This window comes from Sardina pilchardus, chromosome 12 (assembly GCF_963854185.1).
Source record: "Sardina pilchardus chromosome 12, fSarPil1.1, whole genome shotgun sequence".
In the NCBI taxonomy this organism is placed as follows: domain Eukaryota; kingdom Metazoa; phylum Chordata; class Actinopteri; order Clupeiformes; family Clupeidae; genus Sardina; species Sardina pilchardus.
In genome coordinates this window covers 21447816-21591526 of record NC_085005.1, presented here as the reverse complement: position 1 = coordinate 21591526, position 143711 = coordinate 21447816, and the positions used below count along the sequence as shown (strand labels likewise).

The window sequence follows — 143711 nt, the reverse complement described above, 5'->3', positions numbered from 1 at the left end:
TGTGTAGGCATGGTGTGTGTGTGTGTGTAGGGGGGAAGTGAAATGTGGATGGGGAAGGGAGGACCCAGCGGCTCCTTAGACGACTACTTCACCCACCTGAATAAATCATCACCTGGGAAAGCACCACAGTTCAGCCTGACGCCCGACTCAGAGCAGGGACACCAGACTCCCCAAGTCCACACACTCACACACACACACACACACACACACACACACACACACACACACACACACACACACACGTACACACACACACACACACAAGCACACACAAGCACACACAAGCACACACGCAAACCACACCTGGTAGAGTGTGTTCACGTGAATGAAGGAGTTGTGTGTGTGTGTGTGTGTGTGTGTGTGTGTGTACATGTTCAACAGCATTTCAGCATCTGTGAGTGTATGTATGAATGTGTGAGTTTATGCATGTGTGTGTGTGTGTGTGTGTGTTTGTGTGTCCATTTTACACTCTTCCATAATTAAGCATATCAGCATCTGGTTGTTGTTGTGTGTCCCCTCTGGAGGCTGAATCTGTGGTACTCAGTTCTCTGCAGTGCAGAATCTCACATCACACACACACACACACACACACTCTCTCTCTCTCTCTCTCTCTCTCTCTCTCTTTCACACACACACACACACACACACACACACACTCTCTCTCTCTCTCTCTCTCTCTCTCTCTCTCTCTCTCTCTCTCTCACACACACACACACACACACACACACGTACAAACAGCTTTCTGAAATGCAGAATCTCACATTCCTCTCCTGAGTTTAGTCCGTGGACAATTTCCTCTGTGCTCACACAATTACTGTGTACCGTGTTACTGCTGCTGGTACAGGCACACACACTTACACACACTCAAGGCCACAGCCAGCCATGTTTAACGGCATTCATCAGAGTGGGTGAATTAGTGGTCCATACAATAGTTTGAGTCACAAATATTAAGAAGCGCACCATACTATGTTATGATATTTATGGCCACATAGCACACACACACACACACACCTGACCATGCAGCGACTAGGTTGTGTCTCTGCTGTGTCACCTACAGCCCACCCCAAATGCTGCCACAATCTGGTGGAAATGTCCTTTTTCCAGGTGTAAACGAAACACACACACACACACACACACACATTCACCACAAACACACAACAGCCCCCCCCCCCCCCAACATGAAATTGAAAATGTGAAAGCACCCGCCATGATAATTGGCATCTCAAGCCTCACTGAACCCAAATCTGTAGGAACTAAGCCAACATCAAATTGAAAATTTCTGGCAGTAAGGGAAGTGTGTGTGTGTGTGTGTGTGTCTGTGTGTGCGCTAACACTCCCTTGACGAGTAGCGAACAAACCCATCTAGCATGGGCCGTCTGCACGTGAGGTTGCAACTCCCCCAGCGCTTCTCCTTAGTACTATCTCATAGCATCTCATTCTCACAGCTGACACACTCACACATACACACACACACACACACACACACACACACACACACACCCGTACATCTCCTCAGCTCTATCTATCTATCATCTTCACACAGCTGAATACAGCAGCCTGATATACACACCTCAAGACACACACAAACACACACACACACACACACACACACACACACACAGACACACACACACGCACATGTCCTCAGTGCGATCTATCATATCATATTTACACAGCCGATTAGAGCAGTATGATGCACACATATTCATATACACATGCACACGTACACATACTGTATTCCTGATAGGGATCAGGATCTGCTATGGTAACTGATTCCAAGCAGCTCGGGTCTGAAATGATGTGGGAGCAAAGTTCTACTGCCATGTTGTAGAAGGTGAAAATACAGTTTACAAGAAAGCGTGTGTGCCAGTGAGTGAGTAAGTGTATGACACTTTAGCTAATGTTAGTGTTACAAATTCTATAGACCCCTTTACATGTTTACAAACTCTGCAGCATGAGCGATAATCACATTATGGTATGGCACTCACATATTTTGTCATATCGACATGATCTATTAGATGTATATTGTACATGACAGACTCTAAAATGCAGCTATAAAGTGTTTCTCTAGTGCCTGTCCTCCCATCCTGCTGTAGGTGGATCTCACCCTATAAGTCTCTCTTAAAGAACTGCAAACATTTCAGCCTCGCAAATGTGACTCCCTGACCCAGGATTTCAACACAAACATCAGGCCTCCCAGTGTGTACACTGTCCGAGTCCATATGCTGACTTTGAGACAGAGATACGAAGGCTAGACTTTAGGTAAACCCAGCCCGCTCTGCCGGCGATTTGATATTGGCCTACAGCTCAGGCTGGAAATCCTGCTTCCGTTACAAATCTATGGGGACCAATCACAAACTGGCTTATCCACCTGGCACGCCCAAATCGTGGGTGTGATTGGTTGAAGGACTATCGGTAGTAGTAACAGGTTGCTGCCCTGCGTACATTTATTTGAACTGCTGCAGTTGAACACGTTTCTTGCTTCTTGTAGTAGAAATTACAGAGCAGACTCCCCATAATGTTAAGTCCTAATAGATTAAGCTTGGTCTGGTGATAGCTAGGCTAGGTTACGTCTACATTATTTCAGATTCATAGCCTACTGGATTCCGTTATTGAATGTCCCCAGTGAGACAAAATCAAAACATGTGTCCGCACTACACCATCGATTCAGAAATCACACAACCAGCTATGTCTTCCCTTTCTCAAGTCCTACATTCATGTCATCATTGCTAGGTCAGATTTAGTCAGATACACTTTAACACTATGTTAGCATTAAAACTCATAATTCTGATTATCAAAAATCATACATGTACAGTCAACAACTATGGGTACAGTGATAGAAAACATTACATTGTGCTTCTCAAGATGGATTTATTTGTTACATACACAGTTATAATAGTTCATTACCTCCGCCACGGAGGTTATGTTTTCATCTGGGTTTGTTTGTTTGTCTGTCTGTCTGTCTGTCTGTCTGTCTGTCTGTCTGTCTGTCTGTTTGTTTGTTTGTTTGTTTGTTTGTTTGTTCGCAAGATAACTCAAAAAGTTATGGATGGATTTCAGGGAAGGTCTGAAATGACCCGAGGAAGAAAGGATTACATTTTGGGAATGATGGAATAAGGTGGATGTGATGTTGAAAAAGTCTTTCTGATTCAAAGGAATCTGCAGTAATGTAGCCGTAGCCAGTGAGAGAGGGAGAAGTCACAGGAGTTTAAAAAAGAGACAGAGTATTCTATCACAAACATTCCAGAGAGTTGCAGTGTGAAAGCTTTTCAGAGCCAAGCCATAAACTCCCATGTTTGACCACATGCAGTCAAATAGCTGTCTTTATAAATAGATTTCAGTGAGACCAATGATGGAGACTGTTCATCAAGTTTCTGACCAGCACTAACCCACAAAGCAAGGAAGAAATTAACAATACTGTAGATTAACAAATAAATACTAAATACTACACAAATGTATAGAAATTAGCAAACAATAACATCTGGGATGTCCCAATTATAGAAAATAAAGGAGGTATAGGCACAAAGGATGACTACACAAATATATTGAATGTAGAGAGAAGAAACATAACTGTCTTTTTATGCCATTAAAAAAATCTATTCAAGGACAAACCCCTATTGAGCTTTGGGTTAGAATTAGACTTTAATTCTTTAAATCTGCAGTGCCGTATATGGCCCATGACTCATACGAATTTCCATATTTCTAAGGCCTGCATACAGAACTCTGCTAAAGCATTCTGAAGCACAGAAATGGCCAATGCATGCAAGCAGTGCTGAAATAGTATCCTGAAGTTAAAGGGGACTGGTATGCAGCTGACGATTTTATCCTAAGTGACACAGACTCACAACAGAGGGACGAGAGTAAGACCCGGGCTGTCCACCACGCCTGCATCCTCCAGTTCTAAACAATCAAAAGAGCTGTAAAATGTTGGAAAGACGTCGACCACAAGTGACCACAGTTCACCTCGTCAGAAAGCTCTCAAAATCTAGAGCTCTTCAAAAATACAGAGACTGCTCAGACAACTCTTACAACAACTCAGCAATGTCACCCCCACCAATTTCACTGAAACCAAATAATAATAATATAAACAGTATTTTGCCCTTTTTCATTTATTGTCACACTGCACAGTATAATATCAGGTAGGTCTACCTCCTTGGTGCTAATTGGGTACCCCACTCAGTGAAAATTGACGCATTGTGTTCCTCCAATTGAATTGGAAACCCTACGCGAAATTGCATGCAAGACTATATTCTATATATGTATATAAGACGTCATGCTTTGTTTGTTTGTTTTTGTGCTGCTTCCACCTGTATTTCCCCGCTTCATTTGTTCTCTATCATCAAATAGTACACTGCACAGTCCTGCCAGTAGAGCATAGCCTAATTGACTGAAATTGAAGTGGATTGAGATACAAGGGGGAGGGAAGCAGACCGACAGGGAGAAAGAACTGGGAACACTTCATAGGATGGACAGAGTTGAAAAGCAGAGTTGAAAGAGTGCACGAGGCGAGAACTCGGAGAGAAACAGAAAGAACAGGAAAGAAAGGAGGAGAGAGAGAAGAGAGGAAGGAGAAAGATAAGGTCCATTAGAGGAAGTAGGTTTGAGTGTGTTATCTCTGTTTTAACCTTAGCGTTGGGACGCAGGCAAGCAGACAGGGTGATGGAGTACGTTGACTGTATATATGTATGTGTGTGTGTGTGTGTGTGTGTGTGTGTGTGTGTGTGTGTGTGTGTATGTATGCTGTGAATACAGATGAACTCCTTTCTTCCTTATCGAAAGGCTAGACTAATCACCCTGTTTGGAATACAATGCAGTTGTTGGGAAAGAAGACATTCTACCTCTCTCTCTTTCTCTTTATCTCTTGCTCTCTCTCTCTCACTCTCTCTATTTTACTGCGGCAGGGAGGCAGTACATCTTCATCAGGTGTAATTGGTGAATCTGTTTCTAATCATATTTTAGGGGGAAGGTCACCTATCAGCAGAAACAGTGACAGAATCTCGGGAGAGTTCTCAGGCACTGTCTGTATAAATCACACAGCAATATCTCTTACTGTCAAAATCCATACTGCAAGCTGAGCTGGGCTTACAGTAAATCTGGTCTGGAAGAAACGGCCATAACCCAGAAGACTAGAGGAGCAGGGAAACATGTGCTGTGTTGATGGAGGGTCTTGCGCGAATGTTTCTGGCGTCAGGTCGTCCATCAACTGACCAGACAGAAGAGAGGAGACACTCACCGGCTTCACACTCTATTTGCAGAAGGTCAGGCTGCTTCCGACGCAAAACCACATTAAGAGTGTGAAGGAACGGAGAGCCCTCGCTCTCTCTCTCTCTCTCTCTCTCGCTCTCTCTCTCTCTCTCTTTCTCTCTCTGGCTCTCTCTTTCTCTCGCTCGCTCTCTCTTTCTCTCCCTCCGTTCACCCCTCTCTGTGCTCTAAGCAGAGGGTCAGGGGCCAGCTGCACACAGACACTAAATAGAATGTGCAGGACTTCATTCCTTCTGTTGCTTGCCCTCTAGTTCTTTCGCTTGCCGTCTGTCTCCCTCGCTTACACTCTCTCCACCCTCTCTTCTTCCCTCCATTTCTCTCTGCCTCTCCATTTCTCTCTCTCTCCTTCCTTCGCTCCCTCTCTATCGCTCAGTCTTCCCAGGTCCGCTGCCATTGATGGATTAGGCTATCAGTTAGAAATAATTAAGGATGTGCTCAAGGCTTGTCTTACTGAATACAGCATTAGCACAGTGGCAGAGGTTGACTTCATAGCTCCCCCCTCCTTTGCTCTCCTCTCCCCTCCTCCTCTCCTCTCCCTTCTCCTACTGGCTTCTCCTCTGCCCTCCTCTATTCACCTCTTCTTTGTTCTCCTCTCCTCCCATTTCCTCACCTCTCCCCTCTTCTCCTCTGCCCTCGTTTATTCACCTCTCCTTTGCTGTCTCCTCTTCTCTCCTCTGCCCTCCTCTCCTCTCTTCTTCTCTCCTCATATCAGCTCAGCTATACTTTTCAGATTCCTAGCACACAGACAAGACCAAGGGGGGTAGTGTCTTAGTTGATTCTGGTATAAGTTATGATTTTCTTTCTTTTTTTTCCTGTGCTCTATTTTCATCTTCCCCAGATCTGCCTTAGTTTCCACACACAGAGAGGAACGAGACGAACATCTTGGTTGATTCTGGTGTGAGCTTTGCACCGTGCCTGTGGGTTCATCTCCTGCCAACCCTCTCCTCTCTTCTCTCCAACACATTCTGATCCACACACACACACACTGCTTTACCAGTTCCCTCTGTAGAAGAATGAGATGACGGCTTCTTGGTTGATTCTGGTGTGATCTACAGTATGTTATAGTTTTTTAATGGGTTCATCTCTTCCCCTCTCCTTCATCTCTTTTCAGCCCTGTCCCCTCCCATCCTCGTCTCCTCTCTTCAGTTCTAGCCACGTTAACATGGACACTTTTAATCCGATTAAAAAAATGGAATAAATCGGAATAAATATTCTCTTATTAACACCTCAATCGGAATAAAAATGGCTTATCTGATCAGAATTTTAATCGGAATGGAAGAGGTGGAGAGTTACTCTCCTATTCCGATTGAGCAACCATGTATACTGTCAATCAGATTGCCTGCTGTATCCTCTCAAAGAAAAGTAGGCAACAGCGGCTACTCTGATCAAAGATGCTATAGCGCTTGAGAGCACCGGATTGGAATAGAACACAGACTGCCCCATGTAAACGGACAGGACACATTTTTTCAATTGGAATAGTTTAATCGGAATGACAAAAAAGCTGTCCATGTAAACGTGGCTACTGGCTACTTGCTCTAAAGCAAAAGCAGGTTTCTCTGTCTAGAAGAGTGAAAGGAACGTGTCTTGGTTTGTTGCAGTATGAGCTCTCATTTGATCCTTTTGATTAAAGAGACCCTATGCAACTTTCTGCAGGAGACGATCGCTCCTTGTTTACATCTAGAAGTCTGAGATGAAGAACCACGCTTGCAATTTATATATTTAAATATAGCCTATACATGTATAAATATACACGCTAAAGCTGTCGGGGAAGCTCTGCAGAGAAAATGCAAGCATAAAACGAGCGAAAACGAAAAACGAAACCGAAACCAGAGATGAAATCGCCAATTCTGCATAGTTTCTCTTTAAGAGTAATGGAAGGAGAGCTGAGGAAACTGAGGTGCGTTTTTTGGAAAACAGTGGCGGACATTCGTGGTGAACATTCAGTTTTCTTTTGAACAGTTAAATTCGTTGGTGTTAACATTCTGTTGTAACAATAATCACATTGTACCTTCATCAAGCTCATGTCCAGTTTGTGTTCGTGGAGAGTTACCTCAGACAGAAAGTTCACCGAAACTCAAGGCAAATAGACAACTATTTGCCTACATTCGCATACTATATATGTTTGTGAATTTGAATGCACACCTGAGGGGGTGAGAGGAAGATTGTATAGTAGTATACTAGTATAGTAGTATATACTGTATACTCTTTTGATCACATGAGGGAAATTCGGTCTATGCATGTATCCCAATCCGTGAATTAATGAACACACACAGCACACAGTGAACACACAGTGCTGTAGAGCTGCCTGCTCCACAGTGACGCTCGGGGAGCAGTGAGGGGTAGTGCCCTTGAGCAAGCCCTGGAGTGAGGGGTAGTGCCCTTGAGCAAGCCCTGGATGTGGGCGTGGGTGCCCTAACCAGTAGGCCCATTGGTAAGACAGAGGAGGCGCAACAAACAAAATGGAGACAGATGGACAAAGCTGGAGAAATAGATAGATGGATGGACATTGGACAGACAATGAGCTATATAGAGGACAGGAGGAAGGGAAAGACAGACAGTGACACAGTTCATGTGTGTCTCCCCTGATTATTATATATATTTTTTATTTTGGCAGCATTGTGCTCTTTTGTTCTTGGGAGGGATATACTGTACAGTATCTATTCATATGTCAATACAACTTCATTATCGGCAAGAACAAGGCTACTAAATCGTATGATCTTTAAAGCCTATATGTCAACCATGAAAACTGGGAGGAGAGGAAAGGTGAGGAGAAGAGAGGAGGGGATATATGAGAGAGGAAGGGGGAGGAGAGGAGCAAGAAGCAGAGAAAGTAAACAGCAGGCACCTGAGTGCAAGAGGAGAGAGGAGGACATGAGATGGATCAGTAGTTATTATATTACCCCCCCCCCCCCACACACACACACACACACACACACAAACACACACACACACACACAGAGACACACACATACATAATTGATTATGCATTCATAACCCCCAGCCCTCATCCATCCTTGGGGTAGTAGTAGCAGGCAAGTCGAGGGCCACATTTCTCTCCCAGTGTGCCCAGGTTTCCCTGGTTTGGACTATCAAGTACAATCAAATAATCAAAGCAAAACCACAAACACTGGTTTGCCGTCCTCCTGAAATCCCAGAAGCCACCGGGAGGGTGCACAGATTGTTTTCCCAGAATGCCCTTGGGAGGGTGAAGATAACAGCTTCTCCGGACAGGAGGCTTATTAAAGCTGATGCTGAGGAAAAACCTTGCTGGGAGTGTGACCTCTCCTTTCCCTGCTCCGGCTATCGGTAAACCTGAAAACCATCCTGTATAAGCAATCTGTTTTCACCTTCCTCCTCTTCTCTGGTTTAGTCTCCCCAGTCCCCACACAGAAGAATGAGAGGAGAGCATCTTGGTCGATTGTGGAGTTTGGTAGGATTTCTGGTTTATTTATTTATTCATTTTATTTTCTGAAGGATTATTCCTGTTAATAGCATTTTGAACCCTTACACTCTCGCAAACTTGATCACTTATCGACAGATGTCAGTTAAGTCTTTGAGGGTTCAGAGCTTAGACCTTATAGGGATGAGATTGGGATTCAGTCGCTGAGTCCCAAACTGCTCCTGATGTGCAGTTAGTTAGCCCCTTGCATGACAGCCTCCGCCATAAGTGTATGAGTGTGTGTGTGTGTGTGTGTGTGTGTGTGAATAGGTGAATGTGAGGCACGAAATTGTAAAAAGCTTTTAGTGCTCAGAGGAATAGAAAAACACTAAATGCAGTCCGTTTACCATTTACCATGGTCATAGAAGACAAGTCCTGAGTAGAAATTCTTTCCCAGCACACCCCTGTTAAGAGTTGCTGAGACACATGCTTGTCTTCTGGGTAAACCCGAGACTCTTTTGACGGAGGCTTCCGGTAGGAATAGGATGCATTTCAGAGCTGGCTCTGCAATCCCTCCGTTTCTTCAGTGCCTCACCAGGTGGTGAAGGCTAGTTACACAGCACGGTGTTGAGAAAGGGCCACTTCAGAGGAGCACGGCATGCAGCAGCTCCACACTAGCGATGGTTCACACTTTAAAAACTCAGCACTGGCGCCAATGACTGAAGGAAACATGGATGTGGATTCACAACCCCCGTAGCCTTTCGGTCACATTGGAAGCATTTCTAGTACTGTTTTTTTTTTTTTTTGTACTATTATGGCCTGTGGTGATTCTTTGCCACACCTGTCTAACACTCAAAAAACACAAAAGACTGTAACTAAAACAAAAAGTGAAAACCAGCCTGTGATGTCAGGGTGTGCCTTGTCTGTGGTGGAGTGCCATCTCTATGTCTCAGCTTTGGTGTGTGCTGGGGGGAACGCTGTCTGGGTTGAGGGAGCATCATATCAGTAACAGTGGGGAACGACGTGTCAGTGCTTGGGAGCGCCATGTCTGTTATGGGGGAGCGCCGTGTCAGTGCTGCCGAGGAGCGCACTGTGTCAGTGCTGGGAGAATGCCCTGTCTGTACTGCGCTGAGGAGAGCGACGTGTCAGTGCTTGAGAGCGCCATGTCTGTTTTGGGGGAGCGCCATGTCAGTGCTGCCGAGGAGCGCACTGTGTCAGTGCTGGGAGAATGCCCTGTCTGTACTGCGCTGAGGGGAGCATGTCTGTACTGTGCTGCCCTGTCTGTACTGCGCTGAGGGGAGCATGTCTGTACTGTACTGCCCTGTGGGGAGCATGTCTGTACTGCTGCTACGACCCAGAATCAGTCCATTTCACTGAAACCTGATCAGCACAGATCACAGCTGACACTGCCAATTAACGGAGCAAGACGGCATCCTCGGCTGGAGCTCGCCAATGTCACGGAAACACCTCGCCGGCTCAGGTATACTCCAAGTAAATCAGAGAAGGATGATCACGGGTACAGACACACAGGCACACACATGAATTCTGTGATCTCGGTGAGGTGGTATCAGATTTTTTTTTTTTTAAAGGCATTCAAAACATGTTTGATGATGGTGGAGGGTATTGTCTAAAGTTTATATCAATAGCAGTGGTATTAAATGGTTCCTATAGTGTTGATGAGTGCATATATTGTGAGAAGTTGTTAGAAATTAGACGTCTGTTGTGAGAAGTTAAACAGCCCTTTCTTTATAAGAGAAGACCTGTGACAGTGCATATCTACATATTTGATACGAGACAACATTCATTTCAAATATAATTACCTGCATCTTACGCCTGGGGACTGTGACATTTACAGAAAACGCTTCATGTTGAAATGTTCCAGGGCTTCTTCTGTATTAGGTGTTATTTCAATGACATAAGAAATGACCAGAAAATGGTGTACACATGCTGCCCCCATGTGGCAATTTGTGTCACTGCATTAACTTTTGTTATTTCAGGTTGTGAGTTCATTTTAGCATGCTGTAATAAATCTGACCATCATCCAAGGCCAAGATTTTCAAATCAAAAGGACATGTCATTTAAACTTCACAAGCCCATTACTAAGTGAGAGCAGCTGTTGCATCATCCTATGATCAATTCCTATGGAAGTCATACTCGGACATTCAGTTCAAAAGAAATAGCTGAAAAACTGAATGAAATCTGAAGACATTCCATCAAGATGCAGTACCTAAAAAAATGCATACTATTTTAATTTCTATACAATTTTTAAAGAGAACATGCCAGTTAAGTTTGAGGGCCATTTTTGAACCCTGTCCTGATCATCATTCTTCCCAAATCTTCGTCCCAATTTGAGGGAGACACACATCAGGTCAGCGTTTATAGATGGATTGTACTTGCTTATGAAAGTTAAAAAAAAGGGAAAGATCAAACTCATAGGGTCCACAAATGGAATACCTAATGGCTTATATGGCTGCCAAGTCTCCAAGCAGATGGATTGATGGATCTAAGTGATGTTCTTTAGTGAGCTGGTTACATAAACTGTTAACACAAAGAAAATGAAAAGAACTGCCCTAAGCAATAGAAGCATGATTTCACTCTTTGTAACTCTTTAGCATAATGGTTTTACATTAATCAGAGAAAGCTCAACTACAAATTATATAATATGCCATTCAAACTGGTGTCAAGTGAGATATACAAGTGTTTAACCATGTCTGGAGCAGAGGAAATAGCATTGCAACAGCCCTTAATCACAGTAAAGGAGAATTCTGAGAACACTGGGGGCCCCCTAGGCTGGGTGAACTCTGCCTGACCTGTCGGCGTATTTGGATTTTGTCCGGCAGCTCAGGCTGGAAACCTGCACATCTATCTCCCCTGCTTCAACTCCACAACCTTTGGGTTCAATCACAAACTAGCTTATCCAAAAGGCACACCGGATTGTTGGTCTGATTGGTTGAAGGATTATCCAAGCGTACAGAGTCATTTGAACGATGCCTATTGAGTCGCCTGTTGTGCAGTAGAAATAAAGCGCAGACTCCCCATACTAATGTTCAATCTTAAAAGATTGTGCTTAGTATGTATGGTGATAGCCAGACTAGGGGCCCGCTATGTTCATGTCCCCCGAGTGTAGCACTGTAGCTGCTTGCTGCATCAATTCGAGCTAAGTACAACCGATTGTGTTGTACCAACAGTACTCGTGACCTTGAGAAACACAGATCAATGTCAATAATGGCTGGAATTCTCCTTTAAAAGGTAAACTATGCAACGTTGTTTTTTTAGTTAAAAAAATTGTTCCATACTGTTATGATTAAATGAGTCATTACCAATCGAACAATGTTTTTTTCCGGCCGCCCTAGTGGTCTGTAACGGTAGAACCACGTTTGCAATTTCAGGAGGCCTCGGGCACGCACCCATGCTCTACTCCAGGAAGTGTCATGAAAAGCCACGGCAGACTAACCGCTTGAGGAGTTTTGTAAAATATACACGCTAAAGCTGTAGGGGAAGCTCTGCTGAGAAATATGCAAGCATAAAACGAGCGAAAAACGGGGTTGATCTTTAAGATGTAAAACACCGAGAGGACTTTAGAATTAGAAAAAAATACTTTTAATTTAACAAGACAAACATATCTCCAGATATGTCTTACAATAGCATTTTTTAATAACAAGTCAAAACTGATCTAGTCATATTACAAGAGTAATAACAACATTTTCTTTGTAGTCTGTCAAGTCCTCCCGTAGCTCGGTCAATACGGTCATTGTGCTCTTCTCACTACAGTTCAGAATCTTCTGGAAGAACTTGTGCCAGACAGAATGGAGTGACTCTCCACTGCAAACAGATATCACAACACACACACACACACACACACACACACACACACACACACACACACACACACACACACACACACACAATCAGAGATTTTAGATACCCCATAATATGATCAATACATGTGAGATGTGAGGCTCATAACAGTCAGAAACACATTTGGTAAGTGCAGATTTATCCATATGCTCACTCAAACTCCAATTACCAGCATAGAGAAATACTACACCTTTGTGTAGGGCAGGGCAATAGGTCTCAAGCTAAATACAGGTAAAGCTCATATACGGAAAGTCATATATCGAGAATGTACTCGATGCATCTCAAAATTGGGTCTTGATGCGACTGATTTTGTCCTGAGGGGTCACATATAGTTTTCATAGTGTTGAAGAGTAAAAATAATCTTCCATATTACCCAGCCATAACAACAAACAGACTACAATCTATAAATTGTAATTGTTAACCCCTTCCCTTATTTTGTGTCTCAATACCAGTGGAGAAGAGGCTAAAGGTAGAGATAAGAAGAGGGCTACGGAGGTAGACCCCACCAACCTGGTCTCAGCCAACTCTGCCAGGCTCCACCCTGCCTCTGTCTTGACCACATCCAGGGGCCTCTTAAACAGCATCTGGTGAACGGTCTCCGCTACACCCAGCAGGTCCAGCTAAAGTGCAGAGATGAACAGAGGGATTAGGATGGGTAGAGGGGTGTAGGTGAAGGGATGGGTGGGATTGTAGGTGTGTGGGTTTGGGGTGGGACATGTGTGTAAACAATGATAAGTGTGTGTGTGTGTGTGTGTGTGTGTGTGTGTGTGTGTGTGTGTGTGTGTTGGAGTTTGGATCTGGGACATGTGTATATGTGTGTACTAGGTGGGGGGAGTGTGTGTGTGTGTGTGTGTGTGTGTGTGTGTGTGTGTGTGTGTACCTGGTAGGGGGAGGAGGTGGGGGACAGAAGCCCTTTACTGATGTACTCAGCAGCGTTGCCAAGGGAACCAACTGTCTGTGTGTCCATCTGGAGCTGCAGATCCAATGAGCTGGAGAAATCTATCGCCATGACGACAGCATGGTCAAAATCGGATGGGGTGGGGCTGAGGGTATAAAGCAGAGACAGTTAACACACAGCCTCTAACAAAAACATCACGACTTAACTGCAGTCATGACTGATTTTGTGAATTATTTATACACAGGCTCAAAGAACACAGTTATACACATTGTTAAAAAGTTCTATCAAAACATAAAACAAAAATAAATTTGAAAAGGTCTGTGGTGAAAAAATAATGAATAGTGAACAGTAACAGAGTTATTTGCACATGATAGAAATCCATAGAGTCAGACAAACTAACTAATAATAGATGTGTTTGTGTCTTCCCCCCCCCCATGTCATCACAGTCTGACTCTGATCTACCTCAGAATCGGGTCAATCACAACGACTGTGTGCGTGTGTGTGTGTGTCTGTGTGTGTGTGTCTTCATGACACGTGTACCTGGGATAGTAGATGAGCGAGTGTGGACTGAGGGCTCCGTGCACCAGGTGACAGGTGTGCATGCGTATGACCATCTCCACCAGTCGAAGGGCCAGGTAGGCTACCAACTGCTTGTTATCTCTGTCAGCCGTCCACTCCTGCAACAAGTTCAGATTAAACGGCAAGGATTACTGTGTGTATGTTTTATAGACTTTACTTTAGGTAAAGCAACCTTAGGGGCTCTGAAAGGCACCATGAAGGTGTGGTTATTACTACTCCTACTACAAGTATTACTATTACAACTACATTATTAAAAAAAAGAACTTGAAGACCATGTGCCCTTGTCATTTAATGTAATTAAATAGCTTGCTGTAATATATGGGCTTGATAATCACAGGATATTAATAAATACAACAATATATCATAATTGCTGCTCTGCTCTGCTGTGACCCCTGCTGCTCACAGCCAATGTGGTGTCTCTGGGGACCCTCCAGATTGTGACACAGCCATCCTCAAACAGGAAACAGCTGCTCCGGTTCAGGAAATGCTCCTCGGTGTCCGCTGGGAGACGGGCCTTAAGCTGAGAGCAGATGTAGAAATCCCAAGGCACCGGGCTTCGGTCCACCTGCGTGGGAGGCACGACCAACGACAATCAGTCTTTACATCGGATGCCTAGATTTACATCAGGGTAATATTACACCCTGGGTGCTCTGAAATTATCCTATCAACTATACACAGGGGAAATATTTGTGCCTGAAGTTCAGATATTGTCAACGTTAGTTTTTTTTTAATATACAGTATATATATAAATAATTAAAGTAGCCTAGCACGTCATTCAAGATACCGGACAAGTGGTTTATTCAATCACATACAAGGATTATTTTACAAGGCCCCACCCTCTGAAATACATTTCCTACTGAGACGTCCCAGACCCCCCCCCCCCTTTTCTCCAATCCTGCTCCTACATTACTTTTTGCAAAAAAATCTCTTTCAAATCCAGCCCATCCCTTTGCTTTACAGTGCTTTACAATACATTTGTTTTCAGTGCATTCAAAACATTTCATTTTTCAAGTAAATTACATTTCTTCGCCCAAATTCAATGTAATTTACTGTAAGTGTAGTTTAGAAAATGGATGATGTTTCCAAAACCACTGAGTACCGGTAATCATTCATAAACATGAATTCAATAAGGGCCAAAATACAATTATTCTGATTTTGCAACAATCGAGCAGGCCTACAGCTTATAAAATAACAGATTCAATCAAGCACTAGCTCAGTGGTCTATGTGCTGTAGTGTCCTACCTTAAGCACAACAAAGTCTTTCTCTGGCGGAAGGACGTAGTGGCTCTCGAGGTCAGGCATCTTCATCAGATAAGACAGCACTTCATCACCTTCAAACACAATACATTCAGGATATACTATATGTACGGGATCATCGGTAGATGGCATCACAACGAGATGAACTGGTTAGCAAATCTGAATTTGCTACGTAGGTCTGTCTGGAACGGATCCCATTGAGACCTGTGTGTGTGTGTGTGTGTGTGTGTGTGTGTGTGTGTGTGTGTGTTTTACCCAGACGCAGGCCTAGGATAGAGCTAGGGAGGGGACCAGGCTCTGGGTGTAGGTCAGGGAGTGTGTGGAAGCCTATCTTGTGCAGCAGTTGTCTTCTCACTTCCAAACTGAATGGATCAGAAGGTTGGTCTTCTGCACACAAGAAAAAGGTTGAGGGAAAAAAATTAAGAGGCAGGGGGGATGGGTTAAAGTGAATTTGCATTTGACCAATTGAAATAAGTCTCTTCATGGAGATGACAAAATACGATACATTGTGATATAAATAAAAACAAACACACACACACACACACACAAAAATGAGAGTACAAAGGAGCCGAGAGGGAACGGTGTAAAGGTGTCCTCAGTGGCTGATCAGACACTGCTGGATTAGATTAAAAGAGAGGAGGAAGGCTCACCACCAGAGGGAGCCATCATCTCCTGGTCCATGTCCTCCTCTCCCTCGTCTGGGACAGGCGGCAAGACGACGGAGGCTGAGCCAGCAGAATGATGAGTGTGACGAGCCACGACCGACACTGAACGCCACTCTTGACTCACCTCCAGGATAGGGCTACAGGTGAGACACACACACACACACACAAGAATGTTAAAAATAGCTTGTTTGCTCAACCATATGAGCAAAATAGGGTTCACAATAGGATGCACAATCAATTTATTTAGGGACCATTTCACAATAGGGCTGCATAATCAATTTATCTTTAATTGAATTTTAAACTAACGCAATTATATAATCGCAAAGGCTACAATTAATTATGCAGCTCTGTTCCAATGGTTAATCTAATCACATTTGTGTGTGTGTGTGTGTGTGTGTGTCAAATCAAACGCAAAATCTGTCAGAAAAAAATTCTCCAAATCCTACAGCCCCACTTTAGATCAATCTACAACAGAAATCGAAGTCAATACAAATACGTAGATGCACTTTGCACTTGAAAGTCCCCCCAGGTCGAGGCTCGTGTGGCACCTGAGTTTGTTGGCTTGCGTGGGCTCAGCTGGTGTTTGCGGCGTGGTGTCAGGGCAGGACTCTGCAGGGGTCCCGTGCGGCACCTCGGTCGCGGCCCCGTCGCCCGTCACACCGCCGCTCTGACCTCGGACCCCGCCGAAGGGAGTGGACGCCAGCATGGCGGCGCGGGCGAAGTCGCAAGTGTCGTCGGGGCTGATGCTCAGGGTTTTGTTGCGGTGGCTGTTGATGATCGCCTCCTCGGCCTGCGACAGGGACCTGTCTGTGCAGTCCTGTAGAGATGACTCAGGTCATTTAGGTGTGTAGACATGTATTGTGATTGTGTCTCAACTAAAAAAATATCATACCTGTAGTTTACTTGATGGGTAAGACACTGTTTATGTACTTATACTTGTTCATTTGGCTGACGCTTTTATCCAAAGTGAATTTCATATGTCAATTACTGCAAGGACCTTACTCAAGGGCAAAATGGGGGCAGGTGGTAATCAATCCTACAACTTTTCTTGCTACTGGATGCTAGCCTAGCTCTTTAGCACTGCACTAACAACACACCATAGATATGAATGAATTCGCACATAGTCCAAAGGATATTTACTTCCTATTCCCGTATCAGCCATGGTATCACAACAACACTGGGAAAAATAATGGTTGTATAGTGTGGCCTTTAAGTTATATTAGTTTGCTATGAACCCGCTAGGTTCCTGTCCCACTCCACCACCGGAATGGGTGTGCCGACACATTCTGTCCTTTACTCACGCACACCGGTACAGAGCTGACAAGCATTCAGTTAACAATGGATTTTACTGGTGTGTGGGGACATATGGAAAACAACGGAATCGAATCGAATGTGTGTGTGTGTGTGCAGCATGTACCTTCTCTGTGGGCGGGTACGATGGGGAGCCTCGGGTCCTCAGGATGGGCACGGGCAGCTTCAGAGAATTGTGCTTGGATGGAGCACTTAAGCTGCGTCAGAGACAGAGGCATATACAGGGTCATTCAGGATCTTCAGTCTGCAGTGACTGACCATATTCCTACAACTTGACATCTTTGACATGTTTATAGTTTACACACACAGCCCTTATGTCCACACTAGAGATGCGCGGATGGACTATTATTCTATCCGCAACCGCATCATACAACTCATCATTAGTCCGCCATCCATCAGCACTTACGTTTTTTATGTTTTTTTCAGAACCGCACCCGCCCGCCATCCGCTTTTTGTTTAAAGCAAAGATCTCTGTTTAAAGGTCTATGGGTGATCCAAGACGCTGATGCGACGAGATAAAGCTCTTGTTCTAGAAAGATGCAGCTATTTAGTCTAATTAATGGCAATTACACTTTATTCTTTATACAAAAAGAAAGAAAGTCCGAATAGAATAACAACAAGCCATTCGCATTACAGGCCAATTAACTCTGCAGCTTGTCAGGGTGACGAGTAGGACGAGCCTGTTCTGAAGACTCCCGTTAATTTTGATTGCACGAGTGCACGTCTTTTCCAGGCAGACAGTGCAATCCATATCAGCAGGCCTTACATACAAGTTATAAACTTCTTCTTTCTTATTGCACATTGCAGACGAAAACATAGGCTACATAGGCAACTTAATTTAAACTTGTTGTTACCTTTGAGTTTGTCACGCACATTCACTGGCGGCGTTGCCATCTCTGATAGTAAACAAAGCAGCATGCATTGCATAGACACAACTAGATCAAATTACTGCCTGATGAGAAAAGTGTGCATGTTTTTATCGGATGTAAGTAACAGTATTTAACAATGTAGCCTAGCTTATATATTTTTTTTTCATTTGATCGGTTCAACCGCCACCCGCCCGAATCTAATTAAAATATTATTTTTTGTAAGGTCATCCGCCCGATCCGCGGTTTAACCGCGGAGTCCGCAGCTGTAACCGCCATCCGCGCATCTCTAGTCCACACACATTTGAAAGCAACAACAGCCCATATTTGTAAATACAAGACAACAATATTCATTCCCCATATGGGGATCAACTGAGACAAGTAATTCAATTTGGATAACAATATAAAACCTGTTGGCTGTTCCCCATCTGAAGGAACAGGACAGGTTATAGCGATGGACAGCTCTAAGAAACAAGAGAAAGGCAGATGAGGAGGAGACCTACGTTTCGTGAGGCAGGCCTCTTGCAGCGTTCTCATTGAACACGGCGAAGGGTTTGGGCCGGACGACTGCAGCGGACGGCGCACTCGGAGACTTCTCATCACCGGTTCGTTCTGCCGGTAGGAACACCTCATCTGAGAATAACAAAGTCAACACTCAGCAGGGAGCAGTGGCAGCAGCTTCCATACCTTTGGGCCCAAGAGCCCACGACAACACACGTTCCAATTCGCTCTCTCTCTCTCTCTCTCTCTCTCTCTCTCTCTCTCTCTCAACACTCTGGACCATTTTCCTGCACATAGATAATGCCTACTACTCCTGGACTAAAAGAAAAAGCAATATAGAAAAGAACTTCAGTAGAGATCCCTCTGCTCCATGTGTAGGAAACGGGCTGTCAGTGAAGACAGGACAAACAAATATCGACCGGTCTGAAAAGTACCCTGTACTGACCTCTATCAGTTTCAGTATTTCCACTAGGAGGTCTACCCCTGAAAGAGACAGCAAGAGGATAAGAAATAACACTTTGAGATGCAGACAGTAAAGGGTACTGAAAAACAATTAAGAATACACCACGAGACTGAACAAATGAAAAGAAGTAAGTAAAAGGGAAAACAAAGAAAAATATATCTTTGTAGTTTACTCACTCTGTGGAAGGATTTGGCGATTCATTGTAAACCTCAAACGGTTTGTATTTGTCTTGACAATTTTCCTGTAAGACAAACACATCATGAGCAGTTAGCAGAAAGTAAGTGTTTGTGTGTGTCTCCGTCCCATATCCTTACACCAAAATCTGTTTCTGGGCATAAATTATTTAGGGTTTCATGTCTAGCAGGGTGTAGGTTTCCCTCCCATACCTGAGATGGAGTGGACTTGCCCTGCATCTTCTGCTCGATCTGCTGCCTTAGTCTCTCCTTCTCTTTGCTCAAGTGCATCTGCTTCTCTGCACAGGTGAGTAACAGTGAGCACATTTAAACACAGGTGTGTATGGGCAAACACACCAAGCCATCGGCAAATACAGGTGATTATAGTCAGATAAAGCAGATGTAAACACACTTAGTTAGTGGTAAACACCAGTGTTAGTAATACATGCAGGTGAATTAATTTAAACAGTGTTTTGAGGAGTAAAAAGATGGCCAGTGATGAATCCTGATGAGTGCATATAGTCAGCAGTGTATACAGGTAAACACAGGGAGCCATAAGTATGTATGTGTATGTGTGAACTGCAGTTTACTCAGTAAGAAAGCAGTGATGAACACGGCTGAACATTGGACAGGTTAACACACAGGTGTCACCAGGGGCGTCACTAGGTGTACCATAGATCCGGGGCTGTAGCCCGACTTTTTGTTTTGTTTTGTTTTTTCCCTTCTTACGGGGGTCTGGGGGTTTTTCCCCCGGGAAATTTTGAAAATTGGGCCGTTAAAGATGCCGTTTCAACGTAGTTTGAGAAGGAAAGGAAGGACATTCGTTGGGGTTCTCCTCATCATATTTTAATAACAAATAAAGCTAATTTCCCTCAAGGCTAGCCTAGGCTACTGGTATTAGTTCTAACAGAGACCTCACACCCAAACATTTTTTTTCTGCCCGTGACATGATGAATGAATGAATCATTTCCAGGTGCCACTCTAATCGCTGTAAATGGATTAATCCAACACATCTCCTCGTCCAATTTTCAGTTTGCATGGAAATCATTGGTATAATTGCCTAGGAGATCTACGTGCGGCCAGCCTGGCTCTTCCACTCGTTTTGTGGTAACTAGCAGTGTTTACTACTGTTTTTGTAGGCTACTACGTGTTTACTACTGTTGACAACTGTAGCCTACTAGTAGACTTAATGGAACAAGTTCATGGAAAACGAATGCTTGTGCAGAACGTTTCGTTAATCTATCCTACAGAGCCGTTAGGTAACGTAGGTGAGTAAGTTTATCTCTTTGTTATCCAAATGAACGGTCTTAAAGTTAGCGAGTTACAGAGGCTGGCAGTCAGCCCGACAGAGGGGGGAAGCATGGAACACTGATGTCGCATTTGCAACAATCTATTCCGACTCCATGGAACGTCAGCGAACAAGAGTAACAATATTGGAGTTGTGCCTGTGTTTCTGGCTCTCAGGCTAAGTTGTGACTGCTAAGAAATAGCCTAGAAATCTAGACGCCACTAGCGGCAATCACGTCAGGCTAGGGGCTGCTGACCGTGGCATTCAATTTGAACCTTATAAAAAAAACTCTGTGGCGATTTTCATCATTTTGTAAGGCACGGAGATCTGGGGCTATCCCCAATACATCCGGGGCTATAGCCCCGAATGCCCAGGTCTAACGACGCCTCTGGGTGTCACAACATTTGGCGTGTTGAATGTCAAACACTACTCACAAAAAGTTAGGGATATCTGGATTTCGGGTGCATTTTAATGTTTCAGTGCAGAAAGCATTGAAACATTGAACTGTTGGACATGCACACTCAAACATTTAGAGAAGGTTCACCTGTAAAGGTTATAATGGATTGTAGGTTCATCCTGAAATGTCACCCGAAAGCCAAATAATATCCCTGACTTATTGTGAGTAGTGCATGTATTTGAGGAAGGGTGGAGACACTGGGTCACAGATGAGGGGATGGGGATGGTAGAAAATATAGGACCTGGGCCAAGTGTCAAACAGCAGGCTGTACCTTGTAGCTTTTGGCGCATGCTTATGAAGTAGCGCTCAGCCCTGAGTTCCTCAAAGCAGAATTCTGTCGGTCCCCTCATCAGCTGCTCCTTGCAGTACATGACCTGGACCCCTGGCTGATCCCCGCTCTGATTGGCCAACGGGACCTGCTCTGCGGCCAATGGGGCACTAGGACTGAGAGAGGAGGAGAGGATTGGCCTAGGTGAGTTCACTGACAAAATGATTATATATATATATATATATATATATAAAAAAAAAAACACAATAAATTAAAAAAAAAAAAAAAACCTCAACTGTCCATCTCATCTGGAGAACTCAAAAAGGAATTAGAACCACATTAGAAGGCTAATATTCACTTTTCTAGTAAAACTAACACACCACACCATCACTATACAGTCACGCTATAAATACACCACCTCATCCCAGACCCATACTGCCACTCACTCATGTGAGACTTGAGGGGGTTCCACCAGGTTCTGAGTATGGATACTTTCTGGCTCACTCAAAGGGTTCAAATTGCCAGAAGCGCACACCTGCAATGTCAAGGATAAAGGAAGTGACAAACACACAAATACACCATGTGAAAAAAACAGTGATCGTGGAAATAACAAACACAAAAAAATATATACACTGAGCGAACAACCCAGTGGACATGGAAATAACATACACAACATACACCGTGTGAAAAACCCACGGGGACATGGAAATAACAAACACACAAATATACACTGAGTGAAAAAAAGCAGCGGTCATGGAAATAACAAACACACAAATATACACCAAGAGAAAAATCCAGACCTTGTATACAAATTTGGGTGGCAGGTGGGATTAAAGAGGACATTCGGTATACAACAACCTAGGGTCTAATTTTTTGGATGATTGATGATCAGGTTACTTTTGTCGTGTTTCTCCAAGGCAAGCACAGAGTTGCAAAACTGTCTTTTTGTCTGTTTAAATGTATACAGATCCTTTAAAAACATCATCCTAAAAAGAACTTCTGTAAAGATAAAAACAAGTGTGTGTAGTGAGTTGATAAGTGTGGTCAGATTACAAACCCTCTTGTCTGTTCTTTGTGACACAAACTGGTTCTCTTCAGCCTCAACCACAGCGTGCTCGACAGACCTGGCTTGGCTCTCGTCAAAGACAGACAAGCTTTGTTCAAAGCCTGAAGTGGGCGGCTGGTAAACTATTGTGCTCGAATTTCCTGTAAAGAAAACATGTCGGCACTTTTTGAATTAAGTTTTAATGTGAAACACATTTTAATTGAGAGTACACTGAGAAGGCCAGCTTTAAAAATGCAAGAGCACATATGGAAAGTATGGAAGGGAGGGGAGAGAGGGAGAGAGAGAGAGAGAGAGAGAGAGAGAGAGAGAGAGAGAGAGAGCGAGCGCACATACCAGCTACGGATCCTTCCTCTCCATTCACGGACGCAAGCACCCTGCGGTTCCGTCGGGTCCTCCGGCCCACTGAAGATGGCAGCTGAGGCTCAAAGTCCAGCCTCTCCTGGGTCACATCTGCCCCATGCCCGACGACCTGGTCCGACAGACGACTCTGGAAAGCTCTGAGGTCAACATGAAGATACACTAATAAAACAACAACAACCGCACACACACACTTCAAAATTTGACATCTGAGGGCTATTACTATAAAGCAAGGCTATGAGCCAAACAAAGCAAATTCAGGTGCAATTGGTGATCTCAAAAGATTTTTCGAAACTATCTTAGCACAAAAAAACATTTTACAGAGTGTCTCCTGGGTAACATAGGTGCACATGGCACATGGGATTTTTTTGAGACGCAAGTGCGTGCCCTCTGGTTGAACTGACATGGAATGACCCCCACCCCACGTGGAAAGACAGCGGCTGCACACATAGTTTCATAGTTTCTGAGTGTTTTGAGATGTCTACCGGTAGTGTCTCTGTAGTTCATCCAGCGGTCTGGCTCCACACTTCAGGCCCTCCAAGAAGATGATGTCTGCCTGCTGTTGGTCCCCCTGCTTTTCCAGTGCATCTGACCAGGCTATGTACAAGGCTGCCTGTTGCACCCCAATGCCTTCTGTCTGCATGTAGCTGAACATATTCAAGGGCTGGGTACTATTTTGGGCCTAAAGCAAAACAAAAAATTAAAATCTTTACACACTCATGTTATGCATTTTGAATGCATGCAAAATATTCGCACGGGATTAGTATTACCTGTGGACCTTTGGTGATTTGTGATAATTGCGGAGAATGCCTGAGATCTTAGTCCCGTGCGAATGTGCCATGTCTGTAATTTGTAAAGTGAAAATTCCGCCGCAAATTACCTACTGTATTTCGCCAAACACAGACGTCCGGTGATAATACTAATCCCGTGCGAATCTGCATCTCAGTGATTGCCATTGCAATTGCATATCTTTTCTACTTTCTGCGTTGTTTTCGGACGTTAGCATACGACATATCCGGGTGTAATGTCAGTGAAAATAGAGTTATTTACAGACTTTGCTTATCCCGTGCGAATGTGCTGCAAGTAACACAGAGGTGGGGTGATAATTTGAAAATGACCAGAGGTCCACAGGTAATACTAATCCCGTGCGAATAGGGCTTTTAACTGGAGACTGACCAACAAAACAACATCCTACAATGCAGACTTAACAGCTTTTTTGATAATTCACGTCTTGATTCGAGTGCAACGAGTCACTTACCAACTTGATCCACATATCCACATACCGTGGATCATCATAAAACGTTTTGTCATCCACGAACTTTTGTACTACCCTCTCGAGAACTGCACAAAGGTTACTCCCCTTGTCACTCTTTCCATACGAGTGTTCAATCCATTTGATATATCTGCAATAGTCAAGGAAAGGTGAACGGTAACGTTAGGTCGAGAAGATAAACGTTGAGTGATACATTAGCGATGTTGTGTAATGGATTGTCACCTATCCCAAACATCAAGAGGATCGTCGCCGTCGTACATGCGTATTTCCAACTCGTAAGCTCTGCCGAGAAAGAAAGATTTACAACATGTTCGCTAACCAGTACTGCTAATTTAGCTGTAGCCTAAGTAAGTTATTACACCATAAACCGAACTCACTGTTTTTCTTGTTCTGTCAAGTGAACGAGGGAAACTGGGTTTGGATCTCCTGCCATGTTCTTAACGTTACTGCAGGGGAGAAACATTAATCAATGTATCGGCCCAAACATCAATCATTCAGCGAACCCTAACATTAGGCCTACAGCTACCAAACGTCTAATATTTACCAATGAAGTTAGAAAGTGATAGGTGACAAACACCAAGTCAGTTATTAGTTAGCTATTACGGCTACAAGCTAAACTCACGTTTTCACTGAACGAATCGAGAAGGCGAAATTAAGCAACGTCAGACAGATACCTTCAGTCTCCTTGTTGTTGTAGTTGTTATTGCGTAGTTCAATTTAAACATACAAAATGAGTAATATTACTTACATGGCGTTCTCGTGCTAGATGGAAATTCAACCAGCTGGTTAGGTATTCAACATCCCTCTACTTTTTGAACGAAAACTCGTCACCATCAATAAGTGTATGCGATTGGAGCAGCTTCTGAAGTAGGCGGGGCCAGAAGCCTTTGCACCAGACAGTCACTTCCGTACCACGTGTCATAATAAGTAGGCTATTTTACTATGGGCACTTTGCGTTGTATTTTTGTAAGAGTAAAGTATTCAGAGATCTGTCATTTGCATATTTGCACAGAAACAAAAGGCAGTGATATCAGACATGGGCTGCTGTAAAAGGTTGTCATGCAAAAATAAAATTGATTGAAAACTTTATTTTCATTCTCGGAAAGTACATTGAGGGAAGTCCTCTTTTACGATGCAGCCGAGATATACAAATAAAATAAATAAATAAAATAAAAATACTAACCACATAATTCCAATACCAATACCAATGCATAAAATACACACACACATACATAAGATAACAAACAAACATGTATATTAAAATAATAACAGTGTTAATATCCATACATAAAATAATAATAATGTTAATATCCATAATTAAAATATCAAGGGAAACAATTACAGAGTGGGGTAGGGAGATTTGCAATCAGAGTCTTGAATTGATCATACGAAATGAGAGATTCTAGCTTGAGGGTGCGTTGGACTTAGGGTGACCACCTCCAGTCAGACAAAATGTGGGACAAGTAGCATGGTAAAGAGGGACAATGTGGGACAGACGTAATAACTTTAAACTTAAGATATATTGCCAGATCTAATTTACTAAGCAACATTTTTTTTAATCTACCGACATAAGATTAAGATACCTAGGCTAAAAGACAAAACATTAATTTCGCAACATCTCATCTTTATTGGGACTATCAAAATTGTCAGCTGTCCATTCAAATTCTTAAAACACACAAAAAAAATATTAGACCCACCTAGCCTAAGTTCAACCAACTATAAGGCCTAGTCTATAGTTGAGGCTTGCATAGAAAGTTGAACTATTTCAGTGCAAATAGGTAAACCAGAATCTTTTATGATTTGCATGTTTCTTTGATGTGTTTTTTATTAGGCTATCTGCCAAGGAGGTTATTTTCATCGGGGCTTGTTTGTCTGTCTGTTGGTTCGCAAGATAACTCAAAAAGTTAAGGATGGGATTTTCAGGAAAGGTCTGAAATGACCCACGGAACAAACGATTAAATGGGAGTTATCCAGGAGGCGGTTGTGTTTTCGCTTGGCCTACGTCTGCGCTCTCGGAGTGTTTTTTTTAGTTTTGTAGGACTCACTTGCACCATGTCGCTTCACATCGTATTCTTCACCATGCCCCAGAGAAAAACAAATGCAAAATGCCCTCTCTGCTTCGCCGTCTATAGATCTTTGCCAAGAGTATATGTTGCGGTCCATTCGCTGAAAGTGCATCTTCTCTTTCTCGTGGCCACACTGGCCATGGCTGCTTAACCTGACCGAGGAGCGCGCTCTCCAATTTGAGATCTTTGACAACGTTGCGGAGGCGTTCGTGCACCAGGCAACAGTTTGATTGACGTACGACTCAGCCTATCGACTACCGATTTTATTGCTCTCCTTTGAACTATTGGACATAAGTTAACACTACGCCTGTGGGCGTATCTTTATTTTCAATTGGCCAGGGTCGAACGAAAAAGCGGGACAGATGCTCAATTTGCGTGAGGCGGGACAAAGGGTAAAATTGCTGTACAGTACAACGTAAAGCGGGACAGGTGGTCACCCTAGTTGGACTAGATTCCAGGATGTGGGGGCATCAAAACAGAAAGCTAGCTTCCCCAGCTCTGTACGAACAATAGGAACTGTAAGTTGAGGGTAACTGTTGGAGCGAGTGTGATAGAGACCTGATTGCCAGTTTAACAGAGAGGATAAGTATGATGGGAGTTTACCTGTGATGGCTTTATAGATAAACAGAACCCAGTGTCTGAAGCGCCTCTCAGAGAGAGATGTCCACCCAATTTTGTCATACAGGACGCAATGGTGGGTGTCATAGGCCGCACCAGTTGCAAACCTGATGGCAGAATGGTATACTGTGTCAAGACTTTTAAGAGCAGAGATGGGGGCATTCTTATACAGTATATCACCGTAATCTAACACAGGCATAAAAACAGCTTCAACTATTCTTTTCCTGCAGGAAATGGGGAGGGAAGATTTGTGTCTGTAAAGAAATCCAATCTTAATTCTCAGCTGTTTTACAAGACATTCAATATGAAAAGAAAAAAGAAAAGTTTTTCATCCAACCAGATGCCGAGATATTTATATACTGACACCTGCTCAATGCTAACACCATTCAGAGTGCGTAAACTAATCTAGGATAGCCTACCCAGGATCACAACCTGGGTGGACAACCCAGTCAATAAGCTGCTGTTTGTGTGTGATCACCCTCTTTATGCCCCATTATAAGTCTATGGACGAATATATTATGGGGTGAATAGGGTAAAAAAATGTTTAACAAATAGGCTACATATTCCCACAAAAAATCCTTAGATGATTACTGGAGGTAAGACTCAGTAACATCAAAGTAAGGAAGTAGCCTACATTAAAGAGACCCTATGCAACTTTTTCATAGTCATAAAATCGCTCAGAAATCGTTGTTTTGCTTGACTGACCAGTTTAATCGAAAACAGTAATATTTCCTCCCGCCCCCAGTGTCCCTATCCGCTATTGCAACCTTGCAGTTTCTGCAGTAGACGATCGCTCCTTGTTTACATCTAAAAGTCAGAGACGCGTAAGGAACAAGAAGAACCACGCTTGCAATTTATATATTTATAGCCTATGTATAAAATACACGCTAAAGCTGTCGGGGAAGCTCTGCAGAGAAATATGCAAGCATAAAACGCGCGAAAACTTAAAACGAAACCGAAACCAGAGACGAAATCAACCAATCCTGCATAGTTCCTCTTTAAATGGACAATTACACTGTACCCCATAGGTTTCTCTATACTGTCAGGATCTTGCTAGATACATTCCAGGTGATACTGGTGAACATCAGACGAAAGGTTATCCCCTGAAAAGGTAGGGCTGCATGAACATTCTGCTCAACCCCACCAACAGTGAGGGTGAAGGAGAGCACTAAGATCATCTAGAAGTTTATATTTCATCTTGTATTTTTGTTTGATGTTTTCCCCTCAGAAACACTGGTGTTTAGAACATGGAAATCATCTCTGATTAACAATGCTTTTAGGTGCTACAGTATAGTCTTCAATCCATCCATACACTGTACATTATTTTTGTTTGTTTTTATTTTTCAACACGACTGGCTTTTTGTTTGATGCTCTTTATGTGTTGTTTTTTTCTCTCACTATGTGTTTCATCAGCATTTGGAGTTTTGGATTAGCAGAGACTTTTAGGTGCTCTTGATGTCCTGTTTGTTTGATATTCCATGTACATTTATTTTCCATTCCTAGTGCATGTCTCTGCCTGTTATGATGGTGTGCACTTTATTAGTGGCTCTGGTATTACAAATGCAGACCTGTTCTTTTGGGTGGGGATCAAGGGTAAAATGGAAATTATCTCTGATTACCAATGCTTTTAGGTGATATTGTCTTCTATCCATACTATGTAAATTTGTTGTTTTCATTTATTTTTATTTTTCATCATGAATGTTTCTTTTGGTTTTATCCTCTGTTAAAATTTACTTAACTTTATAGTCTAATTTATTTCAGTTTTCTCTCATTGTTTGTTTGATCAACATTAGGAGTTTAGATAATGGATTGGCAAGGACATTTAGGTGCTCTTCTGATGTTTAATGTTTTATTGTGTTGATGTTCGCTGTACCTTTACAGCCAATGAAACGCAGTATGTGCAATGCTTCATAAATGATGGTCTTTATTGATACATGTGTTCATCACATTGCATGAGTTGTCAATACAAAATAACAGTGGTCACCAAGGGAAATGATGGTAACTTAAAACAATATGAAAGATGTTGTTTAGCTGTCATAAATACAAGGAGGTTATCATCCCTCTAGAATGTTAAAGTGTCCATATTTTCTCCTACGGAGAATTATTGTAGCTTTGGTTTCTGCTTGCACAGCATCTTACTGGTGGAGAGCAAATGGAAGCTCAACCTCCAGCTTTCCATCGCTTACTCTCAGGTAAACATTTTCCACACCGTGGGGCAGGATGGCAGCGACACGGGTGAGGATCTGATCCACCACAGACCTGACGAACTCCAGAGCGTGCTTGATGGTGTTGTTAACCTCCTGCACATTCAGCAGGGAGTCGACATGCTCTGTCACGGTCTTCAGCACAGCAAGATAGTTGTGGTAGAGGATGTTGAAGTTCACAGAGACGATGTCCAGGATGTCAGAGTGCAAGCTGTCAACAAAGCCCTGGGCCTTCTCAACAACTTCTTGGAGGGTCTGTCCCACCTTCTCCAGGATATGGTCAAGGCTCTCCAGATTCTTCACCATCTCCACAACCTTTGTCAAGACGGCCTTCACCTGGTCCAGAATCTGGCTTCCAGTCAGGACCTCACCAGAGGGCATGGTCACCTGGATTGCGCTGATGGTGTCAACAACTGGTGTGAGGTAGGCATACAGGTTATCAGTGATCACCTGCAGAAGCTGCTCAAGTACTGTGCCAACGTTGATTGTGATCTTATGCACAATCTCAGGGAGAGTTGCCTTCTCCATTCCTGGAAGCTCGATCTGGGTCTCCCTCAGGAACTTGATGGCGGCATCAAGCAGGATCTGAACGGTCTTCTGGTACTGAACAACGACATCCCTGAAGAGGACAGACAGCTGGCTCATCTCGGGGGCGTGGCTCTTGGCAGTGTTGTAGGCCTCAGTGACTACGGTCACCAGTGTGTTCTTCACGCTCTCAAGAGTGCTGACGATGCCGTACTTCTCCAAGAAGCTGATCAGGGTTGAGGTGATGGCAGGAACTCTTTCCTCCAGACCAGAAATGATGTCCTTGGGGGCTTCCAGGTTGTAGGCAGCCTGCAGGTGCAGCTTGTCTCCATCCTTGGCAGCAGCTCTGATGGTCAGAATCTCCACATCACTCTCAGGGGCAGACTGTGTGACAAAAAGAAACAAGGTAAAGGTCAGGAGTGTGACTTTGTTTAAAACAAAATTTATAGAAAAAGAGTGTGTGTGTGTGTGTGTGTGTGTGTGTGACACAGTAATGTATATTGTTTGTGAACCAGCTATTCCTTACAAAAATGGAAATGTCAACAATGATACTTACAGCATAGCGACTGTACAGTCTAGCATACAGCTGGGATGGGACCCTGCCTTGGAGCTGAAGTCCGAGGAAGCCAGTGGATGGAGTAGAAATGGAAGCACTGGCACCATCCTTGCGGACTGAATAGCGGAAGTTCACATCAGTGAAGGTGGGGCTGATGATGTCCGCATTGATGGAGTGGCGGAAGGCACTGAAAAATTAACAAAGAATTAGAATTTTTTTAAAATTGATTTATACTAAGTCTGAAGTATATACTATAAACAACTGTTTTGGATTTTTTCCATTCTTACCCATCATCAGACATGGCTGCGGTAAGAGTATTCTGAATGTCAACAGTCAGGTCAGCATGTGTGAGGACAGCTTTGCCAGTCAGACTCAGAGCAGAGCTCTCCACAGCAGATGCAATGGAGCCTTTATTAAAGAAGAGACATGGGGTTATAAATCACATGGGTCTTACAAAGTGGCTCATAATTTAAAAGTCCTTTTAGTGATATGACCATAGAAAAAATAGGGGATTTAATACTCACTATCGAGGTCGTAGACCAGGAACTCAACTGGGGATGTTGCAGAGATTTTGAAGGCTCCCTTGGCATTAGGGATTTCAGCCTCTACTTCAGCCGCAGCAGTGGTGGTGTACACAGGGGTGACAATCTTGGCATTGATGGCAGCCTTCTGTTTTCCAGCGGTCAGTTCAAGAACAGTCTTGTCATAGATGCTGAGTTCACCCAGGGTGCTTGGCTGAGCAAGATCAACTTCCACATCAGCAGCCAGAGAGCTCAGGGGAGAGAGGTCAATGGTGGCCTTGGCAGAGTGCTTTCCCTTGGTGTTCAGGGCAGCCACATTGATTTCGTTGTTGGAGTCAATTTTCACAGTGGAATACACGCGGCTCAGGCCTGCTTCAAGAGCAATGTCTTCATCCAAATCAAGCTCAACCTTCAGGTCTCCATGGCTGATGTGTGCATTGCCATTGCTCTTCAGAGTTGAGCGAAGACCATTCTCGTTCAGGTAGGCATTAGCGGTGTTGTCCAGGGCTCCCTTTACAAGACCAGTATCCAGGATGGTTCCATCAATGTGCCCCTTTGTGGATGATTCCACAGACAGGAAGTAGAGACCAGCCTCAAGTTTCAGGCTGTTCTCAGCATCTCCAGAACCAACAGCCTTGATGACTGGGATGTCCAAGGTATACTTGATCTTGAGAGTAGAGGCTGCTTGGGGATGTTCCTTTGTGTCAGCTGTCAGGAGGTGGTTGGCCTCAGCAGTGAGGATGGGCAGATTCACCTTTGCATCAGTTGTAGCAGAAAGGGAAGCTTCCAGCTCTTCAGTGTTCAGGTTCAGAGTACTGTCATGGGTAGCCTGAACGTGAGCATTCTCCAGGGAAAGGGTTGTGGCCAGTTTCACACCTCTCTTGGTGGTAAGGCTGCTGGTACCGTCAATCTTGGCCTTCAGACCCTCAAAGACAGATGCAGAGATGGCACCGATGCGGATAACAACGTCATCCTCAGCAGACACCTCAGCATTGACATTCAGGTTGACGATGGAGGACTTGATAGAGGCTTCAGAGACCAGGCTTCTTGGCTTCTTGTACACAATCTTGGCATCCACATCAACTGTCTGCTCGGTGGAAGTCAGCAGGTGCTTCAGACCAGTGTGCTCATACAGATTGATCTCATTGATGGCTGGAGTCTTGAATTCAATGATTGGGACAGCAAGCTCAGGAATGCTAATAGGCACAGTCAAGAAGTCAAGGTTAGCTTCAGCATCAACAGAAGCATAGACTCCAGTTTCTGCCTGGTTGTTTTCAACAGTTACGTTGTAACCAATCTTGTACTGGTTAAGCTTGACAAGGGCCAGGGTGTTAATGTGCTGATGATCATAATTCAGGGTGACAGAGTAGTCATTCTGGAGATCAAGTTTAGCTGATAGTGTCTCGGCCAGGCTGGCCTTGGCATTACCCTTGTTCTGGAAGTCAAGCACAACCTGAAGGGGCATAACCAAAGCATGGATGGAGTTGGACAGGGTTCCACTGAGAGCACCAGCAAGTTCTGTGTCATGATTGGCCTTGATTTCAACCTTCAAGTCACCCAGGTTAGCCTTTCCAGAGGCGGTGAGCAGGCTGTTCTTGATGATTGGAGACTCGGCTTCAACACGGGCATCAAAGTTCAGGTAGCTGAGGACAACAGCATCAGCATTCAACACCTGCTTCATCTTGAGAGTGGCACTATTGATGTCACCAGTGTATGTCAACTTGGCAGTGCTGAGGTCCATGGTATAGTGCAGGTCACTCTTGAGTGTTCCCTCATCAGAGTAGTCAGGCAGGCCAAACTTGGTAGTTCCCTCATGTCCAATGGTCAGGGTGATGGTCTGACCTTCCAGACGAGCAGCTGCCTTTTGAGACAGATGGCTTTCACTGGTGTATGAGACCAGGGCAATGTTGATCTGGTGGTGGTAGGTTGTGTCGAGAGCCAAAGACAAACCATCAATAACTGCATTGTTGACCAACTCAGCTGTGATGGGAGATGTGGTTATCTTCACCGTGGTCTTTGCAGTGCCCTGGGGTGGGAGGCTCACTGTTGCCTCATGGTCAACAGCAAGGATTGAAGAAGTGAACTTCAGGGTTTCTGCGACAACGATCTGGTTCATATCTGGGAAGCTCACTCTAGCACTGGAATCCAGGTTGCAATCCAGTCCGCCAATAACGGAGGAAGATCCGTGGGCAGTCAGAGAGGCTGTGTACTGGCTTTCTTCAGCAGTTTGGAAATCAGCAGCAGATTGGAGGCTGTAGATGGGAGTGTTCACTTTGATTTCACCATAGAGCTTTCCAAAAGCTGGCACCATCAGCTCAGTGGGAATGTGAGGGAGCTTAATCTCAGGGATGGTCAAAGAAATGTCAATCAGATCCTCGGGATTGACCTTGGGGAAGGCAGGGAAAGAGATCTGTGGAAGGCTGATCTCTGGCAGTGAAATAGCAGACAGATCAGGCAGGTAGTTCATGGAGAGCTCTCCAAAGAAAGCATCCACATCCACGAAGGTGATTTCATAGTTGACAATGAAGTCAATGAGCTGTATAACCTTCTGCTTGATATCATCATAAGTGATGGTCATGGCTGGCACAGTATGGAAGCCCAGAATGGTGAACTCGGGCAGATCAATCTGTGTTGGGAGAATGTCTTGAAGGTGAGCCAGGCTGGCCTTCAGTCCAGTTGCGACTCCTTCAACGACCTGCTTAAGTTGGCCAATAATGGCCTGATCAGCAGCCAATGTCTGGATTGCATCAACAACTCCACCGAAGGTTTCAATGACAATGTCCATGACCTTGGTGTACACACTGCTCACTACTTGCAGGTAATGCTCAATTTCAGCTCTGAGGTCAACCTCTGGGAGTTTGGCCACCAGTGCCCTGATGTCATTCAGAGCCACGGTATCAATGATGTCCTTTACAGATTTGACTACATCAGCTGCCTTGATGCCTCTGAGTTCTTCCAGGAGGCCACTCAATGTGGACAGAGCATAGTTGACAAATTCCCTGGCTGCCTCAACCTTCTGTGGAATCTCAAGAGAAGCAATGAGTGTGTTCAGCTCGCCAGTGTAAGCAGCAATTTTCTCATTTGCATGATCTACAAAGGCATTGTAGTCAAATGACTTAACACTTTGCACAAAAGCATCAAGGTATTCATTCAAGTGCTCAATAGCCTGCTTGATCTCTGTGGCCTTCAGGTAGTTGATAGCATCTTCCAGTGCAACAGGGATGTGGATGGCCTTCAAAGTGTCAGCAACAACCTGTATGGTCTCATCGATTTTGAATTTCTGGATGAGCTCAACAACCTTCTCCAGGATGGCTTCAATTCTCTTGTCAAGTTCATATTTAACAAGTGCAGTTTTCACATTAGCATAGACTGCATTCAGCTTACCAATGATGTCCAATTCTGTCACCAGAGATTTCACTGTGTCTACAATCTTGTTAATTTGTTCTGTTGGAATTTGAGCCACAAGCTGATTGGTCAGACCTTCAATGTCAATGGAGAGAACCAGGCTTTTCAGATCCTCAGCAAACTGAGCCAAGCTGAAGCTGGAAATCATTTGTTTCAGTTCACTCACTCTTTCCTCAAGTTTGGCTTTGATGGCATATTGGGAATCCAGGTCGTGCAAGAGAGCAATGCTGCTGTCCTTCAGTTTCATCAAATCAATCTGCTTAATCAGATCTTCAACAAGCTCAATAACTGCAACAAGCATGGCATTGAAGTCATATTCCTCATTCAGTGCATTGAGCTGCTCAGTCAGCCTCTTGACAACAGCTTCAGACAGTGCTCCACTGGTAATCAGCTCTTTGGTCACTCTCACGGTATCGTTGATACGGGCAGCCAGATCAGTCAGAAGCTTCTCAAGTGCAGCCCTCAGGTTCATCAAAGTAGCCTCCAGGTCTTCAAGGGTGATGGCATACTCTCTGGAAAGGGACAGCAGGTCCTGTTTGAGCTGGATTGCTCTTCCCTCCACATTCAGTTCCTTCACAAAGTCGCTGATGTGCTGGGGAATACTCTCCAACTTGTTAACAAGGTCCTCTCTGGTGATGATAGTCTGCAGGGCCTCTGCAATGCTCACAATGGTAATTTTCAGATCTTCAAGGAGAGCTGGTACACTCTCAACAAAAGGCAGGTGGATGACGTGGCTAGAAGTGCTCTTGTCGTACTTCAGGAATCCAGAAACAGCAAACTCTTGGTTCTCACTGTCAGCTGTGTTGAGCAGACTGGTCAGGATGGCTCCTGACACTTCCAGTCCAAGCCTCTCTGGGTTGTTGTAAACACTGACCTCCTCATTGACAGCATGGTTGTTGAATTTGGTCTTCAGTGTCACATGAGCCTTCTGGTCGGAGGGAGTCAGGAGGGTTTCAATCTTGTTGTCAAGCACAGTCTCAATGGAAACACCATTGTCAAGGTTTTGAGAGGTAGAGACTCTGCATTCATGAGAGTGTGCGAATGCCAGTGGCTCTGCCTTCATGAGGAACTTGGTGTAAACTTGAGCAGTGTGCTTTCCATGCATGGTCAGGTCAGCGTCAGCATTGGCAATAGCATCAAGGTTGAAGCTGAAGGGGACAGCTGTGGCACGGGTGGTGGTATCAAAACGGAGAACTGGAGAGTTCAAGCGGGCATCATTGGTGATTTTAATAGCAAGTCCAGGAACAAATACCTCGGTGTTCTGGCTGAGGTGAGAGCCCAGAAGCATACCAGTTGTGCTGCACTTGGCATTGGCAGTCAGGTCAGCATACTTGACTTCATAAGTGTGCTTGAGCTCCTGTTCACCATAGGCTGCCTTCAGGCTTCCGGTCAGGTCAGCCTTGTAGGCCTCTGCCTTAAGCTCAGCATGATTCTCCAGGTTGGCATGCAGGACCTTCAGGTCATTGTTGATGTTCAAAGATGCAGTGTAGTCGTGCACATCCAGGACAATGGAATGGGTGTAAGAGGTTCCCTCAATGACAAATGCTTCCGCATTGGTTTTGAAAGCAATAGAAGCAGGGGTTCCAGTCAGAGACATGGCATTTGCAACCTTCATGTCAGCAAATTCACCCTTGATGTCAATGTTGAGGTCAACCTTGGATGCATCCACGGTACCGCTGAAGGTGTTCTCCAGCTTCAGAGGGCTCTGCAGAGATGTGGCTCCATTGGTGTTCAGGCCATCCTTGTTCAGTGTCAAAGATGCTTTGTGAGTGGCAGTGTTGTCGGCAAGCTTAACATCAGCATCACTGTTCACAGCCAGTCCGTTGACATCCAGGACGGCAGTCACAAGGGAATGGATGCGGTCTTCTGCGTGGTCAGCACTTGTTTCCATCTTGATGTTAACAACTCCAGCACCTGCAGAGGCTTCAGCCACATTCTGAATCTTCAGGCCGAGGGCATCTGCCTTGGTATCAGACTTCACAGCCAGTGTGGAATCCTTGATGGTCACTTCAGCATGGTGCAGCAGGGTGTCATCAAATGCAGCTGTGTTGGATGTGGCAGACAGCTCACCATTGGCAAAGACAGCAACAAATGTGTTCTGGGCCTTGGCAAGGGTGGAATCGATCTTCAGTGAGGAATCAATCTTGGCCTCTGGCTTGAATGGGAAGAATTCGATCGTCTGGGAGATGGAGGCATCACCATAAACAGGGCCAGCCCTGAGAGATGCTGCCAGGTTTCCATTTCCAGAGATCTCTTCTGTGTTCAGACCAGCATCACCGTGATACTCCAGAGACACCTGGACACCAAGAGGGCTGGTTGCTTCAATCTTGCTGTTGGATTTCAGGTTGAACTTGTCAGCAATAGTTGCTACCTCCACAACACTAACGCTGGCATCAATGAGCTTGTGGTGCACATGTGTCTTCACTTCAGCCTTGAGGGAATCATCAGGTGTGCCAGCAAGCAGCGCAGATGCTATATTAAGAGAATATAATGCAATTTTATTTATTTTCAACAAATATATGGGAATGTGTTTAAAATGTAATTTCAGAATGGCATGCAGTTATTAATAAACATGAAGCTTAGTGTAAGTACTCAATCAGTATTCACCTTCAGCCTTGAAGCAGAAGATATCTACAGGGCAGCTACCAGTAACCGCCACATTAGCAGAATAGCTGGGGTGGTCAACTGGATCTCTACCAGCAGAAACATCGGCCTCCAGGTTGTACAAGTTGCTGTGAACCTTGGCGGACACTTCAGCCTTTCCGAGGACAGGTACAGACACTGACACGTGCTCTGGAACGAAGACCTCGGGGAGAGGAATGTCAATGGAGGCAACCTCCAGACCCAGCTGTGGCACAGTCAGGTGAGGAGTGGTGAGAGCAGCAGGGAAGTTCAGGTCTCCAGAGGATTTTCCTCCAAGAGGCAGAGGAATGGCAATGGTGTAGTAGTGCTTGCCAAAGTGGTATTTGGCATCAGCCTCACTGCAATTGAAGAGCATTGATTGAATGAAATATAAATAAGCATGTTTAATGTTAAATATTTGTCATTTTTTATCACCTATGAACATGTGTGAAATAAACACATTTAATAAAACAGCATACTAATGACTTGCAAAGTTACGACGAAAACAAGAATGTTTTCTATAGTAATAGCTATTTGAAGCCTTTGTTCAAAGCGACATTTTCTAGCTATAATTTATCCAGTATGCAGTATTTTCATTGCTTCTGAAAATATAGATTAAAGGAACTGAATATTCATGTTTTAGCTGTCTTTACATTTAGAGAAACAGACGAGTAGCTTGTCATTATCAAGATGTACAATAGTTGCAATTAGGGATGCAACGGTTTTCAATAATTTATTGAACCGTTCGGTTTGGCCTGTTCGGTTCAATAGACTCACCTAAACCGCAATATTTCGGTATACGCGACATTAAACTTTTTATTAAATACAAGGTTATTGCGCGCGCGTAGCCTGGGAGCGATAGCAAGGAGTGCTTAGGACCCGGGGGATGCGTTTTCTCTGACTGTTCAGCTTGCCTCTCGTCAACCTTGCAACAACCAATCAGAATTTTACTGAATTTCCCAAGAGCCAATAAGCGCGTTGAAATGCAAATGAAGGAGTCATGTGAGAAGAAACAAACTTCACCGGCGGCTGTATGATCATGGCGACATTTGAAGTAGCCCACGAACAAGGCAAAAAGACCGTCAGTAAACAAAGCACAGTGTGCATTGCAAGCACTGCTTCACAACGATCACCTAATAAAGGTAACACATCCAACATGTCGGCCCACTTGCGCCTTCATCACCCGGCTGTAACCTTAAGTGGAGCAGCACGGAGAGTTAGTTTGCCACCGAAAACCCAACCATCCATTGCTGCAGCCTTTCGACAACAATATTCCTATAATTCCCAAAGACATAACGAATACGACGGCGTATTAGGGCCACGTATATATACTTTGTAAAGACGCAAATTTGCCACTTTAGAAGGTCGAAAATTTGCCACATTATAAAGTCTGTGTGTAACATTGTAACCGTGGTTCTGCCCTGCGTTGATTGCTCGCTAGCGTAGCCTAAGAAAGCGTGACGCCGACACAGCTGAGTGTATTCTCTTTTTGATAGTTTACTGGAAAATATTGTAGGGATGGGAGGTTATAGGAGATGGGGAGGCTGACATGTCATTCCAAACTCGGGTCATTTATTTTCCTGACGTTGTACATGCTAGGCTACGGGCAGCGGGAGGTGTCCACTCGAAAAACAATACCCAGACAGCACGTTCAGTCTTGCCGACGTCGGCAATTGGAGGGCACCAGCGGCAAAGGATCGGCAGGGTTTTTTCCCCATGCACATCAAATAAAACTTGTCAGTTTAGGTGGGCAAATCATCGGCGTGACGAGTCTACCCGACAGCGCACATTGGAGATCGGCGGAGGAACCGTGAAGAACCATTTAGCCGATCCCGCTTCTTTTTTTTTTAAATGCTGCCTGCTGCCGACGAGTATGAGAAGTCCGTTCGTTGGTCCACATCAAGCTGGCTGTGTAAGCACGAAGGTACGTTGAGCTTGTGTAAAATCCGTATGTCGCAAATGATATGATGATTTAATATATGATATGATATGATAGCAGCTATGATTTATCATATTTGGTAAAATGCTTAATACGGTGTAGATTAACCTTTTGAAGATAATAACGTTAGCAGCTAACGGTTACACAAGACGTTTCTCAAACTATCTGGTTAGCTGCTAACTGCTAACTTACATGTATATATATGGCTAACTTAGGATAACACATAAGTAAACTCATTGTAGAAGTGTTTTAAATCAGATATTGTATCCTATGACGTCTGTTGTGGCTATAAAATGCTTTAACGGGATGTGTTTTTAGCAAACGTCAGGTAGGTAGCTAGCGCTAGCGTTAGCGCAAGCATAATTATCTTGCCACTTTGCTGGCCGTACACAGCGAAATAAGCGGAAGTAGAGCGGACGCCGCCTGCAGAGATGGAAAACTCCAGCTTCAGAAAGTAAAAATCCAGCCATGTATTGGTTCCACCTGTGCACTTATCACAGGTGATCTCATTAATTAGCTGCTGTAGCTGAAGACTTGTGGTAATTAGAATCAGCTGGTTTAAGTGAATGGTTGGCATAGATATGATATGTGGTAGGACTTTTATTTTCTGAAGCTGGACTTTTTCACCTCTGCATGTCTGTGAGTGCTTGACTAATAAGTAAACGTGTAAGTTTCTTTATATGTGATGCATTGGGTTAGCTCTGGATGATGATGTGCTTTGTGTAAAGGCTCTTTTTCTGTATTTCCTAGTGCCACAAGATGATTGGCAGCAAGAGTCAACCAGTGATGAAGGGATGCGCTCAACTGAATACAAGGTAATTAACAAAATTGTCACACAGACACTCAGTGCGGTTACATGACCAGTCCAGTCTAGTCATCTAGTCTATTCTGCAATCTGACTAGTTGTCTTAGTCTAAAACTATACAGTCAAGTTAGTTTGACCTGAGAGCATGGTGGCTAGTTAGCAGGTCTCTTTAGATTAAAGACAATATTTCTACAATTAATTAATACTATAATATGTATTCTGCCTGTTTCGGTTTTAATATGGGTTGGAAGAAAAGTCTCTCTCTCTCTCTCCTTTGATGTAGGCTAGGCTGTGCAGAGTGCAAAAAGGCTGCCCTCATTCATACGGTCATTCTGACTGAATCTGATATGATCTGATACTGATTACCTGAAAATCATTTATCTTTGTTTTAACCGTTTTAATCTTTGTGTTTCAAGTGTCTGTGAACACAAACATGCAGCAGAGTCGTGAAACCCCTCAATCCCGTCCAGGCCTTCCAAACAGGACTCCTCTAAGTAAGACATATTTTAGTGTATGATGTGTTTTAAGTGTCTATACTTTGTTCACACCAAGAACAATAATGATAACGATAAAAGCGTCCACACAGGCCAACGATAAGAAAAGTCACTCATGTTAATGAATGTGATGGCTAGAATATTATGGGTTCTGATTGGCTGTTAGTTTTCTATCGTTCTCAAAATCGCTCTGAAAGTGATCAACAACGATATCGTTCTTGATGTCGTTATCGTTATAGTTTATGTGTGAACGTTGTCATTCATATTAACGAGAGCGATATTTATTTATAGTTATCGTTCTTGGTGTGAATGGGCCTTTAGTCTGTGTTATGGTAGGCTAGAGGCTGACACAGATGGGACTTGGTAGTCACTAGAGTAGCTAGCAGCCTGTTTTGTTTTTAATTTGGGTAGGAAGAAAAGTGTGTGTGTCTGTCTCTCTCTCTCTCTGCCGGTTCTTTGATGTAGGCTAGGCTGAGCAAAAAGTGCAAAAAGGCTGCCCTCATTCATACAGTCATTCTGACTGAATCTGATATGATCTAATACTAATTACCTGAAAGAATCAATCTTTGTTTTAATCGTTTTAATCTTTGTGTTTCAAGTGTCTGTGAACACACACGCAGCATGGTTGTGAAACCCTTCAATCCCATCCAGGCCTTCCACACAGGACCCCTCTAAGTAAGACATATTTTAGTATATGATGTGTTTTTATGTGTCTATACTGTGTTATGGTAGGCTAGAGGCTGAGACGGAGATTGCACTTGGTAGTCACTTTTGGTCACACACACACACACACACACACACACACACACACACACACACACAGTTCTATTAAAAAAACAAGACATTTCATACTATGTATTTTTGTTAACCTCTATGGTCAAAGATCAGAAAGTGCTAGATCAGTTCCTGCTGGTTGCACAGGTATTTTTGGCAGGTTCTCTCTGCTGTTGTCAGTAAACTACTGTATTATGCGCATTGCTTGTTAATTATGTGTTGTCTAATTTTGTGTATTTTCTTCCTGTACTTTCCCCAGCTGTTGAAAGGCTGAGCAGGTTGGACTCCAGCTGAAAATGGACTATGTAAAACAACTCCAAAAAACAATGCACAATACACCTTCATTTTGACAATAGGCCTATTTCATATTTCATAGCTGATTCTGGTTATTTTCCAATAATCTTCTTTACACTAGATTTAAATGTAATGTAAATTAATGACATATCTAGCTTCTGTTTAATACAAACATAACAGCTGCATGTACACTATACTGGCCATCCCCAAACTTCCCACAAAGTTGGGAGCATGGAATTGTCCATAGTCACATCTGCAGTCGTCTACATTAAGTCGAATCCACCTATTGATTGACTGACTGACTGACTGGCTGTTTTATTTTAAACTGACAGACTATTTGAAGGGATTTGTTATTTTTGTTGTATTTGTCAATGTGATTAGGTGAGTGTTGAAATAAATGTGAATTAAATAAATGAGTTGAGTATTGAAATAAATGTTTTGATATTTTGCAAAGACCAAGTAGGCCTAAAATAAATGTCCAAGTTCATCTCCAGATGCCCTCCTATTTTGTTATTTCTCTCATTCAACCATCAAACTTGAGATCACTCATCCATTCTTGTTTTCTGTTAGACTGGCATTCCCAGGTTGCCAGTAGCCTAAACGGGCTTTGCTTACTTCTCAACTAGCTCCCGTCAAATTGTTAAGGAAGCCGTGTCACGTTATTAGTGGAATATCACATAACTGTTGTTGATAGGCTACACAATAGGAAACGTGTGAACACGATCTGAAAGCAGCTAGCCTAAGCAAATCAATAAGACCTAATATAACGGTGGGATCCTAGTAGAGTGGCGGAAAGCATTCAAACGTCTCGCTCCTTTTGACTTAACTTTGGAAGGGCTGATTTTCGAGAGACGTAGCCGAAGATCAGCTGTTCCAGTGTTAAGTCAATGGGAGAGCGGCGTCCGAATGCTTTCCGCCACTCTAGTGGGACCGCGCCGCATAGGTCATGATAATATCGGGTTTAGGTGGGCTCACGGTCGGCAATCATTCTAATGCCGACATCTTCCCGACATCTTGCCGATTAGCAACCGATCTGCATAGGACATCGCGCCGAGGCATTTTATGTCGGCGCAGGCACACCGCCCCGACGTCGGCAAGAGCTAAATTGCTGTCTGGGTAAACTCACTGCTAAATCAGTCAATCGCTCGTCCACTCGTCAATCACACAACTCTCTCGCACACACACGCACACACACACACACACACACACACACGACAGGAGACACAGGGGAAACAGACACTTTTCGAAGTGGCAAATTTGCCACTTTCTTCTCGGAATATTGCCCCCCCCTGACAACATCAGGTTGCAATAATGTTCATTTCATTGTTCTAATATTTTTAATGCTGCACTGCACTTTTGTCTATGTTTACATTTTTTACGTTCATAAAAGAGGACAGGGCAGGCACTCCCAAATCAAATATCCATTTGAAACTACACATAATACTACCTCACCAATTATTTTGAGAAGATTTTCAGAATTGTTCACTACTTTTTTGAGGGTGTATAACAGTTAAGTATTTTCTTTAAATGTGTGAAGAACAGTGAGTTTATTAAATAAATAACTACACATTACGTTATGCTGCACTGCACTATGGATAACATTGCCTGTTTATGACAGAAGGCAATGATGGTGTTTTTTTCTTTTAATACATTTTTGTGATTCTGCTTCATCTGTGTCAGGCTATGCATTTAATATTTTCTCTGCAAGTGTAAGTAGAAGCACATTGTTGATTTGAAATAGAAAAGGCAAATATAGCCTCCTGTATGCTAGAGCCAAGATAATATTGATATATTGAAACCGAACCGTTACCGTGGCCCAAAAACCGTGATACAAACCGAACCGTGGCAAAACTGTACCGTTGCATCCCTAGTTGCAATCTGAAATTACTTACGCATTCAGGTACAGCCTCTCGGGCAGAGAAAGCTCAGGAAGAGAGGGAAGCCTCACGTTCTGCACATAAGGAAGCTCAGCCTCCAGCTTCTCCAGATAGGCATTGGTAGTCTGATGGAAACAAATTAGGCCAAAATGAATATATTACCTACTGTGTATTACTCTGAACAACAACTTTTAGGCCCTCATATTATCTTGAGTATTATCAGAGTGATTTAATCATGACTCCTTTCGTACCTCAACAGATTTAGCGAGGACATCGCCGAAGGTCATGCCAGACTGACCAATCTGGGCTGCAAGAAGACCATTCACAGAGGCCTTGACTTCATCAATGTGGGGGATGATGTTCTGGATCTCAGAGCTCACATCAGACTTAATCTCAGCTTCCAGTTTGTCAGCATCTGCGGCACAAGGTGAAACCAAGACATGGTATCAAATTAATCATGTAGACATGAAAAATACGCAAGACAGGCACAGGATATTAATGAAAGCAGATTATCACTTACCGTATTTCAGAACAATCTTCTGGGCAGAGGAAGTCTCTGGCAGCTTAACATCAGTTTCCAGTTCCAGGGTCAGGCCCTCAGCACGGTGGAGGTGTGCAGAGACCTTGGCATCAGCCTTCAGTACAGGCACAAGGAGCTGAAGGTCCAAAGTGGCGTCCTTCATTCCCTCAATTCTGTAAGAGACCGCCATAATGGTTAGGACTTGCACAGGTCATAGGTCCTGGAATTTTTTTTTAAAAACAAAATATTATTTGTCGTTATCAACAACAGATATTATTTTTCGTACTTGGCCAGGGCAACCAGAGAGGCCTGAGGAATGTTCTTGTTGACGAGGTCAATTTGGACAGAGTGTGTGGCCTTGCCCTTGGTGTTGGGGTCAACAGAGCCAAGCCTGAGTCCAACCTCCAAGTCATAATCAGGGATCTGCAGATCAGCCTCAACGGTGTACTGCTGCCTGTTGAACTTCACAGTTGCTGTGGCCTCAGCTGCTGCTCCTGTGATAGAAGTAGACAGTTATGCCAGCGCTCTCATTTAATCTGTTATCATTGTCATTTGATAAGTGTTCAGTAATACACTATATTGATATTTTAGGTGAATGTATCTGTTAGTGTTTAGCATTTTAAGACACTGTATTTACCTTCAGCCTTCAGAGTCAAAGTCACTTTGTCAGTCTTGTCCTCATAGGAATGGTCAATGTTGGCAACATATTCTGAGACTTCACCAGTAGGATGCAGCTCAATGGCAAGCCTAAAATAAAAGGTACATGTTTCATTCTTTTCAGAATTTCTGACAGCAACTGACGGTATAAGAACTATTTTAAGTACTTCTATGAAATTTCAGTTTCTCCTTGATTTGCTTACTTGCTGGCTCCAGTGAAGGGGAAATAGGGAGACTCATCGGTGTTCATGGCATCAGAGTATTGCAGAGCTGTGCAGTATTTCACGCCAGCGAAGACTGGTGTGCACTCTGTCACATCAACTCTCTCTCCTGTGGTTGGGATGGTCTTGATCTCAGCACCATGCACAGACACCAGGGAATTGCTATTGTAAGAGAGACAAAAGATCATGTTAATTAGGTTTCAGTTATGTGTCTTGCCTTCCTTAAGATTTATTCTTCAAAATGATGATGCAAAGATTCAAACATACGTGAGGCTGACGAGCTTGGCTGGGCCCTGAGGGGCAGGGATGGTCAGCTTGATGTTGTTGTTGGACACAGAGACCTTAGCTTTCAGGCCACTTTCGTGGTAGATGTTGGTGTGCATCTCCAGACCAGACTGAACAAAGTCAGGGAAGTGGGCTCCAACCTCAGTCACAAACTCAATGCCAGCGGATGGCATGAAGGCTACCTCACTCTGTGGATGAAGGGGAAGGGAATGGAGAATTTAACATTTGTTGTTGTAGCATACTTGTGTAGAACTATTTGATAGTATGCAGTTAGCTGTCTTACCATGTCAGAAGAAAGGTGCACTCCTCCCTTGATTCCAGGGGTGAAGGTACCAGACAGGGCAACCCTCAGAGGAACACCAGGGCCGGTTGGCAGGTAGAACTCATTGTCCATGAAGATGTAGTGGGCAAACAGCTCATTGTCAGCACTGGTCAGCAGTCCCTTGATGAACTATAAAGCATTGATATGAATAAATAAACAACCAAAGATTGTGCCTATCTTCCTGATATGCTTCGAGATAGCAAGAATATATGAAAAGTTGACTTGATTTTGGTTCTTGACTCACATCAGTGGGGAACATCTTCAGGAGGTTGTCAATCATCATTGCAGCGGAGTAGGCCATCTCTTCCATGTCCTTGGTCTTGAGGTAGCCAAGTTCCATTCCCAGCAGTCTCAGGTAGACCATGGCCTCAGGGGCATCCTGAGCCTTCAGGTCTCTGAACAGTTTGTTGACATTGCGGCTAAGCTCTCTCAGGAGATTCTGGGAAGACTACAGTGGGACAAAATATTGAGGTGATTTTTCATTTTTAAGACCTATCAATTTCTGATTTAAATATTGAGATATATGAGTTGAATACCTGTCTCTTCTTCCTATCGTTCCTCAGGGAAGGAAGGATGTTCTTCAGAGTCTGGCTGAAATGGCCAGGCATCCTATCAGCAGCATAGTAGATGGTCTTCATCACAGTGTCAGGGAAGAATCCATTGGCACCAAACAGGGCCTCAACAGTTGGCTCAAGTCCCTTGCCTTCCATGCCAACCTGAGGGTACAATTCATAATTAGATGGAGCAAACACATATTAAATTATAAATTACTTGAATTACTTCAACACTAAACTAATTGAATACTTTGTAAATACACTTTAAGGCTGGTACTTCCAGTCATACCTCAATCATGTCCACATCATAGCCAAAGGCATTCAGGGCCATATCCAGCACAACTTCCTTGGGCAAGTAGCTAGCTCCATCGAAGATCATGTTTCCCTCCAGGGATCCGACCTTGTAGTTGCGGGAGAATTTGGTTGGGTCCATGACAGTTCCAACCTCATTGCCCTGAAGAGCATCAAGAATCTTCTGCCTCAGCCTGTGCAGAAAAGAAACACATATTTGTCGGATGGTTAATTATTTTTTATTACTTCTTATTTACTAAATATTATTGAAAATTGAAGTTGTATGAAATTGAATGTAACATACTCCTGGGTCTCAGGTGCAGTGGAGCTCAGGATGTTGGTGACATGAGAGATGACAAAGCTCTTGGCCTGTTGGTTCTCCTCAATTGGCAGGGCAGCAGCCAGCTGAGAGAGTTCAGAGGGCTGAGGGTCCTTCATCAGCACCAGGTAGGCGGCAACACGCTTCTGCAGTGGGGCAGCACCGTCCAAAAGGACCTGCATGAGCACCTCTCTGCCCTGTAAAGGAAATAACAGATGTAGCCTAATTAGCAATGCTCAAAATACAGATTGCCAATAAATATTAAGACAAAGATGACTCTGGATTACCTCCTCAGGCAGAGCGGTCTGTCTGTAGGCCTGGATGGCAGCAAGCTGAACCTCTGGGGAAGCAGCGGGCTGGTTGACACACTGGACAACAGCAGATTTGAGGGCAGGGCTGGCAGCTCCCATAGCAGCGGCCATGTTACCAATAACCTGTGTGACATAGAGACCCATAATCACAACACTTGCAAATACTTTTAACAAAATTCAGTAGTACAGTAAGGAATCGTGGTTTTCAATGTGGTAACACTGTCTGCATGTTAACACAAACACACCTTCAGGGACATGAAAATGTGCTCCTGGTCACCAGTGCAGTCTCCAATCTGCTCCAAGGCAAAGTTGGCAACAGCCTCAATCTCAGGAGTGACCTTGCCCTCAGCCTGGTACAGTCTGTGGAAAGACAGTGAACATTCAACATTCATTTCTCAATCCTCCAGTCATAATCAATTCTTTTTTAAAACTTTGGACATGTATCTTACTTCTTGACAGCATTGCTGGCACCATAGAAGATGGGTTTGCTCTGCTTGAACTTGGCCATTTCCAGCATGTCATGGACGAGCTGGCGAGTGGGGTTGGGCATCAGACCCATGGCGTAGACTGTGGCGTCAATCTCCATAGAAGAGCTGTCGAAGGTCCTGAGGATCTGCATGATGGCACTGCTGCACTCGGGGGTGCCGCACTGGAACAGAGCCTGGTAGGTCAGGGAGCGAGAGATTTCCAGGGCCTCGGGCACGCCAGCGGCCAGGGTCTCAGCGGACATCTTGCGGACCATGCTCACGATCCTGTGGGCCAGATGGGCTCTCTTTTGTCCGTCGTCGGTCTTGGAAAGGCCAGCCAGTTCCCTCAGGAGAGCGAGAGCGGCATCTTTGTCCTGAATTGGGCTCTTGTCCACACTGGCGTGTGGGGTCAGGGTCTGCTCATTGGCCAGAACTACAAATCAAACAGGCAAACTGTAATCAGAAATGTTGTCTAGTGTTTTGTATATTTTAAAGTAAAATGACAGATGATGTATGTATGTATTTGTTTATTGAGTCCATTGCAGCCTTAAAGGAAATCTTACCAGGTTCAAAGACACTGTCGCTGTACTCAGAGACTGCCAAGAGGGTGGCCTTCTGCTTGCTCACGTTGGTAACTCCATGTTTCCCCCTGTGGAAATTATATCAGTTAAATCACAGTCAAACCAGGAGAGCTTTCTTCATATCTCACATCTGTTGTCACAGCTGACGTTTGGACATACTTGTGGGAGAAAGGCACCAGGATGTGGTTCTCAAGGCATTCACCGAACACTGGGTGGTGCTCTGCGTTGTCAAACTTGTAGTTGCAGGTCTGTGTGCTCTTGATCAGCTGGGCAAGAGGGTAGTGCTACATGGACGAGAGAGAATGTCCTTTTTAGACTTTTTTTTATCATTACGGTATATTAATGATTGGATTATGAATTTTACATAAACACAAATCAACGTTTGATTTAGGAAATGTTTTTTCTCTAAGGCAACATGTTTATCTATTGTGTCTTACAATTCCAAGAGCACATTTCATTCAAGTGTGAAATTGCCCTGTGTTCCCTCCTGAATGCTTTGTTTTGTATTTTTTTGTTTACACAAACAGTTGCCATAGTGTCTTACCATGCCAGTGATGAGGGCCAGGGGGCTGGTGTAGTCACTGACTGGATGGAAGTGGTCACACCTGGACAGGTCACGGGTGAGGGTGACGTCTGTGGCGATGTCCTCTCTAGCGTTCACGGTGTAGTCAGTCTTGCACAATCCATAGATGGTGGGCTGGACAATAAGACAAAATATTTAATGGCTTTTACTGGGTGGTACTTCTTTACTCTTCTGTTTATTCTTCCATTTTAATACATTTGGTTTTATATACTGAGGTTACCAAGGTTAAAAATCTACCATGGGCCTAATTGTGGCTAAGTATCAAAGCAGACCACATTGGAGAAGTAAACAAGTATTTTGCTGGAGCTTGTTTAGTCTACATACCATCCTCTTGTTCCTCTCCTCCTCCAGAACAGGCACAGCAAAGCCAGAGATCATTCCCCTCTTGATGTTGAGGATGTTGACAGGCTCATCGTCTTCAGGGAACAGCTTGATGATGTTGTCCCCTTCAACAGTGACCTTCAGAGGGTTCCTGGATAGGGAATTTTAGCAGCCATGTCACTTTCTAATTCGTACTGACGGTGCATTTCAGGAATTAAGGATTGAAAAGTGCTAGTGTTTAAGTTTGTTTTTGGAAATTTTAAGAGAAATGCATACTTCTCCATGGCAGCCTTGAAGGCATCAGTAGTGGCTGCGGGGGCAAAGACGGGCTCGCCAGCTGCATCGAAGTCAGCAACCTCGCTGAGCGTGCACTCAGTGGTGCGGACGATGTATTGGCAGGGGCCGGGAACATCAATCTCAACCTGTGGGTAAAAACAGGTTAGAGCTACGCATTTGTCTTCACTTTTCTGAAGGCAAACTTTTGGCAAGGTAATTAGTACAAGCTAAGTTGATTTTTGCAGTATGTTAACAATTAATGAAATTCAAAGTGATTTTCATAAGGTATTAGAATAACAAACTACATGTGCCATACCTTGCAGCTTCCCTTGGGGCCGTTGACGGCTCCATTGAGGAAGTTGAGGGACTCGGCTTCATACAGGAATTCATACTTGTGCAAAGGCTTGTACCTCTTGGCCACTAGGGGGAGATGAGAGAGCACTCAGTTGTGGTGTCTGGCTGACTTTCATACTCAAGGTTTGCTAACACTACACACATGATCTTTATTCGTTTACATTTCTTTTCAAATTGACCCTCAGAAACAGTGGAATAGTAATATTATGAACAATGTTATTTTTTAGATAGGATTATAATGAACAACATTTTAAGAAACTTACTCAGGCATGTTGCATCGTCATCAGCGTCTTTAAGGAATAAAAGAAAAACATTTAGTATACATAGTATACATTATAATAATAGTACATAGCAAGTAAAAAATAGGACAATATTTATATAATAAAACAAAATAATGAATACTGAAAAAAAGAAAAGAGACAGTTCCTATTCGGAAAACATTTATTTTATATTTGGAAAAAATAAAAAATAAAAATTCATGGAAAACATATTTTATATTAACAATAATTTTAAGAACACATGAAACAAATCCCCCCTAAATTCCAACCAACATCCAAGTGATCTAAGTTGTAACTGCAAATATGTTTTAGTTTCTCTTCAATATTAACCGAAAACTACCATACCAGTACAGGAGACTGTCCTGCCTGGGCATAATGCTTGAGCCTAGAGTTTGAGAGTAGAGGTGAGCTACTTACGGGCCAATGCGACAGCACTGAGGAGAAGTACGAGGCAGAGCTTTGTGTCCCCCATGGTGGGTTCGTTGAAGCTCTTTCCTTTCGGGTGGGAGCGAGTACTCAGACGAGACTGATTCCCCTCTTCCAGAACTGCTCTTTTATACCCCCAAGGGTAACCAGGGAGGGGTGGCTGGGACTGCAGAAATTACGGCATTTACTCCAAAGTCCAGGTGATATGCTCGGGTGGCAGGACAAAGGCAACTTGGTACATTTCATAAGGGTTCAGAGTTTTCAGTCCCACTGATAACCAGATAGTAGAAACTGTACTCTTTGAGTTATTTAGCCATTTTGTGCACTGTTAGTCTAGTAAAGATTACACTGATGTTCTAGCACTGAACTCAACCACACTTTTATTGGCAGTAATTATCTGATAACAGGGTCTGTCACTTTTAGACATGTCAACATGTAGAGGTATCATAAGAAATACAAGTCTACATTGACTGTATTGTTTGATTTCTCATTGATACTACATTTCACATTATTGTAATGTAATTGGCATTCTCATCCAGAGGTAACAAAGAGATTGCAGGGGCACAGAGATGGTGGCTTGCAACCAGTGGCGGACAGTACTTGAGTATGTTTACTCAATTACTGTGCTTAAGTCGCTTTTTCATGTATTTGTACCTTAATTGAGTATATCAATTTTGTTAAACTTTTACTTTTACTCCAGTACAATTCTAGCCTAAATATCTTACTTTTTACTCAGCTGCAATTTGTGACAGCTGCAGTTCCTTTTGTTAAAAAAAAAAACCTCTCCAAATACATGTGTTCTTCATGTGTACTTTCTATTAAGTGAGTTAGGCTTTAAATAATGGTGTTGCCTAACCTATGTTATTGTTATATCCACTATTTACTGTACCTTGTTGACCCCTTTTCACAATATTGATGTTACCATAACTAGCCTCATGACACCATTAAGCAAATGATGATAGACAACGCTAAATATACAATGATAGACAATATGGCACTATCAAACACAAAAGGGAACACCTTGATTTGGCCAGGAAGTGTAAAGCATTCAACAAAGCAAAAAATGGTTACTTTGAAGTATCTAAAACAAGATATCACATTAGTTTGTTTTTAGTTATTTCTACATACAGTACAACAATTGTTAGTTGTTTTTTTGTCCTTGAATGAAGGGAAATGCTCAATGAATGCCTATGGCTGTGCTGAATCATTTCAACAATAGTAGATGCAACTGTTTAAGTCATAATACATTTCAGGACTTTTACTTTTGATACTGGAGTACATTTTGTACGTCCACTCAAGTGGAAATATAAAAGCTGGACTTCTACTTTTACTGGATACAGGATTTGTGTACTTCATCCACCACTACCTACAGCATTCTGGTGTTTCACCTGGAAGGCCCAATCCTGACCACAACCATAGAGACAATACCTGAAGATAGATTATTGATTTATACACTAGAAAAAAATATATATTAAAAAAAAGAAAAAAAATTATTTGCAGGAACAGCAATTATTATAGGAGCAAAGTTCATGACCATAGATTGCCAGGATTTCCAGGAAAATGATCGCTGTGCAATCGTATGTCCCTTTTGTGGAGAGACATCACAGTTTCTTTTAATCCTTTCGTCCACGTACACACCTTTTTAGGGCGTACGCACTGGGCATGGTTCACTTGTACCGTGCCGGAGTGTGGTTCTCCCCCAGTCTTGGTCCACACTCACACTGCATGCTATCAAACTGTACCCAGGTACGGTTAAGCTCCTGTGTTCTAGAATCTTTGCATAGGCGCGATCATAAGTCCAACCATACCATGCCTGAATCCACCTCCTCAAGTGGACCTAGGCGCAAAGTCTGGTACAAAGTGATCACACTTGTCAAACAAACCAGACTTTAGGGGTCAAACGTATTCAGGTAAGGATCCCTAAACTAGTGTCTTTCCTGAGATATTTTGAGCACTTACAGTTTCTTGCTGTTATACCATCACAACAAAGAGCAAATACTGGAACCTTGGTCAAAGTGTTCGTGGTGTATATACTGTAGTTAGGTGTAACAGTCTGTTTTGTTTTCAAAGTAACATCCCTGTACTTTTTCAACAAGAACAAGAAAACAAAACAATAAACCTGAACAGAAGCCCATCATCGAGAAACATACTGTATGTGATTCAGCATTCAGAGGAAGGCAGGGCCAGAGGCCTTTGTGTCAGACAAGCACTTCTGTACTAAGTGTCATAATAAGGCACAATCATTGATATATAAGAAAGTCAATGGGCACAATAATATAATAGAACTAGATGTACTGTACCGCAGAGTGGTACAAAATATGACCACCGGTGCTGCACAGTCCTGCACACTAGAGGACACTGCATGTGATGTAGACAGAATTGTCTGGCCGGACCCAGAGAGACGACACGACTGATTTCTTAATTTATTTATTTCTTGGTGAAATTACTCTTTTGTGTTGATGTGTGTAAATAAACACCAATACTCTGGATCCCTGTATGTTTACATAACTATGACAAAAATATGACTCAAACTCACCTAGCCTACAGTACCTACCTACAGAGAAAGCAAAAGCCAGATGTGTTTTTTATTCATACCATCACACATCATGTGCTGTTTGTGTGACTATGTTTGCTATGAAAATACCATGCCGATTCGGTGAAAGGTTTTCTTTTTTGTGAGGTTTTGCAAAAATAGCCAATAGTTACAAAAATGTGCTTAAGTCAGAATCAGAAATAAACTGTAAGGAATGTTTGTCGATGTTTGGGCTATTTTCCATTTTCAGTAGTAACTGTCTTTTGCCACTAGATGGCCTCATTTGTGCTTTTTGTGTTATTTTGTTATGTTTTAATTTGCTGTAATTAAGTGAGTGATCTCACCTCTACCTTTGATAATTCATTGGTTTGGGTTTTTAAAGACTGCTGATTTCCTGGGACCTCTCTCAATATCCCTCCTTGATCCTCGGTCCCTCTCAAAATCCCTCCTCGATTCTGATCTATAACTAGCACTGGATAGACTATCCCATTTTTGCCCGTTGTGGCATGGTCATGGTTGATCTAAATTATTTTAATGAATTGATTGGGGGCGCTGTGGCGCAGCAGGCTACAGCGTCCGCACCATATATGAGTCCGAGTGCCCACGGGGACCCAGGTTCGAAGCCGGCCTGCAGCCATATCCCGATCCTGCCCCACCTCTCTCTTCCACTTGTTTCCTGTCTACCTCTTCACTGTCCTATACTAATTAGGCAAAAAGGCCAAAAGATATACTTTAAACATTTTTTTAATTGATGAATTGAATTGAATTGATTTGAATTGTTATTATTCTGGTGGCCTGTGCTCACCTCACACACAGCTGCATGCATGTGTAGGCCTAGGCCTATATTGGTATCGATGGTTGTCACAGTTGTTTGTGTGTGGATGAGGGGATAATGTAAGACCGACTGTGAACACTGTTATAACACTGCTTACAGCTTACACTGTACAATGTCATTTTTGGAATGGAGATCATTTAGATATCATGTAGACAAGTTACCCTTTTGGAGTGGGTGCTTGGCATTTCTTTAGGAATCCGCAGTCTGGGGGTGCCTCTCAACATGCCTCCTCGTTCCTCGATCCTCGAGGGGCGTTCCCACTGATCTATAACTAGACTATCCCATTGTTTCCCCCCCATCATTCTTTATGTAGATCAGTGAGGATCGAGGCCCGAGGAGCGAGGGAGGACGTATAAACGCTGCATGAGAGGCACCTTTGGTTTTAATAAGAACAATAAGTGGCACATAGGCCTTCACGTAAACAGGCAGATTAGTCATACACGGGACATAATGGTATATTGTCCATTGTGCCATTGGATAGTAACAACATGAGTTGCCTTGATGTTGAGAGTGGCGTGGGGTCATGGGGAAGATGTCAATTTTGGGACACATCATCAGTAGTGTACCATTGAATCAGGGGGTGTTTCGGCCTTTCAAGATGTGTTCACAGACATCTTCAACACCTCCCTGAGGCAAGCCACTGTCCCATCATGCTTCAAGACCGCCACCATCATACCTGTGCCAAAGAAACCATCTCCATCCTGCTTCAATGACTATCGCCCGGTAGCATTGACACCAATCATCATGAAGTGCTTTGAACGGCTGGTCATGGCACACATCAAATCCATCCTCCCCCCCACCCTGGACCCCTTCCAGTTTGCATATAGAGCTAAAAGATCCACAGAGGATGCAATCTGCTCTGCCCTCCACCCAGCCCTCACTCACCTGGACAAGAAGGACTCATATGTGAGAATGCTCTTCATAGACTTTAGTTCAGCATTTAATACCATAATACCACAACAACTCATCTGCAAACTCAACAAGCTGGGCCTCAACACCTCCTCAGCCAGAGGCCACAAGCAGTGCGTGTCGGCAACAACACCTCCAGCAGAATCATTCTGAGCACAGGGGCCCCACAAGGCTGCGTGCTCAGTCCTCTGCTCTTCACACTGCTGACACATGACTGTGAACCAACCTACAGCTCAAACCACCTGGTGAAGTTTGCGGATGACACAACTCTGGTGGGGCTCATCACCAAGGGAGATGAGACACAATACAGGAGAGAAGTAGACCTCCTGACCTCATGGTGCAAAAGCAACAACCTCCTGCTGAATGTCAGCAAGACAAAGGAGGTTGTTGTCAGCTTCCAGAGAGGTCAGACCCAACACCCCCCACTGACCATCGGCGGTGCTGCTGTAGAGAGGGTGAGCAGCACCAAATTCCTGGGGGTGCACATCACCTCTCCTGGACCACCAACACCACAGCACTGGCGAAGAAAGCCCAGCAGCGCCTCTACTTCTTGCGGAAACTCAAGCGGGCAGGGGCCCCTCAACCCATCATGATAACATTCTACAGGGGCACAATTGAGAGCATTCTCACCAGCTGCATTACTGTGTGGGGTGGAAGCTGCACTGACTACAACAAAAAGTCACTCCAGCGCATAGCCAATGCAGCTGGAAAAATCATAGGGGAAACCCTCCCCTCCCTTCAGGACATCTACACAACCCGCCTCACCCGCAAGGCACTCACAATTGTGAGTGATGCAAATCACCCCTCACACAACCTGTTCAATCTCCTGCCCTCTGGTAGGAGGTACAGGAGCCTCCCCTCCCGCACAGCCAGACTCGCCAACAGCTTCAACCATCAGGCTGTGAGACTGCTGAACTCTCTCACTCCCTCAGCCTCAGCCCTAGCCCGAGCCCCAGCCACCAGAAACCTCAGACTGGCTGGAGTCTAGGGATCTGATCTGACCCCCCCCCCCACACACACACACACACACACACTCACACACACACACTCTGGACTCAGACACACCAAAGGACTGTTTTTGCACTATTGAAAATTGCACTGATAACAAAGCAAACAAATATTACCTCTTATCCTGTACTGTATCTTGTATCTTGTTATTTGCTTGTTATTTTATTTATAATATGTGTACCCCTGCCATTCTATGGAACAAGCCTTAAGCTCTCTGCACTTTATTGTATGTCTCTGCACTTTACTGTTGTCATGTCCTGTCTGCCCTGGTGGTGTCATGTTCTGTCTTGTCTGGATGTATGTCTACGCATGGGATAGCGGGGAATGTAATTTCAATTCCTTTGTATGTATAACACATGTGAAGTATTGACAATAAAACTGACTTGACTTGACCACTAGACACCCTCATCAAAGGTGGCCATGCAGCTACAGGTTGATCAAGCCTGAGCTTCTGTCCCATGCCCAATCGCTGGCCCACGGGACTATGTATGGCAGGGGCGTCCTCTCCCCTGTGTCAGGCCTAGATCTGATCGCATACCTTGTTCTCTCCCTTCCTGGAGAGTTCTGGAACTGCAACTGGAACTGTTGGGGTGGGGGTGGGATGGGGAATTAGTGAGTGGGTTTTAGAAGATGGGAGATCATGTTGGGGTGGGGGATTAGTGAGTGGGTTCTGAAGTTCGAGTTTGAGCCCTGCACTGGTCCCTGATATCCTTTCATTTCGTGTTTCCATATCATTATGACCTGATTCGAATTCTGTATTTCTTTTTACTGTCTAGTAGTCAGTGGTTCCCAACCCCTCCCACGTTTCCTGCTTGGCTCGCGTAACCCCACCATCTGATACATTAAGAAGTAACACATTCCAGGCATCATGTTTGATAAGCCGCCCTTTTCATCGTGTAGCAGCTCGCGTACCACCTACGCTTAGCCATACCACAGTTTTGGAGATCCGTTTGGAAATCCATCTTTAGCTGCTATACGCTAATATTAGTTAAGAACATCAACAATGAAAAAGTTAACGTTTAAATACCAGAGAGTGCCTGGTACAACTGCCGAACACTGTTGTGTGCCACAGTGCCAGGCATCTGCAAGTCTGTACTTAATAGTTTTTTTTTACTTTTCCTGCCGATGAGGAGCTGAGGCGTAAGTGGATTGTTGCTATCCGCAGAGACAAATTTACTGTATCGCCTCACACCAGGGTAGCCAGCACTTCAAAACTGAAGACATCCGTGAACCAGCATCAGAAACAGGTCGACGGCTGTTAAAAAGGGGTGCTATTTGAGTGGAACAATTTTTCCTTTCCACCAACACGACCAGGGGTTTGGGAGAGAAGGGAAAAACCACCGCCTGAGGATGAGTATAGGCCTACACCGGATCCCGTAACATTCGGCGTCCCCATGCATCGCGACTACACCTCGAAACTCGAAGCTGCTATTGTTGATTTTTGTCTTTGAGGAAAACACGTCTCTCCGGGAGGAAATTGTTTTTTTTTTTTTTTTTTTTTTTTTTAAGTATATTTTTTGGGCTTTTATGCCTTTAATGATAGGACAGTAGAGAGAGACAGGAAGTGAGTGGGAGAGAGTGTCGGGGTGGGATCCGGAAAGGACCACGGGGTAGGAATCGAACCCGGGTCGCCGGCGTACGGTGCAGGTGCCCCAGCCAGTCGTGCCACGGCTGGGGCCTCTCCGGGAGGAAATTTGCCTGTTACGCCAACAGATAGAGGGTCTTACACTGAGGCCGCGGTTCGGCATTCACCGCTTTGTGGCCTCGGACAAGGACATGAGGTTCTTTACAAGGTAAGTCGGGTAGTCTAGGCTGTGTGTGTGTGTGTGTGTGTGAGAGAGAGATTGTAGTGCAATATATCATGTTGTGACGATTTGAGGCAATGGAGGAGGGGATTGCAGTATTTGTATTGTCAGAAAAACTTGGTCTAGGCTAATAGTAACACTGCCACCCTGATACATTTAATTAGATCATGTGTATTTAATTATGAACAGCTATTTATTAGAGTGCATACTGTTATCCGATATCTTATTATTTTTCTTCTAACGAATTTGTGCGTCTAATTCAGCCTCAATCGTTTAATGTAGAAACTTCATTCAAGCTGTGTCGCGTAGATCTTACTTATGTGACTTCAGCTATGTATTTTTAAGTACTTTGTAACTTTTATACTTTTTGAACTATGAATTGAAAACTATTAAAAATGTCTCCATAGACTTAACATTGCGCCGCCATGTTGGATACCAACAACCAACCAACTTCATGGGCATGGTAGGCTAGTCCTTGGCTAACTAGCATAGCTATGACTAGCATTAGCTGCGCAGCCTCATAGTGAGTGAGTCTGAGGCTAACCAAAGCCCATTTGACACAACAGGGTCGTTTAAGAGGGTTAATTCCGAAAGACTGAAACCTGAGTTGTGAGCTATAATTTAGCACACATAACCAGTTCATTGCAGGATTCTGGGAGCCAATCAGATTGTAGGATTCCAACAGCCAATCAGATTGCAGGATTCTGTGAGCCAATCAGATTGCAGGATTCCCGGAGCCAATCAGATTGAAGGATTCTGGGAGCCAATCAGATTGCAGGATTCCAACAACCAAGCTAGCAGCTTGTATGTACCTTCTATCATCGTTTGGTTAACTGAAAACAGTGGCTTATTAACTTACCTTTGTAGTTGTGTATGTAGCTGGACACATACAGTTTAAAACCTTTATCCTTTTCTGACGTTGGTGTCTTTGATGTGGCCTCGACGATTCGATTAACGTCGTTAACAGTTATCCTCAGCAGATCCTGCAGCGATCTCGTAAAAAACGCCATAGCTAAAGCTGAGCCCTTCTCCGATTCTCTGGCTAAAGTTAGATAGATAGATAGATAGATAGATACTTTATTGATTCCCAAGGGGAAATTCAAGAGTTAACGACAACGTGAACCGAAAGTACTGCTGCTGGCTGACGAATCCGGCAGCACTAGAACGGAAGTCTGCGGCATATAGGGAACTGTCTGTCGCAAAGTCAGACTTTGGATATCAAGGTGTTTGAGCAGCCTAATGGTGGAAGATGCCACAAACCCTTTGCATCCCACCTCAACTGGATAGATATTTGAATGCCATCCTCATTGTTGCGCATCTGCAGCCAGTTCTGTGTAGCGCAATTTCTTACGCTTATAGACCTCCTAATTGAACTCTCCCAAAGGACTGTGAGTTCTATGATGTTAACAGATTTGATTGAGGGGGACCAGAGCACCAAGTCTGGCCTAAGGGTGGTAGCTGCTAGCCTGGTCCTAACCATCCCATAATACTACCATTTCATTTCGTATTATGGTCTGGAATTTCTTTGCTCTGAAGCGCTTGCAGGAAGCGGGAAGTAACTCCCAGTTCTGGTTTGAATTGATTGGACAGCTCTCACCCAATCGGCGATAGTTACTCATAACAACATAGCACAGGCGTTTAACGTCATCGTCACGAGCGCCCTCCCCCTTTTGCCCCCACCAACCCGTCTCTTCGTTTATTGGCTGCTTTCTGGAGGGGGGGCGTTCTGTTACAATTCTACCGAGCAGAATGCTCCACAGAGGAGCACGGCCAGACTCGTAGTGGAGGCAATCCTTGGCCGGAAGTACGTGGATGGCTCGCGAGGCTAGGTAGCTGCTATCTCTGGTGGAAAAACTAGTTGTTTCCCAATATCAACCAGCATCTTCCAATCCCGGGCCCTTGCTAGCTTACTTACTTCTGGCTTGGCGGTAAAGCATTAAAAAAAAAAAAAAACTGGGTAATATAACATTTTACTTGGTACAAAGGTCAGTAACATGCATTATGTTGCATTTTAACCCAAAATTAAATTGTCTTTTGTTTATATATATGCCACCGCGAGATCAGCAAAAAATCTGCGCCAATAGTAGCTGCCTAGCCTGGCATAGCCCTCCGTAAGCTTCCGCTTAATTTTCATTTCCCTTCACCATTAGTCTGGGTCTGATCCCATTGAACTCGATTTCTCAAGATGCATTCCGACCGGACCAATCAGTGAACGGGGGGGGATGGGGGGAGGCGGGTGTTAACGATGACAGCGAGCATATGCGTGTTTGCTGTCATGACCAAACGTTAGCGACTGGGTAAAAGCAGGACCAATCGTTTCAAACTTAACAGAGTTCACGCCTCCTGCTTGAAATCGATTCTGAATGGAGTAGGTCCAGACCCTCTGTACGATATTAGTACAAGGGTTTGGTATGACCAGGCTAGTAGCTGCCTAGAAGTTTTTTTCCTTTCTGTTAGAAGGCTGAAGCAGAAGCAGGCACTACGTCGGACAATAGTACATTTTCAAGATGGGCATACTTTGGGCATACCCATTATTGGGCATACCCATTATTTTGAGTTTATTATTGGAGACAAAGATATGCGGAACATAACAGTTAAGTGCATTTAGGTGCGAAACCAAAAGCTCTTATCAACCATACGCATTTAAAATTCATTTAAAAAGTTCATCTTAAAAGTTAAAAAGACTAACAAATTCATGTGCTCAAATTCATGACAGGGGCCGCCACTGTCCAGGTTCCAGACCGTGTCATGGCACAGACAGGCTAGAAGCAGGTGGGCTCCGTGACATTTGCTGAGAGGGGGACCCTGGTCACTGTTGCCCTGGCAGGGAATGAACTAGGTGCCATTGTTCCACCGTTCTTCGTCTTTCCCCGGAAACAGTCCCAGCTATGCCGGGACGGGGAACCCAAGTGGATGGATGAAGGAGCCGGACTTCATCCTGTTCCAGGAGCACTTTGTTCAACACACCCGGGTGTCAAAAGAGTCAAAGGTGCTGCTCCTGCTGGATAACCACCAATCCCACCTCTCCATAGCAGGAATTGATTTTTGCCGGGCCCATGGTGTTGTCCTCCTTTCTTTTCCACCTCACTGCGCACAACGTATGCAGCCAATGGACATCTGTGTGTTTGGCCCCCTCAAGTCTTACATCAACACTGCAGCAGATGGGTGGTTGCGGAGCCACCCACGGGCCAACATCACTATTTATGATGATCCATCCCTCGTGGCTGCTGCATTACCAGAGGCAGCATTGGTGGCAAACATCACCTCTGGGTTTTCTACTTCCGGAATCTGGCCCTTCAATCCAGCAGCCTTCAAGGAGAAGGACTTTGATGGCGCCTATGCGACAGACCGGCCAGCTCCGGTCATCGCCACTCCTGGTGAGTTGATAGAGATACATAGACAGACAGATAGATAGATGGATATAAATAAGTAAATATAGATCAAGTCCAAGTCCATAAGGCAACAAGCCCACCAGGCTAAACCTAACCTGCATTTACAGCCGTGGATGAGCCCAGGCAGGTGACTGTGGCACAGGCTGGAGTGGCTGCTGTGGCTGTCCGGCCTGATGAGTTTAGCCCAGAGACCATCAGGCCTTACACCCTGAGGCTGGGCCTCGAAAAGTGGCTACACAAAAATGGGGAAAGAGGCAAGTAATCTTACATTTCATATCTGAACCGTCCCTTGTCTACAGCCATACACTGTAGTTCTAACACATTTAAAGTTATTCAAATAAATCCATTAAATTGTACGATTAAATGTTTTCAGGTTTCATGTTTCACAGCGCTCCTCCTCTCGACCTGCGAAGAAGAGGCTCTTCTCGCCTGGTCCTGCTGCCGCTCCCCTAACTGGAGTCGCACCTGTTGCCACAACTGCTGCAGTTTTCCCATCTGTCCCTCTGCTGGTGTCTCCAGGTTTGACACCACTGCTGTCCGCCCTCCTGAAGGTGAAAATGAAGATGTCAGCTGCCTGCATGGCCGTAACTACCATTGAGGACACCGAGGTCATGTCCTCGGTATTTTTTTTCTTGAAGTTTCGTTTTATAAGTGTTATACATTAAAGTCTTCTTCCGTATTGAACTGATACGGAACGCTGTTTGTTCCGTATTTTAAGAAACTGCTCAATGCACACACGCTACAATGAAAAACACACAAAAAAACCCTAAACATAGGCTATGCACCCTAGTAATGACACTTGTGCAGCTTTTCTCAAACTATGGGCCGCGCAACGTGGAGACTGCTGTTCAGCGAATTAGGCCCGGTGCTTCACCTGATAATTTGCTGCGCAAACAACCGCGGACCGACAGAAAAAGAAAGCAAACGTTGCTGCAATCAGGAGGAAATGCTTGTTAATTTAATGTGATTAAACATAGAGCCATACAATTAAGTGGTGGTATGAACGTTCATTGAATGCATGCGTGTAGGCCTGCCCGTTTGCGTGACAGAAACTGAAACTATAACGTTGGTGGCAAAGCTCCGCGTCAACCTGTTGGAAGGCTAAAATTATTTAACGACATTTAGTAGAACAATGTGGATTCTCGCAACTCCCATAAAAACAGAGACTGTACAATACTTGTTTAGCATAGATAGATACTTTATCAAGGATTGAGTATTGTTTAGTCAAATTTGAACATGGTCAGAAGATTTAGGCTAGTCTTTCATTTAAAGATCTCCAGATTTCGCCTATCTGCACGGCCGTTTACATAGACAAAAGTTGGTATTGTGTTACCTGAATCCTTACATTCAGGCATTCAAATGAAATTTCATTATAAACCATATCCATTTTTTCTCCATTGGCCTATCAGAGTATGATATGCATGTATGAGGGAAACATCCCAAAACAATTAGCACCCTTTGCTGTTGTTTTCAGAAGTGTCTCCCATGCAACCATGCAAAAGCAATGCACTATTGTACTTATATCTTACATTAGTAAAGCAGATGTGCATATGACATGTTAACATGTGCATAGTTTTCACAAACTTTTTGTGAACAATTTTGGCACTTCAAACATTGACTGCATTGAAGTGAAAGTGCATGTCTAACAATATAGCCATAATATAATTGTGATAATGATCATCATAATGATGATTTGATGGGGGGTGGGGTGTAGGTACGTGTGGGCCCAATGACCCCAAAGTCTGCCATAACAAGGCCTCAACTGAAAGAAGTTAAGCTCCACGCCCCGCACTCCATTTCACATTGAATGTTTCTTATGTTATTTTCTCATAGTTGGCAACCCTAGCTATGACCCTGCAGTTTATATGCAGCATTCCCTACTCTGATGAGGAGATGCAGAGCATTCTTAATCACAGATGGAGTAGGGTCCAATTTAAATAACCAAAGTCAGTTTGGGAAAAGGATCTTGAGGCTCTAAAAAAGAATATTGTGGAAAAGTGTGTTGGTTCAAGTTATGAACAAAACATGTTATACAATGAACAAATCTATAATTCTATGTCGTTGGCAAAATGATCGGAGGGCTCGGAAGAACCCCCCTGGCATTTCGGGGTGCCCAAAATTTCTAGCGATGGCCCTGACCCCTGAAATCCTGGTTACGGCCTTGGCTGCCTGGTGTGCTGTGAGCTATTCAGGACCTCCATGCCAGGGGAAGAGTGAATGCAGTACGTCACATGAGGCATGTACAGAAGGTGGTGCACACTACATGTGTCACCTGTGTGATGAAGAGTGACGACTATTAATAAAAATAATTTATCCGTTTTTATTGTTCATGGTTTTAACTAGTTTTCACCGTCTTCATTGTTCATGGTCTTAACTAGTTTTCAGTGGAAACAAACAAGGTCTACTGCAAATTCACAACACAATTTCACATAGCATTGTAGATCATTAGGCCTGTGTTAGGCTACCTAATGATGTAGCCTATCTGTAACTTAAGGTCAACATTTTGACATTGTTGAGTGGGACCTGCGCTATTAAATATTATATAAGACGGCTATTTTTCGCCCATAGGCTACCCATGATTATTATGACAATATAATTCAGTGCAACCTTACAAACTGATAGGTAGACGAAAAGTTATTAACTTAGCTCGTCTAGGCTACAACACCCTTGGTTACACATACGTAGCTGGCTAGTTTGACCTTTTATCCATCCAGCCTACCATCCATCATCCAGAATATAACATTAAGTCAAAATTCTGTGTGATATACAGTTATAATGTAATGTAGATGTCAATGGGCAGAATATTGTAATATTGATCAGATAAAGCAACTTTAGCCACTTACCCTACCTGTTGACTCTGCGTCTGCACACCAGCCGTCCGCGATAGAAAAGGTGAATCAGCTGTGCGGCTTGGTTAAAAATCAGCGGTGTTTTCTGGTCACTCTTTCCAGTCGTTGTTTCAGTTTTGTTTTAAAATAAAACAGGAAGATAAACTGTGAATCCCTCAACAGGGCTTACGGCGGGAAATAAGTAAATTAGATGGAAATGTAGTCGTCAGCATCAGCATGGTATAAAAAGAAGAAAGGTGAGTTTAATCGAAATGTGTATCTCGACATTGACGCACAAGGAAAACATTTTTTTTTGGACCTACTTATGTTTTGAAGAATTGGGTGAAATTTTAGCCATGACAAGTACAGAAGTATGTTGTTAGGTATGTTTGCGTCCCGCACATGTGTTTCAATTGGTAAGGTAAGGTAAGGTACTTTTATTTTTTATAGCGCATTTAACCCAAAGCGCTTCACAGAACACAGAGACAGTGCCGAAACGGAGTGGCGTAGTCGCCAGCGTACTCATGACAACACAACAAACAAATTCACAAAATAACAAGACACAATGCCGGACGGAGTGGCGTAATCGCCAGCGTACCCGTGACACCAAGACATACAAGACAGACAAACAAATAAACAAATGTCAAATAAATAATAAAACAAACAAAAAACGGAAAAGTCCACGTCAACCTAGTCCAATCAACTGCACTCAAGTCAGATGGCTGAGAAGTCCCAGAGCAATGAAGACGTACAGCCTAGCCCTCAATCAACTAGGCGGGTCAATTGAAACAAACATCAGCTGAAGTTCAAAGTAAAAAAAACAACGCGATCACTCAAAATGTGTATGAAATTACACTGGTAACTAATAGAATACACATGGGTTGTTGATCATAAAATAATTTGTATCCGTTTCACCTGTTTTGAAAAAGACATTTAACTGAAAAGTGTTTCAATTGACCCGACCCTCCCCTACTAAAATGCGTCGGATTGGTAACACATGTAAAAAGCAGCATGTCAAAATGGAAGCATATGTCTGAGTGGCAGCATGTAACCACTGTCGTTAATTGCCTCAACAGGTTGTCACTGGCTATTTCTATTAGAACAGCGATATAACGTCAATCTTTATCCAAATAATAACAGACAAAAACATCTGTTAAGTAACACAGTAAATATTAGCAATAAATATTGGCTAAAGTGCCTTACGATGTAGGCTAGCCCCCTAGCCTAGCTTCAGCATACTGCCAGACAGAAATACTTTCGTAAGGGACTTGGATAAAGCATATGCAGTCATGGCAAAGGAACTAAAACTGACAATTGAAGCACAGCACTACGTACTTACAGCTGATAGTGAGCTGAGTGCTAATAACAGAAGCTACCTCGGAGTGACTGTGCACTGGATCAATAATGAAAGTTTGAAACGAAAGAAGGCGGCAATAGCCTGTAGACCAGGGGCCTCATTTATAAAGGTCTGCGTAGATTCTATCCTAAAACATTTCGTATGGCCAAACATTGCAAATTGCGTACGTACAAAAATATTCTGATATAAAACCGTGTGGCGCACAACTTTACGCAGGCGGCTATTTATAAATACCAACCTGAGTTGAATTGTGTGTGCATGCACGAGCACCACACTCCCATTGTCGTCCCACAATATCCCATAAAAGGTCCATGCAAAAAGATTCATGAATATTCTAATATTTATACAGATCATTTTATTGACATGATCGTTATTGTTAACATGAGAGACGTCACATAAATCTGAAGAAGGAAGTGAAAGTTGGCCGACAACGATATCACATTTGACAAGTATAGCCTACCGTGAAATAAGTAGCCTATAGCCAGCTGGCATCCTGACGTCAATTTGACATCAACAAGTAGTCAAGATTTTGACCAACATGTATGACGTGCATAAATATGCATAATTTCATTATATTTTGTAATGATTTCCTTGTGGTTGTAAAGAGGCCCAACAAAGGTATCAATCTAACATGGTTTTTTCTGGTCCCTACATCTCAGGTCTATATTATTGACATTAAATCAACGTTGATTTGATGTCAGGAAATAAGACGTCAAATTGATGTGAAATTTATGTCAAAACAACGTCTGTTAAAATGTCTGAAAAGGTATATTATTAGCCTACTCATTGTAAATCGACGCGAGTTTTTCAACATCCTGACCCACACAGCAGAGGGTTCCAAAACGGACCCTCTGCGGCGGACTCCGTGCGGATACGCACATCGAACGCGCCCTTTCCAGTCCTAACGGCTCCTTCAGTTTTCAAATTTCTCGTTGATGAAGTGGAAGACGAAACAGCGGCGTCTGAAGGCTCACTGTAAGTATGCTCCTATATGCTTTATTTATGCAGCTACCGAGTCTATCCACTGAAAAAGTACTTCCATAACACAAGTAACCTACTTATCTAGCTTTATTTGCTGATATTATCCGAAGATTTGCTGGTCTGCAGATATTGCTCATATTTACACACCAGCTACGGTCTAGCTGCTAGCTTTCGCAAGCTAATTTAGCCCACTTTAGACAGGGCTAAATCCTGTCCAACTAGGGCTTTGTTACCCTTTTAATGAAAGCTAAACTCAGAACTGAGTTTAAAATGAGCAACGTTTAATTTGGTTTAACGCTAACGCTGTGTTTGTGAACAGCAAAAGTTGGCTTGCGTTAGCTAGCGTTAGCTTGTTAGCTAACGATAGCATTAAAGTTACAGGAAAACTAGTTTTTGTTAACGTTATGAAAGCTTAGATGTTGGACTTGGGAGTCTTTAAGAAAACGTAGGCCAATTCGGATGTGTCTAAACATCATTTCTTTCTGGGAGGGAGGCTGATTTCACATTGTTCACCAGTCCGGTATAATGTTAGCTGCTAGCTAATGGTTTTAAATTATGAATGACGTTAGCAGTAGCCTGCTAGGTAGCGCTAACCAGATGCCGCATGCTCAAACACATACGTCATAGCTCGACATTCTCTGCTGGCAGCAACAAATAGCTTTGGGACTCGTGCTTATGTTTTGTACACGTTAGAAACCAGCAAACAGGCCTACTATTCAATCTAAAAAGTCCGGTTTCCAGACGTGTTTCCTGGTGACTTTTTAGATTGAACTGTAGCTGCTAGAGATTACTCCCTAACTTTTACGAAATATAAATGCACAAAGGGCACGAGGCTATTTGTTTTAAATTTTCATGTAGAAATACTGTCGTCTACGAGTTCATTTAATGACATTGAACGTTCCTTGGAGTAAGATTTAACTGAGAAGAGGCAAAATAGAAGAGGCAGTTGACTTCATGTATGTCCTTGCTTTGCCTTGGCACAGACCAGACACTTTGTTGTGAATGTTTAGAATATATGGGAAGAGGAGCTAAAATGATCAGCACCATATTCTGTGGATCCCAATATAATGCATTTTTTAATGGGGTGTATTATTGGTTATGATAAATATTTGGCCATTTCTTTCTGATGATAAACGTAATGCATATTTATGTATCTGTGTTGCAGGTCATTCACAAGTGGCTCCAGTCTGGTTTGGGGGTTCTGCCATCCAAGTAAAGTAAGCTTTACAGTTTTACATTTGATTTATTTGACTTTTGGTCTAAACATTAATAATAAAAAATAACCATATGCCTCTGTAACTGGTGTTACTAGTTCAGGACGAAGTGAAGGTAAATGTCAACATGCTTAAATGCCTTTGTCTGCTGTAATAAAACCCACCCTCTACCTCAAAAGCTCTCTAAAGAAATGTACATTTATGTATCTGCGTTACAGGTTATTCACAAGTGGTTCCAGTCTGGTTTGGAGGTCTACGCTTTCTCATCCTGTCCTGCCACCCAAGTGAAGTAAGCTATACAGTTTTACATTTGATTTATTTGACTTTTGGTCTAAACATTAATAATAAAAATAACCATATGCCTCTGTAACTGGTGTTACTAGTTCAGGACGAAGTGAAGGTAAATGTCAACATGCTTAAATGCCTTTGTCTGCTGTAATAAAACCTACCCTCTACCTCAAAAGCTCTCTAATGAAATGTACATTGATGTATCTGCGTTACAGGTTATTCACAAGTGGCTCCAGTCTGGTTTGGGGGTCTACGCTTTCTCATCCTGTCCTGCCACCCAAGTGAAGTAAGCTATACAGTTTTACATTTGATTTATTTGACTTTTGGTCTAAACATCAATAATAAAAATAACCATATGCCTCTGTAACTGGTGTTACTAGTTCAGGACGAAGTGAAAGTAAATGTCAACATGCTTAAATGCCTTTGTCTGCTGTAATAAAACCTACCCTCTACCTCAAAAGCTCTCTAATGAAATGTACATTTATGTATCTGCGTTACAGGTTATTCACAAGTGGCTCCAGTCTGGTTTGGGGGTCTACGCTTTCTCATCCTGTCCTGCCACCCAAGTGAAGTAAGCTATACAGTTTTACATTTGATTTATTTGACTTTTGGTCTAAACATTAATAATAAAAATAACCATATGCCTCTGTAACTGGTGTTACTAGTTCAGGAGGACGAAGTGAAGGTAAATGTCAACATGCTTAAATGCCTTTGTCTGCTGTAATAAAACCTACCCTCTACCTCAAAAGCTCTCTAATGAAATGTACATTTATGTATCTGCGTTACAGGTTATTCACAAGTGGCTCCAGTCTGGTTTGAGGGTCTACGCTTTCTCATCCTGTCCTGCCACCCAAGTGAAGTAAGCTATACAGTTTTACATTTGATTTATTTGACTTTTGGTCTAAACATTAATAATAAAAAATAACCATATGCCTCTGTAACTGGTGTTACTAGTTCAGGACGAAGTGAAGGTAAATGTCAACATGCTTAAATGCCTTTGTCTGCTGTAATAAAACCTACCCTCTACCTCAAAAGCTCTCTAATGAAATGTACATTTATGTATCTGCGTTACAGGTTATTCACAAGTGGCTCCAGTCTGGTTTGAGGGTCTACGCTTTCTCATCCTGTCCTGCCACCCAAGTGAAGTAAGCTATACAGTTTTACATTTGATTTATTTGACTTTTGGTCTAAACATTAATAATAAAAAATAACCATATGCCTCTGTAACTGGTGTTACTAGTTCAGGACGAAGTGAAGGTAAATGTCAACATGCTTAAATTCCTTTGTCTGCTGTAATAAAACCTACCCTCTACCTCAAAGCTCTCTAATGAAATGTACATTTATGTATCTGCGTTACAGGTTATTCACAAGTGGCTCCAGTTTGGTTTGGGGGTCTACACTTTCTCATCCTGTCCTGCCACCCAAGTGAAGTAAGCTATACAGTTTTACATTTGATTTATTTGACTTTTGGTCTAAACATTAATAATAAAAATAACCATATGCCTCTGTAACTGGTGTTACTAGTTCAGGACGAAGTGAAGGTAAATGTCAACATGCTTAAATGCCTTTGTCTGCTGTAATAAAACCTACCCTCTACCGAAAAGCTCTCTAATGAAATGTACATTTATGTATCTGTGTTACAGGTTATTCACAAGTGGCTCCAGTCTGGTTTGGGGGTCTACGCTTTCTCATCCTGTCCTGAGTGATTCTTGACATTGAAATTATATCAAAATTTGTCAATAAATGTTCATACTTTTGTCATTAATGTTTGATTTCGGATTTATGTTGAATTGACAGCGAAGCTTGATATTGAATGATAGCAAAATAGCATTAAAACATTGTCTTCCTATGCATCAACATCATGACATCTTGACATCAAATAAATGTTGAATTGACATCAAATGCCAACAAATCTTGACATGGAAATGACATCAACATCATGACATCTTGATGTCAAATAAATGTTGAATTGACATCAAAGCCTGATATTGAATGATATCAAAATAGCATCAAAACGTAATCAACCATCATGACATCAAATACATGTTGAATTGACATCAAATCCCGACAAAACATGACATCAAAATAACATCAAAATGACATCAGCAGAGGTAAAAATCTTGACATCAAATTGACATCAGTACATTGACGTCAATATGACTTTCATTCTAGACCTATTTCGTGACGTAATTTTGACATCAATGTTCGATGTCATATTGATGTCAAATTGATATCAAATGCCCACTGTACCGAGTGATATAATTCTGTATTAAAATAACTTAATAATCGTATCCTACGTTTTGCCATGTATTTGGGCTCATCATATACAGTGCACCATAGCATAAGGTGCAAAGTATTAATGTTTGAAGGCTACTACAAATACTCTTATGGCTAATAATGATATGTGGGACATTATATTATGTCAGATGAATTTCTGGTTGTCTCGGAATACCTTGCAGCCTAGTAATTTGGGGCTCAATTGAGAGAAAAGACGTAAGGTGAGTGTAGCGATGCTTGAACAGTATGAGTTAGTTGTATACAACCTGTAAGAGACAATTATGGAAAAGGTCGCATGGCCTCTTTTTATTATAGGCGCTTATATTTGGTTCACGAAAGCAATATCTCCGTACACATCCGTGGGTATCAATGTCAGCCGAAGTAAACAGAAACTAATTTGCAGTAATTCGAATGAATTTTGTGTTAGGGTACACTATGATCATTAACTGAATTGCCTCCGTCAAGGAGGCTGTGTTTTCGGTTTGTTATGTTTGCCTGTTTGTTAGCAAGATAGGTTATTGGCGCTCTCGGAGTAGGCTACTTTTGTAGTCTAGACTAGCAGCGCAAGTAGCCTCGCACTGTAGGGAGAGGCGGCTATATCAATATCAATATTACTTAACGTCATTTACTGAAAACGTTTGGCCTATTTGTCGGCAGCCTTGGCTACAAATCTCATAGCCTGTGATATGAATGAATGATAGTGATCACGAAGGTAGTAACATAATGAAATGTTGAAGTGTTGATCTTTTTAATTCCCTCTGACCTTTATTTTGTGATTTCACCATTAGATGTCGCTTATTTTCATGCGTGAAAAACTAAAGTGTAAGGTTTACGTATGCGTAGAAATAAGCATCTGTTCCTGCATAGATATTCTTTATAAATCCCCATGTTGACGGTGAAAGATTTCAGCCCCGTTCACGCAACTTTTTAGTGCGTAGCAGCCTTTATTAATGAGGGGTCTCAAACTCAGGGCCACTGTGGCCAACATCATCGGATTGGGGGGGCCAACAGATCCACCCCCACCCCCGAATACAGAGCTTGACAGTCCTGCCCATAGCCGATTCCGGAACAACAATCCAATCCAATTTCTCCATTGACAACTGGAGAATAAGCCCTAAAATCGTAACAGTCATGGTATACCTAAAACCAGCTACGGTGTGACAAAGCGATTGTACCTGCTCATATAGGAAACCTAAGTGACCGCCCCTTCCGGTCAGTCCACTGGACCTAAAATCGAAAAAAAATGAATGAGAGTCTATGGAGAAATATAAATAATTTTCTGGTCCCGATCGTCTTGTGTCATGAATTACACATATGATGTTTGTCAATTTTAAAGACAAATTTTCATGTAAAGACATTTGCAGTTCATTTCATTACTAGTGAATTACAACATTGTGAAATATCTTTTTCCAACGACTACAACACATCAGTTGCGTTAGTGACGCTAACCCACTTCACAGGCAGTCAGCCACAGCCATGGCACCAGCAATAGCAGTCTGAACTTCCCCCCTTGCCGGTGAAAATACCATGAGTGAGAGCATTAAACACAAATAAGTTGTATTCGTCCATAGACTGTACATAAACTACAGTAAAGTGACATAGTTAGCAACAAGACGTAACCGCTAACTAACTAGCTAACTAGCGAGCCGCTCGTTTAATGTTGGTGACGTGCATCGTTTGAGACGAGAGATGTAGTCCACTGGACGGATTCGCACACAATTAACATAACTTTTAAAGTCTATTGAATAACAGTACTTTATTGACGTGAAAAATTATCTTTTAAATTCCCACACATCATATGTGAAATCCATAGTAGCCTACAATTCAAACGGGACCAAAAGATAATAATTATCTCTCCATTGACTCCCATTAATTTTTTTCGCGATTTAGGTCCAATAGGCCGGAAGTAAATGCGCATCACTTAGGTTCCCTATAGATGCCAAAAGTTAATGGGCCATATCTAATTTTGAGAAAAAAATGGTTTATTTGCGATTTATCGAGAGTACTACACTACTCAACATCCTAACGTGTAAAACTGAAAGCAGAGCCTTTGATTGGTAGAGATTGCTGTTGCTATGGCAATCCCAAACAAAACCTGTCAACTTTTCCCGCGCCTGTAGTCCGCTGTAGTCTCGAAAAATCAACATGTCTGACAGGGCTGTCAGAACCGATGTGTGGCCGTTCGAAAAAGAACAGCTTTCTCATCTTAAAGGAATACGCCACCCAAAAATGAAATTAAGCTAGTCTCGGTCACCCCCAGAGTTAGAACAGTGAAAAAAACCCGGTTAAAATCCGTCCGGGCATTCTCCTGCTTTGGGAGCAGCGATTTTAGCTTTAGCTTAGCACAGTTGCTGTAGATGAAGGGTGTCAGTGAGCACGTCCTCCAAAAAAGTGACCGAGATGTCTACATTTTTTTCTAAATATATCTTGGGAGCCGTGTGTTCAAAACGAGTACAAATCATAATGCAAAATCGAACGAGACTATTACCTGGGCAGATCTTTACTTGGAACTATATTCAGCCTCATCGCCGACGTAGATCCACTAGCCTGACACCCTTCATCTACAGCAACTGTGCTAAGCTAAAGCTAAAATCGCTGCTCCCAAAGCAGGAGAATGCCCGGACGGATTTTAACCGGGTTTTTTTCACTGTTCTAACTCTGGGGGTGACCGAGACTAGCTTAATTTCATTTTTGGGTGGCGTATTCCTTTAATGGAAAGAGTAGGAATTAATCATCTTTTCTCAGATTAATATGGAACCATGTTAAACTATCTTTGGGCTGCAAATGTTTGAAATATCTGTATTGTACAGTTTGCAAAGGATCACAGGATATGAGTTTAACTATGCAACATTTTTCAGTTAATCAATTCGTTTCATACTGTTAAATGTGATTAAATGAGTCATTACCGGTCGAACAATGTTTTTTTCACCGGCCTTACTGTTCTGTAGCGGTAGAACCATGCTTGCAATTTCAGGAGCCCTCCGGCACGAACTAGGAAGTCTCATGTGAAGTCTCGATCATGCTCATGAAAAGGCAGACTGACCGATTGAGGAGTTTTGTTAAATATACATGCTAAAGCTGTAGGGGAAGCTCTGCAGAGCAATTTGCAAGCATAAAACAAGCGAAAACGAAAAGCGAAAGCGAAACCGGCAATGAAATTGCCAATCCTGCATCGTTTCCCTTTAACTTGGAATTTAAAATATGTGCACAGTCTTGTACCAGAGAAGGTTCAAGCGGAGCGAGAGGGCCCAACGTTCGACCATTTCCGCATTCTATTATTGCAAGGGGGTTGGGAGGGAATCCCCCTTTATGCAGACCAGAGTACGCCCTTGCTGCATTAATGTCAATGGGAGACTTGTCGATGTTATCAATAAATTGGTCATTATGGCTTTCTGGATTTGTTGACGATATTTTGGAATATTCTGTCATAATCTGTACGTTTTTCCGATCATTTCAAGCCTAATAGTGTAATTTTTAGTGTATGGGTTTGTTAAGAAAATAACTTAATATCAGACCATGCTGCTGCTGGTTAATGTCTGGTTGCTAGCTAGCCGCCTGCCTAAGGTAACATTTTAAACGGAGCTGTGTCATTTCTTTGAAATGACAACTACCTGAATAACATTAGTGACATTAGTTAAAGTGGGCAGTTTATACTCAAGTGAACTTGCAACGATACAGTTTAAGCGGAGTCTTTCAACTGTTAGTGACCTGGCAGCGCATATAGCTTTGTCATGGTTACTGCCATTCACTTCCATTGCTTTTTAAGCTAGCGTCCGCTAGCTAGTTAGCTCGGTTCACAGACTAATTAAATTATTCATTCCGTGTCCTATAGACCCCTGCTGAGCCTACGTCACTACGTTCGCTGGCGGCAAAACAACCATCAACTGCCATCAGCGACAACACTAAACTCATCCGATATGTCATTGTATTGTAAATCTTAGACATGACCATTTGGGACATAGTTATATATCCAATGATCTATACACCCGCCACTTCTCCTTACTGTATACGCTCGGTTTTTCAATAACGTAATTATAAATATCTGGCCATTCAACGGAGGGCAATCTTGCTACGTCTTCTTTCCATTCACTTAGAATGGGGATCTGTCAGAATGATCCCACCTGATAACGTACGTTTTTTCAAAGTTTTTTCAAATAATCCTCCCAATCCCGTACACTGAGTGTATGTACATACTGTTTTATATCGTTAGCCATTTCAGCAAAGGTTAATTACGGACTAATTTTAGCCGCATTACTAGTGCTTTTCAATAGCCGTCTAACTTTTCTGCCGCCACTGCCGCCACGCCACTCCGAATGTTTATCCGTTGTGAAGGGGTCTATAGAATGATTCATTGGTATCATTCATGATTTTAGACAGAAATACTGTAATCACAATTATGTTTGTATGTTGTTATTGCTTATTAAGAGCGAAAGTTTATTTAGTGACGTCGCACTTATGCAGACCGGAACTGTCCCGTTTTGCTCCCATAGTAACGTATTGCGTTGCAGTATCTTGATAGTAATGAAGGATCTTTGCTTGTACCTTTGCCTTTTTTTGTTGTTGTTTTTCTGATAGGCCCAGTTTCTTTGCTCGAAATGATGTGTTGTATAAGTATGAGTCACGCCGTAGCTGTTTAGCCTAAGGCATGCTAATGGTCTAGCCTAAGGCATATGGGCTAATGGTCATATCTGGTAATTTTATTGTTCAAAACATCAGCAGAGTAGGCTAGCGTAAGCTAAAATGTCCCAACCACATTGATTCAAAATTCAAAACTAATAACAAAGATACTGAATAAAATGCTTTTTCAACCGTCTCTGCTAATAATAATGAGGCTGATTTTATTGCATCGTATTTTATTAAAAGTCCTCGGTTCAGAATTATAATGGATTTTGGTTTAATTTGTTTTGAATTTGGATTGGGGATTGTAGGATAAGCTAGTAAGCGCCTTGTGTGCCAAACAAACACGTTTAACTTGGATGATTTCAAAGTTCTCCAGTCGGAGCCACTTTGCAGTGCGACAGACAATGAACTGTTTTTGTAAACAGACGGCTGGTGGAGATCAACCAAGACGGCCTACTATACTGACTTGGGCTACTGATTTCTCAATAGGCTTTAACTGTTCTGAACATTCAGTGCATATGTTTGAAAGACCGTATTTCACAAATGAAAACAGTGTAGGAGTTGACAAAGATGCTGCCAGGGCCGGGTGTTTACAGCTAGATGTTTACAGCTCTTCGAGTCACGGTAATATACATACTGTAGCTTATTTAGATACACGTACTGTATGTTGTCTGTCTGTGCCTGCATTTCTTTAGGAATCCATCGTCTTGGTTTGTGAGCTCATGGCAAGAAGTCTCATGAGTGCACAACCAAGCGTTTCTGGAACCATCAAGTGAGGCTAGCTTTACACGACAACGATCTGAACACAATCCGCAAAAGTGGCGTTGCGTTCCCACTTTTTATTTCGCGTTTAGACGAGCGTCTTTGGGTGGAAATCTGCATGCACACGGTGACGCTAAAGTGTGTGAAATTTGATGTAGTATGCATGCCAGGTGGCTAGGTGATACTGTGGAGCACTGCCAAACAACAACTCCAAGAGCGCGCGCATGCGTTGAAACTTCCTTCTACTTTCTCCGTAGTAGCGCGAAATAGCCATAAGACTAAAAGAAAATAGCCCACCGTCAAAAACCAAATCATGGCTAAGAACCGAGGCAAGACAGACAACTTTGTCTGGACAGACGAGGAGGTCGAGCTATTGTTGCAAACGACGTTGGATCACAAGTAATTAATTCGCCTTCTCTGTTCTGATATATCAGTAATTACTCTGCTTATGTGCTGAAAGGACTCCTATCAAAGCAGCTAAGGCCACTTGAATGTCTGACTGATGGAAATAATCGACATGTTTGTTATTTTTTGGCTGTACTGCACATGTATATGACGTCAACGCGTATGCGAGGATAGCCAGCGTGAGCAGCTCAGAGCACACTTTTGCGTTGTCAACCCTTTAGACGGGAACGCGACGGTGGAGCGTTTTTAAGATTTCCACTCTGGAGGGTGGGTTAATTTTTCTGCGTTTTTAAGCCCCAAAAACGCTGTCGCCGTCTAAACGAAAGGCACATCTGATAAAATATTTTGTCGGTTTCACCCGGGAGCGTTGTCGTGTAAAGCCAGCCTGAGTATACTCCAAGAAAACTTACTTTTGCTAAGAATGAGGAAAAGTTGACATCTCTCTCTTTCTCCAATACCATCCCATAAGCTGATGCTATTTCTTGAGCACTTCTGCCCGGTCTTATGGTATGTCACTATACGCTGGGTGAAGATGGCAGTTTTAACTCCACGCATGTGTGGCAACATAATAAACTTCTGAAGGTCCACACTCCTCTCTGATGTATCTCCCTGCCAGTTCTTCTCTGCGTCAGCCTTATATGCGAGTCTGCTCTGCAAAGCAGAATTTTTATGTTTGCGCCATTGGTCACATTGCAATCAATCCATGACATCGTCATCACCAGCATGTTCATGCTGTTCATGTAGCATGCACTCCTCCTCTTCAAACTTTGTGAAGCTGATTTTTTTTTTGCCGCACTACTTTGCGATATGTTTCGTTGCCTGTTCCAGCCTGTCTGCATACATCAGTATTATGCTAATGTCACTAGGGATGAGGAGCATACTCCCTTCAATAATGACTGACTGGAGGATGAAAAGACACAGTGTGATCCAATAATGGCTGCAGGTCCAGTTTCTTGCGTGATGTGTGTCTCCCTCTTTGATGCTTTCGGATCTCCTAATTTCCCATATCCCTTTCATCACTGACAGGACCAGGCTGTCATTTGTCGGATGGCCAAAAAGAAATTCTAGCAGACCTGCTGTGCAACCTGATCCTCATTTGAAAGCCTGTAAACAAAAGACCTGATGCGCCGACTCACGACGACCGACAAACAATCTTGCTGTTGGTAGCTGGGTTATTTTACAGAACATAAATGTACGTTTCTTTGTGTAGTCCATGTTCCAGTACATAGCCCAAATCTTCTTTTGCCGTTCCTCATGCTAGCATAGCCATGCTTTGCTCCGTAGATATATCATTTCTCCTATAGCGGTCCGCATAGTCGTGTCTAGGATTTTGTCTTGCCACATCGCTATATCGCTTTGGGAAGTCATTGTAGTATGTTTTGTCTTGTATTTTAGGGCGGAATGCACGGCCAGGGCCCTGGCCGGCTCCATCGCCAACATTTGTTCTGTTACAGAAAGTTCTGCTTCAGGAGTGGTCCGCCACGACAGGTCCCTGCCGGGCTCCGTTTCTCTCCGTATCTTCTAGGTGAATCTTTTTGCGGGGGGCCAGCCGGCCACCCCGATAATGAACATCCGTCCAGGTCATTTTAGTATATACTATTTTCTATATTGCCAGTCTGAAATGTAAATGTTTCGGCTATAGTCAAGCCTTCTTCAGTACCAATTCAGTCTGGCTTATGTGTCAATTACTACTATTTAATTCAGCGATAACATGGACAGTGTCGACCGAAAAAAAATTGGAATTACCTTTACTATTGTGATTGGTCTACTTTGTTAGCGATAACTATCTTATCCAGCGCAATAATCAAGGAACGCCATGGGCGCATCAGCACCATGTCAAATCAGCCTAGAAAATAGTTTAATTTTCCGCGGGTTTTATTACACTTTTTAACTCAGAATTTTAAATGGAAAAATTACTGGCAATCTTAGGCCTTGTCCAGACGGAGACGAATTTTGGGTGAAACGCAGCTGTTTTGCTTCGTTTTGGCCGTTCGTCCAAACCAATACTGCAAACGCATAGCCCTAAAACTAATCGATCTGAAACCGGGTCCCAGAGTGCATAAGTTCAAATACGCAGCCCTTTTGGACGGGGGAAGACGCATCTGCGTTTCGATGATGTCATCGCCACACTCCTCGACCCCTATCCGTAGCTGTCAGCAGCATCAAAGATCATAGAGCGCTACGCACAAGTTAACACAAGTTACCAACACTCAAGAACATTTTATGTCCAACCATTTCATAACAGCTAATTCTGGAGTAGCCTAGGCTAACTATCCCGCTTGCTTGCGAGACTCAGCTGTGAACTGCACTGGTTTCCTTATTATGTGGGTTTACGTTGCCAGGTGTTAGCCTATGACAGAACGGTTGAAATAAATTCAAAGTAAGTGATTGCGTAGGCTATGTGTCAGGGGTATGGCAACCTGTTGTCAGAAAATGAATGGATCAGTTATTTTCAAATGAAGTATGATGGCCATGCAAATTACGAGAGTTTTTCAGGAGAAACATCAAAACGGGAGGGCGGCAGGAGATGACCTTAAGATAGGAGGAGAGAAACAAGGGGGAAACTGGAGTTTTTGGCAGGTGCTCTAGCCTTCCACTCATAATCTGTAATTAAATAGTTTTCACCTCAACATCTCATTAGAACTTCTTCCTCTCCGTTTTTGGTGATTTCTTGAATTGAAACAGCGCCACGTAAAGGCCTGGAATATGAAGTAGCGTGTTGAGTCGTATTGAGATCGATTGAGATGGATCCATTTGGACGCAAATACTCTTGAAACGCTGCCAGGTAAAACGGAGAGGGGGGGGGGGGGTGTTTTGCTGCGTGTGGACATGGTCTTAGTCGCTTTTAAATGTGATGCTAGCAGGCAAGATGCTAATGGTCTAGTCCGATTCAATGATCTATGCTACAGTAGGCTTGAGCTAAAAGTGGTTTGGCAGACTCACAGAACAGCTGGATGAACTGGAGAAGGGTAAAAATCAATTATTTAACTCAAGGAGAGGTGGAAAATGAGAAGAATAAATTCCCTAAATGGTGGAATATCCATTTAAGCAGAATACAATCGTAAAATGTTTCATGTTTAGGGGTCATCCCTATGTTCCCTGGTCGCAATACAAACATAGGACCCTTTTTGGGAAAAGTGGGGAACATAGGACCCTTTTTAAAATGTTTGAAACAAAAGGGTCCTACGTTTCCAGGTCCCATACAAAGTGGGGAACGTATAGGACCCGGGGGAACATACGCTCCCCAAGAGAGCATTTCTATGTTCCCACAGCCCTTTGTTCCCACAACCCTATGTTCCATCATTTCTATCAGATTGTATCCCCATTTCTCCTAATTTGGTAGTCACTTACTCCCCATTGGGGGATATTCCCAGTCAGAGAAGTGCCCCTGATATCATACTCTCTGGCGGAAGTCAGTCAAAGTTACAGATTCATGGAATCAAGGCAAACCAGGTTCAGATGCAGCGGTTTGTACTTCTTTGTCCTGGCAATGGTCACATTCTCTATAGCCTACATGCAGGCTTATTTGGACTTTCACAACATAGTGAGTGCATTATGTTTTCAATTCTGTTGCTACTAATTTCAGATAAAGCAACTTATTGGCCATAAGATAAAGCAACTTATTGGCCAGTGATGTTCACCTGGAGATATTCCTCCTTGCAACTTTGATAGAGTCTGGAAGAGAGTAATTGAGGTATCACTTCTGCTCTTTGAACTTCTATCTGGTGTCTTTCTTTCCTGTAGTAGTTTGTGAGTTGTCACATTCCAAGAACTCTTTAATCTTCTCCATTGCAGTGTTGCTTACCACATTACTGTATTTTTTTTTCTGGAATACTGAAGACCATTATGTTCTTTCTTATTATACTGTAGGATATTCCACGTTCTTTGTGTGTCGCATACACTAATTGGTAGCAATGACCTTTGATATCATTTGTTTTCCTTTACATTTCTTTTGATGGTAGCAATAAAAAAGTATTGCTCTACCGCATACTGTTGGAGCGAACAAAGCATTTCGCATATAGCGCCCTCAGGTTCGCTCACCTGATCCTTCTTATTGCCTTTGAAACGTTCCTGCACCTAATCAGGCTGTGCGTGGTACCGGAGTGATTTGGAATATTCTTTTGGTAGGTTTGTCATAGCTGTGAGACTAATGTGTTATAGAACCTCCTCAGTGTCCTCCTGAGATTACCATGTCCTCATCTGTTTTCTTGCTTTAGTTCTTGGGGGCTTCTCAGTGGTATTGTCAAGGATGTCGATGATGGACCCAAGATGGACTCCTTACAAGGACAAACACGTTTATTTACTTACTAAGACAAAAGACTAACCTTCACAGCGTTACAGAACAACACGAGCAAACAGAGCACACAAAGAGACGAACCAACAAAGGACAGAGGAACAGGGGTTAAAATATACAAACGAATTATTGTTAACCCTATGTTTGCCTCCAGCCCCCTACTTTAGTAGCCTGACTCTCGCCAGACCCTTGTTGTTCCGCCATGCTCCACCAGAGGCATTTCGCTGAGCTCCACACAAGGGTCTGGACGCGAGGGCAATCCAAACCCCTGCCAGTGATCAAAAAATGAGCAACCAATCAGGAGCGCCGAAGCGAGTGTTTGATTCAAATAACAATGGCGGCACGCAGCGAGGAGTCTTGTGCTGACATTGATTCTGCTATTTCAACCGTTTTGTCGAATCTATCGAGTATTCATTCTTTAAAAGATTAACAGAGAATAGTTTTGAAGACATTTATTGGTGGCAAGGATGTTTTTACTCTTCTTCCGACCGGGTTTGGCAAGAGCTTGAAGAAGCCTAGCACGTCATTCAAGATAACAGGCAAGTGGTTTAACAAATCACATGCGAGGATGTTTTACAAGGACCCGCCTTCATAAATACATCTCCTATCGTGAAGTCCCAGATCCTTGTGTGAAGCAGACAGCGAACTACAGGATCTGGCGAAAGTCAGGTTACTACTTTAGTGTTTCCGGTCAAAATTGTCCGGTCTGTTTTAACTGCTCTTAAATTAGCACAAATTTTTTTTTGTTCACCACCATTTTTTTTTATTAAACATTCTATAGTTGAGAACAATAGCTGACACATCCAGGATGTTGTGGAACAGTGCCACAGGCCAGCGAGCCGTCATCCACTTACAGATGTATGTACCAGTAAGCTGCAATAAAGGAACAATAAATAATTTAAGAGATTAGGAACAATATTCAATCTGTCGCACACAAAATGCTATGATTCACCTAGATAAAAATAAAATAAAATGCATGATGAGACTTTACATTACCTTATCAAGGCAGTCAACGCCTCCCTTGTTCTTGTTGTAGGCCTGGTGCTGACAGTGGCGTCTTTGTGTACTGTGCTCATCAGGATGACATTTCTGTTCTTCTTGGGAACGTATGACACAAGAGTGTGAGTGTCAGTGAATGCAAATTGTGATGAGAGTCTTCCTCTGGTCGATTACCAGCGCAGGGGGAAGTTCGGGCTTGTTCTTCCTCACTGTCCCTACCATGGTAAGCTTTCTTTTCAGTAGCTCCTGACCGAGAGCATGTGATGTGAAGAAATTGACCCTTCCAGAGCCACGCCCTAAAACCGCCACAGGCCAATCGTGGCTTAGCAACCCGTAACTAAGCAATCAAGGCCTGGCAAGCTTTCGAGTTTTTGCCATGTTAACCTAGGGAGACTGCATAGCCTGTGGACCATTAAGGGCATTTATTTGGATGTGTGGTGCCCCCAAACACGTGAAATCACGGTTAAATAACATGTTGAACTATAAAGACATGATATAGTTTAAAACACGTATTTTTCTAACTTTAAATTTTGCATATTGCGTGATATTTCCATAACCGCGAGATACGTTTCACGATGGCGGCAAAAAGTTCTTCACGGACATTCAAGGAGACGTATGTATAGCCTGTCAGCAATTCTGTCCAATCATGTTATGTTGTCAAATATTGACGTTATGGAAGTATAGCTTTAAACGTTATGCTAGTTTTGGCCCCCGCCTGTTTCATTCGTACTAGCCTATGGAGAACCATAGAAAACAGAGCGTACCTTCGACTTTTGCTTAAATAACTCATGAACGGTTTTGTTCAGAGCTGAAAATGCAACTGTAGTTGACAGAGGACAGATGTAGCTCGCTAGTGACCAAATATGAGCTTTCAGTGTGGTACGATGTCTTTGTAAATTACATTTGTTTAAAAAATCCCGTTTCTCTTCCATTGTAATGGACGGGCAGGGTGCGAAAGCTTGACAGGCGTAGCAACAGTAACTATGGAGGGCGGGACTTAGGGTTGCCAACTCTGAGAAAATCATTATGATTATCATTGTCACAATTATTATTATACTATATTGTACGCACTTTCACTTAGCAGTCAAGAAACACTATAGCCTCAAACTTGAGGCCCGGTTATGGCAGACTTTGGGGTCATAGGGCCCACCTAACATCAAATCATCATTATGATTATCATTGTCACAATTAATATTATACTATATTGTATGCACTTTCACTTAGCAGTCAATACTGTGCTAAAAGTGCTTAAAGTGCTAGTTTGTGATATGCACATCAGAGGCCTGCTTTACCAATGTAAGATATATTTACAATAGTTCATTGCTTTTGCATGATTGCATGAGAAATACTCCTGAAAACAACAGCAATTATATGGGTGCTATTGTTTTGGGATGTTTCCCTTATGCAATCATAGCCTACACTGGTAGGCAAATGGAGAAAAAATGTATAGCTTTAAAATGAAATTTCCTTTGAATGCCTGAATGTAAAGATCCAGGAAACATAATACCAACTTTTGTTTATGGTAAACGGCCCAGCATAAATACATTATAATAGGCGTAAATAACTTATCTGGAGATCTTTAAATGAAACACTAATCTTTTGACCATGTTATATTCAAATTTGCCTAAACAATACTCAATGCTAAACAATGTAGCCTATTGTAGCCTACAGTCTCTGTTCTGTTTCTATGGAAGTGGCAAGAATCCACGTTGTTAAATGTCGGTAATTAATGGAACAGCCTTCCAACAGGTTGAAGCGGAGCTTTGCCAACAACGTTATTGTGTAGTTTCAGTTTCTGTCGCGCAAACGTGCAAACGCATGCAATGAACGCTCATACCAACACTTAATTGTATGACTCTATGTTTAATCACATCGAATTAGCAAGCATTTCCTCCTGATTGCAGAACACGTTTGTTTTCTTTTCTTTTCTGTCGGGCCGCGGTTGCATGATCAATTGCGCAGCTAATTAGGTGAAGCACCGGACCTCACTCCATGCCTCGCAGACCAGCAAGCTCCACGTTGCGTCAGGGAGTTTTTTAAGCCTTTTTTTGTGTGCATTTGTTTAATTGTAGTATGTGTGCATTGAGCAATTTCTCAAAAATACGGAACAAACAGCGTTCTGTATTAGTTCAATACGGAACAAGACTTTTAGGTGTCAAATACGGGACGATTCCGTATTATACGGAACGGTTGGCAACCCTAGCGGGACTTCTGGAAGGGTCAATTGTCACATGTGATATTATGCCCTTGGAGACCGGTTGTCATGTCCAGCACAACATGCATGCCCTGTTTTTTTGTGGGCCTTCCAGTACTGGATTTCCCCATGTACACCTGCATATTCCAGACATAGCTGCTCCTGGCATCACATACTGAACAGATCTTATATTTCCCTGGTTTACTTTGAATGTGCACCTTGAAGGAACAGCGACCTCTGAAAGGAACCAGGCGCTCATCAACTGTCACCTCAGGGCCTGGATTGTACATAAGTGGTAGGCGCTCCACCCAGCTGTCCCATATTCCTGATGGCAGCCAGTTCGTCATTTCACCAGCGGATGGATCGTGTATCTGTTGTCAAATCGAATAATTCTTGAAATGACATGAAACTGTTGTAAGGACATAGCTGGCCGGAATATTGGCCTGCCAGACTCTTTATTTGAGCGATACACTCCAGCTAAAATCAACAGACCTATGTAGGCTTGGAGGTACAGTATACCAGGTCGATTTTTCTCCAGGTGTCCCCAAACACACGCTTCCCCTCCAGATTTGTCAGCTCGAACTGTCACATTATGCTCCTTGTGTCCTCATACTCCTTCAGGATTGCTGCTCCACCAGGTTTCTCCAGCAGAACCTTCTTCACAAGCTGAAATGATTTGCACGAATCACCAAATATCATAATTTTGCATCATGTAAGGATTTTCTGGACAGAGGCTGGAGACAATGGGCCCAACGCAAAACCTGGTGGAAAGCATACTGTTTAATCATTTCCACATAAGGTTTATTCTTATCGTAGACTTTTTTGTCATGTGCTTATTTTTCATTGAACATCGCACCAAGGGTTGTGATACTACAGATAGAAATACATTGGTACCCTAGTCTGGTTTTCACCATACTAAGTTCAATCTTTTTTGTTATCAATTTTTTATTGTGTTTTATAGTTCATACAACAAACACATAAACCAACTGAAATACATGTAAAACAACAATTAAGACAACATACAATAAGACAATATACAACATTCAACCGCATTCACTCCCCACACCCCCAGGTCATACTCCCCCTGCCCAGAAAGAATTAATTTGGTTAATTGATACAGCTCAATAAAGTTGACAAAAAATGTATGCCAAATTAAGATGGGAGGTGAAAAAGGAATAAGCATCAGACCATGGCTACTATCCTGACATGCTATCAATAAAATACGACCATAAAGTAATGTTTTTTTGCCTGAGCGCCATGCATAATGGCAACAGACTTCTCTAGTTTAGCCAGATCTATAACTGTTTGCCCAGTGTTGATAAGACAGATCATGAGGTGCTTTCCATCTGTGCTATACGTTTCTTGGCAGCAGTAAGGCCTACCAGGAACCAGCGTTGGTGCATCAAAGATAGGTCTACAGTAGATCAGTCAAATCACTCAGCAATAAGATTTTTGGGAACAGGGGATGGTACGCTCAAGTTCAATAAGTTCTACACTGTAAGCCCCAACAGGTTCAATGAACTCAAAATATTTGATGAAACTGATTACCTCAAATTATTTAGCTACGTTAACATATTCTTTATGTAATTTCTACTTAAAATTAGACTTTTCTAAAGCTCAAAATCTTTAAGGACAAGGATCCAATTAAAAAGAATAATGGGAGAAATATATGTTTTAAGTAATTACTACATTAGCCAGACAAGCTCTTTAGACTCCAAATCTTTGAGAAAATGAACAACATTAAAACAAATAACTTCAACAAACGAACATTTTAAGTAATTACTACTCAAAACTCTAAACTGTATTCACACTCATTTTTTTGAGGACATTGATGAACTGAAACATAATAATTTGACAATCAAAAATGTTAAGTAATCACTACTTAAATCTTGGATAAGTTCAATGAACCTGATCATTTTGAAATCATTGTTAAATCTAGCAAATTTGACACTAAAGATGGAATTGATTTTTTTAAGTTAACGCTCCTAATAATATATTAATGTTATCAACATGACTCATTCAATCTCTCAGACCTAAACATTATAAATTCAGCCTCTTATATTTTTAAGTTGACTTAACTCTATTGAAACACATTTTATTGACTGTTTATATTTACTATTTTCCTCAAACACAAACATATTTTGTTTGTATGATCCAACTGAAAAATTATTGAAAATACCATTTCACTGCACATTCCATTTATTTAAGAAATCCATTTTAATTCTAACAGAACAACCTCCCCAGCAATGGGGTTAATACAAAAAAATCAAAGAAATAACAACCATTTCGTCAACAAAGGTACAAATACTCAAATAACAAAAATAATAAGGCCAACATAAATTTAAAAAAAAGAAGAAAAAAAACCTTCACTTCATTGCTTGCTTGAGTATTAAAATGCTGGCACTACCAACAATGAGATTTGGAAAACAGACTGCATACTCATCCATCATCAGCAATTCATTTTTAAGGCTAAGTAGTCTAGGAGGTAACGACTTCAGGTGATCCAAACCTATTATAATTTTTGAATGAAATTAAATGCGTAAGACAATTGCTTTGGATAATCGACATGAAGTGCATAAATTAAGGCAAACAGTAAAATTAACGCATCTGTCAACTCTGTTATATCACACTCAACAATAGCTCCCTCAAGAACTATAGAATGGATAGCATGACCAAACTTCACAAGGGAGTCCGTATCACTTGAGACAGTGAGAATAGGTACAGCTGCATCCGAGAGGTCAGGCAGGTCAATTTCTTCTGCCTGAAGAACATGACAGTAATTAGTTAATGAGTAGAGTAGTCAGTGAAAAACACTACATACATTACAAACACTATACATACTGTATATGTGTATTTCATATAATATGAAATACCAGTGAATGAAAAGTCCCAAATTAAATGTAGTATGATTTAATTGCTATTCTGGTGGCTAGGAAGATGGTTGTGGTTGTTGTCTTTTGGTTGCAATGTAGTATCAGAGAGGGTTAAATAGAAATAGAGATATACAGAGAAGATTAATTAAGAAAAAAGGAAAGAGTGAATCAAAAACTTACATTCCAGGTCATCCTGCAGGAAGATTAGAAGGGCCTGCAGAATAATTGTTCGTCTGCTGTTGACATCAGCATCTTCCTATCAAGACAGAGAGAGGGATTGTGAGGTAATGGGAAGACAAATCAGCAGAATAGTGATCCTGTGCATATATTAAATAATACTATAGTACAAGCGACATGTAAACACAAGACACAACCTCCTGCTCAGTTTTTCTATGAAATCGTGAGAGATGAATTTTCAGTGCATTGATAGACTGGAAGGTCCAAATCGAGGGCTGAGAACCAAAGGGGCGTAAGTGACATTTTGGTCAAAATTGAGTTATATATATCACCTGAAATCTGAGAGCTCTTTCTAGCTGACAAAATTATAGAAGTAAAATATTTGTAAATATAAAGTTATTGAACAAAAACCAAAGGTCTTTAACTGTGAACATATAGAAGCGGTTAGATTTGTTTGGGTTCTCCTATTAAGTTGGTGAAATGTCACTTACGCCCCTTTGGTTCTCAGCCCTTTAAATGCATGAGTGGTGTATGCATGGTCATGGGCTGACCCTTGAAAACTGACTGCGATTTAATCAATAATGGCAAAATACTGTAACTGAGCTTCTTGGAAAAGGCGTCACATAACCACATAGCCAACCCATTTTGGTATATAAAATCTAAAGTCTAAGGTGTTATCCCTTCCTTGATACAAAAATACCACTCAACTCTAGCCTTTGTGTATCCCTATGGAGAGATGCAAAGGGATACGGTTACTAGGCTATTCTCATTGGTGGATAAATGCTTACAAAATATTACTATAATAGTATAGGCTACACAGTGGCTACATTGTGACACTAGTAAATTGAAGACCAGTAAATTATCACTTACCATGGCATGATGGTGGTTCCTTGCACAGAACTGAAAATGAATGTCACAGCGCCATCTGGTCCTGCAGGAGAAATTAAATTATTATGATGACTATTATTTCACTTCAGCACGAAAGCCAGTCAGACAATCTCTTCATATCCCTCTATAGGCATGCCTATCAGAGTCAGACGTTGACATTGACCATGCTTAGGCTATTGTCAGTAAGTTCAGAGCTAGGCCTACAATTTGACTTCCTATCTGTGTTAACAAAACTGTGGAATTGACGTTAATATAAGACAGATGCTACCGCTGCAGGGTTACTCTTCAACTAGGCCATGGTAGGCTACTCTTTGACCTGGACAGTTTTAAGAAAATGTAACATTTTCAATAAAAATACTTTTGCATGGTTTAATTATCCACCCTAATAGTGGCAGTGATGATTTTACCTAAATAATGTATTTTCCAATTTATTCCAAAAGACTGTTATTTCCATCACAGAACAAAACGTTTTTTTTTTTTTAAATAATAATAAAAAAAAAAACCCATATGGTTCCAAATGTATTATTTGAATAGGCTAAATATTACACAGATATGTTTTAATTTTCCAAAAATGCATGTTGTATTATTTTCATATGATCAACTTAAAATGTGTAGTGATGGAAATGACAGATATGGCGGAAAGTGTGGTGGAGATGACATGGTCTTTTGCGCCTCTCGCTCCACTTTAACCCTCTCTGGTCTAATGTACAATAATGGCATTAACAGGGGACACAAGGATAACGATAGGCTTGAAACTTAATTGTAATCGCTCTCGAGAACGCCCTCTCTGCGTAGCCTAGATAATTTCATTTTAGTGCGATTTAACTTCTCTGAATTTAGGCCTACTACAACGTCATCACCCAATGCATTTTTAATTATAGGCCTACAGCGGACTTAAACTGTATTTTACTGTCCATGCGTGACTCACGGGGTGCCTCTCATTTGGTATTTTATACATCCTCCCTTCCTTCCTCGGTCCTCGTCCTCACCGATCTAGATAAGGAATGATGGGGCGTCAACTATGGGGTAGTCTATCCAGTGTTAGATCAGTGGGAACGAGCCTAGAGGACCTAGCATCGAGGATCGAGGAGAGTTTGAGAGCCACCCATAGAAAGCGCGAGTGGAGTGGCCACTTCAATGAGGCCCAGTATAGGAACTAATGCGAACCATGTAGCCCATGGCAGCTAGGTAGTCCACCAATAAATTGTTTAAAAGCGCGTGGACTGTGTGTAATGTGTTTGATTACCAAGCGTCATGTATGAAACATTGCTGCAGAAACAGAAACAGTTGATAGACTGGTGGGCTAGTGCTAAACCAAACAACTTTGACAATATTTGGGAAAGACTCGTCAAAGATGGTAGTCTTTTGGGTAAAGCTTGAATGGCAGGCATTAGTTAGAAGACTACAATCGTTCAAAAATCTTTCCCAAAAGTTGTTGTAGGTACAGTATAGCCTAGTTGTTGTAAGTAGTAGGCTAGGCACTCACTCGGCTGGCTAACCTAGCTGACGACTGAGACAATACACTTTAGTTAACTCGCTAAAACATGCAGCTAGCCCACAAAAGGTCTCTTTCACATAGCCTACGCTTTAGCTGAGGTCTGCCCGCTGGAAGACGGTAAACAAATAAATTAAATAATGAAAGTGCGTTACCGTTGCACCTCTGAAGGCTGCTGTTGATGGATCTTGATGTTGTTGTTGTTGTCTACATCCGGGTGCGCAGCAGTCCTTGCAAACTAGTCGTCTGATGTCAAAGTGTATTAATTTACATCCGCCAAAATCAACCATATACTAGTTCATCCATCATTTCCAATCTTTAAAATGCTTATTTGTTTTTGTGGGTTTGTGTTGGTTTGTGTAGGTTAGTTGCAAGTGGTTGCAAGCCATGTTGAAATTAACCTAGCCAATGAACTAGCACGTCATTATTACGTCAGACGTAATTTCAATCCACTCTTGAAAGAAATGAGTTAGGAGGTCAGTTCTACTCATATACTAAGAGCTACTCTACTCTAAATAATCAATAACTGGGAAATCAGTTGAGTGAACTTAAAACTTTTGTGGTTCCAGAACAATATGGCAGCTTTGAGTACAGCTCAGCAATTTTATTGAGTTTATAGCACTGTTGGGGAATACAGTGTATCTTATTGGAGACCATACTCCAAAAATCTCTCACACCAGGGCAATCCCGGACCATATGAACAAAAGTTCCTATTGTACCTAAAGAACATAGCTGGCAGTTGGGAGATGGGTTTAGTTTCATTAAAAATAATTTGCGAAGAGTGCAGTATAGTCTGTGTATAACATTATAATGAATCATCTGATGGTTGGGATTACAAAATGATAAGACTATCCTTTTTCAAAAATGGATTTATAGTGTTTTGGAAAAGAGCTCTTCATTTGCAAAACACCAATAAAGCATCATGCCAAGTTAGAGTCAACACAACTGCATTGAATCACCTTGATTTGCACATGTGGGCTATATGTTCAGTTAAAAAGACTCCATGTAATAGTGAAAGGAAGGTAAGACCTACTGATCGAGTGCATATATGTGGCCCAATGTAGCCTATTTATTACCTTTTATGTAAACCAAATTATAATATTTATTGATTGTAAATAAATAAACAAACAAAATATTTCAAGGAAAGTATGAAGAATTTACTTACAAGAAACTTCTCCGTAATGGAAAATTTTCAGCCAGGTACGCGGTTAGTGCTTTTCTAATGTCAGCAGCACTGGAATTGGCGACTTGGTTCTGTGGGGCTCCAAGAGATTGAGGTAAGGCCCCATTTTCAGATGCTACCACTTCGACCGAAGTAGGAGGGACAGTTTCTTTCTCACGCTCACAGAAGTTGTGTAAAGCAAGTTGTAATCATGTAAGGTGAAAATGTAAAGTGGAAGTCACTCCGTTTTAGGAGGACCCTCCATCTAGACTTAAGCCTTCCAAATGCCATCTCAACTGCTGTTCTGGCTGAGCTGAGGTGGATGTTAAAAGAGTCCTCTTCAGGCGTTAGGGCCTGAGAGTGAGTGTACCCTTTCATTAGCCAGTCTATTAGTGGATACGCTGGATTCCCAAGTAGGAAATAGCGTACCGGTTTCCCTTGAATCACCTTTGTACCCTAAAAATCATACAAAGAGTTAGTGTCACCTTAAGGAATTGGATTTCATCACATCAGACTGAACTGAATAATAGGTTGTTACTTTAGGGAGTAGATGGGCCTTTTTGAAGAGCTGTGATTGCCGCAACGCATTGGCATCATGTGCACTACCAGGGACCTTGCAGTTTACACTCCAAAAACTGATCGTGATGGAAGGGGAGAATTATCAGTACCCACACACTGATTTATTTTTATTTATCATAGCAAGCTACATATATTGCTGGTTATTTACGCTAGGTCAACATTTACTTTAACCTACTTACCAATATTTATCATCCACCACTGCCTGTTAGACGTACGGCGGCCATCCTTTTCGATTCACGAAATCCCTGTACCCGTCTATTGGTGGCAGTATAGGGATGTGGGTGCAGTCAATACAGTCAATTACCTGGGGGATGTGGTGCATCCTCTCAAAACGTTCAGCAATCTAACGAGCCTCCTCCAGATTCGGTACTTTTATCAGATCCTTAGCTACATTTGATACCATTCCTTTACAGAAAATGTTTTTTTACAGTTGATTTATGCACGCCATGTTTTTTGGATAAACAAAAAGAAAACCTAAATCATAGTAAACGGGACCATGGTTAAGATGATGCTGATGCTGCTGGAGCGTTGATATGGAGATTACGGTTAGGCCTCTACTTCGAGATAATCACGGGGCATTCTATAGAACCTTAGAATAATCTTTTAATCAGTCTTCATGTAAACAGGGAATATTGTCAATATTCAGAATAAGGTCCATATTAGGAATATTAATGTCCATGTAAACGCACTCACTGATACAACTTTCAGGTCCCTCCCTCAACCTCTCCAAGCTCCAAACTGCCCCCCAAACCCCTCCCCCTCTGTAGACGAGGTTGTTTACGTGAGCAGCAGAGTAGCAACGGTTGGATAGCAGCGTGCACAAGCTGTGACTGACAGGTAGCGATTCCTCCCCCCTAACGTGATTGCTTTAACAAAATAGGGAGCGCTCGATTTTTGCGGGCACGATTACAGGCTTTAGAGGGAGCTTGAGAATTTGGATTTTTTCCTAAATAGCCTATTTAATATTCTACCTCCAGAATCCCATGACAGTTCAAGCTAATGTGACAAAAAGCACAGCTTTAACTCTTAACACTATGTTCAAATGTACAGTAGCAAATGCATAAGATATGTAACTTGTGCATGTTTGCACCTCCATTTTTGGGTGTATTTTCACCTGTATACAGTAAGCTTCACCTACATTTGCTACATTTAAAAGTACAATTGCTGGACTGGAAAAAAGCACACTTTAAGAAAAGTTTTGTACCCTCAGCCATAACTGCACTTAACAAACTCCGGTGACAATAATCCATCCCCTCTATTCTTTTGTGGTTATGTTGTCTGCACTGTCCAACTTTTGGAGATCCAGATGTTGAGGAGGGAGGGGAGGGGGGTATGGTGGTATTGTGTGTCATATTATATGTTATATGTACAGTATGAGACTGTGATGTTAACATCAAATGCTACTGTCTTTTATGGAATGGAATGACATGTGTGAAGAATATCCTTTATAGGACAATAAAGACTATCTCTATCTATCTAATTACCCATTCAGTTTATCTTTATCATGAGCTGGTTAAAACTAATACAAACGATTTTGACAGCCTATTTTATAGACTTTGCTCAACAAAACCATACAGTACACTACCACCAACATTGGTAGCATACAGTATGTCGTGATTGGAGAGGAAGAGTTTCAAGTTCAGGGATGCGTTGACGTTAGTGTTGGTAGGTGAAGTCTTGAGGCAAGGCAAATTCAAAAGTGTCTGTTGCATATGTTATGCCAATGCAGCTGTGTGCCTCTTTACAAAATAATCCATTAAGTCTAGACATACAGTATAATGTAAATCCATCACTCACCAACATGAAAAGTGAAATGTTTGGCTACAGTAGGGAAAAAACACCTATTTTGTTCATTGCCAAGTTTTGCCATTGCAGCTCTGTGTCATGTTTCATATTTTTGTAATGTTTCATACAGTGATGACAGATTTTGGCAATCTGCACCTGAGCAAAGCCACTCTCGCAGCTACTCGGAGATGCAATTCTAGTTTATTTTAGTTTTCTCTCACTGTTTGTTTGATCCATACAAGAGTTTAGATGATGGATTAGCAAGAACATTTAGGTGCCCCTCAGATGTTTGATATTCTATTGCTTTTATATTCCCTGTGCCTTTACAGTAAATGAAACACAAATGTGCATTGCTTCATCATTGATGATTTTTATTGATATTTGTGTTCACCACATTGCATGAGTTCTCAAAAGAAAATAACAGTGGTCACCAAAGGAAATGATGGTAACTTAAAACAATATCAAAGATGTTGCTTAGCTGACATAAATATAAGGAGGTTATCACCCCTCTAGAATGTTGAAGTGTCAATTTATTCTCCTACGGAGAATTATTGTAGCTTTGGTTTCTACTTGCACAGCATCTTACTGGTGGAGAGCAAATGGAAGCTCAACCTCCAGCTTTCCATCGCTTACTCTCAGGTAAACATTTTCCACACCGTGGGGCAGGATGGCAGCGACACGGGTGAGGATCTGATCCACCACAGACCTGACGAACTCCAGAGCGTGCTTGATGGTGTCGTTAACCTCCTGCACATTCAGCAGGGAGTCGACATGCTCTGTCACGGTCTTCAGCACAGCAAGATAGTTGTGGTAGAGGATGTTGAAGTTCACAGAGACGATGTCGAGGATGTCAGAGTGCAAGCTGTCAACAAAGCCCTGGGCCTTCTCAACAACGTCTTGGAGGGTCTGTCCCACCTTCTCCAGGATGTGGTCAAGGCTCTCCAGATTCTTCACCATCTCCACAACCTTTGTCAAGACGGCCTTCACCTGGTCCAGAATCTGGCTTCCAGTCAGGACCTCACCAGAGGGCATGGTCACCTGGATTGCGCTGATGGTGTCAACAACTGGTGTGAGGTAGGCATACAGGTTATCAGTGATCACCTGCAGAAGCTGCTCAAGTACTGTGCCAACGTTGACTGTGATCTTATGCACAATTTCAGGGAGAGTAGCCTTCTCCATTCCTGGAAGCTCGATCTGGGTCTCCCTCAGGAACTTGATGGCGGCATCAAGCAGGATCTGAACGGTCTTCTGGTACTGAACAACGACATCCCTGAAGAGGACAGACAGCTGGCTCATCTCGGGGGCGTGGCTCTTGGCAGTGTTGTAGGCCTCAGTGACTACGGTCACCAGTGTGTTCTTCACGCTCTCAAGAGTGCTGACGATGCCGTACTTCTCCAAGAAGCTGATCAGGGTTGAGGTGATGGCAGGAACTCTCTCCTCCAGACCAGAAATGATGTCCTTGGGGGCATCCAGGTTGTAGGCAGCCTGCAGGTGCAGCTTGTCTCCATCCTTGGCAGCAGCTCTGATGGTAAGAATCTCCACATCACTCTCGGGGGCGGACTGTGTGACAAGAAAGAAACAAGGTAAATGGAGGTCAGGAGCATGACTTTATCCAAAAAAAGCATAGCAAAAAAGTGTATGTATACACAGTTCATTGTGTGGGTGAACCAGCAGCTGTACCTTACAAGAAAATGGATATGTTATCAACCATGATACTTACAGCATAGCGACTGTACAGTCTAGCGTACAGCTGGGATGGGACCCTGCCCTGGAGCTGAAGTCCGAGGAAGCCAGTGGATGGAGTGGAGATGGAAGCACTGGCACCATCCTTGCGGGCTGAATAGCGGAAGTTCACATCAGTGAAGGTGGGGCTGCTGATGTCCACATTGACAGAGTGGCGGAAGGCGCTGAAAAATTGACAAAGAAATTGAAAAAAATTGAAATTGAATGGTACTGAGTATGAAGTATTTACTATAAACAACTGTTTTGGATTTTTTTCCCAAACTTACCCATCATCAGACATGGCTGCAGTAAGGATATTCTGAATATCAACAGTCAGGTCAGCATGTGTGAGGACAGCCTTGCCAGTCAGACTCAGAGCAGAGCTCTCCACAGCAGATGCAATGGAGCCTTTATTAAAGAAGAGACAGGGGGTTGTAAAACACATGGGTCTAACAAAGTGGCTCAAAAGTCCTTTTAGTAAAATGACCATAGAAAAATGAAAGTGGATTTAATACTCACTATCGAAGTCGTAGACCAGGAACTCAACTGGGGATGTTGCAGAGATTTTGAAGGCTCCCTTGGCATTAGGGATTTCAGCCTCTACTTCAGCAGCAGCAGTGGTGGTGTACACAGGGGTGACAATCTTGGCATTGATGGCAGCCTTCTGTTTTCCAGCGGTCAGTTCAAGAACAGTCTTGTCATAGATGCTGAGTTCACCCAGGGTGCTTGGCTGAGCAAGATCAACTTCCACATCAGCAGCCAGAGAGCTCAGGGGAGAGAGGTCAATGGTGGCCTTGGCAGAGTGCTTTCCCTTGGTGTTCAGGGCAGCCACATTGATTTCGTTGTTGGAGTCAATTTTCACAGTTGAATACACGCGGCTCAGGCCTGCTTCAAGAGCAATGTCTTCATCCAAATCAAGCTCAACCTTCAGGTCTCCATGGCTGATGTGTGCATTGCCATTGCTCTTCAGAGTTGAGCGAAGACCATTCTCGTTCAGGTAAGCATTAGCGGTGTTGTCCAGGGCTCCCTTTACAAGACCAGTGTCCAGGATGGTTCCATCAATGTGCCCCTTTGTGGATGATTCCACAGACAGGAAGTAGAGACCAGCCTCAAGTTTCAGGCTGTTCTCAGCATCTCCGGAACCAACAGCCTTGATGACTGGGATGTCCAAGGTATACTTGATCTTGAGAGTAGAGGCTGCTTGGGGATGTTCCTTTGTGTCAGCTGTCAGGAGGTGGTTGGCCTCAGCAGTGAGGATGGGCAGATTCACCTTTGCATCAGTTGTAGCAGAAAGGGAAGCTTCCAGCTCTTCAGTGTTCAGGTTCAGAGTACTGTCATGGGTAGCCTGAACGTGAGCATTCTCCAGGGAAAGGGTTGTGGCCAGTTTCACACCTCTCTTGGTGGTAAGGCTGCTGGTGCCGTCAATCTTGGCCTTCAGACCCTCAAAGACAGATGCAGAGATGGCACCGATGCGGATAACAACGTCATCCTCAGCAGACACCTCAGCATTGACATTCAGGTTGACGATGGAGGACTTGATAGAGGCTTCAGAGACCAGGCTGCCAATGGCAGGAACGTGAATCAGGCCCAGATCCATAAGGGGAGCAAACCTGCTCTTCTTGTACACAATCTTGGCATCCACATCAACTGTCTGCTCGGTGGAAGTCAGCAGGTGCTTCAGACCAGTGTGCTCATACAGATTGATCTCATTGATGGCTGGGGTCTTGAAATCAATGATTGGGACAGCAAGCTCAGGAATGCTAATAGGCACAGTCAAGAAGTCAAGGTTGGCTTCAGCATCAACAGAAGCATAGACTCCAGTTTCTGCCTGGTTGTTTTCAACAGTTACGTTGTAACCCATCTTGTACTGGTTAAGCTTGACAAGGGCCAGGGTGTTAATGTGCTGATGATCATAATTCAGGGTGACAGAGTAGTCATTCTGGAGATCAAGTTTAGCTGATAGTGTCTCAGCCAGGCTGGCCTTGGCATTACCCTTGTTCTGGAAGTCGAGCACAACCTCAACGGGCTTAACCATAGCATGGATGGAGTTGGACAGGGTTCCACTGAGAGCACCAGCAAGTTCTGTGTCATGATTGGCCTTGATTTCAACCTTCAAGTCACCCAGGTTAGCCTTTCCAGAGGCGGTGAGCAGGCTGTTCTTGATGATTGGAGACTCGGCTTCAACACGGGCATCAAAGTTCAGGTAGCTGAGGACAACAGCATCAGCATTCAACACCTGCTTCATCTTGAGAGTGGCACTATTGATGTCACCAGTGTATGTCAACTTGGCAGTGCTGAGGTCCATGGTATAGTGCAGGTCACTCTTGAGTGTTCCCTCATCAGAGTAGTCAGGCAGGCCAAACTTGGTAGTTCCCTCATGTCCAATGGTCAGGGTGATGGTCTGACCTTCCAGACGAGCAGCTGCCTTTTGAGACAGATGGCTTTCACTGGTGTATGAGACCAGGGCAATGTTGATCTGGTGGTGGTAGGTTGTGTCGAGAGCCAAAGACAAACCATCAATAACTGCATTGTTGACCAACTCAGCTGTGATGGGAGATGTGGTTATCTTCACCGTGGTCTTAGCAGTGCCCTGGGGTGGGAGGCTCACTGTTGCCTCATGGTCAACAGCAAGGATTGAAGAAGTGAACTTCAGGGTTTCTGCGACAACGATCTGGTTCATCTCTGGGAAGCTCACTCTAGCACTGGAATCCAGGTTGCAATCCAGTCCGCCCAAAACGGAGGAAGATCCTTGGGCAGTCAGAGAGGCTGTATACTGGCTTTCTTCAGCATTTTGGAATTCAGCAGCAGATCGGAGGCTGTAGATGGGAGTGTTCACTTTGATTTCACCATAGAGCTTTCCAAAAGCTGGCACCATCAGCTCAGTGGGAATGTGAGGGAGCTTAATCTCAGGGATGGTCAAAGGAATGTCAATCAGATCCTCGGGATTGACCTTGGGGAAGGCAGGGAAAGAGATCTGTGGAAGGCTGATCTCTGGCAGTGAAATAGCAGACAGGTCAGGCAGGTAGTTCATGGAGAGCTCTCCAAAGAAAGCATCCACATCCACAAAGGTGATTTCATAGTTGACAATGAAGTCAATGAGCTGTATAACCTTCTGCTTGATATCATCATAAGTGATGGTCATGGCTGGCACAGTATGGAAGCCCAGAATGGTGAACTCGGGCAGATCAATCTGTGTTGGGAGAATGTCTTGAAGGTGAGCCAGGCTGGCCTTCAGTCCAGTTGCGACTCCTTCAACGACCTGCTTAAGTTGGCCAATAATGGCCTGATCAGCAGCCAATGTCTGGATTGCATCAACAACTCCACCGAAGGTTTCAATGACAATGTCCATGACCTTGGTGTACACATTGCTCACTACTTGCAGGTAATGCTCAATTTCAGCTCTGAGGTCAACCTCTGGGAGTTTGGCCACCAGTGCCCTGAGTTCATTCAGAGCCACGGTATCAATGATGTCCTTTACAGATTTGACTACATCAGCTGCCTTGATGCCTCTGAGTTCTTCCAGGAGGCCACTCAATGTGGACAGAGCATAGTTGACAAATTCTCTGGCTGCCTCAACCTTCTGTGGAATCTCAAGAGAAGCAATGAGTGTGTTCAGCTCGCCAGTGTAAGCAGCAATTTTCTCATTGGCATGATCTACAAAGGCATTGTAGTCAAATGACTTAACACTTTGCACAAAAGCATCAAGGTATTCATTCAAGTGCTCAATAGCCTGCTTGATCTCTGTGGCCTTCAGGTAGTTGATAGCATCTTCCAGTGCAACAGGGATGTGGATGGCCTTCAAAGTGTCAGCAACAACCTGTATGGTCTCATCAATTTTGAATTTCTGGATGAGCTCAACAACCTTCTCCAGGATGGCTTCAATTCTCTTGTCAAGTTCATATTTAACAAGTGCAGTTTTCACATTAGCATAGCATGCATTCAGCTTACCAATGATGTCCAATTCTGTCACCAGAGATTTCACTGTGTCTACAATCTTGTTAATTTGTTCTGTTGGAATTTGAGCCACAAGCTGATTGGTCAGAGCTTCAATGTCAATGGAGAGAATCAGGTTTTTCAGATCCTCAGCAAACTGAGCCAAGCTGAAGCTGGAAATCATTTGTTTCAGTTCACCCACTCTTTCCTCAAGTTTTGCTTTGATGGCATACTGGGCATCCAGGTCGTGCAAGAGAGCAATGCTGCTGTCCTTCAGCTTCATCAGATCAATCTGCTTAATCAGATCTTCAACAAGCTCAATAACTGCAACAAGCATGGCATTGAAGTCATATTCCTCATTCAGTGCATTGAGCTCCTCAGTCAGCCTCTTGACAACAGCTTCAGACAGTGCTCCACTGGTAATCAGCTCTTTGGTCACTCTCACGGTATCGTTGATACGGGCAGCCAGGTCAGTCAGAAGCTTCTCAAGTGCAGCCCTCAGGTTCATCAATGTAGCCTCCAGGTCTTCAAGAGTGATGGCATAGTCTCTGGAAAGGGACAGCAGGTCCTGTTTGAGCTGGATTGCTCTTCCCTCCACATTCAGTTCCTTCACAAAGTCGCTGATGTGCTGGGGGATACTCTCCAACTTGTTAACGAGGTCCTCCCTGGTGATGATAGTCTGCAGGGCCTCTGCAATGCTCACAATGGTAATTTTCAGATCTTCAAGGAGAGCTGGTACACTCTCAACAAAAGGCAGGTGGATGACGTGGCTAGAAGTGCTCTTGTCGTACTTCAGGAATCCAGAAACAGCAAACTCTTGGTTCTCACTGTCAGCTGTGTTGAGCAGACTGGTCAGGATGGCTCCTGACACTTCCAGTCCAAGCCTCTCTGGGTTGTTGTAAACACTGACCTCCTCATTGACTGCATGGTTGTTGAATTTGGTCTTCAGTGTCACATGAGCCTTCTGGTCGGAGGGAGTCAGGAGGGTTTCAATCTTGTTGTCAAGCACAGTTTCAATGGAAACACCATTGTCAAGATTTTGGGAGGTAGAGACTCTGCATTCATGAGAGTGTGCAAATGCCAGTGGCTCTGCCTTCATGAGGAACTTGGTGTAAACTTGAGCAGTGTGCTTTCCATGCATGGTCAGGTCAGCGTCAGCATTGGCAATAGCATCAAGGTTGAAGCTGAAGGGGACAGCTGTGGCACGGGTGGTGGTATCAAAACGGAGAACTGGAGAGTTGAAGCGGGCATCATTGGTGATTTTAATAGCAAGTCCAGGAACAAATACCTCGGTGTTCTGGCTCAGGTGAGAGCCCAGAAGCATACCAGTTGTGCTGCACTTGGCATTGGCAGTCAGGTCAGCATACTTGACTTCATAAGTGTGCTTGAGCTCCTGTTCACCATAGGCTGCCTTCAGGCTTCCGGTCAGGTCAGCCTTGTAGGCCTCTGCCTTAAGCTCAGCGTGATTCTCCAGGTTGGCATGCAGGACCTTCAGGTCATTGTTGATGTTCAAAGATGCAGTGTAGTCGTGCACATCCAGGACAATGGAATGGGTGTAAGAGGTTCCCTCAATGACAAATGCTTCCGCATTGGTTTTGAAAGCAATAGAAGCAGGGGTTCCAGTCAGAGACATGGCATTTGCAACCTTCATGTCAGCAAATTCACCCTTGATGTCAATGTTGAGGTCAACCTTGGATGCATCCACGGTACCGCTGAAGGTGTTCTCCAGCTTCAGAGGGCTCTGCAGAGATGTGGCTCCATTGGTGTTCAGGCCATCCTTGTTCAGTGTCAAAGATGCTTTATGAGTGGCAGTGTTGTCGGCAAGCTTAACATCAGCATCACTGTTCACAGCCAGTCCGTTGACATCCAGGACGGCAGTCACAAGGGAATGGATGCGGTCTTCTGCGTGGTCAGCACTTGTTTCCATCTTGATGTTAACAACTCCAGCACCTGCAGAGGCTTCAGCCACATTCTGAATCTTCAGGCCGAGGGCATCTGCCTTGGTATCAGACTTCACAGCCAGTGTGGAATCCTTGATGGTCACTTCAGCATGGTGCAGCAGGGTGTCATCAAATGCAGCTGTGTTGGATGTGGCAGACAGCTCACCATTGGCAAAGACAGCAACAAATGTGTTCTGGGCCTTGGCAAGGGTGGAATCGATCTTCAGTGAGGAATCAATCTTGGCCTCTGGCTTGAATGGGAAGAATTCGATCGTCTGGGAGATGGAGGCATCACCATAAACAGGGCCAGCCCTGAGAGATGCTGCCAGGTTTCCATTTCCAGAGATCTCTTCTGTGTTCAGACCAGCATCACCGTGATACTCCAGAGACACCTGGACTCCAAGAGGGCTGGTTGCTTCAATCTTGCTGTTGGATTTCAGGTTGAACTTGTCAGCAATAGTTGCTACCTCCACAACACTAACGCTGGCATCAATGAGCTTGTGGTGCACATGTGTCTTCACTTCAGCCTTGAGGGAATCATCAGGTGTGCCAGCAAGCAGCGCAGATGCTATATTAAGAGAATACAATGCAATTTTATTTATTTTCAACAAATATATGGGAATGTGTTTAAAATGTAATTTCAGAATGGCATGCAGTTATTAATAAACATGAAGCTTAGTGTAAGTACTCAATCAGTATTCACCTTCAGCCTTGAAGCAGAAGATATCTACAGGGCAGCTACCAGTAACTGCCACATTAGCAGAATAGCTGGGGTGGTCAACTGGATCTCTACCAGCAGAAACATCAGCCTCCAGGTTGTACAAGTTGCTGTGAACCTTGGCGGACACTTCAGCCTTTCCGAGGACAGGTACAGACACTGACACGTGCTCTGGAACGAAGACCTCGGGGAGAGGAATGTCAATGGAGGCAACCTCCAGACCCAGCTGTGGCACAGTCAAGTGAGGAGTGGTGAGAGCAGCAGGGAAGTTCAGGTCTCCAGAGGATTTTCCTCCAAGAGGCAGAGGAATGGCAATGGTGTAGTAGTGCTTGCCAAAGTGGTATTTGGCATCAGCCTCACTGCAATTGAAGAGCATTGATTGAATGAAATATAAATAAGCATGTTTAATGTTAAATATTTGTCATTTTTTATCACCTATGAACATGTGTGAAATAAACACATTTAATAAAACAGCATACTAATGACTTGCAAAGTTACGACGAAAACAAGAATGTTTTCTATAGTAATAGCTATTTGAAGCCTTTGTTCAAAGCGACATTTTCTAGCTATAATTTATCCAGTATGCAGTATTTTCATTGCTTCTGAAAATATAGATTAAAGGAACTGAATATTCATGTTTTAGCTGTCTTTACATTTAGAGAAACAGACGAGTAGCTTGTCATTATCAAGATGTACAATAGTTGCAATCTGAAATTACTTACGCATTCAGGTACAGCCTCTCGGGCAGAGAAAGCTCAGGAAGAGAGGGAAGCCTCACGTTCTGCACATAAGGAAGCTCAGCCTCCAGCTTCTCCAGATAGGCATTGGTAGTCTGATGGAAACAAATTAGGCCAAAATGAATATATTACCTACTGTGTATTACTCTGAACAACAACTTTTAGGCCCTCATATTATCTTGAGTATTATCAGAGTGATTTAATCATGACTCCTTTCGTACCTCAACAGATTTAGCGAGGACATCACCGAAGGTCATGCCAGACTGACCAATCTGGGCTGCAAGAAGACCATTCACAGAGGCCTTGACTTCATCAATGTGGGGGATGATGTTCTGGATCTCAGAGCTCACATCAGATTTAATCTCAGCTTCCAGTTTGTCAGCATCTGCGGCACAAGGTGAAACCAAGACATCAAATTAATCATGTAGACATGAAAAATACGCAAGACAGGATATTAATGAAAGCAGATTATCACTTACCGTATTTCAGAACAATCTTCTGGGCAGAGGAAGTCTCTGGCAGCTTAACATCAGTTTCCAGTTCCAGGGTCAGGCCCTCAGCACGGTGGAGGTGTGCAGAGACCTTGGCATCAGCCTTCAGTACAGGCACAAGGAGCTGAAGGTCCAAAGTGGCGTCCTTCATTCCCTCAATTCTGTAAGAGACCGCCATAATGGTTAGGACTGGCATAGGTCATAGCACAGTCCTTGATAAAAACTTAAAAAACATAAAATATTATTTGTCGTTATCAACAACAGATATTATTTTTCGTACTTGGCCAGGGCAACCAGAGAGGCCTGAGGAATGTTCTTGTTGACGAGATCAATCTGGACAGAGTGAGTGGCCTTGCCCTTGGTGTTGGGGTCAACAGAGCCAAGCCTGAGTCCAACCTCCAAGTCATAATCAGGGACCTGCAGATCAGCTTCAACGGTGTACTGCTGCCTGTTGAACTTCACAGTTGCTGTGGCCTCAGCTGCTGCTCCTGTGATAGAAGTAGACAGTTATGCCAGTGCTCTCATTTAATCATTGTCATTTGATGACTGTTCAGTAATACATTATATTGATATTTTAGGTGAATGTATCTCAGTGTTTAGCATTTTAAGACACTGTATTTACCTTCAGCCTTCAGAGTCAAAGTCACTTTGTCAGTCTTGTCCTCATAGGAATGGTCAATGTTGGCAACATATTCTGAGACTTCACCAGTAGGATGCAGCTCAATGGCAAGCCTAAAATAAAAGGTACATGTTTCAGTCTTTTCAGAATTTCTGACAGCAACTGACAGTATAAGAACTATTTTAAGTACTTCTATGAAATTTCAGTTTTTTTCTGGATTTGCTTACTTGCTGTCTCCGGTGAAGGGGAAATAGGGAGACTCATCGGTGTTCATGGCATCAGAGTACTGCAGAGCTGTGCAGTATTTCACGCCAGCAAAGACTGGTGTGCACTCTGTCACATCAACTCTCTCTCCCGTGGTTGGGATGGTCTTGATCTCAGCACCATGCACAGACACCAGGGAGTTGCTATTGTAAGAGAGAAAAAAGATCATGTTAACTAGGTTTCAGTTATGTGTCTTAAAAATGGCCTTCCTTAAGATTTATTCTTCAAAATGATGATGCAAAGATTCAAACATACGTGAGGCTGACGAGCTTGGCTGGGCCCTGAGGGGCAGGGATGGTCAGCTTGATGTTGTTGTTGGACACAGAGACCTTGGCTTTCAGGCCACTCTCGTGGTAAATGCTGGTGTGCATCTCCAGACCAGACTGAACAAAGTCAGGGAAGTGGGCTCCAACCTCAGTCACAAACTCAATGCCAGCGGATGGCATGAAGGCTACCTCACTCTGTGGATGAAGGGGAAGGGAATGGAGAATTTAACATTTGTTGTTGTAGCATACTTGTGTAGAACTATTTGATAGTATGCAGTTAGCTGTCTTACCATGTCAGAAGAAAGGTGCACTCCTCCCTTGATTCCAGGGGTGAAGGTACCAGACAGGGCAACCCTCAGAGGAACACCAGGGCCGGTTGGCAGGTAGAACTCATTGTCCATGAAGATGTAGTGGGCAAACAGCTCATTGTCAGCACTGGTCAGCAGTCCCTTGATGAACTATAAAGCATTGATATGAATAAATAAACAACCAAAGATCGTGCCTGTCTTCCCCATATGCTTCGAGATAGCAAGAATATATGAAAAGTTGACTTTTTGTTCTTGACTCACATCAGTGGGGAACATCTTCAGGAGGTTGTCAATCATCATTGCAGCAGAGTATGCCATCTCTTCCATGTCCTTGGTCTTGAGGTAGCCAAGTTCCATTCCCAGCAGTCTCAGGTAGACCATGGCCTCAGGGGCATCCTGAGCCTTCAGGTCTCTGAACAGTTTGTTGACATTGCGGCTAAGCTCTCTCAGGAGATTCTGGGAAGACTACAGTGCGACAAAATATTAAGGTGATTTTTCACTTTTAAGACCTATACATTTCTGATTTAAATATTGAGATCTATGAGTTGAATACCTGTCTCTTCTTCCTATCGTTCCTCAGGGAAGGAAGGATGTTCTTCAGAGTCTGGCTGAAATGGCCAGGCATCCTATCAGCAGCATAGTAGATGGTCTTCATCACAGTGTCAGGGAAGAATCCATTGGCACCAAACAGGGCTTCAACAGTTGGCTCAAGTCCCTTGCCTTCCATGCCAACCTGAAAGTACAATTCATAATTAGGTGGAGCAAACAAATATTCAATTATAAATTACTTGAATTACTTCGACACTAAACTAATAGAATACTTTGTAAATACACTTTAAGGCAGGTACTTCCAGTTATACCTCAATCATGTCCACATCATAGCCAAAGGCATTCAGGGCCATATCCAGCACAACTTCCTTGGGCAAGTAGCTAGCTCCATCGAAGATCATATTTCCCTCCAGGGATCCGACCTTGTAGTTGCGGGAGAATTTGGTTGGGTCCATGACAGTTCCAACCTCATTGCCCTGAAGAGCATCAAGAATCTTCTGCCTCAGCCTGTGCAGAAAAGAACCACATATTAGTCAGATGGTTAATTATTTTTCATTACTTCTTATTTACTAAATATTATTGATAATTGAAGTTGTATGAAATTGAATGTAACATACTCCTGGGTCTCAGGTGCTGTGGAGCTCAGGATGTTGGTGACATGAGAGATGACAAAGCTCTTGGCCTGTTGGTTCTCCTCAATTGGCAGGGCAGCAGCCAGCTGAGAGAGTTCAGAGGGCTGAGGGTCCTTCATCAGCACCAGGTAGGCGGCAACACGCTTCTGAAGTGGGGCAGCACCGTCCAAAAGGACCTGCATGAGCACCTGTCTGCCCTGTAAAGGAAATAACATATGTAGCCTAGTTAGCAATGCTCAAAATACAGATTGCCAATAAATATTAAGACAGAGATGACTCTGGATTACCTCCTCAGGGAGAGCGGTCTGTCTGTAGGCCTGGATGGCAGCAAGCTGAACTTCTGGGGAAGCAGCGGGCTGGTTGACACACTGGACAACAGCAGATTTGAGGGCAGGGCTGGCAGCTCCCATAGCAGCGGCCATGTTACCAATAACCTGTGTGACATAGAGACCCATAATCACAACACTTGCAAATACTTTTAACAAAATTCAGTAGTACAGTAAGGAATCGTGGTTTTCAGTGTGTTAACACTGTCTGCATGTTAACACAAACACACCTTCAGGGACATGAAAATGTGCTCCTGGTCACCAGTGCAGTCTCCAATCTGCTCCAAGGCAAAGTTGGCAACAGCCTCAATCTCAGGAGTGACCTTGCCCTCAGCCTGGTACAGTCTGAGGAAAGACAGTGAACATTCAACATTCATTTCTCAATCCTCCAGTCATAATCAATTCTTTTTTAAACTTTGGACATGTATCTTACTTCTTGACAGCATTGCTGGCACCATAGAAGATGGGTTTGCTCTGCTTGAACTTGGCCATTTCCAGCATGTCATGGACGAGCTGGCGAGTGGGGTTGGGCATCAGCCCCATGGCGTAGACTGTGGCGTCAATCTCCATAGAAGAGCTGTCGAAGGTCCTGAGGATCTGCATGATGGCACTGCTGCACTCGGGGGTGCCGCACTGGAACAGAGCCTGGTAGGTCAGGGAGCGAGAGATTTCCAGGGCCTCGGGCACGCCAGCGGCCAGGGTCTCAGCGGACATCTTGCGGACCATGCTCACGATCCTGTGGGCCAGATGGGCTCTCTTTTGTCCGTCGTCGGTCTTGGAAAGGCCAGCCAGTTCCCTCAGGAGAGCGAGAGCGGCATCTTTGTCCTGAATTGGGCTCTTGTCCACACTGGCGTGTGGGGTCAGGGTCTGCTCATTGGCCAGAACTACAAATCAAACAGGCAAACTGTAGTCAGAAATGTTGTCTAGTGTTTTGTATTGCACAGATGACAGATTTTGTATTTGTGTATTTGTTAATGGAGTCCCTAGCAACCTGAAAATAAATCTTACCGGGGTCGAAGACTCTCTCATTGTATTCAGAGACGGCCAAGAGGGTGGCCTTCTGCTTGCTCACGTTGGTAACTCCATTTTTCCCCCTGTGGAAATTATATCAGTTAAGACACAGTCAAAGCAGGAGAGCTTTCTTCATATCTCATATCTATTCATAGCTGACTTTGCGACATACTTGTGGGAGAAAGGCACCAGGATGTGGTTCTCAAGGCATTCACCGAACACTGGGTGGTGCTCTGCGTTGTCAAACTTGTAGTTGCAGGTCTGGGTGCTCTTGATCAGCTGGGCAAGAGGGTAGTGCTGAACGGAGAAGAGAAAGGTCCTTGTAAGACTTTGTTTTATTACAGTATATTCATGATTGTATTATGAATATACTGTTTTCACAAAAAGACTAATTGTTTCGTTTTCATTTGTTTTCAGAAATGTTGTTGCAACGTGTTTATCTATAGTTTCTTACTATTTCAAGACCGCATTTCACAAGTGTGAAACTGCCCCATGTTCCCTCCTTTGCTTTGTTTTGTGTTTGTTTGTATAGTTGCCATAGTGTCTTACCATGCCAGTGATGAGGGCCAGGGGGCTGGTGTAGTCACTGACTGGGTGGAAGTGGTCACATCTGGACAGGTCACGGGTGAGGGTGACGTCTGTGGCGATGTCCTCTCTGGCGTTCACGGTGTAGTCAGTCTTGCACAATCCATAGATGGTGGGCTGGATGGGTTAACATTAAGACAAAATACTTAATGGCTTTTTTTTACCAGGTTACCAGGTACTTCTTTATCCTTCCGTTGATTCTTCTGTTTTAAAACATTTCGTTTTATATACTGAGATTACAAAGGCCACATTGCAGAAGTGAACCTGTCTTTTGCTGGAGCTTGTTTTGTCTACATACCATTCTCTTGTTCCTCTCTTCCTCCAGAACAGGCACAGCAAAGCCAGAGATCATTCCCCTCTTGATGTTGAGGATGTTGATAGGCTCATCGTCTTCAGGGAACAGCTTGATGATGTTGTCCCCTTCAACAGTGACCTTCAGAGGGTTCCTGGATAGGGAATTTTAGCAGCCATGTCACTTTCTAATTCGTACTGACGGTGCATTTCTGGAATTAAGGGTTAAATAGTGCTAGTGTAAAAGTTATTTCATGTTATGTTACTTATGTTATTTTTTTGAAAAAAAAGGAAATTGAGAGAAATGCATACTTCTCCATGGCAGCCTGGAAGGCATCAGTAGTGGCTGCGGGGACAAAGACGGGCTCGCCAGCTGCATCGAAGTCAGCAACCTCGCTGAGCGTGCACTCAGTGGTGCGGACGATGTATTGGCAGGGGCCGGGAACATCAATCTCAACCTGTGGGTAAAAACAGGTTATAGCAATGAGTTTGTCTCCCTTCACTTAGAATATACATCCTTTTGACAAGGTAATTAGTGCAAGGTGAGTTGTTGTTCACAGTATGTCAACAATGAATGATATTCAAAGTGATTTGCATAAGGTATTTCAAAAACAAAATACATGTTCCATACCTTGCAGCTTCCCTTGGGGCCGTTGACGGCTCCATTGAGGAAGTTGAGGGATTCGGCTTCATACAGGAATTCATACTTGTGGAAAGGCTTGTACCTCTTGGCCACTAGGGGGAGATGAGAGAGCACTCAATTGTGGTGTCTGGATGACTTTCATACTCAAGGTTGCTAACACTACACACATGATCTTTATTTGTTTCCATTAGTTTTCTAATTAATAATTAATATAACTAATTAATAATGTTATCATGAACAATGTTATTTTTTTTTTAGATGTTTTGGGATCACAATGAACAACTTACTCAGGCATGATGCATCGTCATCAGCGTCTTTAAGGAAGAAAATAAAAACATTTAGTATACATTTAGTATATGTAAATGATACAACAGGAGAAATTATAAAAATGAATACACTAAAACTAAATAATGAATACTGAACAAATAGAAAAGAGACATGTCCTATTTGGAAAACATTTGGTCCACATACAGTAAATAAAGTAAAGAAAGATTATTTCTGTTATATTTGAGTTATATTTGGGGGGATTTAAATGTGATTTAATCTTTTTTTTCAATTTTGATTAGTTAGTTGTAATAAATTCATGGCATTGAAATTGAAATGCATGAAAAACATATTGTATGTTTAAAATACTTTTTAAGAACATGGGGGGAAAGCATGCTATGGATGTGTTTTAGTTTCTTTTAAAAATAAACTGGAAAACTACCACACCAGTACAAGAGACTGTCCTGCCTGGGCATAATGCTTGAGCCTAGAGTTTGAGAGTAGAGGTGAGCTACTTACGGGCCAATGCGACAGCACTGAGGAGAAGTACGAGGCAGAGCTTTGTGTCCCCCATGGTGGGTTCGTTGAAGCTCTTTCCTTTCGGGTGGGAGCGAGTACTCAGACGAGACTGATTCCCCTCTTCCAGAACTGCTCTTTTATACCCCCAAGGGTAACCAGGGAGGGGTGGCTGGAACTGCAGAAATTACAGCTTTTGCTCCAAAGTCCAGGTGATATGCTCGGGTGGCAGGACAAAGGCAACTTGGTAAATTTCATAAGGGTTCAGAGTTTTCAGTCCCACTGATAACCAGATAGCAGAAACTGTACTCTTCGGGGTATTTAGTCATTTTCTGTGTTGTAGGCCTACTGAAGATTACACTGATGTCCTACCACTGAACTCAGTCACACTCATGTATTTTTACAGGCAGCAATTACCTGATAGCAGACTCTGTACTTTTAAGAAAATTGGGTATTGTACTGTAGGTGTTGTAGATAATATAATTCTACATTGACCACACTATTTGATTTTTCATTGATATGTCGTTTAGTTGACATTCGTATACAAAGCAACATAAAGTGAACTAACTATGGGGACAGTCCCCCTGGAGTAACTTGGCATTACTTGCCTTGCTCAGGGGCGTGGTTGTGGTGGCTCACAACTCACTGCTGTTTCACCTGGAAGGCCCCATGCTGAACCCCTACGACCACAACCATAGAGACAATACCTCACGAAGAATGATTCATTTATACACCCTATGCAATATAAAAATACAAATAATACAAAGAGAAATGCAGGAACAGCAAACACAACAAAGGAACAAAGTTCATCTTATTGTTATCCTGTGACATGATCATGGATTTCCAGAGGGGGGTGGAGGGGACCTTTCACCTTTTTAGATCATTAAGAATCTCTAAATAATGTTCTCTGAGTTTTGGTGTAAAAGTGCCTGGTAGTCTCTTGTTATTGTTCTTTTTTTTGTTTCAAAAGTAATTTTCAGTTTCATCCCAGTAATTTTGAGTTAAACATTATCCCATTGCAAAAGTGGAGTTAAATATAACTTGATAACTTTTTTTATTATTTTGTTTAATATCACCTTCTGCTGGTCAAATGATATACCACATTTAAAACTTGAATATGCATTTACGTTGAAGTGAATGATGGTGTAGTTTTCATGAAAAGTTGGGGGGTCTGAGTTATTTATAACAAACTCTGGATTGTTTGATTTGATTATAAAGCATTGGAGCACAAACTCAAATACTTTTTTTTTTTTTCATTTCAAATATAGGGATATATTTGAGATTTACCCGGAGACAGATGAAATTGAAAATGTTGGTTATATTCAAAGTTAGGGCCCTAGACTCCACAATGTTCATTAATAGCTTTAACTGTTAATCATTTCATCCTTCCCTGTCTGTCTTCATTTGGTCTCTTTCTGACCAGTTCTGTATAGATACATCAGCTATCTGTCAGGACTGAAAGGTAAGGTGAGAGCAGTAGAGCAGTATGTACTCAGATAAGGCGGGACTCAGCACAATCTACTGATTACTGAACACAGAACTTTGCACAGAGACCCTGGTTACACTAATTTGAACATCTTGTTACAAATCTATTATCAAGCACAGCCATTTTCATTCATTTATGAGTTCCATATGAGACTTTTATGGTTATGGCACTGTGTCTGAACCTCAGGACTTTATTTCTCATGGTACCAGCTTCACGATGTTCACCCCACATCAAGGGGCACAGGATTTTGATGTGATTCAATTATCTGTGACAAAACAAACAACGGTTGTCTACCAATCAATCAGCCAGTAGCTATATAACATCTTTACTTGTAATCAGTGCATTTCAAAGTGCTTTCCACATTATGATTGGTGAAACACGTGTAGTAAAATAAATCCATAAAAGACAGGGAAGAAAATAATGACAACATCCCAAACCCCTGAAAACAATAGGCCTATAGGCTACAAGCTACAGATATCAGTATAAGAAACATGGTAAGGTGAGTCAATTAGATCACAGAGATCAAAGCATTCTATCAAGACACAAACAATCTTAAAGGGAAGGGTAAAAGGTAACTTGTTTTTGTGACTTACAGCCAGCCTTGCATCCTATGTCTGCAGTGTTATCTTATGTTAGCTGATATTATGATGTCAAATAATAAATCTTCAATTGGGGTAGAGGTATCAGAAATGTGTAAGTGTATACAAATTAGGACTACTATATGCATGCACACCAACACACACACACACACTCACAGAGAGAGAGAGAGAGAGATATGAATTACTGATCTCTGTTGAATTATCAGATTAATATTATCTCAGTAATATGTGGCTTTTAGCTGCCATGGTAACACCATGTACAGGTACAGTATATATGTTATCTGTACACGTGATGAAGGTGCTTCCTAGAAAACAAAACCTAAGATTGCCAGGGCTTAACTGTCAAGAGCAGCCGAAGGGCTTGCGCACAGTACACACAGAGACACATATACAAACAGAGACACACGCACCACTGCACCTGCAGCACGTACAGTACTCTGGAGATGTGGGCGAATGTGTGCTTTTCCTCACATATGTTAGTTCATGAGTGACGGGTCGGGGAGCTTCTCTGTGTGTCTGTCGCGTGTATCTGTGACCACATTGCTCTTTGGAAGTGAAAAAAAGAAAAAAAAAATCTGAACTGACCTGGCCTAGCCTGTTTGCTCATCATTCAGAAATTCAACAAAAATCCCACTTTCTTACGTCTCGCTCACTAAAATGGTGATGTTGTATTTGTTCATCATCAAAACCTGCTGCTTTTAATGCCTTATGGTACATTTTAGTCTATCGAGTACCTGCCAAGCATCCCTATCTATATTGGGCTCAAGTATGTAGGGCCTTGTTAGTCATGATAACTGGTCAGACGGACAGACAGAGTTTATTCATCTCCAAAGACAAATTGCAGACACACAAGAGGTAGGAACAGAGGCATAGTGCAGACTTGTCTGTTACTCACAGTATATAAATAATATCCTATATGAATAAAATAGAATCACAATTATAATACTGCCAGGTGAATTAAAAAAAAAAGGATTTGAAAACAGGATAGGAAAGTAAAGCATAGCTGCTGTTGTGCCATACAATGTGCACATACAGAGGTAAAAAGTGCACTGCAGCAAACATATCCAAGCAAGGATATCCCCCTCTACCTTTGAGACTTACTCCTTACTCCTAACATCTCCAACAATTCTAACATAACCATCACTTGCTATGCATAGTTTTCTTCCGGTTGTTGATTAGTGATCTATTCAAAATATCATCTTATCAGCTAAATGTAAATTAAAGTAAAAATGTAAATGAGCCACAGAAACTTAAAGCTGTGAGGCTGGCTCTGTAGGGTTCCTTAGGCCCTCTACTGTATCTAATGCCACATCAGGGTCATGAAGGCTCCAGAGGCAACTGAGGCTGTTACAGCTACCACGTGCGCTTTTAAACATGTAGCATAGTCTCCCATTAATTCTGTACAACAGCTGCAGCGTTGAGCAAGCCTGGTTCATGTTGCACTAACTGGTTAAGAAATGTATTGAATAACATGACACGTTAACTCTATTTGTGTATATGTGTGTGTGTGTGTGTGTTTAATCTGATATAACGTGTAAGAAAATGCACATTTTTTCCAGATTATTCCATTGACTAAGTTGCAGTACAATTTGGTCGCATGTCATCAAGTTCTTCATGCATGTGGGTGCCATAGGTTGCTCTCGTGTCCTGATGTAAATGATGGTTGTGTAATCCAAACTCAAACACTGGCCTGGTGTTTGTCATGTCTATAAGGGAGATATTTGCCTGTGACTGCTGTGTCAGACACACGCAGGGGGCTGGTGATGTGTCAGGTACAGCAGACACAGGGTCAATAGTTTGCCCTAATCTATGGTCCCCAGATAGCTACTCGCGTAAGGCACAGTCTGCCCTGAGTTCTGCGAAACACGTGACAGAAGCCTCACATATACACGCAGCTATAATGAACCCAAATCCATCTGTTCTTGACGTGCAGCTCAATCTATGCTGTGGCCAGGGATGGCTTCCTTTTTTCTGGGGGAAATAAGCTCACAGACTTCGCTATCTGTAGGTGGAAGGCTTTTCTGTATTTGTGCAGAAATCCTGCAACGTGTGACGCTATAGACGTTCGGTGCTTAGGGATGAACCATCATTTCAACATTATCTTTGCTCTGTGTTGCACTGCTTTTTCATCCAGTGCATTGCAACAAGCCAGCTTGACCAGATCACATCTCAGGTATCCCAACCTGCAAAAAGTCATTTCAGGGAGGTATCCCTATCCCTATCCCTATACCCCCCCCCCCCCCCCCCACCCCCCGCAAAAAAAAAAAAAAAGTGGAAGACAAGGCAATAATACAGGCTATAGCCCTATAGCCCAATGCACTTCTAATCATGTAAGAATATGTAGATTACTTTATGGGCTGCTTATACTATTTATGTAAACGGCTTTTATTCTTATTCCATTGCAACTCGTAGCCCTGGCAACTAGCCGGCCTGAATAATATGCACTTGAAATGAAACCTATTGATACGGTTCGGGAGAAGAGATATAATCCCGCCCACACTGGAAATTGATTGGTTGATTTACCGAAACATGTCAATCAGGATGCTTCATGAGACACACACGCACACTATCAAACACATGAACAGTCTCTCCCTCTGTCCCTGCCTCTCTGTCGTGTGCGCGCTACACAGATGCTGTGCACGGTTTTGAGCACAGTCTGTGTCGTGTGTGCGCGATCTTGCCCGATCGCTCTAGATTCCGGGAGATTTTAAGTAATTTGCGGGCATCAGTGAGCCGCTATTAATATGCGGGAGAATCCCGGAACTTCCGGGAGACTTGGGATGTCTGACATCTGGCCCCTGGAGGTCAGGCACCTGAGAGAAAACACCTCACATACCTTTCTGTGGATGATCTGGTTACTAGTAGAGATGCACGATATATCGGCCTTTCTGTGGAGGATCTGGTTACTAGTAGAGATGCACGATATATCGGCCTTTCTGTGGAGGATCTGGTTACTAGTAGAGATGCACGATATATCGGCGGCCGATATACTATTGGCCGATAAGTGACATTTTAAAAATATTATTATCGGTCCGATAACAGAATTTTGGCCGATAATTTGCGCCGATATTCTTGAAAGCCCTAGGCCCGTCTGGCTGCATGCTACTTGAGCTTGGTTGGCTTCTTCCTGAAAATAATGCCAGCTGTGTGGAAGTATTTCACCATTCTAACAAGATCTGCGTTTAATCTATACAGCCCAAAATTCTCTCCTGAACGATCTTCATTTTAACCTATGCAGAGAGCGAAGCTCAGCCAACTCAGAGTGAATTGTTTTGCTGGTGTGTTATGTCTGCCCGTACTGCCGCGCTAGTCGGGGAGACAAAGTTTTTGGTGGAACAAATCCGTAGATAAGTAGTTCTAAGTATTATATTGCCATTTCGTTCGGTTGGGTTTTGTAATATGACCGCTGCAGCAGCAGCAATGCAGGTTGTGCACAAGGAATCAATTAGCCTACAACAAGATACAGTCCGAGGAGTTGCAGCTTTATTTAATTAACCGCTGCTAAAACTGTACATAAGTTTCCCACAAAACTCTGATTTGGTCGCTAGCTTTTTCACAGCTTCTAGCCATATATCTGCGTTGAGTGTTTACGATTCATGCACTGTCCCTTGCCACTCACTCACTCGCACCTCAATGACGGCCCAGTGCAGGCTATTGCTGTTTTTGACTGCTGTACCACTGAGGACTATTATGAGTTATGTCCATCATTGGTGGTATACAATTACTGCAATTAAATTATGCATTAAATGTTGTCCCCTATTCATTTTTTTCCAACAGTAATATCGGTTATCGTATCGGTATCGGCCACAACAAACGGATAAATATCGGTTATCGTTATCGGCCCTAAAATTCCATGTCAGTGCATCTCTAGTTACTAGGCTACATGTGCAGTATGACTGGTTGAGGCAGGACGGTAGTTTAACTATTGAACAACGCTTGTCACTCTGACACTTGGTAGAGTACATGATGGGTATCTTGGAGTGAGTACACATGCCAGTTTACAGGGGCGCCGCCAGAAATCTTGGGCCCCATGAACGATTTCAATTTAGCAATATTTTTAGTAATATTTCTAGTTCATCTGATCTCCCATAGCAATAAACGTAGAGTGTTTACAGTTTTTCACAGTTGCTCAAACACTAAACCCCATTCTCTGAATCAAATTCTCAAATGCCTGAACACATTTATTGAATTATTCCCTTTTTTGGCAAAACCATAGACTACTTTCACCCATTTTACCAAACTCATTAACCCTTTTTGCAAAACTGTGAACACATTGTGCATTCTGATCCACTTCTTAATTATATTGATAACCAAACAACGCAGAAGTTGAACACAATTAGTGCACAGTTGTCTCCATTTGAACACTACCACTCAAAATTGATAACACTTCTGTCTAATGATGTGACAACCAATATAAGTCAGTTCAGAGTTGACAGAGACGCAGGGGACAACAAGTGTGTGTTACAGTAGAAGTGGGGTACAAGGAAGAGGAGGGTGCAGGTAGGAGGAAGAGGATGAAGAGAAAGACAGAGAGTCCCAAGAGTTGCAATACTGTAAATGATGATATTTGGGCAACAATCATTGACCATGTTCTGGTTCATGGAATGCCAATGAGAGAAGCAGGACTTCATGGTCCATCCCAACATCAGTGGTTTCTCTGTGGCGTCAATAATCCAAAGATTCAGACTACAGAAGAGAAATAGCGTAAATGTCCATTATCATACAGTACAGCACTGTAATCACTGAACATCCACTGTTACACACTTACTACCCTTTGAGCTCAACTCTGAGAGAGTGAAAGAGCTGAGTTATCAGTATGTCCAAGTAAGTCTAAATTTAGGCACAATACAATATTACAGTATTACTTACTGTACAGTACTATCAGAGTCTGTGGCATCACAGTAGTCATACAATGCTAGTCTGACATCATCTCCCTGATCCATTTCACTCTTTAAAATTACATAATCAAGGATTTCATCAAAATACAAGCAAATTGCACAATGGTTTTGCTTCCCAAGGTCCCAAGCTTGCAGGAAAAAGCAAATGTTCACACTTTGTTCCCTTCCTTTCTTGACATAAATGAAAGGAATTAAGGAGAACAGCTCTCATCTCCCTAAATCATGAGTTTTAATGCAGGCAGCCCAACAACTTAATTTCTGTGTTTTGCATTGGTAGTTTGGTATTGGTATTTTGCGAAGTGATTCAGAAAAACATTAGAGGAGGGGATATACTTTAAAAATTGGCTCAGAGGGAAACCTATTGGATTGATACGTTTACATGTAAAGCTTTAAAATATCCTGGACTCAATGATGAGTTAGATTTTTCTGTGTTTTTGTGATTGTCTTGATGTCAGACCTAGCTACTATATTTTGTGATGTATTTGTCTAACTGAACTTTACTGGTGTGTTTGTATATGCATGGTCAACCTATTATGAATAAGTACCTATTGTCTGTTCCTATGTCCTACATTCCACTTCTGTATATTACAGTTTTTCACAATTGCTAGAACACCTTTTTCAGAACTCTTTACCTTTTTCTCAAAACTGTGAACACAAAACTCATTTCTCAAACTACATTCTCGAAACCCTTCAATCTTGTTGCAAAACTGAACAATCACCTCAAAACACTTTTAACTTTGCTCAAAACTAACTAATGGTCTCAAATCATTGAACACATCAGGCAAAATTACACTCCTGCAGAGCAGTGATAAGACAATGCACCAAACAATGGAAGACACAGTTTTCAGGGCTGGGTTTATGGCTCCTGGAGGAATTGTATTCATTCTAATTTGAAAAATAAAATATCACAATGAAAATAAAGAATAAGGACTTATATCAATCTCTACTCATATCCTCTAGCCTATATGAAGATATAAATCAATAGTTTTGTAAGTGAACAGAAAGACAGGCCAATACTGTACTGAATATGATTTGTACTGTGATGCCACAGACTCTGATAGTACTGTAAGTATGCAATACTGTAATATTGTATTGTGCCTAAATTTAGACTTACTTGGACATACTGATAACTCAGCTCTTTCACTCTCTCAGAGTTGAGCTCAAAGGGTAGTAAGTGTGTAACAGTGGATGTTCAGTGATTACTGTACTGTATGATAATGGACATTTACGCTATTTCTCTTCTGTAGTCTGAATCTTTGGATTATTGACGCCACAGAGAAACCACTGATGTTGGGTTGGACCACAAAGTCCTGCTTCTCTCATTGGCATTCCATGAACCAGAACATGGTCAATGATTGTTGCCCAAATATCATCATTTACAGTATTGCAACTCTTGGGACTCTCTGTCTTTCTCTTCATCCTCTTCCTCCTACCTGAACCCTCCTCTTCCTTGTACCCCACTTCTACTGTAACACACACTTGTTGTCCCCTGCGTCTCTGTCAACTCTGAACTGACTTATATTGGTTGTCACATCATTAGACAGAAGTGTTATCAATTTTGAGTGGTAGTGTTCAAATGGAGACAACTGTGCACTAATTGTGTTCAACTTCTGCGTTGTTTGGTTATCAATATAATTAAGAAGTGCATCAGAATGCACAATGTGTTCACAGTTTTGCAAAAAGGGTTAATGAGTTTGGTAAAATGGGTGAAAGTGGGTGAAAGTAGTCTATGGTTTTGCCAAAAAAGGGAATAATTCAATAAATGTGTTCAGGCATTTGAGAATTTGATTCAGAGAATGGGGTTTAGTATTTGAGCAACTGTGAAAAACTGTATTATATTCTCTCTTACATTGGTACAGTCTATAGTAGCCTGGGTTTCCCATACTGCCTTGCGCGGTGATTTCTTTCACGCTGCTAAGGCAGTCTGGAAACTAACGCCCCCATTTTCGCCTGATGTTGGAGGCCAATCACAGAACAGGGGAGAAAGCAAGACCATGATGAGCTATGCAGAGACGCATTTGATTGACATCCGTGGCGCCCAATGAACGGATCTGGGCATTTTTTCAAATACGAGAAAATGAACGTCTGGTTGCCAGACCACGTCTCATTTGAGAAGTGGGAGGCGTTAGCCAGGCTAACAGTCTAGCCTATATCTCCTTTGTATTACAGTTTTTTTCGATTGTTAACACACATTTTCTGAAAACATGCCTCATATTCTCAGAACTCTACACACAAATCCAAAACAACACACACAATGGGCAAAACTCCACAATTCTCCTGCAAAATGACACTTTACCTTCAAAACAGTGCAATTTCTCCTCAAAATGCTCTTTTGTTCTCAAGAGACACACACAAACCATCATATATCATACACTGATGTGCTCAGTGAAAAACACTGCGATGAATTGAAAACACTTCTTCTCCATTCATTATAATGACTTGGGCCTTTTTTTGTTCAGTGTTACACTACAAACAGTACTACAAACAGTAGATAAGCTAATACAGTAAGTTGACATGCTTACCCTATCAATATTTTGAAATATCTCTTTGTTTTCTATTATTTTTCTTTGTATTTGCCGTAATGTTATGCCGTTTTTTCTAGGACAATGCTCATGATTTCAGTTTCCTGTTCAGGAGAAGCCCTTGTGTTGGTAATCTTTCGGCTGCCAAACAAATAGTACAATACTGTAAACTGTGTAGGAATACAAAGTAGGATTACTTTCCCCAAATACTTGAAACATACTTTATTTTTACAGTCCTACAGAACAGCCCACAAGCAATTCTGTACTATGTGCTCATTGAGCTGTATTGTACTGTCCGGTACTGTACTGTATTGATACGCAGCACTGCAATGTTCTAGTGGCTCGGATCTCATCAGAGATTACAGTCCTTGGCCTCCCCATCCTCCTCCTCTTACTCTCACTCCTCTGGCTCTGCCTCTGCCTGTACTACTACTGTAATACTAAAGCTCTGATTGCTAATTGTAAGACTGTGTGACAGGAGTTTGCCCATCTGATGAGTCAGTGTGCAAGGTAGGGCATTTAGCTTTAGAATTTGAATGGCAGTGTGTTCTTTGTGAAAACAAGAGATTTTCTTCATGAAAATTGTGTCTAATGCACAGAATTGTGTGTAGTGTTTTGAAAACAGTGTGTTATAGAACTGAAATTTGAGTGTAAAGCAGAAATTGTGCTTATAGTTCAGCAGAATCGGTTCAGGAGGTTGGTGCATGAGCTACATATTATGGGAATTGTGTCTCAAGTACCAGAAATTGTGTGTAAACAATTGAGAAAAACTGTAGTATCTCTTGATTATGTGTTGATAGTCATATGATCACATCACATGACTGAGCTCTACCTTATTACTGTAAGTGCACCTGTGTCATCAATTTTAATTATGCCCTGAACAAGGTCGAAAGCGACCAAAACGCGTCGGCTGGTCCAAAGTTTAATAAAGGACTTTTACTTATATCGGAGTGCCTCAGATCTTTTCTCTCTTTTTTGACATGAATCCTTTTTGATCCTGATGAACACCTGATTCTGGAAGTTTACTTTGTCACCCACTGAAGCAATCACCTTTTCTCTCTCCAATATATTTAATATTGTTTAAGGTTGTCATATTATTATCAGCTGTATCAACTCAATGCATCTTTTGAGAACTGAAAACAGTTGCCAATGGTTGACTGTGGCAGCAGATGGAATTGCAGAATCTGAGAAGGATCCAGATATTACATGTAACAGTGAAGCCAGCCTCACATTGTCTACGTCCGTCGACGGATCTCATTCACTTTGCATGGGGCAGACTCGAAATGCATTGTGGGTCCGTCCGTCCCTTCAGCTCCGTTGCCTCCGTCAAGAAAGTTGAGAAATGTTCAACTTTTCAGGCAGCGACGGATCCGTCAGCCAATCAGATCGCGTGTATGCAAATACACATACAGCAGATACAACCTCCGAGATCTGTCGACGGACGGAGACAGTGTGAATGCGGGGTAATTGAGTTGGTGAAGGTGTACACCCCCAAGTGGTCAACCATGATAGAGCAGCCAATCACCCTTTTTGCATTGCTTTTTTTGTCTTGAAATGAACATTACATTATTGAGGGCCAGGCAGCTAAGCTGCGTGGCACCCATAGGTTTGTACCTTTTCCTATTATTATTCTTCTCCTCTGGAAGTCTATGGGAGCAGCCCATAGAACTGTTCTGAAAAAGTTTGGAAATTTGGCTCACTTATTCTGCTCAGGCCACTGACCACTTTCACCAATTTACATACTCCAGACCCCAAAACTCCAGCACCACCAACAGGTCAATATTCATAATTTTTCTTAACAACATTAATGCACATACAGTAGCTCTGCAATGCTTAGACCTATCAAGCTGAAACTTGCTCAGTGGATTAAAGGAACACTTCACCGTTTTTTCATATTAAACTATGTTATTCCCTTAATTAAGACGAGTTGATACAGTACATACCTCTCTCGTTTCAATGCGTGCTCTCACTGGCTCTGGCGTGCGGCGCAACTTTGATAGCATTTAGCTAGCCCAATGCATTCATTAGGATCCAAACAGAGATGAAGTTAGAAGAGACCAAACACCTCCATGTTTTCCCTATTTAAATGCAGTTACATGAGTAGTCACACGACCAAGTATGGTGAGACAAAATAAAACGTGGTGCATTTCTAAGCAGGTAAAAGGGATAACTATATTGTGTGGCGGAATAATATTGGGAGCACTTAGACTCAGCGCAGTAATATCCTCACTCCAAAGTGAAATTGAAAGTGCAAGAGTGAGGATATTACTGCGCCACACAATATAGTTAGTGAGTGTGTGTGTGTGTGTGTGTGCCTGCATATGTGTGCATGTATCTTTATATGTGTTTGTGCAGTGCACAGTCACTAAATGTACTCATATATTCCATTTATTGTATGGTCCTTCAGGAATCTAATTACACAAAACTTGGCATACATTCAGAGGGTGTCATAATGGTCCTACACTTCAAATTTTGTGCAGTTTTGAATCTGAATCAAAGATACCTGTGATTACAATGCCTAATATTTGCTTTTTTTCATTTTTAACTAGTGGCACTACAGTATACATTAGATAAGTGGTTATGGGATGGGTTGACATGGCCCCTAGGCCCTATGGCTCTCGAGATATTCACAGAAAACTGTGTCTGGCCATCTACATGCCAGTTGGTGTATAGTCACTAAATGTACACATAAATTACAGTAATACATTGTATGGGCCCCCATGAACAGAGTTCCGCTATCGGCAGCCATGTTTGTTTTGTTTTGACAGAGATTCAGACGTGGCCGTAAAGGATTATGGGTAGAAGGCAGCTTGAAGTGTACATCAATGCTGCCTTCAAGATTGACCGTTATTCAGGAATTCTAAGATATCTTAGAAGGCAGCGATTTTTTCGGTTTCGAACAGCCTTCGCTGCCTTGCTCTCTAGTTAGATATCTTAGAAGGCAGCAGTTTTACCCGATTCGAACGAAGCCCATGTCAGGTCAGAGATACCTGCGATTGCAACACCTAACTTTTGCTTTTTCATGTTTAACTAGGTGGCGCTATACAGTAAATGAAATGAGTGGTTATGGGATAGATTGACATGGCCCCTTAAGACCAACATACAAAAAAAGGTGGTCTTCCTAGGTCCTATGGTTCTCGAGATATTCACCGAAAACTGCTTTCGGGGGGGTCCAGTCCGGTGGGGGGCGGCGGATCAAAATAATAGTAAAAAAATGGTTCCATGCTATCCATATTATATGGGGCTACATGCCCACCAAGTTTCGTGCACCCCGGTCTTTCAGTGTCCCGGGAAGCGCTGAGCAGCAGTCATAATAATAATGGCATTCTTACTGCTCACAGAAAATTAGTGAGTGAGTGTCTTGCTGCTCTACGTTTATATGTTTTAATTAATGGCATAGTATTGTGCGCTTATATTTTCTTTGTAAATGCACACCAGTGGTAGACTTAAAATAAGAAGTATTGTAGCATACTCAAAACTTCAGTATGCAATTATTTACGTATAAGACCAGCATTTTGGCTTGCGCCTTCATTAGGGTCATATTTTCATGAGGCTTATATTTTCTTATCATAGTTGTTTTAGATAGTGTTTCCAAAATGTCTTAAACTGCAACATAACTTCACATATTCTTAAACACATTTTCCACTGATGTGGTGTGTCTCACTATAGTATACTCAGTGCTAACTGTGTAACCACTTAGGAAGTTAAAAATAATAATCTGTTTAGTTTATTTAAAACTGAAAAAAGAACCACATGCATACCTACTGTAGTACACTTAATCTTTATTGATACTTTCATTTATTACATTGAAATATGTGGGCTATCAAGGGCAGAGGAATTCATCAAACATAATTCATAACAATGTTAATAGCTGAGTTGGTATATGAGTTGTCATTTACAGCGTAATACAGTTGTCATTTACAGCATAATACAGTCTTTACATGTTTTTTTGGACTACTTTAAATACATGCTAAAGGACTTAAGCATCCATTGCTCCCTCAAAGTGTTGATTCAACATAAGGTAGTGTTTAACAGGCGAAACATTCACAGCTAACATATATATTATAGGCGGACGGGAATATCAAACTCCACATCCAAAATTCCGCCATTCACTCTAAGAGCACCAGTGTCTGGCAAAAGTTGAGCAACAAAATTGGATATTTCAGCCAGAAAAGATCTGACAGATTCTAAAACATTCTTAACTAAGCTGTCGACATCCATTGCAATTAACAGGTTATTGGCCTGTTCTGTAACATTCTTGGTAAGTGTGACAAGGTTAGAATAGAGACCATTGATGTACACAAAGATACTGTCCAGAATATCAGAGCTGATGTTGTCAATGAAAGCTTGGGCTGTCTCAACTGCCTCACGCAGAGTCTCACCCAGCTTCTCCAAGATGACGTCAAGACTTTCTAGATTCTTCACCATCTGTACCATCTGGTTTAGGACGGCCTTCACCTGGTCCAGAACCTGGCCTCCAGTCAGAACCTCACCAGAGGGCAAGGCAACCTGGATGGAGCTGATGGTGTCTACAACTTGGGTGAGGTAGGCCTGCAGGTTGTCACTGATGACCTGCAGAAACTGCTCAAGCACGACACCGACGTTGGTTGTGATCTTATTGATGATTTCCAGCAGAGTGGCCTTCTCCATGCCTGGCAGCTCAATCTGGGTTTCCCGCAGGAACTTGATAGCAACATCAATCAGTGCCTGAACGGTCTTCTGGTACTGAACAACAAAGTTCCTGAAGAGGATGGACATCTGGCTCATCTCTGGGGTGTAGCTCTTGACAGTGTTGTAAGCATCATCAACTATGCTGACCAGCATGTCCTTGAAGCTCTGAACAGCTGGGACAATGCCATACTTGTCTGCGAAGTTGGTCAGAGAGGAGGTGATGGCGGGGACTCTCTCATGCAGGCCTGACAGCATAGCGCTGGTTGCGTCCATATTGGCAGACGCATGAAGATGCATCTTTTCAGGCTCTGTCTGATCTGCCTTCAACACCAGGATGTCCACGTCAGTTGCTGGATCAGACTGTTCAAACAGAGAGAGCACAGAAGTTAAGGAAAGAAGAACACATGACATGTAACACACTTAGACTGATATTCTTAGTCTTATTTATTTGCACGGTGGGATATTATTACTTACAGCATAGCGGCAGTACAGTTTCGCACTCATCGATGGGAGTTTGCCCTGGAGCTGTAATCCAAGAAAGCCAGTAGATGGACTGGAGATGGAAGTGCTGGCGCCATCGTTACGGGCAGCATAGCGGAAGTTCGCATCAGTGAAGGTGGGACTTGTGACGTCCACATTCAGGGTATGGGCAGGACTGCACAAAAAGACCAAAGTATTGCTCTTTGAAACTAATTCCTTAGAACCTGCGTGATAAGTGCTGATTATTGTGTTAATGTTCATGGCTGTCTAGCATACGGTATGTGGAATATTTACCCATTATCCTGATGCTCAATAGCATGTTGAACATTCATAGTCAGATCTGCATGGGTCAGTACAGCCTTGAGAGTGTGGCTCACAACTCCATTTTCAAGAGCAACAGTGGCGGAGCCTAGTGATAAACACAAGACAGCAAGCATGACAAAATTCTTATACTCTATGGTGTACATAAATCCATGTAGAAGTAAGTGTAAAGATGCCTGTACTCACCATCCAGGTCGTACTCCAGGATCACAGCCGGAGACTTGGCAGAGGCCTTGAAAGTTCCCTGGTAGTTGGGGAAAGAACCCTCTGTTTCTACGGCAGCAGTGGTGGTGTACACTGGAGTGACTATCTTGAGAGTGTAGGACTCTTTCTCTTTCTCATCAGTATAGTCAAGGGTCAGTTTCTCAAAGTAGCTCAGTTCACCCAGGGTACTTGGTTGAGCAAGGTCAGCTTCCATATCAACAGCCACAGATTTCTCCGTCACATCAAAAATGATCTTGACTGAGTGCTTTCCCTTGGTGTTCAGGCTAGCCACATTGATCTCATTGTTGGAGTCAATTTTTATACTGGCATACAATTTTTCTTTCAATTCTAAAGCCAGGTCCTCATCAACATCAAACTCAATTTTAAGATCACCATAGCTGACATGTGCGTTGCCGGTGGTCTTTCGAGTTGAGCGAATGCCATCAAAACCGCAATAGAAGTTGGCTACATCATTGAGGGAACTCTTAACAATGCCACTGCCCAAGATGGTTCCATCAAACTGTTCTTTGGTTGTTGATTCTATGGATATATCAAAAACGTTGGATTCAAGCTTTATACTACTCTCAACATCTCCGGACCCAACAACATTTATCACTGGGAGATTCAGGGTGTACACCATTTTGAACATATTGTCTGTAAATGCATTATTCTCTGGGTCTACTTTCAGCTGATGGTTGGCTTCAGCAGTGAAAACGGGCAGGTTCACTTTTGCAACAGTTGCTGCAGAAAAAGAGGAACTCAGATCTTCACTGTTCAGGTTCAGAGTGCTGTCGTGAGTGGCCTCAACATGAGCATTCTCAAGAGAAAGGGCTGTGGCCAGTTTCACACCTCTCTTGGTGGTAAGACTGCTCGTACCATCCAGCTTAGCCTTCAAACTCTCATAAATAGATGCAGAGTTAGCACCAATGCGAATAATAACGTCATCCTCACCAGATACTTCAGCATTCACATTCAGGTTGATGATGGATGACTTGAAAGTGGCCTCAGCAACAAGGTTGCCAATGGCAGGGATGTAAATCAGGTCCAGGTCCAAAAGAGGAGCAAACCTGCTCTTCTTGTACACAATCTTGGCATCTGCATCAACTGTCTGCTCAGTGGAAGTCAGCAGGTGCTTCAGGCCAGTGTGTTCGTATAGATTGATGTCATTAATGGCTGGGGTCTTGAAGTCAATGATTGGGACAGCAATCTCAGGAATGCTTATGGGCACAGTCAAGAAGTCCAGGTTGACGTCACCATCTACAGAGGCATAGATGCCAGTTTCTGCCTGGTTGTTGTCAACTGTGAAGTTATAGCCAACCTTATATTGGTTCAGCTTCAAGAGGGCCATGGTATTAATGTGCTGAGCATTAGGATTCAAGGTGACAGAGTAGTCATTCTGGAGATCAAGTTTAGCTGAAAAAGTGTCATCTAGGCTGGTCTTGGCATTGCCCCTATTCTGGAAGTCGAACACAACCTCAATGGGCTTAACCATAGCATGAAGGGAATTAGACAGGGTTCCACTGAGAGCACCAACAAGCTCAGTGTCGTGATTAGCCTTGATTTCAATCTTCATTTCACCTAAATGTGCCTTCCCAGAGGCAGTCATCAGGCTGTTCTTGATGTAAGGAGACTCTGATTCAACACGGGCATCGAAGGTGATGTGACTGAAAATAACAGCCTCAGCATTCATGCTCTCCTTCCTTTTATTAGAGGGACTATCAGTGTCAGAGGTATATGTCAGTTTGGCTGTGCGGACATTCATGGTGTAATCCAGATCACTCTTAAGGGTTGTTTCCTCTGAGAAGTCAGAGAAAGAAACCTTGCTTGTTCCTTCGTTTTTCAAAGAAACGGTGACAGAGGCACCATCTTGGCGAGCAACAGTCTTCTGTGTAAGAGACATGTCACTGGTGTATGAGATCATGGGAAGGTTGATCTTGTGGTTGTAGGAGGTGTCAATAGAACTGGTAATGCCACCCTCCATGGCAATGAATGCCATGTTGACAAGATCAGCAGTATATGGAGAGGTGTTAATCTTCAAAGCTGTCTTGGCTGAGGACTGAGCAGAAAGACCATAAACGGTCATTGATGCTTGGTGCTCTACAGACAATTGCTGCTGAATGAACTTCAAGGTTTCTGCAATGATGATACGGCTCCTTTTGGGGATTGCTACACGAGCAGTACAGTCCAGGCTGTAGCCCAGTTCTTCAACAGCAGGAGATGATCCCTTGGAATTCAAGAATGCTGTGAACTGTGGCGTGGTCTCGCTATCTGTAGAATTCTGGAACTCAGCAGAGGTCCTGATGTTGTAGATGGGAGTGTTCACTTTGATTTCACCATAGAGCTTTCCAAAAGCTGGCACCATCAGCTCAGTGGGAATGTGAGGGAGCTTAATCTCAGGGATGGTCAAAGGAATGTTAATCAGATCCTCGGGATTGACCTTGGGGATGGCAGGTAGGGAGATCTCTGGAAGGCTGATCTCTGGCAGTGAAATAGCAGACAGGTCAGGCAAGTAATTCATGGAGAGCTCTCCAAAGAAAGCATCCACATCCACAAAGGTGATTTCATAGTTCACAATGAAGTCGATGAGCTGCATAACCTTCTGCTTGATATCATCATAAGTAATGGTCATGGCTGGCACAGTATGGAAGCCCAAAATGGTGAACTCAGGCAGATCAATCTGTGTTGGGAGGCTGTCCTGAAGGTTGGCCAGGCTGATCTTGAAGGAAGGCAAAACTAGGTCAGTGAGTGGGACACTGAGCGATGGGAACTCAAGCTCAGCTGTCTTCAGTCCAGTTGCCACTCCCTCAATGATCTGCTTGAATTGGCTGACAATGGCTTGATCAACAGCAAATTTCTGGATTGCATCAACAACTCCACTGAAGGTATCAATGACAACATCCATGACCTTGGTGTACAGGTTGCTAATCACTTGCAGGTAATGCTCAATGTCACCTCTGAGGTCAACTCCTGGGAGTTTTGCCACCAACGCTCTGATGTCATTCAGAGCCATGGTGTCAATGATGTCCTTTACAGATTTGATGACATCAGCTGCCTTGATGCCTCTGAGTTCTTCCAGCAGGCCACTCAATGTGGACAGAGCATAGTTGACAAATTCTCTTGCTGCCTCAACCTTCTGTGGAATCTCAAGAGAAGCAATGAGTGTGTTCAGCTCACTGGTATAAGCAGCAATTTTCTCATTGGCATGATCTACAAAGGCATTGTAGTCAAATGACTTAACACTTTGCACTAAAGCATCAAGGTATCCATTCAAGTGCTCAATAGCCTGCTTGAGCTCTGTGGCCTTCAGGTAGTTGATAGCATCTTCCATTGCAATAGGGATGTGGATGTTCTTCAAAGTGTCAGCAACAACCTGTATGGTCTCATCAATTTTGAATTTCTGGATGAGCTCAACCACCTTCTCCAGGATTCCTTCAATTTTCTTGTCAAGTTCGTATTTTACAAGTACAGTTCTCACATTGGAATAGACTGCATTCAGCTTACCAGTGATGTCCAATTCTGTCACCAGAGATTTCACTGTGTCAACAATCTTGTTAATTTGCTCTGTTGGAATTTGTGCCACAAGCCGACTGGTCAGACCTTCAATGTCAATGGAGGAAATCAGGCTCTTCAGGTCCTCAGCAAACTGAGCCAAGCTGAAGCTGGAAATCATTTGTTTTAGTTCACCCACTCTTTCCTCAAGTTTGGCTTTGATGGCATACTGGGCATCCAGGTCGTGCAAGAGAGCAATGCTGCTGTCCTTCAGCTTCATCAGATCAATCTGCTTAATCAGATCTTCAACAGCCTCAATGACTGCAACAAGAATGGCATTGATGTCAATTTCCTCATTCAGTGTATTAAGTAGGTCAGTCAGCCTCTTGGCAACATCCTCAGACAGAGTTCCGCTTACAATGAGCTCTTTAATGATTTTGACAGTTTCACTGACACGAGCAGCTAAATCAGACAAGAGCCTCTCAAGAGTAGCCCTCAGGTTCATCAGAGAAGCCTCCAGATCTTCAAATGTAATGGTATACTCCTGTGACAGGGAAAGTAATTGTTGCTTAAGCTCCGTTGCTCTTCCCTCAACATTGAGGTCCTTGACAAAGTCACTGATATACTGAGGAAGACTTTCCAACTTGCTGATGAGATCCTCTTGTCTAATATAAGTCTGCATAGCCTCTACCATTTCCACCAAGACGAGTCTTAGGTTGTCTGCAATACTGATCACGCTCTCAGCGAAAGGCAAATAAATGAGGTGAACATCATTATTCTTGTCATATTTCACAAAGCCTGATACAACAAATTCTTGGTTTTCACTGTCAACAGTGTTTAGCATATTTGTCATGATGTTTCCTGACATTTCCAGTCCAAGCCTCTCGGGTGTGTTGTAAACACTGACCTCCTCATTGATGGCATGGCTGTTGAGTTTAGATTTTACAATCAGATGAGCCTTCTGGTCAGAGGGAGTCAGGAGAGTTTCAAACTTATTGTCAAGCCCAGTCTCAATGGAGATACCATTGTCAAGATTTTGGGAGGCAGAGATTCTGCATTCATGAGAGTGTGCGAATGCCAGTGGCTCTGCTTTCAAGAGGAACTTGCTGTAGACTTGGGCACTGTGCTTTCCATACATGGTCAGATCACCATCAGCATTGGCAATGGAATCAAGGTTGAAACTGAAGGGGACAGCTGTGGCACGGGTGGTGGTATCAAAACGGAGAACCGGAGAGTTGAAGCGGGCATCATTGTTGATTTTAATAGCAAGTCCAGGGACAACTACCTCAGTGTTCTGGCTCAGGTGAGAGCCCAGAAGCATACCAGTTGTGCTGCATTTGGCATTGGCAGTCAGGTCAGCATACTTGACTTCATAAGAGTGCTTGAGCTCCTGTTCACCATAAGCTGCCTTCAGGCTTCCGGTCAGATCAGCCTTGTAGGCCTCTGCCTTAAGCTCAGCGTTATTCACCAAGTTGGCATGCAGGACCTTCAGGTCATTGTTGATGTTCAAAGATGCAGTGTAGTCATGCACATCCAGGACAATGGATTGGGTGTAAGAGGTTCCCTCAATGACAAATGCATCCGCATTGTTTTTGAACGCAATAGTTGCAGGGGTTCCAGTCAGAGACATGGCATTGGAAATCTTCATGTCAGCAAAATCACCCTTGAAGTCAATGTTAAGGTCAACCTTGGATGCATCCACGGTACCGCTGAAGGTGTTCTCCAGCTTCAGAGGGCTCTGCAGAGATGTGGCTCCATTGGTGTTCAGGCCATCCTTGTTCAGTGTCAGAGATGCTTTGTGAGTGGCAGTGTTTTCGGCAAGTTTAGCCTCAGCATCACTGTTCACAGCCAGTCCGTTGACATCCAGCATGGCAGTTACAAGGGAATGGATGCGGTTTTCTGTATGGTCAGCACTTGTTTCCATTTTAATGTTAACAGCTCCAGCACCAGCAGAGGCTTCGGCCACATTCTGAATCTTCAGGCCGAGGGCATCTGCCTTGGTATCAGACTTCACAGCCAGTGTGGAATCCTTGATGGTGACTTCAGCATGGTGCACCAGGGTGTCATCATTTGCAGCGGTATTGGATGTGGCAGTCAACTCACCATTAGCAAAGGCAGCAGCAAATGTGTTCTGGGCCTTGACAAGGGTGGAATCAATCTTCACTGAGGAATCGATCTTGGCCTCTGGCTTGAATGGGAAGACTGCGACTGTCTGAGAGATGGTGGCGGATCCAGAGGTAGGACCAATCTTGAGGGATGCCTCCAGGTTTCCATTTCCAGAGATCTCTTCTGTGCTAAGACCCGCATCACCATTATACTCCAGAGACACTTGAACACCAAGAGGGCTGGTTGCCTCAATCTTGCTATTGGACTTCAGGTTGAACTTGTCTGCAATGGTTGCCACTTCCTCAACAGTAATGCTGGCATCAATGAGCTTGTGGTTCACATGTGTCTTGATTTCAGCCTTGAGAGACTCACCAGGTGCAGCCGCAAGCAATGCAGACCCTGTTCAAAACATGACAGAAATTGCATTGTTATAATATTATACTATAATATATTATATTATTGGTTTAGAAAATAAAATAACCACAATATTGTAATTGCATCATATATCAGTGATCTTGTGTGTTTTCATATGTACAGTATTCATGGATGAATTTAAATAAACACAGACACACGTACCATCAATCTTCATGGAAAGAATTTCGGCAGGACAAGTTCCTGTCAGTTCCACTTTAGCAGAATAGCTGGGGTGGTCAACTGGATCTCTACCAGCAGAAACATCGGCCTCCAGGTTATAGAAGTTGCTGTGGACCTTGGCGGACACTTCAGCCTTTCCGAACACAGGCACAGACACAGACACCTGCTCTGGAACGAAGACCTCAGGAAGAGGAATGTCAATGGAGGCAACCTCCAGACCCAGCTGTGGCACAGTCAAGTGAGGAGTGGTGAGAGCAGCAGGGAAGTTCAGGTCTCCAGAGGATTTTCCTCCAAGAGGCAGAGGAATGGCAATGGTGTAGTAGTGCTTGCCAAAGTGGTATTTGACATCAGCCTCACTGCAAATGAACACATAACTTCAAGTTAAAATGGTTGTACACATTTTATATCTTTTAGTAAAAAAGTAGTATCACTGGCACAATTTTCTTCCCACAATACAAGTCCTACATTTTAACAAAAAACTACATTGCATTGTGCCTGAGGATTGTACTTACGTCTTCAAGTACAGTTTCTCAGGTAATGACAGCTCAGGAAATTCAGGCACTCTGATGTTCTGCACAAATGGAATATCTGCACCATACGTCTCTATGTAGGCATTGACTCCCTACGTTAAGATGATATAGACATGTCAGAAAATATGTTTAGTATACAGTCATTATGAAAAAAATACCATAAGAACAAAATACAGCAGTGAACGTAAAATTGGGTTAACACTTTAAATGTGCATACTGTATTTATTCCTTTATTCTGTTATGTTTATACATACACTATATAAATCGCCATCTTCATCCTACCTGAACAGACTTGCTGAGTAAAGTGCCGACTGTTATGCCAGACTTTCCAAGTTCTTGCTCGAAAAGGTCTCCAAACTCTACTGGGTCAAGGATCTCAGTGCTCATATCAGATTTAATTTCCACCTCCAGCTTCTCATCATCTGAAGTTAAGAAAAAAACCCAACAATTTGTCATTTAGCGAATGAAAGGAAGAGACGTATGTGTTGGAAATATTTTGAAGGAGGTAAGCACACACACCATATGTAAAAGTGATTTCCTGAGCAGACTTAGCAGTTGCCAGGTCAAAGTCAGTCTTAAGTTTAAGGGTCAACTCTGCCTCACGGTGAAGGTGAGCAGAAACCTTGAAATCAGCAAAGGGTTTGCAAAGAAGCTGAACTTCCACTTCGGCATCCTTCATCCCCTCAAGTCTGTTTGAAGCAGATGGGAGGAAATTCTTTAGCAAATTCACAAACTTGAAAAACAGAGTATGGACATTTCTAATACAAAGCTGCTCATCTACTTGAAACATTTTTCTTACTTTCCCAGAGCAATAAGAGAGGCCTGAGGAATGTTCTTGTTGATCAGGTCAATCTGGACAGAGTGCGTGGCCTTGCCCTTGGTGTCGGGGTCGACAGAACCAAGCCTGAGTCCAACCTCCAGGTCATAATCAGGGATCTGCAGATCAGCCTCAACAGTGTACTTCTGCCTGTTGAACTTTAAGGTTGCTGTAGCCTCAGTGGCCGCTGCTCCTGTGGTAACAGTAGAAAGATATGTTCAGGCAAATAGGAAAACCACCTGGAAAAATCAGCTGGATGTTCACAGAAAGAATAACGTCACAAATAAATCTCATTTCCTTCAGTGGTTCAAAGGTGAACAAATGTACATTTGCTTTAATTTGTTCAAAGCAAATGATTATATTACCTTCAGCCTTCAAGGTGAGTGTGACTTTATCTGTCTTCTCCTCATAGGAATAGTCAATGTCAGCTGTGTATTCAGAGATCTCGCCAGTGGGGTGCAGCTCAATTTCAAGCCTGCAGAGACCACAGCAGTTGACTTAGTTAGCTAGAAACAGTTCAACTTACTCTATAACCAATGCTGCCCTTAGGCTCTTCAATCTCACTCTCCACTCCATTTTACTTACTTGCTGTCTCCAGTGAAGGGGAAGTAAGGAGCATCGTCATTGAACATGGCATCAGAGTACTGCAGAGCTGTGCAGTACTTGATTCCGGCAAAGAAAGGAGTGCACTCAGTTACATCAATTCTATCTCCCAGGGATGGGATGGCCTTGGTTTCAGCACCATGGACAGACACCAGAGAATTGCTGCAATAGAGAGGGAAATGTTTATTTCTAAAGTCTACACACAATTTGACTGACAAAAAGTTAATGTAATGCTGTTGTAATAAATAATATATCATTTTCTGAAATCCAAACATACGTGAGGCTGACGAGCTTGGCTGGGCCCTGAGGGGCAGGGATGCTCAGCTTGATGTTGCTGTTCGACACAGAGACCTTGGCTTTCAGGCCACTCTCGTGGTAGATGTTGGTGTGCATCTCCAGACCAGACTGAACAAAGTCAGGGAAGTGGGCTCCAACCTCAGTCACAAACTCAATGCCAGCGGATGGCATGAAGGCTACCTCACTCTGTGGAAAAATGGTAAGATGAGGTTGACTTGTAAAATACTGTTATGTTAACATAAATCATTTGATTACCCAGGTTATTGTATCACTTACCATGTCAGGAGAAAGCTGCAGTCCTCCCTTAACTCCGGGGGTGAAGGTACCAGACAGGGCAACCCTCAGAGGAACACCAGGGCCGGTTGGCAGGTAGAACTCATTGTCCATGAAGATGTAGTGGGCAAACAGCTCATTGTCAGCACTGGTCAGCAGTCCCTTGATGAACTGCAATGAATACACATTAAGTGAATGAGCTTTACTAGAAAATTGCTCATTTTTAGAGGAAAGGTATGTGTCTTAGGAAACTCACATCAGTGGGGAACATCTTCAGGAGGTTGTCCATCATCATTGCAGCAGAGTAGGCCATCTCTTCCATGTCCTTGGTCTTGAGGTAGCCAAGTTCCATTCCCAGCAGTCTCATGTAGACCATGGCCTCAGGGGCATCCTGAGACTTCAGCTGGCTGAACAGTCTCTTGACGTTTCCTCCAAGCTCTTTAATAAGGCTCTGGGAAGCCTGACAATGTGAGAGCAAAATAGTGAATAGAAATTCATGAAATGTCATGAAAAAGATGTAAGGGATGTCAATAAATTAGTACCTGTCTCTTCTTTCGGTCATTCCTCAGGGATGGAAGCATGTTCCTCAGAATCTTTCTGATCTGGACAGGCACCTTGTCAGCAGCATAGTAGATGGTCTTCATCACTGTGTCAGGGAAGAACCCATTGGCACCAAACAGGGCCTCAACAGTTGGCTCAAGTCCCTTGCCCTCCATGCCAATCTGAAAGTACAATAAATGATTAGGTATGCCAAAAATGTGAAACAATAGGGAAAGCAATGAGGAAATTCTTAGTCTATACACTTTCAGACTAAAAAGTATGTACCTCAAACATGTCCACATCGAAGCCAAAGGCATTCAGGGTCATCTCCAGCATAACTTCCTTGGGCAGGTAGCTGACTCCTTCAAAGATCATGTTTCCCTCCATTGATCCGACCTTGTAGTTGCGAGAGAATTTGGTTGGGTCCATGACAGTTCCAACTTCATTGCCCTGGAGGGCATCGAGGATCTTCTGTCTCAGCCTGTTCGGAAAGGAAGAAAATGATATTTGCTCAGTAAAGATGAGAACACATTTTTGTTAGCATTTTAGTAAATAAAACATGTTAATAAATAGCCAGTTTCTTATTTAACTTACTCCTGGGTCTCAGGTGCAGTGGAGCTCAGGATGTTGGTGAGATGAGAGATCACAAAGCTCTTGGCCTGTTGGTTCTCCTCAATTGGCAGGGCAGCAGCCAGCTGAGAGAGTTCAGAGGGCTGAGGGTCCTTCATCAGCACCAAGTAGGCGGCAACACGCTTCTGCAGTGGGGCACCACTGTCCAAAAGGACCTGCATGAGCACCTCTCTGCCCTGTAAAGCAAATAACAAATGTAGCCCAGTCAGCAATGCTCAAAATACAGATTGCCATTAAGAAGTCAAACACAAGATGTCTCTGAATTACCTCCTCAGGCAAAGCGGTCTGTCTGTAGGCCTGGATGGCAGCAAGCTGAACCTCTGGGGAAGCAGCGGGCTGGTTGACACACTGGATGACAGCAGATTTGAGGGCAGGGCTGGCAGCTCCCATAGCAGCGGCCATGTTACCAATAACCTGTGTGACATAGAGACCCATAATCACAACACTTGCCAAATTTTTTTCACAACATTCAGTAGTACAATAAGGAATTGTGGCTGTCAGTGTAGTAGCTAACACAAACACACCTTCAGGGACATGAAAATGTGCTCCTGGTCACCAGTGCAGTCTCCAATCTGCTCCAAGGCAAAGTTGGCAACAGCCTCAATCTCAGGAGTGACCTTGCCCTCAGCCTGGTACAGTCTGTGGAAGGACAGTGAACATTTAACATTAATTTCTCAATCCTCCAATCATATTTGATTTTTTTTTTTTTTACTTTGGACATGTATCTTACTTCTTGACGGCATTGCTGGCACCGTAGAAGATGGGTTTGCTCTGCTTGAACTTGGCCATTTCCAGCATGTCATGGACAAGCTGGCGAGTGGGATTGGGCATCAGCCCCATGGCGTAGACTGTGGCGTCAATCTCCATAGAAGAGCTGTCGAAGGTCCTGAGGATCTGCATGATGGCACCGCTGCACTCGGGGGTGCCACACTGGAACAGAGCCTGGTAGGTCAGGGAGCGAGAGATTTCCAGGGCCTCGGGCACGCCAGCGGCCAGGGTCTCTGCAGACATCTTGCGGACCATGCTCACAATCTTGTGGGCCAGGTAGGCTCTCTTGTGTCCATCGTCGGTTTTAGACAGGCCAGCCAGTTCCCTTAGGACAGCGAGTGCGGCATCTTTGTCTTGAATAGGGCTCTTGTCCACACTGGCATGTGGGTGCAGGGTCTGCTCATTGGCCAGAACTACAAATTGAACAGACAAAAGTGTTATTATGACCGTACATTGTATCAGAAGTGTACTTCACAGAGAGCAAACTTCCATTTGTTGTTCTCTTCCCTCTATTCATCAGAGCTAAAGTGAAAGTAGATGTCTTACTGGGGTCAAAAACTCTGTCATTGTACTCAGTCACTCCCAGGAGGGTTGCCTTCTGTTTGCCAACATTGGTAACTCCATTTTTGCCCCTGTGGAAGTGATAACAGTTAGATCACAGACTAAAGTGAAATAAGTTTCTTGAAGGGAATGACACGTTCATTCATGAATGGTTCTTAGACGTACTTGTGGGAGAAAGGCATCAGGATGTGGTTCTCAATGCATTCACCAGAAACTGGGTGGTGCAGTGCGTTGTCAAACTTATAATTGCAGCTCTGGGTGCTCTTGATCAGCTGGGCAAGAGGGTAGTGCTAAAGGAAAAGTAAGAAACATGAATATCTTGAATAAAACAATGTCCATGGCGACCCGGGTTCGATTCCCGCCCCGTGCTCCTTTCCGGATCCCACCCCAGTTCTCTCTCCCTCTCACTTCCTTCATACTCTCTACTGTCCTGTCCAATTAAAAGGCATAAAAAATCCCCCCAAAAATAATTTTAAGAAAAAAAAAAGATTTTGTTTGTTTATTATTCATTTAAACTGTTGCCATAGTGTCTTACCATGCCAGTGATGAGAGCCAGGGGGCTGGTGTGGTCTCTGACTGGCCTGAAGTGGTCACACCTGGACAGGTCACGGGTGAGGGTGACGTCTGTGGCGATGTCCTCTCTGGCGTTCACGGTGTAGTCAGTCTTGCACAATCCATAGATGGTGGGCTGGAGGGTGGAAACACATCTTGGTTTGAGGAGGAATGAATCATTCTTGCCATCCTTACTTCACTTTCCTAAATATTTTTGCTGTCATCTTGCTAGGATTCTTTACATGGTGGTCGTGACTGGAAGAACAGGTAATACACCAACTACACAACCAGTCCCATTTCTTTGCCTTGTTTCAAACACTTTGTTTGTTTGTTTACAGGGATCCTTTCCACAATACAATAGAGGTGTAGTGACATTTTGAGCCTTGTCTCTAAATGCAAACGCATAGCATTCCGGTCTTACTTTAAAGAATTGACATAATATTCATGCCAACCAAAAGTTATTTGCCCCTATAGGTTGTTTTTAGATTGGATTTGTTCTATATATCCTTGCTGATGCCACTTGGTATTTGGTATCTACATACCATCCTCTTGTTCCTCTCCTCCTCCAGAACAGGCACAGCAAAGCCAGAGATCATTCCCCTCTTGATGTTGAGGATGTTGATAGGCTCATCGTCCTCAGGGAACAGCTTGATGTCATTGTCACCTTCAACAGTGACCTTCAGAGGGTTCCTGTGAGGAGAACAGTAGTTGATTAATTACAGTAGTGACCTAATTACAGGGACATTTGCTTTTAGCGAAATGCATTATTGCATTACTTTGGGAATAAGGATTCTAATATTCAAATGATATATATATATGTGTGTGTGTGTGTGTGTGTGTGTGTGTGTGTGTGTGTGTGTGTGTGTGTGTGTGTGTGTGTGTGTGTGTTTGTTTGTGCTTGTGTGTGTGCGTGTGTGTGTGTGTGTGTGTGGGGGTGGGTGGGTGTGTGGGTGAGTGGGTGTGTGAGTGTATTGTAGTTTTCCTGTTTACAGATTGCTGAAGACTTTGAGAGGATTCATGTGTGAGCAGTCAGTTAGGACTAGTGGAGTACCATAAAATATACAGTATGACCAACCCAAATGATATGCTGTCACAGAGTATGTATCAAACTAAGTACAAATATGATGTATTTTTTAGGTCTGTCAATCGATTAAATGTAATCTAATTAATGACATACTCTGTGATTAATTAATCTAAATTAATTGCATATAGGTTTTTTGCTGTTAAAGCATTTTAAATATCTCTGTTCAAATGAATCATTGAATATTCAGCATTAGTGACATTTAAGTTCAAAAACTGTTTCATTATTACTTTCACTGTTCAAATAATGGCCATAACAATCTACAGTATAATATGACTTAATATGCTGAGGAAATGAATTAAAAAGTGCATCGAGGCCTCAATGTCAACACTTTCTTTGCCTTGATTTGCTACCTTAGAGGTCAAAGGTCACAGTCGATTAATCTGTGTTATTTTTTTTTATCAGTTAATTTTCCTAAAATCAATTAATCGAAATAAATCAGTTAATTTGACAGCCCTAGTATTTTTATATGAACGGAAATGAATAATAACAATTGAAATACAAACACACATACGCACACACACACACACACACACACACACACACACACACACACACACACACACACACAAATTGAAAGGCTTACTTCTCCATGGCAGCCTTGAAGGCATCAGTCGTGGCTGCGGGGACAAAGACGGGCTCGCCAGCTGCATCGAAGTCAGCAACCTCGCTGAGCATGCACTCAGTGGTGCGGACGATGTATTGGCAGGGGCCGGGAACATCGATCTCAACCTGTGCATCAATGAATGGGAATGGTGAAATCAATCCTCAGATTTTTTTAATCAAGAAGTGTTCTTTATTGTACATACTCTAAATGTATATTTGATCTCAGGGACATTAAAAGAAAAGTGAAAAATATCATGGCAGATGTCTGCATACGCTGCTGATAGCTGCTTATTGTCTGTTTATGAGGGATGTAATTCAGTTCTCATCATCCATGAAAGATTGACTCAAGATATAGCTTACGTTCAGTTTGCAAAAGTTGTCTGTTGATATTATTCATACTATACTATATTTATATATTTTTCAATAGCTATGCATGCATGCATGCCTGTATAACTGTAATTGTGAATGTATTATGATTAATTTGATAAAGAACAGGGATTATCCGATGTTGTGATGTGATGTGCTCTACCTTGCAGCTTCCCTTGGGGCCGTTGACGGCTCCATTGAGGAAGTTGAGGGACTCGGCTTCATACAGGAACTCATACTTGTGGAAAGGCTTGTACCTCTCGGCCACTAGGGGGAGATGAGAGCACACTCAGATAAAAGATGTAAAACATGAAACCTGTAAAACATGTCAAATTCCCTGTGTGTTTACGTAAGAATATAAACAACCTAAAAAATTTCATATTGCAATTATTTGTGCTCATCAATATTTCCTTACACCCCTCGTAATAGTATTGTCTCACTTTTATTGGTCAGTTTTTCTGATCATGCTACCATGAATTTGCTTTTATCAGAGAAGTGTCCTGATGACAACTGCTGGGAGATGATGTCTGCTGTATGAAGTGTCTAAGAGGGCAAGTTAGCCTGACAGAATATCCATATCCAAGAATGATCAAAACTCATATCACTGCTTGGTTGGATTTCATGTTGTGATACACTCTTTAGAAAGAGCATCAATTATTTGCACACCTGAAGTAGTTTTGGCTGCATTATGTTTGTATATAAAATCACCAAACTACTTGTGAAATTTGAATGAGCAGAGCTATACAACGATCTGACAGATGTTTAGAACATAGAAACAGAGGTTTGGTGAGACTTACTCAGGCATGGGGCACCATCATCAGCATCTAAAGGATGACAGACCAAAGTAGAAACATTATAACACCTTCCTACTACTATTTCATTTCAAATACACTTCTAAAGTCTGACGTCCATCATGACAGGAGAGTTATTTAGTGAGCTCCAAAGCTACAAAACAGTCTAATCAAAAAGTTGTATAATGTATAATATGAAATATAAAAAATGCAATGGCATGACAACATTACTCAAAACAGATGAATGCAGGAAATTACATTAAAATGACTTTGTTGGTCATTAAAAAATACTGATCATAAAAGTCATGTGAATGTGCTCTTTATAATTTAAATTAGTTTATCTTTATTTCCTTTGGGTCATGTTTGTATTTAATTATAGTTTGTCAAGGTTTAAACTAAAGGAAAATGGAACAAAAAAAATGTTAATTGAATGCAATGTTGTATGTGTGTGTTGTGTTTCATTTTGTACAATACATTTGTATAACACAATATTTCACAACAAGAACTAAAATCAGAGTCAGGCTATTGTAAAGGTGAGCTTCTCAACTACCACACCAGCACAGGCGACTGGCCTGCCTGGGCATAATGCTTGAGAGTAGAGGTGAGCTACTTACGGGCCAATGCAAAGGCGCTGAGGATAAGCGCGAGGCAGAGCTTTGTGTCCCCCATGGTGGGTTCGCTGAAGCTCTCTCCTTTCGGGTGGGCGAGTACTCAGCTGAGACTAATTCACCTCGTCCAGAGAAGCTCTTTTATACCCCTCCCCAGGGTAACTAGTGGATAGGGGGAGATTGCGAAAAGGGCCAAAGTCCACACTTCTTGCCCTGGTAGCAGGACAAAGGCAAGCAGTTTCATGAAAAAATAGGTCTATAACATTTGCAGTGTCTGCTTTTCAGATAATTTATAAACTTATTTCTAAATTAAGTGTACACCTTTCAACAACTAACAACTATCTGTTTAACATCCGAAAGGAACATGAATATGGTCATGAACAATATGTGCTAAACAACGTGGTAGATTTTTTTTTTTCTTTACATATATTGAGAACATTATTGCAAATGTTGTTATTTAAAGATCAGTTTGCAAAACAGGTTTCAAAACACTTTGCTGAGTTCAAAGCAAAGATTAAATCATCAATATACTCGATAAATAATGACCAAGCATGCATTTTGTCAGAGCTCACATGCACCCATAGGTTTTTGTGTAAATCATGCAATGCAGCAATGCTACCAGTTGCCTGTTTTAATTTGACCATCCAGCCATATTAAGATCCTTCCAATATCTTTCTGGATGTACTTTTACGACATGCTTTGATTTCTTTATGCAGTATGAATTCAGTATTTTATGAGGAGTTAGTACTTACAAGCCATGAGATTCATCTGGAATGAAAAGTGATGAGGCATCTTTCATGATTGAGCTGGTATGTGTAATATGACACAGTCTCGTACTGTAGATATGATTTTGTAGCCTGTCCTCGCATTGGCATTCAGGCATTGGTAAGATTTTGTTTTTATATTTGGCAACGAATATTGGTCGGCATCGATGCCAAGGCACCTGCCAAGTCATATTTGCCAGCTTCAGAAATGGGTCGGACACTGAACCTGTGCCCATGGAGACCTCGGCACCATAGTAACAGACACACACTGTATTACGTAATTAACACACTGCCAGCACTACAATGCTAAAGACATAGAAAATGAAGGGCTGCGCTCATAGGCTTGCCACAGCTTAAACGACAATGTCTATTAAGGGAACAAATGTAAAAAAAAAGTATAATTTATAATTTTGAACATTAAAACCATAATGCCCTTTTCTCTATGTCATAAAGTGTTTAGTTAAGGAATATGTGTGACTGCATAAGTAAGTAAGTAAGTAAGTAAGCTCTTTATTTGTCATTGTAACAAGTACAACGAAATTGTACACCATGCCTGTTCCACATTTACTAGACAAGACAGGCGAAGCAGAGCAGGGAGAGTAAAGGGGAGGAGAGGAAGAAAATGTGATTGCCTTCGTTGAGAGCCAAGAGAGGAAAAAATGACTAATGACTAAATGACATAATCTTAAAATCTTAAAATGACATAATCTTAAAAAAAAAAAAAAAAAAAAAAACAATCACTAAGACACAGTGTCTTCTCCATGTGTGCATGTGCTGCAGATTGTGCGTGCAGGACTGTGCTAGACGGCCAGTGATCTTGCTGTGGTGTGGCTGGGGCCTGCTTGTCCTGGGCCAAGGTGCAGCGGATGGGTCGATGCGTGATTGCAGGCCCCGGTCGTTGATCTTTGATTCAAAGAGCCCTGAACTCACCGCTCACTGAACGCCCAGGCAGCATGTGCTGATGTGTGTGATGAAGAGGAGAAACTCTTCATCTCAGAGAGGAATCAAAACTGTGCTTCCAAGATGACATTGTGACCTTTTGTTGTGTGATTAACGTATGAAAGTCCACACATTTAATTACACAGACACCAAAGCAGACAATGCCTCCTCTTGTTTTGTCAGAAGCAATGATAAAAGTTACTGCAGCATGTCCCCCTCTTAACTTGATGAATACCCTGACGCTATCTTCTGCTACTCTCCTCTGTTTAATTGTATTGCATACAGTATCTTGGAACAATATGGAGGCTCAGTCCATGATTAGTCTTATCTGGTCTACTGTTAGGATGATTGTTAGGAGATGAAAAAAGTCAGCATGTCATCTTTGAAGCCCAGTTTCAATTCCTTTCTGCTGGGCTCCACACAGTTCCTTCAGACTTAATGACAGAGCTGATGGTGCTGTTTTAAAAAATATTTCAAAGAGAGCCAACTTTCCCTGAGGGAGACACATTTATGTTTTTTTTTGTCTGTCTCTTTATATAATTGCTACAAATCTCGCCCACTGTCGAGCTGTGGTCCTCTACCACAGCCCTGGAAAAAATGAAAAGACCCCTGCTGTCATCATACGGTTGCTGAGTGACATTCAAATTAGTTGACAACTATATACTGTATAGTGACAAAAGATCTGCACTGTATAGTACAATACCTTAGAAAAAGCCATAAATTCACGTTTCTATTTTTCAGATTTGAATATTTACAGTATACTTATTAGTCTATGTAATTACATAAATGCCTGATGTTATATAATTATAGGTTATGTAAGTATGGGGTATCAGTAAGCTGTACACTACAGTTGTGATGGATGTGATATACTGTAGACAGTGGCCCAATTACAATGGCTTCATTGCATTTCTAGTAGATATGCAACATACAGACATTTCAGGCTCACTTGAAATGATATAGGTTTTGGACATTGTGGATGTACCGTAGGTTTAGTTCAATGTCATGCATCTTGCAAAGACTAGTTTGTCTCATACTCTACATTGCAATAACTTAAAACTAGGTTTTCAGTAGAGATTGGGGTTACATAATGAAACCGTATCAAACGTGTTATCATATGCTGATAAGAAATGTGATACAGATTATTTAATAATATGGTTGTATAATAATTTAAACAACTTAACCAGTGAGTATCCACAAATACACTTTGAGTGCTTTTAGAAAGAAAGATTTAAAAAGAATTTAATAAATAGTTGCGAAAGAAGGGGGTTAAAAGTACATTGTGTGTAAGTACAGTATAGCAAATCCATGTCATGCAGTTTAAAGAATTTTATGTGTTTCCAGGATGCGGCTCGCTCACACGCACGCACGCACACGCACACACACACACACACACACACACACACACACACACACACACACACACACACACACACACACACACTACAATTTCCATGGTATTCAGTGTATTCATGAGTCAGACAGAACTCACAACTTGAACTCACTGTAAACACTATGATGCACACTAGATCCACATGAGATGTTTCAGCTGTGCGGTTCTGTGATCCTGGTCAGAACAACTCAGAAAATAAAATCAAACAAAGTGACTTTAACAGCACCGACTTTATTCCTTCAACAGATGACTCAGCATGCTAGTGCACCTTTTATGAAGAGCTGCAGTGTTGTCATTGGTGTTTGTAAGGATTCTGCATGTCAGATCGTTAGTCAAATAGATGTAGGAAGATAGATTGTTTTTGACCAAAACTCTTAAGTATAAGTGTCTGTCATTGGGCAGTATCTTGTGTAATGTAATGCATATTAATGATTTTCCTTTATCGTTCAGTGCATACATCAGGCAGTATGTCCAGTGTTTGTTTTACTACTGCAAACATGTGTGGAGAACACCAAGCTCCGTTGCTGTGCTTGAACTCAGAGCCTCTGCATACAGTAGGCTCAGGTAACATATTATGCCCCGCTGTACACCTTCACGTGCACATGTCATTCCTGCACACTAAGCATCTTTCTCTTGCATGCTATCTGTGCACATTCCCCATGTGTTTCAATCCTGCACACTAAGCATTTTTCTCTTGCATGCATTCCCTGAGTTTCAATCCTGCACACTGTGCACCTTCTCCCGCCAACATATCAATCCTGCACACTGTGCATCTTCTCCCGCCAACATTTAAATCCTGCATCCTTCAACTGCATGTTTTAGTCCTGCACACTTGTGTCCATTCCTCATGAATTTGTCTTGAGAATCTGGCTTTTCTCCGGACAGTCATATGTAACTCGGGAACGTCATTCTTGCATGTGCCATACAACAGTGGACAGCAATTCTTAAGTATCAGTTATGAGTGCAATGTGTTCTCCTCAGGGTTTTGGAGCAGCACACAGAAGAAAGTCAAGCTACCCATCACTCACCTCAGAACAGGGCAATCTCAGAAAAACTGATGAACTAAAATGAACTCTGATTTAGATTTGCTGCAGGATGATATGCATATACGTTTGAATTAACAAACTAAAAGCATAATTAATCGCAAACTGAGGTGAAATGTAAAGTAAATAGTTACATCTGTTGGGTATACAAGTCACTGACATACAGAAGCCTACAGGGCAAACTGTTGAGTCAGAGCTCCAGATGATATATCAATGAGTTCAGAAGTTCAGTTGGTAAAATATATGCTAGAGTCCTAGAGTTCACCTCCATATTGTCATAAATGATTGTGCCATCTGGAGATGCTGTCTAATCTATTCCATATCCTTGATTTAAACTCATCGGCCTATATGGAGATAAGGGCAAGTCAGTGTTACTGTCCTGGCTCGACACCTAAGACACTATCTGAGGTAATCAGGAGAGCAGGCAGATAAGAGACGTAGAGGAACAAAGCCCAGTGCAGCAGATCAACCTGGACACAGTGGATTTTTTTAATGTGTATTAATTAACTGCCAGACAGTCAGGCTGTTTGTCTGCCGTCGTTGATGTCTGATTCTGGGTTAAGATAGCCTTTGACCTTTGTTAAAGGAAAAAAGTAGCGGACAGACTAACTGAAATTGACTGTAGTGCCCAAGTCTGACGCCCTGTGAACTCATATGCACAACAAAACAAAACAGAGTGGTTTCTCAAATTAGAAACATTTATTAGTTTGGCACATGACATTGGTTACTATATATACAGTATATAAACTGCTTTTGTTTTTCTGTCTACAGCGCCTGACTGATGTTTCTATACTACCAAATCATCTTTGATAATAAAGCTTCTCCAGTAGCCTGGCTAGCGCCTACCACTTCTCAAATGAGACGTGGTCTGGCAACCAGACGTTCACTTTCTCGTATTTGAAAAAATGCCCAGATCCGTTCATTGGGCGCCACGGATGTCTATCAAATGCGTCTGTGCATTGCTCATCATGGTCTTGCTTTCTCCCCTGTTCTGCGATTGGTCGCCAACATCCGGCGAAAATGTGGGCGTTAGTTTCCAGACTGCCTTAGCAGCATGAAAGAAATCACCGCGCAAGGCAGTATGGGAACACCCAGGCTACTTCTCCAGGCTAATCAGAAGGGCAACAAGAGATTTGGTCAGGCCCTCCAAATTGTGGCTAATAATCTCAATGTCCAGTATGCCCAATTGAATGTCTGTAATGCAGACAGATATTTTTAAAACCATTTGGGGAAATCCGGCGTTAAATGGGTTAAGTATGACCATAAGCTAGAATCATGGACGAGGGGAGACCGTTTCCAGTTTTTACCGATTCTTCCATAGGGCTATTAGCGCTATAGATAGATAGATAGATGGATACTTTATTGATCCTCATGGGGAAATTCAAGACTAGCAACCAGATACGTCTCATACTGCACATACATTGCTTCTGTTAACCCATCTAGAAGGCTAACAAGAGCTCCACACTACGTCAACAGTGTAAGTAGGTTTTTGGCAATACTGCATGTGTGCTGAAAGTTTATTTAGAGAACAGTTTATCATGAACTTGACATATTTTGTTGTTTCAGAATCAATCATCCTGTTTGGCTTACCATATAAATCATCAATCAGAGAGTTTAGTTGAAGGCGTTGTCAGTGCAAAAAAACAGGATTAGTGGACATAGGGCCTTATGGGCCAGAACACTCGCCACTCACCAGCTTGAGGTGGAGAGTATGAATGATCCAACTAGAAAAGCGCATGAAATCCATCCATAACTTTTTGAGTTTTCTTGCAAACAGACAGACAGACAAACAAAACAACAAACAAACAGACAAACAAACAAACAAACAAACAAACAAACAAACAAACAAACAAACAGACAGACAGACAGACAGACAGACAGACAGACAAACAAACCCAGACGAAAACATAACCTCCTTGACAGAGGTAATAACGCTCTGGGATGATTAGGGGAGCAGATTGAATGAGCCAGGTTGGAAATTTAGCCCGGGACACCAGTAAACCCCCCTACCATTTGCAATAAGTGTCATGGGATCTTTAATGACCACAGCGAGTGAGGGCCTCAGTTTAACGAACGACAGCATTTCCTGCAGCACAGCTATCACAGCTGCTATACTGTAGCTATCAATATATCACTATGCATGTTCCCAAGACATGTTGCTCACTCCTGCCTCTCAATTTTAATCCTTATCATCATGATTGTTCTTGGAGAATGATAGCTGATTAGATAACTCTAAGAATTACTGTAACACATATTCTAGACAACTCAGAAGACACAGAGTACTGAACTTGCGTTATCCAGGAATGGCTGGTGGCCAAAG

The 143711-nt window shown here is 42.7% G+C and overlaps 4 protein-coding genes and 4 long non-coding RNA genes across 9 annotated transcripts; 3 read left to right on the top strand and 5 right to left on the bottom strand.

Annotated features, from left to right (window-relative positions):
• Nucleotides 1-12224: 12224 nt before the first annotated feature.
• Nucleotides 12225-24745, bottom strand: bub1ba (BUB1 mitotic checkpoint serine/threonine kinase Ba). 2 transcript variants are annotated; one of them, XM_062550658.1, is made up of 23 exons: nt 24670-24745; nt 24299-24367; nt 24144-24203; nt 23907-24051; nt 23134-23330; nt 22625-22788; nt 22283-22431; nt 21672-21760; nt 21229-21401; nt 19426-19511; nt 19216-19280; nt 19022-19059; nt 18579-18708; nt 17316-17406; nt 16447-16715; nt 15884-16035; nt 15489-15620; nt 15219-15307; nt 14380-14541; nt 13938-14074; nt 13380-13542; nt 13010-13119; nt 12225-12463 (listed from the first exon to the last, which is right to left on the bottom strand). In XM_062550658.1, the coding sequence occupies exons 2-23, from the start codon at nt 24352-24354 to the stop codon at nt 12319-12321; spliced, it is 2802 nt and encodes a 933-aa protein (XP_062406642.1). In that variant the 5' UTR covers nt 24355-24367; nt 24670-24745; the 3' UTR covers nt 12225-12318. The 2 variants fall into 2 exon arrangements, with proteins under 2 accessions (XP_062406642.1, XP_062406643.1); XM_062550659.1 differs by lacking the exon at nt 24670-24745 and adding an exon at nt 24596-24613.
• Nucleotides 24746-28569: 3824 nt separating this feature from the next.
• Nucleotides 28570-49433, bottom strand: LOC134098501 (apolipoprotein B-100-like). The gene is made up of 27 exons (XM_062551557.1): nt 49379-49433; nt 48646-48749; nt 48330-48475; nt 48057-48204; nt 47694-47846; nt 47309-47433; nt 47132-47217; nt 46551-47001; nt 46347-46461; nt 46078-46224; nt 45776-45987; nt 45470-45665; nt 45163-45342; nt 44871-45074; nt 44588-44755; nt 44287-44492; nt 44002-44181; nt 43779-43888; nt 43428-43635; nt 43142-43314; nt 42873-43036; nt 42637-42746; nt 36424-36797; nt 30415-36288; nt 30178-30298; nt 29891-30077; nt 28570-29718 (listed from the first exon to the last, which is right to left on the bottom strand). Exons 1-27 carry the CDS (start codon nt 49431-49433, stop codon nt 28741-28743), a joined length of 11175 nt encoding a protein of 3724 aa, XP_062407541.1. The 3' UTR covers nt 28570-28740.
• On the top strand, nt 38193-41195 carry LOC134097940 (uncharacterized). The gene is made up of 5 exons (XR_009940974.1): nt 38193-38362; nt 39128-39192; nt 39599-39676; nt 40276-40351; nt 40710-41195. It is a non-coding gene; the product is annotated as an uncharacterized LOC134097940 (long non-coding RNA).
• A 15118-nt stretch (nt 49434-64551) lies between the features above and the next one.
• Nucleotides 64552-66812, top strand: LOC134097951 (uncharacterized). The gene is made up of 3 exons (XR_009940975.1): nt 64552-65029; nt 66201-66252; nt 66753-66812. It is a non-coding gene; the product is annotated as an uncharacterized LOC134097951 (long non-coding RNA).
• Nucleotides 66813-67649: 837 nt separating this feature from the next.
• On the top strand, nt 67650-68302 carry LOC134098517 (uncharacterized). Its single transcript, XR_009941062.1, has 2 exons — nt 67650-67682; nt 68181-68302. It is a non-coding gene; the product is annotated as an uncharacterized LOC134098517 (long non-coding RNA).
• Nucleotides 68303-84458: 16156 nt separating this feature from the next.
• LOC134098360 (uncharacterized) lies at nt 84459-87843 on the bottom strand. The gene is made up of 4 exons (XR_009941029.1): nt 87677-87843; nt 86009-86069; nt 85142-85217; nt 84459-84849 (listed from the first exon to the last, which is right to left on the bottom strand). It is a non-coding gene; the product is annotated as an uncharacterized LOC134098360 (long non-coding RNA).
• Nucleotides 87844-91453: 3610 nt separating this feature from the next.
• LOC134097665 (apolipoprotein B-100-like) lies at nt 91454-106953 on the bottom strand. Its single transcript, XM_062550596.1, has 28 exons — nt 106866-106953; nt 106370-106396; nt 106071-106174; nt 105752-105897; nt 105447-105594; nt 105113-105265; nt 104736-104860; nt 104561-104646; nt 103986-104436; nt 103783-103897; nt 103514-103660; nt 103212-103423; nt 102906-103101; nt 102599-102778; nt 102307-102510; nt 102028-102195; nt 101727-101932; nt 101435-101614; nt 101211-101320; nt 100869-101076; nt 100577-100749; nt 100319-100482; nt 100083-100192; nt 99346-99719; nt 93289-99210; nt 93057-93177; nt 92768-92954; nt 91454-92607 (listed from the first exon to the last, which is right to left on the bottom strand). The coding sequence occupies exons 1-28, from the start codon at nt 106918-106920 to the stop codon at nt 91630-91632; spliced, it is 11250 nt and encodes a 3749-aa protein (XP_062406580.1). The 5' UTR covers nt 106921-106953; the 3' UTR covers nt 91454-91629.
• Nucleotides 106954-120129: 13176 nt separating this feature from the next.
• Nucleotides 120130-137386, bottom strand: LOC134097664 (apolipoprotein B-100-like). The gene is made up of 28 exons (XM_062550595.1): nt 137262-137386; nt 136654-136680; nt 136020-136123; nt 135471-135616; nt 134346-134493; nt 133787-133939; nt 133417-133541; nt 133237-133322; nt 132653-133103; nt 132447-132561; nt 132190-132336; nt 131887-132098; nt 131578-131773; nt 131295-131474; nt 131009-131212; nt 130756-130923; nt 130460-130665; nt 130165-130344; nt 129945-130054; nt 129562-129772; nt 129282-129451; nt 129045-129184; nt 128745-128854; nt 128215-128588; nt 122026-128037; nt 121813-121927; nt 121513-121693; nt 120130-121398 (listed from the first exon to the last, which is right to left on the bottom strand). Exons 1-28 carry the CDS (start codon nt 137314-137316, stop codon nt 120430-120432), a joined length of 11295 nt encoding a protein of 3764 aa, XP_062406579.1. The 5' UTR covers nt 137317-137386; the 3' UTR covers nt 120130-120429.
• Between the last annotated feature and the right edge of the window lie 6325 nt (nt 137387-143711).

What these genes read in the sequence shown, in the direction of transcription:
- LOC134098501 (XM_062551557.1), bottom strand. Translation starts at nt 49,433, where the DNA reads ATGGGGGACACAAAGCTCTGCCTCGTACTTCTCCTCAGTGCTGTCGCA. An exon ending in GCCAGCAATGCTGTCAAGAA is followed by an intron (nt 46,462 to 46,550) that starts GTAAGATACATG and finishes GTCTTTCCACAG; the next exon opens with ACTGTACCAGGCTGAGGGCA. An exon ending in GAGAGGCTGTACCTGAATGC is followed by an intron (nt 36,798 to 42,636) that starts GTAAGTAATTTC and finishes CTTCAATTGCAG; the next exon opens with TGAGGCTGATGCCAAATACC.
- bub1ba (XM_062550658.1), bottom strand. Translation starts at nt 24,354, where the DNA reads ATGGCAGGAGATCCAAACCCAGTTTCCCTCGTTCACTTGACAGAACAA. An exon ending in CGTACCCGCCCACAGAGAAG is followed by an intron (nt 16,716 to 17,315) that starts GTACATGCTGCA and finishes TCATCTCTACAG; the next exon opens with GACTGCACAGACAGGTCCCT. An exon ending in CCACCTCCTCCCCCTACCAG is followed by an intron (nt 13,120 to 13,379) that starts GTACACACACAC and finishes TCTGCACTTTAG; the next exon opens with CTGGACCTGCTGGGTGTAGC.
- LOC134097664 (XM_062550595.1), bottom strand. Translation starts at nt 137,316, where the DNA reads ATGGGGGACACAAAGCTCTGCCTCGCGCTTATCCTCAGCGCCTTTGCA. An exon ending in ACATTTTCATGTCCCTGAAG is followed by an intron (nt 132,337 to 132,446) that starts GTGTGTTTGTGT and finishes TATGTCACACAG; the next exon opens with GTTATTGGTAACATGGCCGC. An exon ending in CCCTTCACTGGAGACAGCAA is followed by an intron (nt 130,055 to 130,164) that starts GTAAGTAAAATG and finishes TGGTCTCTGCAG; the next exon opens with GCTTGAAATTGAGCTGCACC.
- LOC134097665 (XM_062550596.1), bottom strand. Translation starts at nt 106,920, where the DNA reads ATGGGGGACACAAAGCTCTGCCTCGTACTTCTCCTCAGTGCTGTCGCA. An exon ending in GCCAGCAATGCTGTCAAGAA is followed by an intron (nt 103,898 to 103,985) that starts GTAAGATACATG and finishes GTCTTTCCTCAG; the next exon opens with ACTGTACCAGGCTGAGGGCA. An exon ending in CCCTTCACCGGAGACAGCAA is followed by an intron (nt 101,321 to 101,434) that starts GTAAGCAAATCC and finishes CTTTTATTTTAG; the next exon opens with GCTTGCCATTGAGCTGCATC.